The sequence below is a fragment of the Anoplopoma fimbria genome, chromosome 2 (genome assembly GCF_027596085.1).
Source record: "Anoplopoma fimbria isolate UVic2021 breed Golden Eagle Sablefish chromosome 2, Afim_UVic_2022, whole genome shotgun sequence".
In the NCBI taxonomy this organism is placed as follows: Eukaryota; Metazoa; Chordata; class Actinopteri; order Perciformes; family Anoplopomatidae; genus Anoplopoma; species Anoplopoma fimbria.
The window spans coordinates 15,998,762-16,114,499 of NC_072450.1; the positions used below are offsets into that span (position 1 = coordinate 15,998,762).

The 115,738-nt window shown below is 38.5% G+C and overlaps 2 protein-coding genes across 2 annotated transcripts; both read left to right on the forward strand.

Annotated features, from left to right (window-relative positions):
* Window positions 1–3,332: 3,332 nt before the first annotated feature.
* On the forward strand, window positions 3,333–5,283 carry LOC129105853 (uncharacterized). Its single transcript, XM_054617071.1, has 3 exons — window positions 3,333–3,404; window positions 4,236–4,518; window positions 4,642–5,283. Exons 2-3 carry the CDS (start codon window positions 4,309–4,311, stop codon window positions 5,281–5,283), a joined length of 852 nt encoding a protein of 283 aa, XP_054473046.1. The 5' UTR covers window positions 3,333–3,404; window positions 4,236–4,308.
* A 30,990-nt stretch (window positions 5,284–36,273) lies between these two features.
* On the forward strand, window positions 36,274–96,085 carry spon1a (spondin 1a). The gene is made up of 16 exons (XM_054613610.1): window positions 36,274–36,508; window positions 37,704–37,810; window positions 42,321–42,454; window positions 51,008–51,081; window positions 51,548–51,670; window positions 56,977–57,125; window positions 77,775–77,839; window positions 83,675–83,876; window positions 86,504–86,644; window positions 89,349–89,424; window positions 89,526–89,708; window positions 93,650–93,820; window positions 93,914–94,081; window positions 94,460–94,624; window positions 95,520–95,786; window positions 95,907–96,085. Exons 1-16 carry the CDS (start codon window positions 36,274–36,276, stop codon window positions 96,068–96,070), a joined length of 2,424 nt encoding a protein of 807 aa, XP_054469585.1. The 3' UTR covers window positions 96,071–96,085.
* Window positions 96,086–115,738: the final 19,653 nt, after the last annotated feature.

The window sequence follows — 115,738 nt, forward strand, 5'->3', positions numbered from 1 at the left end:
AAATGACCTCCAGCAGCCCAGGGAGGAAAAAAATAGCAGGCGCTTTCCGGAGGATTTTAGTGCTGAAATCCGGCTGAATCTGTCTTTTAAGGCAGTGAAACGGCGTAAAATGACCGGCATCACAGCGTCAAAACACCCGCAGCAGAGTGCTCCAAGTCAGGGTAAACTCTGGGAGTGACAGCGGGTCTTTTAGCACACTAAAACGGCGTAAAATGACCTCCAGCAGCCCAGGGAGGAAAAAAATAGCAGGCGCTTTCCGGAGGATTTTAGTGCTGAAATCCGGCTGAATCTGTCTTTTAAGGCAGTGAAACGGCGTAAAATGACCGGCATCACAGCGTCAAAACACCCGCAGCAGAGTGCTCCAAGTCAGGGTAAACTCTGGGAGTGACAGCGGGTCTTTTAGCACACTAAAACGGCGTAAAATGAACCGAAACAACCATGCTGCTCCATCCGCCTAAAAAATGACCGCGACCGCCAGCTGAAAACGTCCGTAAAAGAGAGCATGAAGTGGCTAAACAGTGGTGCCATCAGCCTGTCTCTCCATGCTGCTGAATCCGCGTGAAAATGACCGCGACCGCGGGCTGAAAACGGAAGGATAGCATAGCTAGAGGAGGTTGAGCCGTCCGGGAGCTAGAGGAGCCGTCCCGGTAGAATCCCGGTGACCGGGAAATAGGTTCCGGCGATCACCGCGGATTGCATGCCGGGTAGTTTTTATTTTATTTTATTTTTTAAATTCAATAACTTTCTTGAGACATTTGTTCATACATATAAACGAAAGATCATTATCTTTATTTAATGTTTTATTATCTTTATTTAATGTTTCGCGTTTGTCACAGTCGCGGTGCAGTGACGTCACGTCATGATGTTTTCACGGATGTTTATCTGGACGGCTCATCCTCCTGTATACCGGTGTGCCGGATTACCGGTGTTTTTCACGGTACCGGTACCGGTGGACAGGCGCTGCATCCGGCTGAATCCTTTATTTAGTAGGCTCAGAGGACCTCCTCTAGCTAGCATAGCTAGAGGAGGTTGAGCCGTCTGGGAGCTAGAGGAGGCGTCCCGGTAGAATCCCGGTGACCGGGAAATAGGTTCCGGCGATCACCGCGCATTGCATGCCGGGTAGATTTTATTTATTTATTTATTTTTTAATTTTAATTTTTAATTTTTTTTTTTTAATTTTAATTTTTTTTTTTAATTCAATAACTTTATTGAGACATTTGTTCATACATATAAAACACAATATATTTATATATATATATATATATTATTTAATGTTTAGGGTATGTTGTTTCATTGCTAATGGATCTCTGCCACTGCGCCTTAAATCACACTACACACAGCCAGACATAGTACTACTAGGAGGCAGGGGTCCTATGATAAAATATATTATTCTGTTGCTTTCTATTTAGTTTTCCATTTTCCTCCCATCCTTCTCTTTCAGGGATTTGGGGTTTCCGCAAAACAGCAGTATTTAGGTTGCTGCTCTCACTCATGCTACCTCTCTTCTCTCTTGACACTTAGTCAGCTTAGTGGGGGCTGCAATAATCCATGACGTTGAACAAATATGGAAGCAAATTAGGGTCATCAATATTTTCAGAAATAATGTTAAAAGTCTGCAATTATATATGACATTTTGTTTGGATATGAAAAAGATGCATGCATGCATCTGATTGTGTGGAATTCTTGAAATAAATGTACACAGATAATTTGCATTTTTTTATTATTTTTTGTAGCTGTAGAAATATTTTGTGAACGTGCAATTAAAATTTGTGCAGGAATATTCTTAACAGTGAGATTTAACAGAGTCTGAGAGAAGACACGCAAATTTCCTGACTGTGTATGCGACACCGAAGTATCAAACTACATGTTAAAAGCATTCATTTTAACCATTATTTTTATGTTTATGTTAAATTTGACTTAAAATTTAATTTAGGAGGCCACCCAATCCACTCTGAGACTATCCAGGCACGTGGTAAATTGAGGGTTCAACCAGTGAGTGACCTATAGGGTCATGAGAGCAGTCTCTGGACGAAGTTTTTTTGTTCATTGTTGTTTTTATCACATTTCAGTTTTATCATCTTTCCATTGGCGGAAGGATGGTAGAGGCAGGCATCTCTGCAAAATCGAGTTCAATTCAACTACAACTCAATTTGTTGTGCAACCCTGTGTTGCATAATGACATAAATCATCCGTGAATTCTCAATTCTGAACTGGTTGGCATGAAATTTGGTTTGTTATAACCAGGAGAAATGAAGTGGTATACTGGTTACTGGGGCAAATCTAATGAGCTCTACGCAAAAACATAAACCTAACCTAACCGGTATCTGCATTTCTTTATCTATGCTGATTGGATAGTCAGTTTAGGCATAAAAGCAGGGTCAAATTCCAGCTTGTAAATCCTAGCTTGTAACTTAAGTGTTGCATGCATGGGTAGGAAATATTTGGTCGTACATCTACATCTACAAGACTTGAAACCTGCAAAAATTTGAATTACACATACCCAATTTTTTTAAACATACCCATATATAAACATTAAACATTTAAACATCATCTGTGCGCAAATCGTTTTCACATATAGACAGATTTTTGTAGAAATTCACACTTTCAGACACACGCACGCAACTTTATTTAACATGCACACAAAATATACAACTGCAGGCTGCGAAAATATTTGTATACATCATTTCACAAGCTCAAAATATTACAGTTTTTTACGATACAATAAACACTAAAATCTAAAGTTTTGCCCAATTATCAAAACCTTACACTCAAGGAGCAAAACTCGGCCCCAGATTTGCACCACTGTAAGCACAATGGGTCCGTTCACACTTTGTGCAAAACAATACACACAGTGATTTGAAACACTAACACACACGTCTATGCATTAGACACAGAAGTATATCAAGATGTCACTTCCTTGCAATTCTAAAGCACTGACTATCAAATTACCACACCCATGAGCCAGTTGATTGAACACTGCCATCAGGTGTGCAAACACAAGATTGCTTAATTGTAGACACACCAATCAGGTTTAAGCACAATAAAAATGCAGCAGGTGAGTTCACCAAACTTAACCAAAATGGAAGGAAGAGGAAGAGGAAGAGTGAGGATGAGAGGGGGAATCGGAGAAGGAGGAGAAGGAGGCAGAGGCCGTGCCAGAGGTAGAGGCCGAGGTAGAGGTAGAGGAAGAGGAAGAGGAAGAGGAAGACTTCAAGCAGGAGGAGGTGAAGCTCAAAGGAGAAGAGGTCCAACTTTAAGCAATGAAACTCTTGTCGCGCAACTCTTGTGGACCATGTTGTGAACCATGGATTGACGCTGACTGGGGAGGCTGGACTGAGAGTCCAGCCAAATCTCAGCAGATTCACCGTGGCATCTGTCATAAGGGCATTCAGACTGGAAAACAGGTACAAAAATTACCTGTTTACAGCTTATTTATTATGCACCCTGTGAGAAGGTGAAATCCTCCCCCTTCTCACTGTCCCGCATTAGAGGAATTATTATTATTATTATTATTATATTGTGTGCGTATATATTATATTGGGCTGGTGTAAAATTGGTCTTCCGTCCCGGTAGGGGGCAGTATGCTAAGGGAGCTTAGGATCAGAGTATCAGGGAATAGCCCAGGGGGGTGTTGATAGAAACGGCTGTTTTGTAAATATCTTTCGGTTCTGCACAGGGTGTGGGTATATATGTATTTGGTGATTGTTTATTTAGTATCATGTTTATTTAGTATTCACATAATGTACTTTCTGTTCAGTTATGTTGGATTGTTAGCTTTAGGTAAATAATGTTCCCCCAACTAATGGTCTGGCCCATACGGCCGTGATTGGTCCAATTGCCATTTCCCTATTTAAGGGCTTTCTCATTTGGTGTTTGGGGGCTGAAGGTGGTGCTGGCTTGACGTGAGGCCAGTACGAGAAACGTATGTTTTGGTTATGGTATGATATGCTATGTTATGTTATCTTAGTTTGGTGTGCGGACTGATGCAGTCATTTCCTTTTCATTTTGAACGTTGCTCTATTTGTTTGTGAATGTTTTGGAGAGATTAAAACTTCACTTTTCTTAGTCCTCAGTCCATTGCCCTCATTTTTTTGCCCACACTCGAAATTCCCAGTTGGCCGTATCCCAGATACGTGGGGGGACCACGCCGGTCCCTCACACACCCCATATCAGCACTTTTGATACCCCTTCCTGTGACATTTTACAGTAGGTTACATGTGTTTTGTTCTACATAGGATTGAGGGTCGAGTACAACGAGGAGGAAGGGCTCCCATTTTCACACCACTGCAGGAGAGGGAGATTGTGAATATGGTTTTGGCAAATAATGCCATCAGGCTTCGTGAAATCCAGGCCAAAATTATTGAAGACCAAATCATTTTTCAGAACGTGAATCAGGTCTCTCTGTCCACCATAGCTCGTATCCTGAAGGCACATCAGGTACAAATGAAACAGATGTACCGAGTGCCTTTTGAGAGGAACTCGGAGAGGGTCAAACAGCTGCGGCATGAGTATGTGGAGGTATGTATTGTTCACTTTAGCACTCTGATGTTGCATACTGCACACATAACCTTTTTTTACATGTAAATGTGCTGTACACTAAATCTATGCTGAACTACACAATCTTGTCTCACTGTATTTTAGAGAGTCTTACAAATGGATGCTGAGGCCATTCAGCATGAGTACATCTACATAGACGAGGCGGGGTTTAACCTCTCAAAGGTCAGAAGGAGGGGAAGAAATGTAATTGGCCAGAGGGCAATTATTAGTGTCCCGGGGCAACGTGGGGGTAACATCACCCTTTGCGCGGCAATCACCCAGAATGGGGTCCTCCACCGCCATGCCAACATGGGTCCGTATAAAACCCCTCACATCCTTGCATTTTTAGACAGATTATACAACCTCACAATCAATAACATACAGATCCAATACATTGTCACCTGGGACAATGTTTCATTCCACCGCTCTGCTCTGGTTCAGAACTGGTTTACACAGCACCCAAATTTCACAGTCCTTTTCCTGCCACCATATTCACCATTTCTTAACCCAATTGAAGAATTTTTCTCGGCATGGCGGTGGAAGGTTTACGATCTGCACCCCCTGGCTCGGGTAGCCCTCGTTCAGGCCATGGAGGAGGCCTGTGACCAGGTTGAGGCCACAGCCATACAGGGGTGGATAAGGCATGCACGGCGATTCTTTCCCCGCTGTCTGGCGAATGAGGATATCGCCTGTGATGTAGATGAGATTCTCTGGCCATATCCAGCTAGGAGAAGAGACCAACAATAGCAATTTATGTGCTGTGTTTTCTTTTTTTTGGGGGGGTTCTTTTTTTGTTCATGAATGAAAACTGGGAAATGTTTTTTTTGTTGGCTTGTTGCCTTGAGCATATGGAAAAAAATAAATAACATTGTCAACAGCATTAGTCTTGTGTCCTGTGTGGTTTCTACAGTAATGCATACAAGTGTGTTTAGTGTTCACTGTGTGTATTGTTTTGCAAAAAGTGTGCGCAGACATTGTGTTTACAGTTGTGCAAATCCGAGCAATGTTTTGCAAATTCACTGTGTCACCCATACTACTCTATGCACTTAGAAGCAGAATTAGCCGAAAGTGTTTAAGGTTTTCAACAGCAGAGTGTAACTGGTGCAAACAGAATTAAGTCATATGCAACGTGTGTGTTTCATATGGTAAAAGAATATGGTTTTGATAAGTTAGTGTATAGTTTTTACAAGAGTGGTTCATTTTGCAAAGGAGCTAAGGTGTTTTGCTAATTGGGTTTGTGATTGTGCTATTCGTGTGTTGGATTTTGCTAAACAAAACAAAACAATCAAAATTGTGTTTATTGTATTGTAAAAAACTGTAATGACCCTTGTTTGTCTACAAAGTCACCAAAAGTTTATACCTGACAAGGCAGCCATAATGTCCCAGCTTGTCATTGTGAATTATTCCCAAAAACTTAGGGAACCAGATCTAAATGAATGTTATTCTTTCAGTGAGCATCTCCAGTATGCATTTCTCTCAAGGAACACAATAATTTTATTGAAAAACTCAGCTCAGTGTGTTTTTTTTCTGATTGAACTCCCAATGCAACAGTGTAAGGGGGTGTGTCTTTTGAATGCTAATGTAATCAAGGAGGCCATGTCAACAATACAAACAACCTCAAGATGTTACATGAGAACAAATGCATGTTTTAATTTGCAAGGTGAAGGTGTAGTGCACTGCACTTAAGGAAGATTGCATAGGATACATTCTGTATTTGAACCAAGAAAATGTTGGCCAACCACATTTTTGAGCTGAGTTGAAAGTCTGAGCTGAAATCTGAGTTAAATTCAAGCAGCTTTTTAGGTCACAAGAATATCTTATCTTTAATCCATTTTTTTCTCATTGCAGTCATCACTACTCTTTCTGCAATTTGCCATCTGAAGTGTTAGCAAGCACATTAACAAGCTTGCAAATGAATGTGTAACACAGATGAGCAGTAGGCCATAAAGAGAGAGGTCCACCTCAGTTATATGCAAGTATTCCATTGTTGACTGTTTTAAATTAACTGTTGGCATTAGGAACAGAAATGAAAAGTAAATATTTAAACTTCTATGATCATTTTTCATTCACTAAATATAATCTTCATCTGCCATGTGAATCACAATGAGCACCAATCTGGGTCAGTTTTCTTGATCTCATGACATTTTTAGAACCTTTTTGCACATTTTCTTTCATCAACTCATGGCTCTCTCTGCATTAAGGATTTTTCGCATTCAATCAGATGTGCAAAGTTCCTGCTGCATGATGTTGACCCAGTCTGTGTGCTGCCTGTGAGGAGTGACTTTGGCTTTGTGCTCCTAGGCTCATGACTCCTCATGCTTCACTAGCCTTACTGCAGCGATTGCTAAAACCCCTCAGCTGGAAAAAGAGCTTTATTACAAGGGGGAGATAGTTACATTACATTACATTACATTACATTACATTACAGTCATTTAGCAGACGCTTTTATCCAAAGCGACTTACAGGAAGTGTATTCAACATAGGTATTCAAGAGAACTACTAGTCACCGGAAGTCATAAGTGCATCTCCTTTCTTAAACAAGCATCTCAAAGTATAAGCCAGAGCAAAAGTATAGTGCAGAGGCAGATTACTACGAAAACAATAATTGCAACAGACTAATCCGAATATAGTAAGTGCTACAAACTACTACGAATAGGATAAGTGCAGTAAACAAATACAAATTCAATAAGTGCAGCGAACTGATACGAATACAGTAAGTGCAGCAACTAATACGAGTGCCATAAGTGCTACGAGGAAGGCTCCGGGTAGTACTTCCTGAAGAGGTGAGTTTTCAGCCTGCGCCTAAAGATGGGCAGCGACTCTGCTGTCCTGACGTCAGTGGGGAGTTCATTCCACCACTGAGGGGCCAGGACAGAAAAAAGCTGTGACCGGGTGGATCGGCCGCAGGGACCTCTGAGCGACGGGGCAACCAGTCGCCCCGAGGCAGCAGAGCGAAGTGGTCGGGCAGGGGTGTAGGGCTTGACCAAAGTAGTTAATGAACTCTAATCCCATGCCCACATCTGATATGGCACCTCGTTCCCAGCTTTCACTATACCTCGCAACCAATCACCCTCTTTACATTTTAGGCAACCCTCTTCCTATTCCTTCTGTAGACCATAGCTACATATGAGATGGCACTTCCTGAAATCATTTGTCTGAACCTTTCTCAGATAGAAAAAAAGAAAAAAGGGACAGTTGATCTTGGTTTTTGGCTCCAAGGCATGTGGCCAATAAAGAAGTTTGAATGGAGCTACCCCCCGCTGATTGAGGCTGTCATTTAGTTTACAGGACAACTTTTAATTGCTTTTAACTATGAGGAAATTATCTTGAACAAAGCCAACAAAATGTTAAAGATGAGACTAATGTGGGCTGATATAGGATTTTAGTGTGACTTGCACTAATGGAGAAGGAAGTGAATAACATTTCTCATCATTGTATGTAAGATGTTTATAAGAAAAAACATCAGTAACAAATAAATGTCTTTACTGTAGATAAGCATTAACCACATCCACATGACAACTTAATATTTTGAAGACATGATTTTAGGCTAATGTTTTTTACAAAGGGAAAGGAGTTGTAAAAGGATAACCTCTTTGTTTTTATTATTTCACTGTGTAGCACTAAACGTGTACATGGCCACCAATTAACTCAAGTTGGAAAACCTTTCTTTTGGGCAACCTCAATTTTGCCAGAGGCATTTTCCACATTACACATTAGTGAATGGAGTTGGAAAGAGCAACACAGTGATTTTTTCCTGCCCACCATAAATGTACAGGCTCTCACCTGTGTGATTTCCTGGAATGAAAGCTTTGTCATGATGGAACTTTAATTTATTGTAAAAGTAGCTATCTACAATGTGTTATTTGCTCATGCTGAGCTTAATTAATATATTTTACCCACACTGTTGGTCTTTGAAAACACTTTTGTGTTTTTGTCAGACTGACATGCACTTTGCTCTTTAATTTAGGTAGAAACAAAAGCACAAAATAAATAATACCCAAGTACACCAGACATTTCAGGTTTGTCAGTTAAGCCTTTTTAAGATACTGAGCTCTTCTCAGGGTTCTAGATTTGTTTTGAGTAGGTGCCGACTTGTTTGTCAAGAACAATGTTCTAAAGGAAAAAAGAAGTTACTCCAGAGAGGTATTATTGTACACTGTATAGTGAATCATGTAGCGTATTTTAAACTACCTTAAAAATAAAATATTGCTTTCGTTAAATGTTTTGGGGCACCACCTCCTTACGGAGGAGAATTACAAAAAATAAATTCAATAATTTGGCAACAAATTATTCAGTCTCAATATCTCAGGCGTAAGTACCGAGTTCATTGATCTATAGTTCCCACTTTGAAATAATATGACAGACAACGACTTGGTGATAAATGGGTAATTTATTTCTAATACGATTAAATGAATTGATAACAAGATTGATAATTAAACAAGAATACAAATGATGAATGAATTAGTTTCGAATAACACTGCAAATTATTTAGATAGTGAAGGGAAGATTGTGATTTCCTTTATAATCCTAACCTGCCTTTGCGGTGGGTTCAGTCGCTTATTTCTGCTCCAACGCAGTCGATTCACGGCTCTCCAAGCAGTTGTTGTTTCCCGTTGAAAAGCGATGAATCCCCGTTGAAGGAGTGAAGAAACGGTGGTTCTCAGCTGTCCTCGGAGGTCCACCAAATGGACCGGCAAAAGTCTTTGAATCACACACACTGCTGTTGCAAAGTGAACTGCAAAGCGGCTCACGGTTTTACTGTGAACTTCAGGTCTTGGTCTGCGGCAGCAGGTTCTGGATCCGACATGGAGTTTGGGCCAGACACTCTGAATATGATAACTGAAAACTATTCGTTGCGATATACTTATACTAATCTCCTTTGGCTTAACGACAATAATTAAAGTTGATATCTCACGAGGTTAATGGACGTACACTAAAACAAAATAAGGCATGCTTAAAATAACTATAAGATGCTCAAAAGTAGTTAAGAAGACAGCGCATTAGACAATAACTTCGATTCTCAAATAAAAGTATGTCTCTTAATGTTGGCATGCTATTGCTTAGTAAATTAATTGATCTAACATCTTAAACAAATAAGTCACAAACTCCCCCACTATGGATCATGAATATAAACCTTACACACGTATCAACTTGTATGTAAACAAAAATTGAATTTTAGTTACACATAGTTAGTACACAAGATTTAACAAAGATAATATGGAGAAAGAAAGGTGCATCTGTCATGTGACTTAGTAGCGTGTAAACATTTTATGACTATTGCTAATATTTACTGTTCCTCTACCTGTTCCACAAAACATTCCGGTCCTTAAGAAAAATATATGTCTTATCACCAATGGTCGCTGGATGGCACTGTGGTCACATGGTGTGTCAGGTCTTAAAAGGGCATGAAACATATTTAGCTAAATTTGTTACTAAATTATTTAATTTATTTTTGTTATTTTCCTCCGTAAGGAGGTGGTGCCCCAAAGTTTTTACGAGTGCAATATTTTATTTCTATGGTATTTTATATACGCTACAATGTGTGTACTGAAACGTTTTGACAACATGGAGGTAGGGCTGCTACTTGAAAGTCGATGAGGCAAATCATTTGTAGGTGACCCCTCCGGCGATTTCAAATTTTTCACTGTTGTTTTGTTATGGGTATAGTTCTATCTTTGTGCTCATATAAAAAGAAAAACATAAACACATTGGTTGTATAGATATGAATGGTGATGACACAACAAATAAGATAAGATAAGATAATCCTTTATTAGTCCCGCAGCGGGGAAATTTGCAGGCTTACAGCAGCATAGGGTAAAGTGCACACAAGAGACATACAGTGCCCTCCAGAATTATTGACACCCTTTAGTAAAAAAAATAAAAATCTTTATTGTTTATCCTCATGATCTTCCATTCAAAATATTCACAAAAATGTAACCTTTAACTGAAGAAACATCATTGAAAGAAACATTAAATTCTTATCATGAAACAAATATTTTTCTCAAAAATATATGTGCCACAATTATTGGCACCCCTTCATTTAATATTTTGTGCAGCCTCCCTTTGCCAAGATAACAGTTCTGAGTCTTCTCCTATAATGCGTGATGAGGTTGGTGAACACATGGCACTGGATCTGAGACCATTCCTCCATGCAGAATCTCTCCAGATCCTTCAGATTCCAAGGTCGACGCTTGTGGACTCTCCTCTTCAGCTCATCCCACAGATTTTCCATGGGGTTTAGGTCGGGGGACTGTGATGGCCATGGCAAAACCTTTATTCTGTGGTCGGTGAACCATTTTTGTGTAGATTTTGAGGTGTGCTTCGGATCATTGTCCTGCTGGTATGTCCAACCACGGCCCATTTTAACCTTCCTGGCAGAGGCTGTTAGGTTTTCATTTAATATCTGCTGGTATTTGATGGAGTCCATGATACCATGTATCCTAACAAGATGTCCAGGGCCTTTGGAAGAAAAACAGCCCCAGAACATCAAAGATCCGCCACCATACTTCACAGTGGGTATGAGGTGCTTTTCTGTATGGCTATCTTTCTGTCTACGCCAAACCCACCTTTGATGTTTGTTGCCAAAAAGCTCTATTTTGGTCTCATCTGATCATATAACCCGGTCCCATTGAAAGTCCCAGTAACGTTTGGCAAACTGTAGGCGCTTTAGTTTGTTGTTGATTGACAGCAGAGGCTTTTTTCTGGCAACCCTCCCAAACAACTTGTGGTGATGTAGGTGGCGTCTGATGCTAGTTTTGGAGACTTTCTAACCCCAAGACTCAACTAACTAACTCTAACAACTAACAACTAACTCTGCAATTCTCCAGCTGTGATCCTTGGAGATTCTTTTGCCAGTTGAACCATCCTCCTCACGGTGCGTGGGGTCAATGTACACACACGTCCTCTTCCAGGCTGATTCTTAACATCTCCTGTCGCTTTAAACTTCTTAATAATGCCCTGATAGTGGAAATGGGTATTTCCAACTGTTTAGAGATTTTCTTATATCCATTTTCTGATTTGTGCAGCTCAACAACTTTTCGTCGCACATCGTCACTGTGTTCTCGGGTCTTTCCCATAGTGATGAATGACTAAGGGAATTTGGCCTGTGTCACCTCATATTTATACCCCAGTGAAACAGGAAGTCATGGTTGACCACTTAAGAGTTCCTAATCAAACAGGTGAATTTAAAAATGTAAAATATGACTGGAATTATACTTCAGTTAGATTGTAATCATGAGATTTTCTAGGGGTGCCAATAATTGTGACACACATGTTTTGGAGAAAAATATTTATTTAATGTCAACATTTTTTTTTTCTTTCAATAATTTTACTTCAATGAAAAGGTAAGATTTTTGTGAATACTTTGAGTGAAAGACCAAGAGGATAAACAGCAAAGACATTTTTTCACAGCCTGTTTTGCTCATATTCACTAAGGGTGCCAATGATTCTGGAGGGCACTGTAGTAAAAGAAAGACAAGATAAAAATAAAAATGAAATAAAATAAAAAGTCACACCCACAAAGCCCGTGTTTCAAGACGGGTCAAAATTTTGATATTGTACATTATATGCAACATTCTCATCTGTATCACAGGCTGACGCAAACAGGAGTTGGACTAAGTGTAAAGTGGTGGAAATGTATTTAAACCTGCAGATTATCTCCAAATACAGTACATTCACTGAATTATTAGACTGTACAGATTTAAAGCATTTTGGGGTGTTTAAACAACGAATGTCTAAGTGCTTCCAAACTTTTAAACTTACTAAAATCCCCACCACATCTCTGACCTTATTTTACTTATTTTGTCAGAGGGCAACCACTAGTCCACCGAGTCTTTTTAAAATTTGGATTGCCAATCTACTGCTGGTAGAGCCAGATGGGATGGAATGCAATGCATGAATGAGTCTATTACGCTTGAATAGAGTTTCTTATGAGATTTTATTTACATTGAGGCATCCTTCAAGGGAACTCTGTGTGGTCTGACCTTCATATCAGGACAAGGGGTCAACAGATATGTTTTTAGGCCTTACATTGATTATAGGTTATCAAGGATACCAATAACCAATATTTGGAACCGATAAACATTTGCGGTAAAAATTTAAATCTTCATCCTTTACCAAATTTAGTTAAAATGCATTTCAAAATGTATTTATTTAATTGCTTCAAAAGACAACTTTTAACATTACCTTTAAAAGAAGAAATGGACAGAAGTGCAGACTTAATACAAAACTCTGGTAATGAAGCTCAATGTTGCTCTTCACTAAGTGTATGTTTATTAGGTTGTTAGTAGTGATGTATAACCATTTAGACAGTGTTGTGGGTGCGACATTGAGCGAAACTACAGAGTGGTGACTACAGACTGAGAGAGGCGGCTGCATCAGAGCCAAAGGAGCACATTATTTAATTCAATTATCTTATCAGCAATCGCATACTCTTCAGGCAGTATCCTACAAGTTGTAATAGTAAAACTACCAAATTAAAATTCCACCAATAGCTCTTCTAAAACATTAGAAAGTCTATTTCAGCATGTTGTTTACTTTGGGGGACTTGATTTGAAAACAAATGGCTGGTCTCCAGATGGCCGTTCTCTAGTAATAAGATTGCACTGGGATCACTGCCATATGTATAAATGTGTCCATTTTACCATTTTACTTGTAATGTTAGTTTGCCATGTAAGAGATGGCCTCCAATTGAAGAGGCAATTCTACGCATGGCTGACTCCCTCTCTTCTTCATACACCCTCTCAGTCTGAACTAAACTAAAATGGGAGATAGCTTTGAACCCTTATGAACACATTATTTTCATCATTCACAAACTCTTTCCTCTCTTTTCCCTTTCTTCTGTTCGTGAAAGAAAATATGCTGCTTAAAAGCAGGTGTACAATGTTCCTGTCTGAATAGTTTCATATCTTTATATCCTCTCTCAGTACAATAGCATTTGAGCAATTCCAGGTTCGGTGAGGCAGTGATTCGTACAATAGGTGGCCCTTTTCCACAAGGGGAGGAATGATTTCTAATGTTGGGAGCGCCTACAGCTTGGAAATTGCACTTCTATCTCACCTCCACCTCGCTGTTGAACACTGACAAGCCCATATCTTACACTCAAACAATCTGACATTGTTAAATAGTGTAGAGAGGAAGGCATGTAGATATGAGAGATTTGTTGTACACTGTTGTATAAAAGGAATGTGAGGACACTGCTTTGTCCTTGTGGTGCTCCTAAAGCCTGCATATTAAATGTCACTACCCCTTAATCATCCACTGTATCCTGGTTGAGGCTCTTTATGTGCTTTCACTTTATATCCAGGGACAATGGACTGGTTTAAATCCTCCTCAGCCACTGTGTGAGCATATGGTCCTAAATAGTGAGACGTTGGTACTTAAAGTTGAGACCATGAAACGGTATTATTGATTTAAAAATTCACACTCACACGCTGACACACACACACACACACACACACACACACACACACACACACACACACACACACACACACACACACACACACACACACACACACACACACACACACAAACACTCTCTCTCTCTCTCATACATAACTTAGTCATAAAGGTGTGTTTAGACTACTTAATTTACCAGGTTGAGACACGAGAAGTTGTTTTGTAGGCCTGTTTCAATTATCACATAATTGCCTGATTACAATTTTAAGCTGAACATGAACATTTTGCATCATCGTTGGATTCCACAATCAAGGGAATTTAAAGCCAATGGAAAAATTGTAGCAACATATATGTAACAAGTGAATTAGGTGTGATTCCATCAGCGTGAGAGTTCCGATCTCAGGAAAACAATATTGCATAAGAAACCTCTGCTGTCTAGATCTTACTGCTATTCAGCAGGTCATTTTGTTTCAGCTCGTATTCGTTGCTTTCCGAAGCAAGACGATGACAGAGAGCAGCCGATTACGGATCTCTTGATTAATAGCGGAGTGTCGCCACTATGGATGTAGCACTGTGTTTGACAGCTCTGGGGAAAGGTGTGCTGGAGTTGTTGCTTCCAACCAGCTTTTCTTATTTGATAATTCACATATTAATGTTTGGATGGAAACATGGAGTTATAAGAGTAGCTCCTTTCAGGGATAGCTCAGTTTGTAGTGCAAGCATTGAAAGTGTGTGGTTGAGGGCAAGAGTGTGACGGTGGATGCGCAAATAGCAAACAGGTTTTAGAGATCGGAGAAGAGAAGAAATTAAAGAAGTACTGTAAAGAAACGGTTAAGTTTATGTGAATGAAGTAAATGTTCTTTTAAGGTTTCAGTTTCTCTCTGAATAAAGACATTAATACCGTCTTTGTATTTCCTTGTTGCGTATTTACTTTTACAATCGAACATCCCTCTACATTTATAACCTTTCTTGAACCATGTTTTTTTTTACAATAGGTCGGCCTACACAAAAGTTTTAGAAAATGAATTTAAAATAAATGTATGTGGAGCAGGACGAGAGGTGAACCATTTTTATTTAATGATTAATTGACACTCCTGTGCGAATGATCGCATCATATCAATAAGTAGCCATTGAAATAAACAACATGGATTAGGTCTAATTGCAAAAACAAACCCAACAGCATCTCTGTTTGGCATAAAATTGACAGAAAAAGACAATGTAATCATTAATCACAATTATTTGTATGAAGTCTCATTAAGTCAACTAAAATTTGACAAATAGTTGCATGAAAAAACACATAATTTACTTAAGTAAGAAACATTCTAGTCATAGTTTATTACATTTTGATATATAATAAACCAAATTTGTTTTTCAACATTTGTACCAAAAAGCTGTGTTTAATTGACCGGAAATTCTGTAGTATTGAATAACTGGCTTGGCACCACAGAGAAAACTTTTAAATTAAAATTCACTCTTGACTGTAGTCAAGGTCATTGTGCTGTGATCCACTCATTTACCTGAGACATACACTATATAGATCCCCTGGTTAGTATGGAACAGCTGGAGTCTTTGATTGCTTTGTCCTCTGTGCTCGTTTTCTCATGAATCTAATTTAGGATCTCAGTGGTGAAGAGGAAGGAGGTAGTAGATGACAGTTCACAGTTATAGCTCTTTTAAAGCGAACATGCTTTTTATGAGCTTTGAAATCGAACATGGAAAGAGGTGTAGTATAAAATTAAAGTTTGCGTTTAATAACTAATTATTTTCAGCACTGACTGTTTCCATATTTGCCTGCTGTTGTACTGGTTTATCAATAAGTCAAAAGAAAAATAAATCAAACAACAACACAAAAACATTAAGTTGAGTCCCTGCTATGTGAAGTGGTCGCTATGTTGCTAAGCCTACTGGCCATCAACCAGTCTACAGCTGTGCCAACAGACACAAACATATTGCTATAGTTGAATGAAGTGCCAAAAAATAACAGATTAAAGTTATTTATGGGATACTGTTCTTTTCAAAATGTTTGGACACCAGCCCAGAGTCCTGAATGAAAATATTTTGATTCTGGACAATACTGCAGCACATGACTTCTGTCCAGTACATTACAGATTGGATATACATTTGATGAATTTTAAGGAAATCTATCAAAATGATTAATCTCATGCTGGGCTTGAGGTTCCTCCTTTTGTTATTCTTATAATTATCACATTTGTGGTTTGTGCTCACATTATTTTGAAAAACAAAATACTAGTCTATGTCAATACGTTTATTTCTAACTAACAAAAGATATGTATATGCATATGCTTTGGGTCTGCCAATCAGCATTTATAGTAGGAAGCTGAGATGTTGAAATTTCTGTAACGTTTGCTTACAGACATGTGAAACTTTATATCGGAAAAGTTTTAAATTATAGTAAAGGAGTCAATAAATGACCAGTTTCCAGGACCCCAGAGCTGAAGTTACTGTATGTTTTAGATGATGCTGTAAAACTCTCTATAGAGGAAAACATTTAAAGATCCAAATGAAACAAACAACACAAACTTTTGCTGTCAAGATACTCCAAACAGGCTATTAAATTTCACTCCCTCCAGCTGCAGCCCTCCTGATGTTTGAATGAGCTTTGCCAACTGCAAACCCAGCAGGAGCACCACATCTTGCATCGAAATGAGGCTCTGTAATGACCACTTAGTACTCAAAAGAGAGTCAAAGCGACTCTGCTGCTGCTACTGCAGGCACCAAATGCATCCACAAGAAATTTGATATAAACTTTCTCAGTACAATGAAATTAAAATATGGATGTCCTGTTTTGTTAAATGACTGGTGTTTTAATGATGTTCATTACTTTGGGTTTTGAAGTAAACATACATTAATGTGGGCCCAGACTAATTTTATATTTTCAAAAATGCCATATAGAAGAGCTGCAGACATCATTTTTGCGCAGGCTTATCTGTCAGCAGTCTACTGCCGTCATGTTGGTAACAATGTTTTTTCACTCAAGATTCAGATTACAGACTTGGAGATGGCGTTATGCAACCTATATCCAGACTTGTCTATATCTCTGTTTCTTGTTTCACCAAATGTCCCAAAATGTCACCACCTGGTTAAACTATAGTTTTTCTCCAGCTTCTGTATTTTTCCTCTGTCTGAAATACACACACACACACACACGCAATTCCACCACACATGCATTTACTCACCTGGCACCGCTGGTGTGCAATTATTTTCTTTTCTTTATCTTTTTATCTTATCTGCAATCAAAGTCACAGGCGTATACTAGTAACTATGTTGTGTTTAGAGCCATCGTCCTCTATGATTTGTTTGTGCTATTTAATATTCAGCCAGAGCATGTTGTCTCAGCACCTGAAGCAGAAGTTAGAGATTGTTCGGCACTTAGCCAAGTTAGATGAGATGTTTGACAGCAGTGTTTACACTGAGCACATAATTCTCCCCCTCAATTAATTATTACATCTATTAATATTGTTATATATAATATGTGATATTGTTTAGTTTTCACTGATAATGTTTAACATCACTTTTGTCTTTCTTTGTGGATCCCAGTAAACACTTATTTGGCTCTGCAAGGGTAAAACTTCTTCCATGAGTGCTGCTCTGTTTAGCTAATATTTTGCCCAATAGCTATCAGCCTTATAGATGTGCTGGCACTAATAAATGTGTATTTCCATGTTTTTTAAATGAGATGAAAGCATGAAAGGTCATTGATGGATGGAACATGTGCAGATTGAAGGATCTTGCTTGAAGGTAAAAGGGAAATCATATCAGTTCACAACCAGAGAGGATCTATGAAGTAATATTTTTGAAAAAGGCAAAAAATTCCTTCCACCCTCGGTGGTTGACATATTTCAACTTCACCACAAGAATTGGCTTGGATTCAGTAAGATCAGAAGGTTGAAAATTGATAAAACTCCATGCAGGCAATCTGGTGGCTGAAGGAGAGCACTGATGTCAAGCTAGGTTTCTTGGTCTTGATGAATGTCTTTGCAGTTCATGCTCTGAAAGTCATTAGTCCTCTTAAATGAGTTGCATGGTAACCCCACTGAATTGGTTTAAAGTAATTAGTTTCACCTTAAATTATTCAACAGAACCCATCAGAAGTGAGAGAGTGGAGAGGGAGAGATATTGAAGATGCACTCTTATTTACAGCATTATGATACTGGGGCTTTGGAAAGCCATGGAAGTGTTGTGAGAAAAGAAGTGCAACAAAAAGATTTGCTACTGTTTGCTAATGTTTAAATTATAATCTTTGCTAATGATGGTATGCTAATGCCATGTTGTTTGGAACTTGCATCCAGATCAAAAACAATGCTAAAGCAATGAGTTAGAGATTAAGGTGAGTGACACTTTATCGTAATGATAGCAGTGATAACCAAAACTATCAAAACAAGACCCAGGTTGGTCCGCCTCCCTTGCTTGGACCACACCCATCTTCGAATTCAACCTTCATCCTGATTTCAAGAATCATTTATTGTCATTCAGCAACACTGGGTTGCACAATGAAATGCAGTTGTAGTGCATTTGCTACAGAAGAAAATCATGGCAAACAACAAAACAAAAGCAGTGGTGGATTCCTGTGTATTTCTTTTTACCTTGCATTAGAGGGATTGTAATAAGCAGCAAGATTTCTCTGGGCAATATGCCTGACATCTTAATATAATCTTGAGTCCGCCTTCAGTGGTGTTTGGTCCAGCAGGTCTGGCTGGGTAGTTGGTCATCGGCGGTGATTGTCTCAAAATTCAAATTAATCCAATCCCCACAATTCTTTCTCTGATTTTGATGAGTTTTATGTCCTAATCCAAAGAGCTCCAGCAATGATGACAAAAGACAACAATTTAAGATTTTTTTGGGGAAAAAAGGACAACCACACACCTGAAAAGTTAAATGACTTCACCTAGCATTGTTGCGAAGCTATCGCTCTCAGAAAATCTAACCACAGACTGACAGACAGAAATATAAAAACCTTGCAAAGTACTCAAAAGTGCCCCTGTGGTAGTTCCCTCTACAGTAGGTGTCTCCAGGGCCACATTTTACCACGATAACTCGCACACAGACTCATAAGGTGAGCGGCTGTGGCGTAGTGGAGAGCAAGGTAGTTCTCCAATCAGAGGGTCGGTGGTGATGTCAATGTGTCCTTGGGAAAGACACTTAACCCCAAGTTGCTCCCGAAGGCTTGCCATCGGTGTGGACTGGATGTTAGTTAGAGTCTGATGGTGGCACCTTGCATGGTAGCCTGTCATCAGTGTGTGAATGGGTGAATGATATGTAATATACTACTGATTGTAAGTCGCTTTGGATAAAAGCGTCTGCTAAATGACTGTAATGTAATGTAATGTAATGTAACGATACCAGCATTGCAGTCGTGTTTGTTAATAAACACATCTTTGAAACAATTTGGACAAAATGTACTTCATAAACTACAAACTGACACATGGATAGAATATAGTGGGATGACCGTAGTACTTTAATGACACTATCATTTTTCACTTACTCAATTCAAATAAAACAATTATATTGACTGATTAACAATTAATTCACCATTCACATGTGTAATCCTTTAACAAAGTAGTAAGGGTAGACGATTGCTTTTCCTTTTCTTTCCTGTATATGCAGCTGTGATGTCCATGTTGCCTGTATGTGCTTAAACTTGTTTGTATCACATATCTGCCGGGGTCTAAGTCTTTGACTGGCTTCTTGTCTCGCTGTGCACTCATAAAGTGACCAGACTGAGAGTTAATAAATGGAGCAGGTTCAGGACAAGTTCAGAGACCTCCGGCAATGACAGTCTTTTATTTCTTTTTCCATGTTCAAGGACACAAGCTGCATACAAATTAGAGGTAGGAACAGTACAGCATAGAACGCCTGAGGTTTTTAACATCTAAATTTATTGAATTTGGTAGTCAGATAATTTTAGTTAACTGAGTCAAAGCAGTGGGTGTTGTTTGATAGAACGCTTGGTGGTCGTTCAAGCGGTCTTATACACAGTGAGGAGGCCAGCTCTTTGATTTACTGTGTACTTTTTTAAATTACTTATTAGAAAATGATATATTATAACGTGTAATTTCTGCAAAGAGCTTTGCGTTTTGAAGACCTGACTTGAAAACTGGGAGTGTGCATCAAAACTCTGCATGACCTCTACAGCTTTTCTGTTCTTTACTCTTAAAACGTGACCTTTGGTTGCCGTTAATGTCAATGTATAGCCAATCAGACAGTCTTATTTGTTTTCTTTATTGATTGTAATCAAACTGCCTCTCAGGTGATGAAACTGCATCACATGTGAAATATTCATGATTTTCCATGTTACTCATTGCTGGTACACTTATAGTATAATGAGTACATACAGTTTTCAGTTAATATTTTAGGAGCTTGTTATTCTGCTGCCATAGCTTCCTTATGTTAAACCCTGTTTGGTAGCACTCACACTGTAGATTTTGTCAAACTGCCAGTGAGTTTGTCTATATCGCACAGGGTGCTTTTTCAAATGCTGCAAAATGACAAATTTTCTGCTATTGTATTTATGGATAATGTGTTGCTACCTTGTTCTGTGGGCTTACTTTAGGGCTGAAAGCCTGTATTCACACATAGATTTTGTCTTACAACTATGACTAGAGTTTCAAAAGTTAAAGATGGTTGATTGTATTCATTACTTATTAAGGTAATCATACTAGCTATTGTAGCTTTGCGTGTCATCTGGTATTACAGTATTCTGTTTCTCTGAAACTCATTAGTCATTAGAGTCGTTAGCGGGTAAAGACTCTTCAGTGGGGAAGAAAAGGACATCACTGTTATCAAAGTTTGACTTGCTGTTCTACCTGTGTTTTATGGGGAGTGAGTGACTTTGTCAGTGCTGATGAGGTATATCAATCAGGTACAAGATGAGAGATGAGATAGTGATGCAGCAGATTGGTCTAATTAAAATACCCTTTCCTTATGGATTTGATTTATTTTGCTTCTTTGTGTTTGGTTTATCTGTCACATTCAAATATCCGGAAGACTACGAACACTTATTTGGTGTAAATGCATAATTTAAAAACTTGTGGAGTAGATAAGGTGTGTGTGTGTGTGTGTGTGTGTGTGTGTGTGTGTGTGTGTGTGTGTGTGTGTGTGTGTGTGTGTGTGTGTGTGTGTGTGTGTGTGTGTGTAACTGCTTAATAAGAGCCTTCCGACTGGTTCTCACTTATCTAAGGTACTGTTGAAAAGTAGGACTTTGGTTCATATTAAACTTGGACTGGGTATGAATGTAGACTAAGAAGAAATCTCAAGTGTGTGTGTGTATGCTTGTATGTATGTATTTGTTCTTTTTTTGAATGCACCCAGTAGGGGATCCTGTGAGAAAGCTCATGGCATTATTTTTTATAGTGCCTTGTGCAATGGAGAGCACATTTGTCAAATGTAGTCAGTAAGTCGTGGTCCTCTCGCTGGGTGGCCATATTGTGCTAACGAAGCTCTTGCCCGCAACACTATGAATATACAGTGGAAACCACTGTACAGTAATCACATCTGTCTGAGTCAAATTGATCACAATAATTGGATGATTGTTATAACGTATTTAAATGTGTTTCTAATGCAGATTACCATCTAATTTACATTTGTATATTTATTAAATGGATATAAAGTTAGGAAACGGTAAGCTTTGCTATTTACTGAATTTTATTATTTGTTTAAAATACAGTACAGCTTTTTAAAACGCTTTTCAAATCACTATAGTTGCCATGACTGATTCTCACCTGAGGAACACCATTTTTGGCTGCTGCGTCGCTGTGACTTGTTTTTGGCAATTTGTCATAAGCTTCCAGGTGACTGTCATTCAGAGAAAATTACTTTCTTTTACCCTTCATGATTTCAATGTGCATGCAGCACCTGCCTCAGGTAGCCAAATCTGAAAGCAGACGAGTTACCACAAGGCAAAATACCTAGGGATTAAAGAATACAAATTTGTATCTCTCTTACGTATTTCGTCATGTATGAGAAGACCAAAGGTTACACTGCAAGCCGACTACTTGAGTATAAGAAAATTGTTTGGATAGCATTTGGATTGGTGCACATATGTTGGGAGAACTAGTTTGAAACTTGAGTTTCAAAGGGGAGAATCTTTATTTAAAAAATGTGTGGATGAACATTTGCAATCAGATTTGATGCTTTATTTTGAGTGTGCTGCCGTTGTCGATGTGGAGGCAAAAAGCATAAATTCCCAAAATAATAACTACAAAAAAGTACTTTGCGTTGTCATGCTCTTCTCACAATAAACACACTTTTTGCGTCATGGATTTGTCGGAACCGCACTGCACTCTCTTCTCTTGTCAATTACATAGTGATAACGAGGCGAAGTCAATTTCTCAGTATGGCTGTTTCAGTGCTACGGCTGGCCAGATAGAGACATTTCTAATATACTGTTATTCAGTTTATCATATAGTTGCTTAGAAAATCCTCCCCATAAGTTTAGAAGATCACATAATGAGATGAGCCTGTAATTACCAAGGTCAACAATATCCAGTCCAGCTTCATAGGCAGAGGTTATTATAATAGTTTTAAAATCCTTAGGGAAAATCTCTTATTGTTTCCCGGGAGAGGCACTCACACTGAATTGTTACTAGAAATGCATTATTTCTCCATAGTAACCAAACCATGAGTTACCATTTTTGTTTCCCCTCATGTAAATTACCCACCATCCAACCCAACTGACAACTACCTGTTGAGCTTTAATAGGGTGCGTAACATTAGTTCATTATAGAAACTAGGAAAAGAGAGAACAATTGTCGCCCCCAAAAATATCTAATCATCATATTCAGTGTACATTAATATTGTATTTACACCAACACCTCATACTATTGCTTTAGCTAAATCATAAGTGTTTAAATACAAAGTGCATATGTGTCTTTGTGCCCCATTTTAAAGCAGACACATTGAAGCCCAATTGATTTGCTGCTGTTGCAGACCGATAACTGCTCACACACTTACGGTAAGACATGAGACTGAGACTTTGCAGGACTACAATAACTTATTGTAGCTTGACCAGTGACATTGCACTGTATGTTTAGAGCGGTAGCAGAACAGCTGGAATAGCATTGGAGTTGTTTTTCTCTTTCCGTTCATAGAATAACACACATTTTTATGTAGACATAATTATTAGCAAATATTCAGATAGAAAAGGGCGAAGGGATAAATGTGTTACCACCCACAGGCTGAGCTTGTCATTCGGCTTCGAAAAACAATTCCATTTTCTCCCACCTAGATCTTCCCTCTATGGCAAATTTCTGTGCACTTTGAATGCAGTTGACTAGAATCAACAGAGATACTGGCGAATCACGGAATCTCTTTGGCTGTTGCAATCAGTTTATATCCTCAATAGAAACATTGCAGTTTTATCTGTTCAAAAATGTTTAATTAGATTTTCTGGTAAAGTGCTGCAACTTAAGGAAACCAAGTCAGAAACCTTCAATGTTACTACCAGCCCTATCACTATTCAGTTAGGTTAATGTCTTATTCTCCTCAAACATGTTGCACAGACCACAAATATTTTTGTGGTTTAAAACTCTTAAACTTCTTACATTCATAGCAGTGTGACAACCCTTACTGGGAATGGAACAAGCAGGGGACTTCTTATAAAATATGCAATTATATAGTTGTTGATGATAAGTATTGTAATAGTCTAATATTGCAGTTTGCTGCTGTTTTTTGTATTATTTGTGGTTGCCTTTTAATATTGAACAGTGGGGAACAGTTGCCTGATGCTCTTCTACTTGATGTAGAACGACCATATCTTAAGTAAGATTTTAAGGGCGTCCATGCAGTTATGTGCAGCAAATATGGCAGAACAAATATTGATTTGGAAGTTACTATTGTCGCTGAAAAAGAGAGGTTTCAAAAGAATTGGGTTGGGCCAGTGTTTTAATTTAAAGACAATAGTATGTGATTAATCATTCAATTTGTTTGAATCAAAAGTTTAAATTAAGTAATTTGACATTCTAATTGAAAGTTAGGAACCCTTTGTGCATACAAATGTGATTTGAAGAGTGAAACAAGAATGATGATATTGAAATTGTCATTGTAAAATTCAGTGAGTCCTTACTGCCATAATTTAAGAGGTTTCTCCTGGTCTTGTGGTCACAGGAAATTAACTATTATTTTAGTGAGATTTAAGATGTGTCCCTTTTTGTTTGGCTGTATTTTAAAAACAGAAGTAAAAAGTATTAGTTCTTAAGTTGTGGACATTATGGAAGCAAAGGCTGACTGCTTCAATCAAAGTGTGTATCTCTGTTGCCTTTTGTTTAAGCTGCAGAGTACCAGGACTAGTCTGTAATGGAGATTTTATCTGCTCAATCATATGCTGAGAAAAAAGCATACTCTAGAGTGCAGTGAGATTGAGTAGGAGTCTGTGTGGCCAACAATCGACATCCACATCAAAAGACCATGCTTAAAGAGATACTGGCATGTTTCTAAGCAACACACAAATGCACAAACACACACAGATCCGACCAGGAGTGGGAGATGTTTTTCTCAAATTGTACTGCAGCTTCCTCTGATCCCTGATAGTCCTCCATTTTTCTGTTTCCAACTACAAAACATCTCTAATGCTCCCCACAGAGCCCTACGCCTCCAGTCTCAGGGGGATCAGGCAACCCTTCACACTTTAACTTCAGCATCTGGCTATTATAAAATCCCCTCTCTCCCACTTTCTTTTATTGCAATTGAAGTAAAAACAATGTTTAATTAACATACAATGTAATTGCTGTTCAGTGTAGATGGAGGGTAAAGTGCTTGTTCACTGGAGTGCACATTTAGGTAAAGATAATGAAATTGAACAGTAGAAAAAAGGACACATTTTGATGATAAGTAAACTGACCAAAGAACAGATATAAGACACAAAGTAATCATATTAAGCTCATGTCACCTCACTCTGCCCTTCACTATTTCTCCTGTTGATCTTCCATTGCCCACTCAGACAACCCCCTGCATGTCTCTATCTCAGACCAGCAGACTGCTTGACATTGTCTCCTCCTTGCTGTCAGGTTAAGATCACAAACGCTTCATTAGTATTCAGGTGAAGGATAGCTCCATGGAGGTGAGTGGGCTTCAACGCTTGGCCAAAGTCGAGCTATTGAGAACTGAAAAAACAACAAGCATCACAATTTATCATTCATCAGTGCCAGTCTGCAATATGTTTTTGTTCTTGCCAACCGTATAAATCCTAGCATTATTTTGTTTTGTTCCAAGCGAACCTTATTTTTACCCAACTTAAAAGGCATTCCCATGCTAATAATTAAATTTCCCCCATTGTAGGATTTCTGCCACCGTTTTAGCACACACAATAAGTGGAAGAATATATTTTTGTGAATTGGATGAACTGACCTTTTAAACAGTAGGCTATTGGAAGTTAAATATAATCAAAACATTTTTGTTTTGTTGGAAACTTTTTTTATGTCATGAGCAAGGTAGCCTACTGTATGAGATGCAAATAAATGACCTGATTATAAAGAATGCACATATGCCGTATCTTGTAAAAAAGTTTAATTAAAAGTTCAGCATGTTGCCATTTATTATTTGTATTGAAGTTGAAATGGAAACCATGAGACGTCATTACTATCGGAGTGTAAAAACAGAGAGAGGCAGAATAGCTGCTGTTTGCACGGATGGATGGGCCAAAAAGTCTCATACAGGATCCACAAATGGAGAATATTTGCCTCTAATAGCAGCCACATTTCTTCTTCTCAAGGTTAAAAAAGGAAAAAAAAACTGATTATTGCAGACAATTTGTTGTTAAGTGGTTAAGAGGCCATAATCAAAACTGGTTAGGGATGGTGGCTTTGGAAAGGAAACACAAATCTCATTATATCAGGATCAGTTTATATATCTCTCCAACCTGACACGCTCATTGTTGCAGTGCCTTCATTTCATCCTGATCTGGACCACATATTAGGTTTTCATTCTCTGGTGTATTGTGTGTCAGACCTCCAACACTTTGGTGTGGCAGTCAACAGCTGAGAGACCAGTAGACCTGAACTGTATTAACACATAAATCTTTAGTGAAGCAACTCTAACGTCTGCTGACATCTAAGTTTTTTCGTCACTACTTTCCCTTTATTCCCCGCGTCCCTGACACTCGGATTCTCTCAACAGTCTGAACCACATCTGTACCCAGGGTAGTTATTTCAAACTAATGAATAGAAATTTAGTCCTTAATCCTGTTTTTTTTCTTCTGTCTTTCCTACTTTATTTATCTCTCTCTCTTAATACTATTTTTTTGGGGGGGGAAGATGTGAAATTAAAATGTCCTTCTGACTCTCTTGAGTCTGACCTCCGGCTGTGGAAATAGCTGACAAATAGATAAAGATATGGACTTTATTTTTCTGCTTGCAGACTGGTATATTTCTCCTTTGACAAATTGCAGGTATTGAGGGCTGTTATGGCGATCATTTCATTTTAGGATGAATTTAATGAGTAGAGGTAAAGTGAAAAGGTACGAGGCTGTCAGCACACTGCATCGACCCAACCACTCTCTCACTGCAGTTCAGCTTCAGACACGCACACCATGGGCTTCTTTTGTCCACAGTCTATTGAAACACACCTCCCAACATGCTGAGCAGAAATGAGTAATGCCCCGAACCGAGATTATATCGGGAAAGAAGGGTCCGGAAGAATGGCTTCATGTGAAGGTGGTGGGATTTGGCGGATTGGATAGTGTGATGGAGAGGCAGAGGGAGATAATGCCCCACTATTGTGATGATCTCTGATACCATGAGTCATCCCCATGCATGATAGAACATACATGTTCGAGAGAAATACATCTGTTGATTGCCTGTAGGTTTGTGTGAAAGCCTGAGTCTGTTTGTATGTGTGTGGGAAGGGGTGGTGGATGGATGGGTGTATACTCATCTCAGAGCCGAAAGCACTTATAGCCCCAAAGCTTTTGTCTATGACAATGTATATTGGAAAATGACTAGTGTGGGTGGTCTGTGAAATCAGAATTGGTTTCTTGTGAGGTGAAGTTCATGTCACTATATAGGGGTAGAAGGAAGGAAGGTGAAACACAGAGGAGGAAACTGATTGCCGACACACAAGAATTACATTTTCATTAAGTCTGGACAGCAATTGAAACAAAAAACACATCCTAGGTAGAAATACCTTGTTTTATTTCATTTCTGAAAAAAATAAAATAAATTCCTTCCTTTTAAAAATGTTGTTGGAGAAGCCATAGACTAGTTTCAGCACACACTGTTTACAGATGGAAGCAATAAAAATAATAGAGTTTGAAGCAGATTCCTTCAGTGGTTGATGCTGACGACAACCCCCCAGTTTGTTGGTACTGTAACTATTGTAATAGAGACGCATGTACATGCAGCTCCCTTGAATTTCGCAACTCTTTTGTGTTTTTCACTAATGGCATATGAAAGAATACATTCATCATCATCTGAAAAGGCGTGGGGATTGGATTAAGTGCCTCAGATTTGGAGACGATCACCAACCAGCCAGACCTTCTGGACCAAATGCCACCAAACTGGCCCAGGGAGGAGAGGGAGAAGAGTCGAGATGGAAGCTCAGCTAACCCAGCTAGGACCTCAGGCTCCTCCACTACAGTGGGCACTGCTGATGCCCGGTCGCAAAAAAATAAGATGGATGAAAGCAGCAGGAGGTCTGTGACCGTTGAGATCACATCTTCACAGAGACCTGGCTCCTTCGTCTGTCCCGGGTTGACAGGTGGACCGCAGGACAGAGCACAGGACTCCGGTGGAAAAGGCATATGTTGCATAATGGCAATTAATGATCCTTGAATCCTTGAATCCTTAACTGTTAATCTGGATGGACTGAAGATCGTAGTTAGTGGAAGCTAGATGTTGAAATCAGCAGCAGAACCAGCCAGGGACAGCTCATTAGGTTCATAACAAGCATGCTGATTAGGGATTGGCTCCAGTGTGAGTAAGAGGAATTTATGGTGGTTTTAGTCTTATTGATTATATGGAGTGATCTAGGAGGTTGCTTTTCAAATTCTGAATACAAAGAAGCAGGAAAATATATGAAAGGGTAGGCGTAAAGAGGTGTGGTCAAGAAATTAATGGAAATGAAGTAGTCTTCCTGAGTGAAGATGTATTAAACTCCATTTCCATCAGATGAATGATGTGCAGCACTCTGCAAACCTTGTGTCATTGTGTGCTTGCTTAAAACCTTTTCAAAGAAAGACAATAAATACATGAACACAGTGTATACTGAATACAGCTGGCGTCTTTCTTATGCATAGAGCTGATTTGTGAGAGGACTGCAATGCTCATTGGTAGGAGGGATGGTTTTTAAGGCTTTTTGATTGAAACAAAATCAAAAAATGAACACCTATGCATTATTGGTAGCTAATGGTTGAAATGGTCTGAGTAGCATTGAAGGTAAGACTAAAAAAGATCCATTAGCTCAACAAGAGTTGCCCAATGTAAGCTTCTGCTGATTCGATTACCATAAGTTGAAAGCAGCAAACTTGTTAAGCTGAGCCTGGCTGCTTATGTTTTCAGTTTTATTTTGATTCGGCTGGTTGGTCCTCCACTTTGGTCCAGACTGAAATATCTCAACAACTACTAGATGGATTGATTCCTTCTTGACAATTACACATTGTTGTCTTTTTATAAATAAAAAAATACTTGCCAGCTCAAAACATTAAGGAGTAAATCTTCCTTGACATGGCTCCAGATCATCCAGTTTTTTTCAATTTGCTTATCAACTGATACAGACTTAAAGTAGAAATACAGTGTGTCTGGTGCGCTGGGTAACTAGGTGTAATGAAGAATGTGTTAGAGAAAATTATCTTATAATCATCTGTTTTCTACAGCCGATCTGGCTTTCAAGTTCTGGAAAATGTGTTCATCAATAAAGTTGGTTGTTATATTCATATACATTTCTATGCAGCTCATTTACATTTCTGCTGTCATACAATATCCAGAAATATACTGTACTTTTGTACAGCTTCATACTATTTTTGGCTATTCTATCTGAGAGCAGTCACACCCTTCAAAGAGAACTTGCTTGATTTGTATCTTTGACTGTACAAAGTGCTCTGTATGTATGTGGTAGGAACATGAAACATGTATAACATATTGCATATGGTGTCTGCTATAATTTACTCTGATGAATTCATATTTGTCAATGACTATTCCAATTACTATATGTGCTCATTTTCACTGGTGCCCATGACATTTTCAGCATGTTATGCTGTCCAGTACTATTACTACTTAAAGATTTTAAAGCTGCCTGAAAATACAAAACTACAAAACTATTTTTATTATTTCTTCAATTCACTACAAGGGGCCAAGTTACCAATTAAATTATCTTTGTTTTGAACCATCAGTTTATAATTTGAAGAAAGCACCATCCACACATGGAGTTGCAAAATACAGAGCTATGATGCATGTTTCCCAAGCAATGAGGCTGGTGCCTCACCTTACTTGATAGGAGAATGAAGCTTGAGGTGCTGTTGGTAGCCAGTGGTTCATTTAGAGTTTCACTCTTGTACCCAGTCTGGAGGCATTGTATCTATAGTTACAAGCTATGGTGTCATTTTGCTGATCCTCTCAAACTTGAATCATTTCTTTTCACCTCATCTTTCTTGTTCCTCTCATACCTTTTTTCTCTACACTTTGTACTCTAAATGTAATGGGATGAACATGGGCTGGATATATGTGTGTGATTAATGGAAATTAATGGAAATCTCTCCCCAGAAGAAAATGTCTTGTCAGAAGCAGGTCTATTCCAAAGGCACTTTACTACAATACATGCAATCATTTTGCTTTAGCTGTTTTTCTTGCCCTCTCTCCGCTGCAAAAGGGTTTGATTCCATCCTACTTCTCTCTGCCACAGGATTTCTACCTGCCCTTCTGCCTGCTTGTCTGCCGCTTTGCAATGCTCTCATACTGACATCCCCCCTTGCCTTGTTTCACCATCAGCTCCTCTCTAACCTCTGCCACCACCAGCATTCTCCCAGGCACAACCATCTTCATACTCTTCAACCAGTTGATACAATTTGCTTTATCATTCCACATTAAGAATACTACAGAAGTTCAAACCTCATGCTCATTGTATCTCCCAAAATCAAGTCAAACTTGACATTATTTTGGAAAAAAAAGTAGTATGTATTTTGACTATGAGCACATTCTATCGGGCTCTTTTGTGGTCTTTTAAATTAGTTGGTGTTCTGATATGGCTTTGAGCGGCAATAGAGTGGGATATGTTAAGAAGAGAGATGCAGGACCTTAAGTACTTCCAGGCATGACATTCGAGAAGAGAGAACACAAGTGTGTCTTTTGCTAACACGCACAGTTTCCTAGCTAAAGGTCATCAGAAAGTGGAGGCTGAGAATCAGAAAAGGTCAAAGCCTCTTTGTAAATGCTGGTTTACAAAAGTATAATAACCATGTAGAAAATACGGTATCATGTCCCTGAACTCATGATGGTACAAATAGTACCATTAGCTGTGAGAAAACTCAAAAGATTGTGAATTGATGTGATCCATTAGAAAGACCTGTTGTACAATAGGATTGAGTTGTTGAATGATGTGCCAATGAGAGTCCATTGTTCAGACCAGTGTTGGAGAATGTCACAGCACTTATGGCACAGACCACATATATGTTAATGTGACATTTAAACCTGACCTCATGTCAAGCTCTTGTGTGCATCGGTCCTCTAAAAGATATAAACTAAATGTCTACCGTCACAAGCATGACCTCACATAGTCAGTACTTGCATTTCGTCAAAGTAATAAAGCAGTATTCTGTTTGACATCTAGTATTTACATTTCAGTGTTCAGACTCAACTGTAGTTGCAATGACGAAATATATATTAAGTGTAAAGGTTTTGCTGGTACCTAGGTTTTCCAAACAAATACCTCTACATGAACAGTTCCACTTTTAGGGTCAACTGGATTTACTGAACTATTAACAAACACACCATCCTGGATCTTCAGTCTTTCACTGTTGTGTAGGTGTTTCGGTCTGGGAATTGACCCCTTCTCATGATGCTTAATTCTATTTGGTGAAGTGCAGTGAGATGGCTTATAACAGTGATTCATATCCGGTCTGAGGACACCTAAGTGCCATATATGGTTTCTCTAATGTGCCTTTGTTCATGTTGTGAATATTTATTTGCTTTACTTGTAAAGAGAGATATAGTCTAAGCACCTGACACAGTACTTATTGATACCCCTCATAATGGATTAGGGATTAGAATACTGTGTTAGTTGGCTGTGTTATTTGTTGTAATGTCCATATTTTATATATCATTGTCCAAACATTCAAGACAGCCATTCTTAGCAGTTTAACTCTGTATTTTGACTATCATAGACTAGTGGCAAACTTTGGCTGAGACAGTCAGTTTTTGAGACAGATACATAATAGTTCCTGACAGGGTGTGTGATTTCCTTAAAGCCATTTAGATATGGCCCAGGTTTCCTAAGAGCTAAAGACAGGATTCAATAAGTATTGCCTCAGCAGGCCCTAGAACCTGACGATCCCGTCACCCTCTGGCTGACTGTAATCATTTGTGATAGCCTCCGTACGCTCACTGGCCTCCCTACAGCACATGTTTCAAAGCCAGGGTGGAAATAAAGACATTAACTCTGTCTGCAGACCAAGATTGCTGAACTGTGCTGAATGCCATCAGAGCCTTTTATACATCAACACCATTAATGCACTTAAGTTCAGGATATGTCTGTCATTGTAATACATACTTTTCAGCCTGCATATGACGATCAAGGACTACACCTTTGAAAAAGAGTTTTAATACTTCTTTCCTGTCCGTGTCATTTAACTGCTTCTCTTTCTCCTTTAAATTAAGTGGAAACCACCCGGCAGATCTTCTCAGATTCTCTACATATAGCGCTATTGCATGGTAAATATGGCCTTAATGACTCGGCAGCGTGGGGCTCGGCTGTTTAATGAGCAGGCTCTCCTGCTCCACCACGATCAAATAAGAGCCTAATTTGATTTTCCCTCTTGACCTTTATTCCTCTGAGGAAACAAGAACAAGGGATTTTTTCAAAGGCTTGTGCAGGAGTGGAGAAATTAAGAGGTGTGCAGAGAAAGAGTTAATAATGGTTTTGAAGATTTTGCTCATGAAGCTATGAAAAGTATATTATACTCTCCACAAACACACACATGTGGCATAAAATGCAGACCTATTGTGTGCATTCATACTTGCACAAACAAACAGGATTCAAGGGCAAATTAATTAATTAAATAAAATGATTTAAGGAATAGTTCGAAATTTTGTGAAATATGTTTATTTGCTTTGGCGGGGAATTAGATGAGAAAATTGATTCCACTGATGTGTGTCAAAAAGCTACCACCAGCAGCAAGTTAGCTTACCTTAGTTTAGCACTATGACTGGAAACATTTTTCCTACCAAAAATGACAGTTTTGTTTTTACGGATTTTACAAATAAGATATAACAGGTGCTGGAAGGTCAACGTTTCCCGTTTCCAGTATTTGTGCTAATAAAAAAAACAAACTACTGTGCTCAGTAGTCAAAGCAAATTAGAAAAGCCAAATATCTTGTGAAAAATGTAAAAGCATGTTTTAAGGAGAGTGTGGGCAGAGATAAAGATCAGTATTTGTGTCTGTTTTTGCAGAACTCCTGTTGGAAACCCATCCTATGATTTGATCCTTTAGATGTGGCAGTATAAGAGACCACTCCAGAAGAAACCAGCAGACCATGGCATCACTACAGAGGAAAACAAACAGTGGGTGTTAATACCAACAGTAACAACCTCATGTGCTGACTACCTCATCCACGGACCACATGTGTTCTGCCAAACTGATATCAGAAGCGAGAAAGACCCCAGAAATCAATCCTTAAACTTCATGCTCCCTAGTGCTGAATACAACTGAACTTTACTACAACGTTTCACCTGCATTGGGTCCATATTGCTTCCAGTTTTTCGGTCCATAATTTCCTACTCTGTCACTTTTTGTCCATCATACCGGTTGCCAAAATATCACATTGTACGCTTTAAGCTTTCATGCTGTTAGTTTATCTGTCACTGTTTATAAAAATGCTGTTTTTGTTTCTTTTTAGGGAGTAAATGAAATGCTGATTTTCTGGAAAATCTAGTAAGTGAGGTCAAAGCTAATGGCATTTTTTATTCCTCTTAATATAATTCTCTCTTACCAACATGTAAACCAGCCTCAAACTTTGTACATATTGTACTTTTGTGTCACTCCTTGAAATAAAACCAGTTTTAATATAATAATGTTTAAGTAAAAAAAAATTGTCCAGAAAAGGTCAGCTAAAAGTCAAGGCCATTTCCAGCATTGGTGTTTTTCACATCCCTTGTTGCACGCACACGTACCTTCACATTCTCTTGCTGTTGACTCTGAGTGGCTCCCCTGGAGCTGTTGGGGGCTAAGTGCCCCACTCAAGGGCAACTCAAGAATAGTTGTTCAGGAAATGACAGCTCATAACTCATTCAACTTCACCACTCAGATTTCATTGACTGGTTTTGGAATTCAAAGCAGATTAATCTGGCCACTAGCTATTTCCCTAACATTAGAAAGCAATAAGACATTGAGACATTCTCATCTCTGCAGAGGGTATGAAAAAATATGCTCTAACACAAATAACAGAGTTTTGATTATAGAAATCCATATTCAGGAACTTCAGACTTTGGTTTGTTGGCTCGTAATCATTTATTCATATACAGAATTTGTTGGAAAGATGCAACGACCATCAAACTTCAAAAGGTTTCATTTGCCAAATGTAGAGATATAGCACATATGAACAAGTGCTAAATGCAATGTAGAGCTTTACTCTAAATCTAGAGCTATTTTTCTTTCATAAAGTGGAGAGTGACCAACACTTATATAATACATAAGGTAAATGTCTTTGAAAATTCTGTTATGCTGTATGTATAACACAAGTTTTCCTGCGCTTTTTTGCTTCCATTGGCAAAAGGTAATGTGAAGATCTTGCAGACATTGTTCTGTTGCACAGTCCATTTTGTAAAAAGGCATGGAGTAACCTGAGAACTGAAGGTGAAGAGAATCAGCCCAGCAGGGCTGCAAGGCAAAATGCTTTCACGACGCCTGCTGGTATATCGTTCTTCTATCCAGACTCTGTTCCTCTCCTCCCCCATCATCCATCCATCAACCCAGCGGTAGATGCACAGAGTTGCCACTCCAAGTTTTTCAATGCCCATCAGAAGTGGTTACATCCTCATTACGTGCCTGCTGACCCTTTTGAAGACTAAAATAAACTCTGGGGGTGTTGCAAGAAAATGTCACAAAGGATAAAATATATTCCTCCTTCTGTGCAAGATAAGGAGGCAAGGAAAAGTGAGTGATTACATCAACACTTTTTTAAGGTTATTGTCACAGACCCAGCCTTGTGTTGTCATTGTTGTTGTGTAACGTGTCATGTCTTTATTTCAGTGACTGGAGAACTGTGGTGAACAGACAACTGGAAGACAGAAGGAAATATGAGTGATAAGACAGAGAAGGTGAGGACGATAACAGGAGAGAGCCAGTGAGCATTTGGGAGAAAATCATTTATTTCTTAGCTTGTTAATGAGACACTGAAGGTCAAAATAAAACAAACCACAGGATAGATTAAAAAGTGATTAGTCTCCTGTAAGGTAGTTTTCTTACCGGTTTGCTCCAAACACCCACTATGTTTTCCAGACTGGTGCTTACTTCAATCATTAAGGATTTAAATGGGCACCAAGTGGTAGAAGTTGGGTGAAGTCCAGGTTTTGGGACCACAACTAAATCACTATGCTTCTGTTACTGAGCTAAACAACGCATGGTTGATTTTATAATTTCTATTTTAAATGATGAATCAAGCAATCAATAAATCAATGTAGGATAATATGTTATATAAAAGAATAACCCAAACGACACTCCAAACCCTCCTGTATTCTTCATCATTATTAAATAAATTACATCATAGCTGGACACAAAGGATGCTTTCCCTTGTGGAGAGCACTTGTTCATGATCATGAGTTGTACCGGAACTCTGTTGACATTCTGATTACTGATTTTAAAATAAGGAAAAGAGACAAAGCAGACAATAAAGACCAGTAAGACAGCTAGAGCTTACATTTTACCCAAGAATCATATAAAGACAATTCTAACAGCGTGTGTGCCTTCCAGGGGCTTGTGTGAATAACAATAATTAAAATTAAATTGTTGTTTGAACATGTACGTGTTTTTTCATTGACTTTGCAAACAGTGAACACTTTTAGAAAAATTGCATTGTGGCATTATTTCAATTTAACTTTTAAAACTTGGGGTTAATAAAAAAAAAAAAAGAGGTACAGATATTTTATGAACACAAGACTAAGTCTACCATGGGAGTGGCCCTTTGAGGATGTATTAAGTACAAAGAGTGCTTTTAGATACATATGTCTGCATCATAACATGCTCACAGTGCCAATAATATGCTGATGTTTAGCATGTATCCAATAGTCCATGCACAAAACACTGAGAAATCTTATTTCTTGTTTTCATTAGTAGCCTCAACTAGCAGTTCCTTTGAACCCCAAATGATTGAAACCCTCATTACAGGGATATAACTATAATGCATACAAAGCTTCCTTCTTATTTCTGCTGATCTCACTATTGTGTAAAACCAGGTGGACACTCACATACTGGCATCAATTCTGTTGCAATGTATAAAAGTAGCCTATTTGTTCTCTTTAGTTCACCATGAAGAGAGCAAAGCAGCCAGTCAACGACCAGCCGATGAGTTCAACACACCTAACACATCATCTATCGTTTATAATGAATCACCCAGACCACCGTTTGGCATGCTTCATCAATTCCTTTTGCGTGTGTCTTCAGTAAAGCGATGACACACACACACACACACACACACACACACACACACACACACACACACACACACACACACACACACACATCGCACTGAGAGTTCAGTCCAAGTATGTCAAACGCGTTGCCTCCTCTCCGCACTCATTGGCGTGAATGTTTGTCTTTGTTCTGTTCTGTCGGTTCACACTTTTGTTCACGTAGTCTGTTTGTAAATAGCTGTGGCCCTGGAGACAGCCACGCAGCGCTCCTTCCTCTCTTGGCCGTTTTCTTCGGACCCCTGATCTCCAGCTCAGTGTAAGCAGCGGCACACACTGTGCAGTGCTCGTAGAGAGTGAGAGTGCACAGTCAGTCCTCCTCCTTCGCTCTCCACTCACACACACCAGGATGGATCTGCCCTCCTAGCAGAGCAGAAGTCTACTTCACCAGTTTAGCAAGTTTAGTTCTCATTTCGGAGGGAAACAGGAGCAGCACACGTCGTCTCCCGCTGACAATATATTCTCCACGCATCAACTTGGCTGCAGGGACCCTACATGATGACAGCAACCGGGCTACAATCGCGCCTCCTGCTCCTGCTCTGCTTCATCTCCACCGCAGCGTGCAATATGTTCGCGTTCACCGAGGAGCCCTCTGAGAGAGTCGGGAAGGGAGACGGGTATTGTAGTCGGATATTACGGGCTCAGGGCAATCGCAAGGAGGGCAACAGTGAGTTTCGCCTCCGCGTTGAGGGAGACCCGGAGACCTACCAGCCGGGGAGCACATACAGAGGTTGGTGTTTATCCGCGAGATTTACGCACACGTCGTTGGCTGGCACTGTGTGCGTATTGTGAAATAATCACTAATCCGCGGTCAGTATGCTAAGCAAATTTAGAAAAAAACAAAACAAGTTTTACAGTCTACTTTTAATGCGATGCGAGTGTATGCACCCTGAAAGCAGCCCAATCTGTATTTGGTTCGTAAAGAGATGATCTTGCCTCCCACTAAGGAAATACGCATTTTAACCATTAAAAGATACATTTGATAACAATTTACATACCTTTTACTTATAGTATGTTGTTTTATATGAAGTATTTAACTTGTGTAAAGTGTCTTTGCGTACAATGTAAAGCACTTTATGATTAAAATGCATAATATAATGATACAATAATAATATTAATACTTGTAATAATAATTATATTATTAATAACAACATCAACTTACTTATTATTAGTGGTATTATTATTACTATTAATAAACCCTTATATGGAGAACCATGAGTAAATAGTAGGCTAAGCATTAAAAGCTCCTCAATGATCAAACATTAAAAAGGTTTATATAAAGCTAAATCCCTCTGCCGACTGTTCCATTTTGGTATTCTCTTTCCAACAGATTTTTTTTACAAAGCCAGCAGTCCCTGATTTCATAGCTTTTGTCTAAAGTGGAAGTTATTGGGAGCTGTTAATGTGCATGTGCCATCTGCTCTGCGAATCTCTAAGGCTCATGCTGTTCTGGACTCGTATGTTGCATTGTGGTTAGTTCATTGTTTTCAGATATAATCATAAATAGTTTTATAACATTCAAAGCCAATAAGTGAATTAGCAAAGTGGAGAGTTGGTTATCACATTTTTGCTCTCACCAATACTAAAAAAAAAAAAAATCATTTTGAAGCTTAAAAGTCTCGTCCAAAATGCTGATAAAGCCGTTACCCACAAAGTAAAAATATATTTTTTAATTTTCTGCTGGAATGCAAAATGTATAAAAATCTTAAACATCTGGAAATACTATCAGGCTGAGATTGAACCATTATAATGACTAGTATAATGAGCTACATCCTTAAAAGCAGGTGAAACATTTGATTGTGCATACAATCAGCCATGTAGTTAATTAAGCCCACTTTAGGGTTGTGTGTGGCAGTGGGGATTGTAGCTCAGCTGCTTTCTCTGTCAAGTGATGCTTGTTGTCTCTCTTGTTTGATTCCATCTAGTGACTGTGATTGCATCCAGCCCCTCCTACTTCAGAGGGTTCACCCTTATTGCCCTGAGGGAGGGTGCAGAAGGAGACAGGGACGAGGACTATATTGGAAATTTCCAGGTAAGGTTGCAGCTAAAGACATGACTGCATGTACAATCGCAAAAGAAGACCAGTTTGTATGTGTTCTCTATTATCACAGTTCAGTTACACTGCTATTAATCAAACCATATTAATCTACCACACCTGTAGTTAAACCCTGGTACTTAATGTCCATCCTTCCTCTGGAATCAAGCACAAGCACTTTGCATTAACTGTGTGAAGAAGTGAGAGATTTTCTCTGCATAGCCTTCCTGTCTTCACATGTCAAGGTGTGATTAAAAAAAAAAAAAAAAGGCAGATCTTACTGTAGATTGGGGGGATGGGGGTCTTGAGAGATTTTCTCTGCACAGCCTTCCTGTCTTCACATGTCAAGGTGTGATTATTCTCACCTCACCTCCTCTAATATGGCATATGAAAAGAGCATACTCTCAGATCAGCTTTCCAGGCTCTGAAAGAACTGTGCACATGTGTGGAATTTGAGAGTTGTGGGCCCACAAGCAGTTCATGTATGTAGGAAGTGTACAATCAAAGCAGTTGAAATGCTAATATGCATTTTACACAGGCAGACCAAGCTTGAGTAATGTAGAATGCAAGAGTTGACAGAGTGGGGCTAATAGTGCTAAAAGAAGAGAAAGAAGGCAAAGAAACTGGTGGTGTTACGCGCATGTGATAAGGGCCAAATATGTGAGGCCTTTGTAATTATAATACAGTGTGAGGAGTCGAGTGGTAGAAACAGAAGAGTGGTTGATGGGGTATATGGGTGAGTTTGAAAGAGGAAGGATAATAATCATGTAATACAACAATAAACTTGAGACATTTATTTTATTTCTTGAAAGTATTTTACATAGTGCTATACCTATAGCATCATGTAATGTGCGTAGATGCTATTCCAGCACATTCACAGGGTAGAACTACATGGCAAGTTGATGTAGCATTACATTCATAACCTTTAAATTAATTTCACTTCACCAGTTCATGTTCTTCTTTCATTCATTTAGCTTACTATGTCATACCAACATTTATTTCATCCAAATCTAGGCTGCAGTTTCATAAAATTCATAGAGTTTACCGTGCACAGGGTGCCTAATCCTGTTTTTAAAGGATTCAGAAAATAAATTGAGCAACCAAGGAATTTGTTTCAACTATATCAAGTACCCAAAATGTTGGAGTTTTACTGTAGTTTACAACAGTAAAACCAGTATACCATGATGATTTTTTTAAGAAGGAAATGCAAGGCATACATAAAATACCTGAATCCAAATCCCCATTTCTGCAGAGAACTCCAAAAAAGATGTCTTCTTAGTGTAGACCTAGTAAAGAAGCAATCTTTTAATGGGTTTAACAGCATGTGTGGAGTTTTCTTTTTCAGACTTTTGTAAACCTGTCGGCTTGGTGAGGTTTGAACAGCAGCCCTCAGGCTGCTCTGATCACAGCTTCTGCCATGCTGTGGCACTCTCTGTGACCTCAGCCTTGAATATGGGGGGACATAAAAAACGGCAACATTTTATTTTTGTTCTGTCATTACCCACATGCAACATTTTTTTCTGTTTTATTTGTCCTTCCAATTGATTTCATGCTTTTGTTATTTAGTGCCAGCCTTGAGCATGCTTTCAGCGGTATGGCAGCGGAGTGTGGCGTGGTGTGACAGGGCTCTAAACCTCAGGAGTAAAGAGGGGAAACACTACATCATTTAGTCACGTTCAGTCATTTTTCTCTCCACACATGGATGAGACTGAGAGTGGAGTGCACAGAGAATTATAGATAAATGTGTGACCATAGCCTTTATTTTTTGGCATCAAAACTAAAAAGAATTGATATGTCTACTAGGTTTTAAGAAGTTGAAGGTCTCTTTTACAGCTGCAGATCACCTGTTTCGCTACAAGCACCGTGTGATATCGCAGTTAAAATAAATTGCCGTCCAAAGAGTTATCCCTCTGTCATCACCTGCTCAGTTAGTCTTTCATGTTTTATGCCTTTCATTTCAAAAACACACACACACACACACACACACACACACACACACACACACACACACACACACACACACACACACACACACACACACACACACACACACACACACACACACACACACACACACACACACACACACACCATTCCTCCATTCTGAAAGAGCCCTGGGTGGGCCGGCCTCCTGGCATTGAGAGAAGAGAGAAAAAAAAGCTGCAACAGAAGACGTCAGACTTTATTTAACATACAGCTCATTTGAAATCTGTTGGTGTGCTCCATCTCAGCCGTCTCAGGACAGCTCCCGACTTGATGAAAAGCACTTTTATTGAGCTCTCTGGGAAGGTCAGATGCCACTGTGTGTATGTGTGTGTTTGTTGGCAAGAGTGTAAACCAGCAGGCAATGCTGGTGATGTCTGATGAGACATTACTTCGCAGCAGGGTGAGATGATAGAATAAGAAAAGGCAAACCTGGCTATGCAAAGGGTGAAATCATTGCCCTTTTGAGTGTAAGATGACATAATTGTACATAAAGACATAACAGAGATTGTGGGTGCATCGTCTTCACGTCACATTTCCACGAAGATGTTTGACACGTAACCCTTGTGAAAATTGTTACATTTGCATGCGCTATTCCAGTCCGGTCCTCATTTTATTTAAGCTCAAGGACATTGTTTGGGTCTGACCAGTAGCTACTTTTCGAGCCAATTAATTGCTTACTTTCATGCACACATTTGTTCATAAACCATGAAACACAACTCCTCTTTTTTGGGATTATATTATATGTCACATTTTCAATTTTCCCAGCATTAAAAGTCTTTCTCTTTTGGACATTCAGAATTATGCACAAGAAGAAATAAATCATAGATCATTTATCAGAAAATTGGTTACTTCTGTTTGCAGATGGTTTTTAAATGCATTCGCTGAGACTTCACTGGTTTTAGCATGTGTTGTAGTCCAGTCAGGCCACCCCAGGATGCCTGTTAGAAACCATGGGAACATGGAGGGGGGGCTGTATAATCCGTCAGCATGCATACACATGCACTGCACGTGTAGACACACACAGACACACACACACACACAGGCACACACACACACACACACACACACAGGCACACACACACACACACACACACACACACACACACACACACACACACACACACACACACACACACACACACACACACACACACACACACACACACACACACACAGGCACACACACACAAACACACAACTTCCAGGCTCCTCTTCTGACTTTATCTCTCTCACACTCTCTAACTCTCACACACACACAGGGGCATGCCATCCACACAAAATCCACTTTAAGAGGGAACTCATTCATAACATGGCATGACAAAGGAAATTCTCTGCTGACAGCTTTATGGAGTGAGAAAGTTCCCCTTCTTTACTGCCCCGATGTCACTTCCTATCAAACAGATCCTTGGTCTCTGGGCAGTGAATATTAGCCTGCTGGCTGTGCTCCCTCATGCAACCCGCTCTACTAATTTCCTGTCCAGTTAAAATCAACGAGATGCTCAGTGTCTCAGATGTGCAACTGAGTAGAGGGCAGCATGCATTTAGACTCTTCAGTTGACCCAAAGAGTCTGGGGACTTTTTTAAGGCCTATAATGTTAGAGTCATGATTGGGCATCTGGATGTGAACTCTCTGATTGATCGAGCACTGACGACTTCAATTCAATTTACTTCATTTCACAAGGAAAATTCACTAGAAGGCTGACATACGATATGGAAAGTGAAAGTAGTGTCACCCATTCACTAGACTGGATTGATTACTTTGCTGTTTGGTGTCAAATGCCTTAACCAGCTTCTTTTTTTTACTACTGTGGAGGATGGTTTAAAGAAGCTTGTGTCCTTGTCCCCAATATACTAACAATGACAGATTTTCACAAGGAGTGGAATGATACAAATCAACTGGCCTGTCTTTATCTGACAGAGTGGTTTTACTATGTGATACTTTAAAAAGAAGCAGTATCAACTCCTTGTTAACGGTTGCATTCTGTTGTGTTGACTGAGTATCCTGTATCTCTCAAGAAAAAATAAAAACAGTAATGATTAGAGAACATATATAGCTCATGTTTTATATGGCAGACATTTTTTTCTTCTTGCCTCTCTTGTTAATAATATCTCATACTCAATAATCAACAATTATATAGATTTTTGGGCCAATTAGAGAGATCCTGAATCCCAGGATCTTTTAAAAACATATGCACTAGTGTTTAAACCAGTGCATGTGAGAAGATTCTGTTTATTTCAGCGTATTGCTGCTAAAATCAGATGTGTTAGTTGTACCAACAACTCATGTTGTGTATTTTCGATTTACTTTGGGTTAAATCCCCTGAGGGGTTGTAAAATTATGAAATAATGTCAGTTTTAGCTTCTCATTATATTTATAGGCACTTGAGCTAGCCGTAGTACAGGAAATGAATGTGGAAAAGTATAAAATCCCATGCAGATGTTTCAAGTTCTTTTGAGGCAAGACTGAGGACGTTTTTATTCATCACTAATCTCTTTGTGTGTTTATGTGCCTGCTTTACAGATAATTGATGAGGAGGAAACACAGTTTATGACCAACTGCCCCCCTGCAGTGACAGAGAGCACTCCTCGCAGACGCACCAGCATCCAGGTGTTTTGGACTGCGCCCCCCAGTGGCTCCGGCTGTGTCACCATTAAGTATGTATACCGCAACTGATGCTGAGCCTGATGAGGAGAGGCGAGTCCTCAGCTCTAATGTTTAGAGATACACTACGCAATAATGATGGGGGATTAAGTTTTAGCTAAACAGGTCCTTGTACATGGTGAACTGTAATTATTATGTTCTTTAAGGTTTGGTAATGTGGTGAGTACGGCTGCCCATTTCTATAAATATATAAATGTTTTTTTGTCTCCCTGCATCAATGCCCACAGATCACTGGAGAATATTAGATGCAGGCTTAGTCTACAAGTCTCAATGATAGATTTGATTTGTGATTATCTCCTGCTGATACTTTTCAAAGCATACTATCAGCTTTTAGATGGTGTATTTTAGAAATCTGTTTTTCCACCTTCCAGGCAGTCACATGAGCACTTGTTCTTGTATTTTATGCAATGGAAATTTATAATAGCAGATTGATAGTATTTATATCAACAAGGACTAAATAACAGAAAAAACCTCTTTGTGTAATGCAATACAGTTTAAAAGCACCACAAGCCACACACTCTTAAATGATCATAAGGATTTTTTGGTTGTCTTTTGTGTTAGTGCATTACTTTTAGTAAATAAACTTGCAAAGTGTATACTGATAGCGGTAACAGTTAGTTGTGTTGTGAGAGAGGTTGACCTACCGTAAAAGGATGGTTTTAAGCGCTTGCTTTTCAACTTTTCAACTAAAAGTTTCCAATATATTTTATGGCAAGTTCACATGTACAGTAAATCTGTTTATTCACTTCCCGAAAGGTAAGCCCAGTTAAGTACAGAACGTCTTGTCAATTTTCTGTTTCTCTTGGCTTTATAAACTATTCATTACCTTTATCAATTATATGGCTGATTGACAGGGATTAATTCTGCTTTTGTGTGTCTTTTGGGCTTGCTTGGGCACAGAAGGGTAGTCATGGCCTATATCCATTTATTAATCCAGTACTTTGGGGTAATAATGTGAGTACAGGAGGTGGAAAGATACTAAGTGACTGTGACTCAAAAGGCCCTCTGATCAATGCATTATTTAACTGTGTTTGTATGCTACATCTCTGCTGTTCCTTTGTACAAAGGGATGATGAAAAGGTTACAGTTTTTAGTAACGCATGTTATCGTATGGCTGATACAGAATGTGGTGAGCTTTCCTTTTCTATGTCTCTGTGCTTTCCATTTCCCTTGTGTTTGTCTTTCTGGAGTATCTTCATGACCTGCCCACTCAATAACGTCTGAGCTTTTCTATACTCTCTCTCACTCCTCGCTCTCCCGTCCTATTTAAAAAATAAAATCTATGTCCTCTTTGTTTTCATCTTCACTGTGGTGTTGTCATAGTTTTTTCACAGTCACAGAGCCTCTGAGCTCCCCATAGAGACCAATGGGATGATGGCAGAATTGTTCTCAGTTAAGCACATGGATAAAGAGAAAAAGTTGAAAGAGTGACAGAGCGTACAGCTGAGAAAGAGATACTGGACTTATTAATACCTAAGCGCAGACCGCAGGGGTGGGGGGTGAGAGTGAGAATTTCAAAAGAGATTCCACTGAAAATCACCATTACAGGCTTGGAGTGGATATTTGCCACTGTTTTTTCCCTTAACTGGCACTCAGGTTGATAAAGCCGTTGTATATCTTTGTGCTGCAACCAAACACAAGTCTTAATTATGTCTTATTGATTGAGGAGTTTCAACTCCTGTAACTAACTGATGGGGCTTTTTATATGTAACTATCAAGAGGGAGAAACACATTCTTGTACACTACGGCTGTGTACTGTGTATCATACCACCAGAGAAACATAGGAACATAAACAAGAACATACTGTGCAGTCAGCACTAGGCATAGAACGAAACAATATAATCTGAAATGATTGCTAATTTCATGGATAAGTTTAGAGAGGACATTTTCATTACCACCACAGGCGGGGTAAATGTTTTTTCCCCCAATTTGTGTCCCAAGAGAGCTCGATCAGTCAGCCTGCCTGTAAAATATCATGGTAATTTAAAAAACATCTGGCCATGAAATTAGAAGTGTGTGTGTGTGTGTGGCATGTATGTTTCTGTTAGAAAGCTCCTGTGGCTCAAATGTTTTCCCAGAACAGTTTCTCCTCCCGAGTGGTTTGTTGCAGTATAATTGACAGGCAGCTGATGTCTTTTAGATGGAAAGACTATGCTTGGTGGTTTGGTTCTGTCTATGGTTGGTCTGTGATGATAGGGTCAGGCAATGATGCTCATTCAAACTCCTGAACTCAGAGCACGGACTTTGAAAGTCTAACCATCCAATACAGTTATTTTCAGCTTTCGTATATTTTAGAATCACATCAGGCCAAGGTTTCTATCACTGCATCTCAGCTGCTGGTATCCCACTCTTGTTTTGTTGAGTTGTGTACTGACTATCAAAATCTTGTTGAACTACAAAAACAAACAGTCCACTTGGGCTTTAACAGTAGTGTAACATAGTGATGTCTTTCAACTTTCAAAGTATCTTTGTAGTCACTAAACACAGACTTTTTGTTAATAAGCTACAGCTAATCATTGCCATGGATGTTGGTCATTTTAATCGGTAAAACTGTTGTTCGTACTGGCTAAGAAGCTGCCATTTTGATTTTTTTCCTTTTTGCTGATAAAACATAGTAAACAGAGATAAACATGTGATAGGGGATTTATTAGCCTCTGAGCTTAACAAATCATAGTATTCTTCAGGCTAGAAACTGGATTTGGATCTGCTCAAATTGAACTGACTATCAGAACCCAACTTTAGTACTCTTTACTCTACTCTACTCTACTCTACTCTAGTGACTCTCTAGGCACAAAAGATTTAGAAGATTTCAATCTGACGAAACCAGCGAAAGGCTTGTTTTTAAGTGTGCTGTTCCTAATCATTACCTCTAAGTAGGGCTTTTTATACTGCTGCTTGATTGGAAATGGTAGATGAATGATTGCTAAATGCTCTCAATACATAAAACTGAATTATAAATGTCAAACCTTGTCTATATTTTGTCCCGACTTTTTCCAAATTAAATGTTAGCTTCTTGCCGAATTGGATTAAAAATAATTGGCTTCCATTTTGCTCATTAGGAGGCACTTAATGATAAAATCAAACATGACCCGCGGTTGACTGATCAGGAGCTATTGTCACAGCTGAATCCTTGTGGTTGAAGCCAGAGTAAGTCACATCAAAATACAGTCCATGTATTGTAGACGGCATTGAAGTTGCTGCAATCTTTTATCTTTCCATTTGTATGTAGGAAGCAATATATTTGTCATCCCTCTCTGGTGCTGTGCAATATGGGGGCTGTGCGATGTGTTCTGATGGGCTGTCTAACTAAGACAGTGTATCAGTGATCAGATGAATGTCACAACCACATGCAGCTGTCACAGTCTGTTAATCTCCTTCAGCACAACTATAGGTCAGATCAAGGAGGACTTGAGGAGTGGTGACAGACCACTATAGTCAAGCAGACTCATGGTAATTAGATGTAAATACATTTGATTTGTTCAGTGGATTTGACTAGTGGCTCTTAGTTGTTTTATTTTTGTAAAAGAGTTTGTAGCAGCAGATTCAACAAATTAAAGGTATGCGATCTCTGGTTGTAGCAGGAGCTGATCGAACAGAATTAAAATTAATTATTTTACAGATCTGCTGGGCATGCAAATTTAAATGTAGCTATAGAAAGATGAAATCTGTCTTGCTCTTTTCTATTTTCTTTTGTTCTTTTGTTCTTTTTAATATTTTTAATATTTTTCTCTTTTTTTTATGAAGCTTGCAAACATAGACCTACTCCATCCCCCCACACATCCACACACATTCAAATCAGTGCACTTTTGGGGTGATTAAGATCGGTGGTGGTGCGGATATGGCAAAGTGAGATAGAATTTAAATTGGATGTTAAATAAGCATTACTCCGCTTGATTGTCTGGCCAGCCCGGGAGAGTGGGCAAGCAGTCAGGCAGAGTTTGCTCCTCTCTCTCAGGGAGATATGTGAAATTGGGGTGAAATTGAATTAAAGCGTGAACAATTAGAGATCTGCTGGTGGTATCACTTAGCTTGAATCATTTCATCCATGTTATTTTTTTAGACTGTTTTGGCCATATATCATACTTGCTTTTGCACACTCCATCTAAAACTTACACCAATATGTCCTCTATAGTAAAAATGATATTTTTATAAGAGTGAATTTTGATGCCTATCATTGAAATAAAAAATGCAGAGAGAAATGATAATTTGAGAGAGAATAGTAGTGCTTGTGAATTTGTATTATTTGTTTGAGAAGGAGTGAGTGTACTTACAGTGTACTATAGTATAACATTATAATTATGTGAATATTTCTGTGGTTTTCTTTGAAAACGAATGGCAATGCATACATTAAAAGTATGTTAAAAAGGGAATTTGACTAAAAAAGGAAGGAAGGTCATTGTGGCTTACAGCCAATCAATACTCAAATCCACTCATTCAAATTCTTACCTTTTATTAGAAGTGATTTATTTCGACATGCTATTTTTATGACTTTTTTTGGCATACTATACAATGGCTTTTTATGACTTTTTTTCAACATACTATACTATGACTTTTTTATTATTATGCTATATAATGACTTGACGTACTTTAGTATGACTTTGTTTGACATATTATACTATGATTTTTTGATTACTTTTTTTAACATGCTATTACTTTTTCATGACTTTTTGGACATACTATACTATGACTTTTTTATTGCCTAATTTGACTTACTATACTATGACTTTTTTATGACTTTTTTTCAACATACAATACTATGATTTTTTTATGATTTCTTTCAAAATACTATAATATGACTTTTATTGACATGCTATTCTATTAACTATTTGATGATTTTTTTTTTACATACTATACTATGACTTTTTTCAACATACTATAGTTTGACTTTTTTAGGACTTTTTTCAACATACTGTACTATGACTGTTTTCGACCTGCGATAGTATGACTAAAAAAAAAAAAAAAAATACTCTTCTGACTTTTTGACACGATATTATATGATGTTAGTTACTTGTTTCAACATTATATTCCGCAACTTTTTTTGTCTTATTTGAAATGCTATACCATGACATTTTGACAAACTATATTTCAACTTTTTTATCCCTTTTGTCCAACATGTTATAATATGATTTTTGTGTCGACATATTGTTTCATGTTTTTTTTCGACATACTATATTATGACATTTTTTTACTCACTATACTCTGGCTTTTATGACTTGTTTCGACATACTATACCATGAGTTTTTTTACATGCTATATTATGGAATTTAACATACTATGTTATGACACTTGTATTACCTTTTATTCAACGATATTATGACAATATTATTATTCGATATTATGATGTGACTTTTTTAACTCGATAATATACTGTGACTTATTATGACTTTTCTTCGACCTACTATACTATGACTTTTTCATGACTATTTTTAAAATTCTATACTATGACTAATGCAATTTTTCCAACATATTTTATTTTGATTTTTTATGGAATGCCATACTATTACTTTTTTTTATGACAAATACTATGACTTTAAATTACTTTTCATAAGAATGTCATAGTAAAATGCAATAAAACGTAAAGTGTGGTACAAAAATGTCTTAAAGAGTCATTGTACATTGTGTCATAAAAATGTCATAAAAATTGGCACAGTATAGTATGACATTGAAAACATCATAATAAAGTTTTCCTTTAAAATGTCGTAAAAATTCTCATATTTTATTAGGCAATTAAAATATCCTAAAATGTTAGTTTATCATAAAAATCTCATAAAATAGCACAGTATAGTATGCCATAAAAAGTCATAAAAAGTACTGCATGTAATACAAATTTCATGGTATAATATGTTATGAAAAGTAATTTTAAAAATGTCATACAATAGTATGTCATAGAAGTCTCAAAAAGGCACAGTACAGAATGCCATAAAAAAGTACAGTATGCTACAAAATAGTCTTAAAGAGGTGTGAAGGGCGGATTTCTGACCCCAAAACAGAATTCTGACAGACGATTGAAATAGTAACAAGCAGCTTTATTTGAGATATGCGTTGCCGTTGGAGTGGAGAGGCAGAACGGGCTGAGCTCTCTGTTGCGAAGCAGACTGGCGTGGCGCTGGTTATGACATGTAGAGAATAGACCTAAGGCACAGAAGAAAAAAAAACACGTAATAATGTAATTAAAAAAACGCATAGCTTGTTATGCCATTAAAATGCTTTTAAGAAACTCATAAAATAGTATTCCTTAAAAATGTCATGAAAATTCCTTATCATATTATTCAAAAACAAGTCATAGTGTAGTCACATAAATGTAATCAAAAGGCATTAAAAGTAGTTGTGTGGAGTGGATGCGGACCCAAAAACAGCTTTACTTGAGAAACGTGTGACGAGAGTAATTCTGGAGATTGGAGCGGGGCAGGCAGAGAGAGCTGAGCTGTCTGCCAGGAGGCACACTGGCATTCAGAGAGTGGACACACAACAAAATACAATATTAAGCAGAGTTCATAAAACGCGAGGATTAGACTGACTGAAACTAAAAACTTGTTGTAATAAGTATGAGCTTGGCAAATTGAAGTATGTCATAAAAATATCTAGTATAGTATGCCATAAAAATGTCATAGTATAGCATGTCTTTAAAATGTCATAGTATAGTAAAAGTATAGGAAATTGTTATAATAAAGAATATAGAATGCCAATAAAAAGGCATTGCATGTTGTAAAAATTTCATGAAAATGTCATAGTACAGTTTTCCATAAAACGGTATTAAAATGTCAAACTAGAGAATGTCTTGCGACAAATATGTCATATTACAGTAATCCATAAAGATGTCATTAAATCAATTTCATAAAACTGTCATCAAAATGAGATAGTATAGGACGCCATAAAAATATCATAAAATAACAAAGTCTAGTATGTAATAAAAGTGTAGTAGTATATTATGCCATTAACACGTCATAAAAAGTCATAGTGTAGTATAAAAAAATTTCTTCGTATAGTATGTCATAGAATTGTCAGACGAAATAGTATATAAAGCTATTAAAAATGTTATGAAAATGACATTTTATAGTAAGTCACAAAAATGTCATAAAGTATGTCATTAAAATGCCATAGCGTTATCAAACTGTAACTAAAAGTATAACATAAAATAGTCATACTGACGTATGTCAAAAAATAACAAAAAAATACCTACTAAAAACACTTATTTCGAAACTGGTCCTTAAGATTTCATAGTATTGTATGTCATTAAAATGTGATAGTTTAGTATTTCATGAAAATGTCATTGTATAGTGTGCCATTAAAATGTGTTAATAAAAATTCCCAAACTGTCATTACAATTTCACAGTGCAGTACCTCCTTAGACTGCCATACAATAATATGCCTGTAAAAGTATAGTATGACAATACAATATTATTATAATATCTTGTAAAAAAAAATATCATAGTATAGTATGCCATTAAAAAGAAGTATAGTATGCCATCATAATGCCAAAGTGTAGTATCTCATTTAAATGTTTCAATAAAATTTGGAATTAAATTAAGTGAAGTGCACAGTTTTTTTTGGGTGAATGAATATCTAATTACCCCCAATTCCATGTTTTTCTAGCTGTTGGGGACAGGTTCTGGGATCAGCTCAGCTCAATAGAGGAAAACACAGCTCGGCATAGTGTGATACTAAATGGTATCCTAACAGTCCAGCTGGACTCTTCCCACCTGGAGCACATCCATCCAGCATATCATTGTTGGGTTTTATCCCCATGGAAACCTTCCTGCAGCCATGGCTGGTGTAAAAGGCTGGTGTTTGTGAGGAAGTTAGGTGCCTTGAGGCTTGTTTTCTGTTGTTGTTTTCTCAAGTCTTCTGGACTGATGAAAAGGTTTATTTGTGGCTGATTTACATGTCAAGGCTCCTCACAGACCTTTGTTCCTCACCAACCATTGGAACAAGTTTCTCAAGACAGCTCAATCTAGAGAAGCTCCCCTCTGCCAGGCCTCTTATTTTGGGGAGCATAACTGTTGGCCTGTCAATCAGTTCTTATCGACACAGTGCATAGCCAACTATATAGTATGTATTTTTCTTTCTGTGAATTTTATTTACGAAAATGCCTTTGAGACTTTTTACATGCAGAAATTACTTTGTCAGTTGCCGTCTTTCTCTTTCAGTTTTATTTCTTCAGCCTTCAATGTATGCATATCTTAATGCTGATGCATGCTTTTTGTGGTCTTTGTATGAGATATTAAATGCCTCCATCTGAAAGACAGCCTGATTATGCAATTATCCTGTGGGCTCTGATAACTGCTTTTAGAAGTCTGCTGAAAAAAAAAGGAAGATGCTTATGAATAACACTGCACCTGTTCCATCTGAAAGAATCCTCTGCTTAGATATTATCAAACCTTGAAAGCCAAGATTTTCCACATTTCCTGCCCCCTGTTGTCTTCTCTTTATTTAAAAAAACACTTTTACCCATGCTTTTGCCCCTTATGCTTACATTTGCACTTGGTGCTATTACCAACAAACTTCACTCCTTGATGCCTCCATCTCTTTTTGTTCTCTTTGTGCAGGGCAAGCATTGTGCAGAAGAGGATAATCTATTTTCAGGATGAAGGCTCACTCACCAAGCGAATGTGTGAGAGAGGTAGGCTTTTTTTATTGACATTGAATAAATCAATTACCATGCATGTCTATACCTTTAATCTCTCTGCCATGACTCTGTATGCTCCCCAATTACAGTCACATTTTTTTGTCTGACTTCTTTTACTCTATTTTATTTCATTCTTGATTTTGATGCACGGACAGTCCTGTCTGCAGTTATGCTCTGGCATATGAATGATTATAAATGAGTGTGACCCCCTGACAGTGCATTACATTGGATCTCACACTGTGCAGCAGATCAAAAGAACCATGCTATATCCTCCCCTTTGCTCATGCCCTCCCTGTTTTCATCACTTCTACTCCCAATTTTCTTAAACCACCCAGCTCTTGTATGATGAGCACCACTCTCATCTGCTTGTTATATTAACGAGCAATCTCTCTACGCCTATCTCATCTTCTTTTGTATTTCTCTCTCTGGATCTTTTTCTTTCCCCCTCGTTACTGTACAGAATCCTTGTATGGAGACGTTACAGATAAACCTCTGCTTGACTGTTGTGCCTGTGGAACAGCAAAGTACAGAGTCACCTTCTATGGGAACTGGTCAGAGAAGATTCATCCCAAAGACTATCCACGTAAGCACAAACTCATCTGCTCTTTGTCATTTTACCTCAGCTCCATTACACATTTAAATTGTGATGATATTAAAAGAATTTCATGCGAAAAGCCTTAAACCAACAGGGAATTAATAATGCTAGTAAATATTCCCAATGTAGCCCAAGGCTGTTAAAGTTTGTTCACTAGACTACCATGCCATAGACCTTTATGGTTTACCAGTGAGCATTACGATGAACATGGGTTTTGCAGTTTATTTTCAACAGATTCCACCTACTGCATCTGTCTGCTATTGTAACTCAAGAGCTCAGCACACCCGCAGCTAAAATGAGTCATCAACAAATTTACTATTTGCTCCTGTGTGAGTAAACTGTTGCTTAAAAAAGTAACAACTTTTTAGGAAATTATTAAGATTTCTGAAAGTGAAAGTACATACTCATCAATATTTAAGTTGTAAACATGAATGAATGGGTTTGGGGTGATTGCTAGACACCCGGAAGGTCTGAACATTATGAGGAATGGACTTTTAATACAATTTGTTGACAATAACAAAAATTGACAGCTCCTTTAATCTTGATTGTAGCACCGTAGCCCCAAATACTAAATATGGGTGGTTTAGCCCCAGTACCTAGATCTCAATAGTGATGTGTGTGGTTAACTTGCTACAGTATGGTACTATGGTTGAGTGTGATGCGTGTATAACCTTGAGCCACACTATCAGGATGGGAATGGACTTAAGGATTACACAGGCGTTCTTGTCTAAATCAGGCTCTCGCTGGTCAGATCAATATACTGATTAGAGTGGAATAAGATAAACCCTGAAATCGAAATGAGCCTTAATTTACTGTCTTATGGAGGGAGTAGTTGCTGTGTGACTCACTTTCACATACTGATTCGTAAACACACCTTGCACATAGATCAACTTAAAAGAGGATAGTGCAAGCTGTGTGGTGTCTGTTTAATCCTGACTCATAAAGTGTTGCATTTGGTTTTCTCCTTGCACAAAGTCATATCCTAGGTAACCAGTTATTATAACACATTGCATATTTTGCGTTTGACAATATTATTCACTGACTTCAAAACGGTTATCGCACGATGATCTGCCCTCATTTGAGTTCTTATGATACTTTAAAAAAAAAAAAAAATAGCTATAAGTAAACATACCTGAGATATGCTACTAATTTCACATGTCATCCTATTTTTAAGAAGTCCTTCAGGTCTAGAAGCCTTTGACCATTATGGTGACACACATTCCAGACAAAAATTTGCTGTAAAATAGGCCAGTGGGACTATTTTTATTTTTACTACCGACATGGTAACCTTGTCAGTTCCATTTTCTTCTCCCTTTTGTCCCCATTGTAAGTCATGCAGCAATGCATGGCTATTCAACCCAAGCCCCAGCAGCTCGCTTGGACACAGGGAGTATATCGAGTCGGAGAATGGCCTGGATGTCAACAAAGATTTTTCATGGGATTAGTGGGAGTTATAAAGAGAAAAAAGAGAAAAGGAATGGTGGAGAGATGAAGAGTTTACCATTCATTTATTGACTAAATAAAGTACCCTATCATAGAAAATGTCCTCTTACACAAGGGAAGCAATACATTCTGTGTAAGTCCAGCCTGAAAAAAAAATATACAGAAACAACAGATGCCCTCTATCTCCTGTAAACTAAGCCCGGCCATTTTCCCCCTTGACAGAATTTGAAGTGGTTTCATATGATTGCATATGAGGCATATAATGCATTCACAAACACAAAGAGAAAGGACAAAGATCTTCAACCCTACGGTTACATTCCTTTTTCATCTAAACATCCACATAGCCGTCTAATTTATCTAATTAATGTGCATGGTCACCTATAAATAGGAAATATAATAATACTATAAACAGCTATGTATTTTCTAGCATTACTACAACTTTGTATCATCTTTGTAGGACAGCATGTCTAAAGTATGTTAATTTACAGGAATCTGGCAATGCACACAACATAAGTTGATTGGCAACAGGGATGTGCAGTGTAATCCTTAATTTCGCGTACAACATTGAAGTCAAATGTCTGATGCTGGAAAGCACAGTTGGCCCCTGTCTGTATCAGCTGCACGAAACTCTTGTTGACCTTTTCCCAAGTGCATCACTACTTGATCAGGGGTCTGTTCAATGTCTTTGTATTTGTTAGTCTGCTAGTATTGTTCTTAAATCCAGCAATGAACCATGTATCAGAGAGTCCTATTAACATGTAGAGAGAGGTCAAAGGGTTTAGTTATAGCCTTATGAGGCTCCATATTCTTAAAACAGTACTGAAAAATTGTGGCAGATTATAAAAATACACTTTGCAGCTTGGCACATATTATGTCACTGCTCTATTTCTCTGCCTGGTGTCTTATAAAATCATTTCCACAACTTTAAGATGGTCACCAGCTTCAATACTGGCACTAATGCCAACTAAAACTGTATTAAAAAGGATAAATGACACCCACCTCTGAAGTAAACTAATACTGCCTCAACCTTAGGGGAAGGAACCCGATGATGGAAATAGAACTGCGAACCAAAGCCATAAAGTGGAAGCTATGTGGTTATTGGCAATGACTCCCTGCCTGCCAGGGTCAGACATTTATGAAAGCTTGGGAAACAAATAGCCTTAAAATGTAATAAAGGGCCATCGACAATTATATTAAACAACTGATATGGATGATTGGAAAACGAATCCTCTGCATTTCTAATCAACTATTTCTCAACATTGCTTCCATACTTACAAAGACTGAGAGGCCTTTAAAGATCCAATGAAGGACAAAGACATTTTATTTTTATCATGTAGCTTCATGCAAGGCTCCAACCATTTCCACTTTTTCATACTGGAACAGAGCAATACAGCCACCACTAACCTCCCTTCAGCTTACTACTTTTCAGGTTGGAGCTCTCAAGGTGCTTCCCCATAAACTGCAAGGCAGATAAATGCAATGCACCTGGAGCACAAACGCATTTAACAAACCCATTGGCAGCAATAAGAAAATGGCACCTTTCACTGTTAAAAACACATCCAGATCAGGCCCTAAGAGATGATATTGACATTGCTAGTCCCGATTCTTCAGGCAGGTCGTTTCGAATCATGGTCATCCTTAGTCCTTCACCAAGACACCAGAAGAGTTTGAAGGCTCTGTGCAAGCTTTGCTTTTTCATTTGTTTTTCAGAATTTGACAAATTGTTACTCATTTTATACTTTCCGTAGTTAATATAGGATAAGGTTGTGTAGAGTCCAATCAAATCAACCAAGTCAGTGTTCAAAGTTCACTAATTTCTTGTCAACACTGCACCAGTTATCAAGTAACACTTGGTGGTGTTATTTTCTCTTAAAATGAACACTTAACTAGTGTGCAATAATCACTCAAAAAAATACTGCAATCAAAAAATATATATTTATTGGGAACTGGAACATTGAATGGAACTTTATCTACTGTTCTTCACACTTCTTGTGACAATATCTGCAATACCTTTGTATCATGTCAAACAAACACACTGAAAAATACAGAATGGTCCCTTTATGCGAGCTTCCTGTTTAAGGCATACATTCTCAAGTTTTACTGAATATCAATAAAACACAGGTGGATCTTTGAATAACTTGCCATGTTATATGTGTGACTTTTACTGAACAGATCTCCCAACATACTATCCACCAAAGATTGAAAATAAACCAATTCACAGAAATTGCACACCTATAGTTCAATAAAAATGAACTCTCCTCAATCTATTTTGAAAGAAATATATATATAGATATTATTCTTCATCTGTAAACTTACTACTTATGCTGATAATTTCAAATCTGCAAATAGAATTTACCACCACCATCCATCCTCCCATTGAAAATGTGCATGCAAATTACAATTTCACTTAAAATATATGGCCATTATCTTAAAGCAACATCATGTTTTGAATGTCTTTGAAAAGGCTCTGGATGTAACTATTCATGATTTTTACATTGCATGTCTTCTGCCAATTAATCACTCAATTACAGTACAGGATAATTTATTGCACTGCCCATTGCCTGCATATTTCCCACTACAGGCCTCCTTCCTAACTGAAACATATTATTGAGGGACTTTAACATTCACATGTTTTAGTAATCTAACATTACGCTTTGGTATTTGCATTAGAACTTCAGCCAAACTTTTAATTTCAATGAGTAATGCTTCAAGAGTGCATTGTGTCCCCAAAATGGTAAAACACAAAATAGCTTAACTACCAGCATTTGTTAGGCTATACTCCCTTTTCTCAACTTTAAATGCTCAAGCATGTTATACATTAATGTGCTCGTCTCTTGGTGAGTGAAAGAACATGACAGCTGTCAGGACAGAACAGCATAGTAAGGGCTGTATTTAGGGCTTAATGATTAGAGGCAGACCTATGACCTATTGAACCTCACCTTGAATAAAACAAGTTGAAATAATGGTGTTCATACAAATGGTCAAGTTGTACAGGTAAAGACAACAACAATAATCATTCAGTTTGGTGAGTAGCTGTCAAAAGAAACTGAAGTTTAAACAACTGAGGATGGTTGACCCACCAGGACAAAAGCGAATATTTATGTTGATCCGGGCTGTAAAATCATAATTTCCTCTAAGGGTGATGTAACTGGGTGTCATTTCAGTCCATGTATATAATAACACACTAGGCAGGGGGAATTATATGACAGTAACAAGGTAATGATGGAATATGAGACGACCAGTTTCTGTGCTGTAGAGGTAGACATATCAGACCACTGATAGGCCCATAGCGAGATAGTAAGGGTACCCCAAAATGACCCGTAAACATCAATATTAGCATGCCTTACTATGCCTTATACAACAATAGTGGAGGTTACAGCAGGGCTTTAGCTTCCACCATCTTTAATTGTATATGGCTCAAGTGGTTTAGCCTGTGCTGTCACCTCTGGTGGATCATCATATCTACTACCACTGCTGCATTTTCTCTGTACTTACAGGTATAGGGCAGAAATAGAGTTACATTTTTCCTTCTTCCCATGTCACTTGGGCCCAAACACCTTTTCCCTGAGTGAGAGAGATAGAAGCAATGAAAGGATTATGAGCTACCATAACATTCGAGTAATACACTGTAGGAAACTATGATTCAGTTTTAGACTGATACAAATCAGGTATTTGTTCTGTCAATCAACAGACACATGTACCAATCAACTGAGGGATCATTATTGGCATCTCTAGAGCTGTTCCTCTACAAGTGGCAAAAATAATCTGCTAATTGAATGATTAAGACATAACCTTTGCAAACAGGCTGGGATGTCCAACTGATGAAATGCTTTATTGTCTTATTCCACCAGGTCGTGCCAATCACTGGTCAGCCATTATTGGTGCCTCCCACTCGAGGAGCTATGTGCTGTGGGAATATGGTGGCTATTCTAGCGATGGAGTTAAACAGGTAGCTGAGCTGGGTTCCCCTGTCAAAATGGAGGAAGAGATCAGACAAAAGGTAAGAATCTCTGATGATGAATGATGTGTCCTAAATGTTGTGTATAAAGTACAAAGGAAAAATATCCACAAAAAAATTTGATGCACACTATACATTTTTGCTAGATTTACAGTAAAGGTTTTAAACAAAAGGATGATTTTATTCTTTGTTCTTTCTAGGCTTTGTCCAAAACTAGTAAGATTGTCAAGAGTGTCATTTGCACAACACTGCAGGGCCCTCAGAGGATGTTCTAGTGTGTGCACACCTGAGTTCAGCATAGAATGAATTGCTCTGACATTGTTGTCCAAATTGATTAGTGCCTTCTAGCATCTATGGTATTCTTAGCCTGACTCTACATCTGCTGTGTACTGTGTACACAACCGATACACTGGATCTGGGGGAGGGGTACTGCTGTAGGACCTAGTTTGGATGATGATAGAAAAGGTTAGAAAGAAATATCACTTCCTGGTGTGTCATGAAAAGAGGCCAATAATACATTCCACCAAAAGGCTCAGCATTTAATTTTTCATATATCAGTTTATCTTTGATCAGACTTTTGGGCTTGACATGGCCCTCATAATGCCCAGGAGGTGTTTGGAGATAGCATCCACAGGAAGTAGCTGATATTTCCGTCATTAACTCAGTGTTAATTAGTAATCCATTTCAACATCTACTGGGCCCAAGGGAAATTTTCTCTACTTTCACTTTTGAACTGCCTTTCCCAGCTTTCACCTTCCTTTTAGATGTTAAGTTGTAATTCATATATATTTCTTGGGCTCCACTTATCATGTTCTTTCTCCCTCCTTGGCCTCTCTTCTCGTTATTATTTCCACAAACAGCATGGTATATCTTTATTCTTTTTCTTCATCTCAATGGCTTCCACTCTCACTCCTGGAATAACCGTGCTGGCAGAGCAGATGGTCCTGCAGAGTGCTTATTGCTGGCTAATACCTGGAGTCACAGCAATTAATGAGTGCATAGTGTGAGCATTGGTGTCTCTATGTCATTTCTGCCTTCCCACGGCTAATACAGCAACTTTTTTTTTATTATTCTCATCTCTCAGCATGGATCATTCGAAGCATTTTCTCTAAGCTTAGTGGGGAGAGTGAAGTGGCACTATATTTGACTGTCCAAGTGTAATAAAAAGCATACATTCTATTAGTTATTATCATTGAATGTTGTTGCAGAAGAATGTACCCACACAACCAATCATACATGCCTTCCTATACCAATAGGGACAACAATAGGTGTGTCAAGGAATATCTACAGGATGTACAACAGTTTGATTGAACAGTATAAAAGCAGATATGGTTGAATGATTGAACAGGATAAAATGATGCATTTTCCTCACCACCAGCGATAATAATATCATCTCCAGGTGGGGCATGGCTCAAGCTGTGGTTGTCCAAAATAATTGCTCAAAATTGAAGTGGGACTGGCTGACACATGAATGGAGGGTGATGATTATGTAGGTGAACCATAAAATCCCTGATTAGTCTGATACTAGCAAGCTGCATGCTATTCTTCACTGCCTGAAAAAAACCCATTACAAAATCAGCCTCTTTGTAGTACTCTACATGACGTACGTTGTGCCATTTATGTGTGTTGGTTGCTATGTGTGTTTGTTAAACATATTGTAAATAGGTGATTTTGTCTCAAGTGACATTTGCGTTCTAGGTGATTATGTTCACAGTTGCTTTGATACCTTGTTGCCCTGTACAACTAATGCACACGTTCATTGTATTCACCTTTATACAACTTACACTTAGTCTGGCATTGCCCTTGAGGTAAGGAGGCAGGGTGAAGGAGGCTCCCTCTTTTGGGCGGTGCAGTGTGTAAACGCTGACACAAACAGAAAGCTGATTCTCTTTTGTGTCAGGTGGGGCGTCAGGGGGAACATCTAGCTCTGAATGCCAAATTTATATTCATAGCCAGGCTCCACTCCAGCCAAGGGGTGCACTGATCAGAATGTTCTTACAAAGTTTCATTTGCAGAGCCAATCAGGCATGCAGACCGTGCAAACATGAGTACACACATACACAGAGACATTTTTATCATGCTCATGTCAATTCATTGTGATGGCTCTATTTTATTTCTGAGTTTGTCACACTTTCAGAGTTTGGACAAGAGTGTACTGCACCATCTGTCTTGCTGTTACTGCTCATTAGATGTGTTGTGCCTGTTCCTGTCCTCTGGGAATAGATGCATCTTTAGAATTAGAGCTTTATTAAACTGAAATACTACAGTCAGATGTGGTAATACTTTGTATGTCCTAAGAATTTCCATTTTAAATAATAGAGTTTGTATATTTAAAGGAGGACTAAGGATGTGACATGCACATTTTGTCCATCCCATACAAGCATGCTGCTTGGCCCGGTCATTTCAGTTCTTATTATGTGAATGGCTGGTAATAAAAATGTGATTGCGTCTCAGCGCCTCCTCAAAAACAGCCCAAACCCACACAGTCTCAGCCCCTTTGCACTGCACATAAGCAATCATGACAGCATACCACTCATCATAGTGAAACGGCCTAAGATTAAAAGTGAGACCATTACTGCCCTTTTAAGAATTCATGTATTGAAATGAACAGCATAAATTTACAATTCAGTGGACGAGACGGCGCTTTGATTTGATCTATCATAGCTATCCACCGGAAATGCAGATAAAATTTGTATTTGTTGAGTACCTCTCTGTTAGTAAGTGTATAATGTTAAATAAGGGGTATGTCTTGAGGTTTAGTGCATAGTAGTTCCAATTGGTAAGTTTAGCTTACCAGCTTCTTTTTAGTTTTCGGACCTCTTAAAGCACTCAACACTACAGTTCAACATTTACACACATATTCATACACTGATGCATTGTTCATACAGTGTTCTAACCTGCTCATGAAATTCTAAACAAATGATCACTCAAACTCACACACTGATGGCACAGCATTAAGGAGCTGGTGATCAAACTGTAGATCCTCCGATTAGTGGATGACCAGCCATAGCCCCTGAGCCTCAATAACTCCCAGATCCATACAAAAAGATGTGCAATACTATTCCATTTGCCAAGTCCAAATCTCTTATCAGAGCACTTGGCAGCACAGGGATGCAGTCTGGGTCTGTTGTTGTTGTTGTCCTTCTTTTCATGTCTGAGGTGATTTGTGTATGCATTCAGTCATTACAGAAGCTCAGTGTGTCACTAATGAGAAGTTTAATGAGACTCTCTCCATGGACCAGCGACCAGGGCAGAGGCCTCAGACGGATTATGAAATCCCCTATTTCCTCTCGCAGCATGGGGCGTTTTCATTATTGCACAGTACGGACGCTTACGGAATCCTCTATTATCCTGAGCTCCACAGCTGCGCCACAGAGCAGCGACAATGCAACTCAGGCAAAAAGAGACATTTCAGATTAATGACAGGAAATACAGATCTGTGTATCTTGATACAGCTGTGGTCCTTTCCCCCCCCCTTTTCTTACAAGGGTACATGTGCATATGATACTCATAGATCATACAAGTGACTCATGGCATGCCCCTTGCTTCCTTTTTTGAATCAATGAAGGATATTTCTCCACAGAATTCATATAAAGTTTTTATAATGGTAATGCCATTTTCTTCGTATTTGCCATAGTCAAACTCGCAAGTTGATGAAAGCTGCTTCTTGGTCGGCTAGAAGCATTAAGACTGACTTGCGCATTTAGTTTGCATTATAAGCAAAATAACAACAGGTATTATGCAAGAAAATATCAGCTATTTCTTAATCTTTTTCCCTCTGCTCCTCTTTCTGTGCACTTTTACAAGAATTCCAATGATCATTTTGCAGATCAGTTGAGGTGAGAACAGTAAGGTCTGCCATCTCTAAGTGGAAGGCCTGCAGTCGGGTGCGTGGGATGAGAATAATATATATGCAGGTTCTTTTGGGTCCATGACTCTCACTGAATAAGCAGGTGGGTTTTACTCTTTGGGTAAAGAGAATTACTTCACAACCATGTTTCAAAGCACACAAATCTACATTCCCCATGTGTCTTTTGGCGCACATTTTAATGACCTCTTGTATTAGCAGTCACCAGTCATACTTATCAGAGTTTAGGGGATGCTTAGGGAGAAGAGCTATACCGTCTACTCTTTTCATCTTTATTTCATCTAATCATACCAATCAACTGTTACTGTCTACTGATTCCTTTTTTCTATTATTTCTGTGGGAGCAAAGCATCCCAGAGAGCTTTCAGATCTTTCATATATTTTTTTTCTGAAGCCTTTCTATTTTTGTGATCATTTTGAACATATGCACAGATGAACTGTACCGGAAAAATCTTTTACAGAAACCTGTATTATTAAATCAAAAACATTAACAAGGTACTAAAGACAGCAGTGTTTTGTTTAAAGTTTATCGCTGTGGTGTTGCTGCTTTGAAAGAGTAATGATCAAATGGTGCATTTGGTGCCATTTTGAAAGAGGAATGTTAGGTTTTGATTGCAAATTTCATTATGAAATAGAAGTGAGATGTTATGTGTCACTTTGATGTGTTGTGTCTTAGCCAGATTCTGCAACTTGCTTCTTGTATGCAATTGTTTCAAAGAAAATGCCCCAAAAATAGTAGTGACATTTTGATAATGAGCCACAGAGAATTTTTTTATTTTTATACATGCCTATAATGGCACCAAGACCGGCATAAGGCAAACAGATAGAGAAGCCTGGATGACCAGTTATTTTATTGCATCATTAAGTTTTGCAATGTCTTTTTGAGATCCAATCTCTCATCAAACAACAGGAGATGAAAAGGCTCTTCACCTTGATGTCATTCAGAATTGGTCTTTCAACCCACACATTTCATCTATTTCTTGGCCAACTAATTATCTTGTGCCGGGGTTTACTGTATAATGGAATATGTGGTGTCCCATGCAGCATGCAAGCATGTATGATACACCAATGACATTTTTTCTTTTAACTTCTGAGAAATGGTCTAGTTCATGATTACTCATTCAGAAAATACAGCAGTTGTATTTGAGATGTCTATGATTACAGAAATGTGTATGTGAGACGATATACGCACAGTACGCCACTGTGCTGTATTCAAGTGTGCTTAAGACAAGTGGTTTGTTAAAAAGGGTCAAGCTGTGTAGTGGCTGGGGGTTTAAATCATTTTTGGATTCACAGTGGTTCCGATTTTTTACTTTAGTGCCTCTGTGCTTAATCCTTTCCCAGCCATGTTATAATATAATGAAGCACGGGAAACCTGTGTACTTAATCTTTGAATGAGGTGTAATTATCTTTCAAATTTAATGTGGATTAAGTGACGTAAAACATGCAAAAATGCATGTATTAGATACTTCACGAACGGGGAAGAAATTTTATTTTTAAGTGCAAAGCACTGTTTATTTATTTTCTAATGTTTTTGCTTAGTTGTATTTTCTCTTTCAGAATTAACCATTTCTAAAAATATTTGTACATGTAAAATGGATGCAAAATGCTAATTCAGCCCTATGGACACAGCAGAATAGCAGAAGATGTTAATATGAGAAGTCACACATAAGCTACAGGCTGTTTTTCTACCTTTCTTTGTCTTTGTTATTGTCGTCATTCTCCCAACATTTGTCATAACCTCGTATCCCTTGTGTATCTCACTGTGCACATGCTGATGCACGAGGTCAGGTTTGCCACAGTTTGATACCAATTATCTATAAAGGGGCCTCCCAGAGGGTGAAGTCTTGATCCCACCTCTGTATCCAACCTTGCCAAGCCATGTTGCACCATGCCAAACCACAGTGGGGAAAGAAGAAGCAGATTTTCCCTAACCCCCCATGGCAACTTCGCCCTAGACACACCACTCCTCTGTTTGCAAATATCCACAAGGGAGTCATTTTTAAATTTCAGCTGGCATTTTTCCCTTGGCCTGTCAAGTCAGCTTTATGAGCCAGGCAGAGATATTCCTGTTTGGGAAAACAAAGCTCTCAAAACCCCTAATGCCTGCCTAGGTTTCCCAGGACTGTTATTATGATCTCCGAAATTGAATAGTACAGCAAGAGACAAGCCCATTTTGAAATGCTATGGCGTAGTGTTAGCCAATCTGTGCTTTGTGTGTGTGCATGTTTGTGTCTCAGTGTGGGTTCTTTAGTTTTCCAGTAATGATGAGTCAGAGAAACATGTTATTTTATCATTAGGTTAAAATAATTGTCCTATGCAGGTATTTTATGTAGATGGTATATATGTTTGTGGTGTGGGTGTGGCCTTTGTTAACTGGTCCTTAGTGCAGCTGGGCTACATACACAGTCCCAGGGATAAAAGCTGGATTATTCTGGAATGTCAGACATCTTTGCCGGAGGCAGCTTTGACAAAGCTCTCCTTGTGTCCAGATAACTAAGAGGAATAAGAGAGTAGTAGCAGGCAAAGGAGAGATGACAGGACATTGCTCCAGAAACTCCTGTGTTCATTCAAGGATTAAACAAGGATTAAACTTTTGCCTTTTTTTTCTTATTTGACTGTGCCAGGAGTTTTCTCTGTATATTTGTCAGTTCCTGGGAGTGTGAGATGACACAGTTAAGGGAAATTAAAATGCTAATTTATGTTAAACATTTGGCTGTTTTGAGTTAGCTTTGTGATTTAAGTCTCCGAGGGATATAATTATATATTTTATCAGTTATTAATCAAGTCTAATAATGCACCTCTTTCATTTGTTTATCTTTTTGTGTATGAGGTTTTTTCGTTTATTTATTTGTGAATTTAAATACCGATGTCATACTTGATGTGACTGCCCCGTTTGTGTGCATGTGCTGTTGGTGCCCAAACCACTACAGTTTGCAAACACACAGAAGTAAGTGGACAAATTGTGGCAACCGTGCAGAGAACGGGTTTTACTGGGGCAGCCATGAAAATACCTGACTGGTTCACACAGTTGACATGGTTAAAGAGACATATGTATGACAATGCTGTATGACATATGTATGGTTCTCATATGCTTACTCAAATGTAAACAGGTTGTGTGAGATGACCGAAAGTATAACTAATTGAATTTCCATCTTATCTGCTGCAAACTGCAGCCACTGTGATTTATTCCCCATTAACGTTGGTTATCATTTGGGTTTATCCATCATACAATACAACAGAAATAAGCCCCCTCAAGGTTTTTGCTATTTCAACTGAAGGTGACATATTTAGAGGTCACAACAGAACCTGTACAGAGCTGAAGTACTGATTCTCCTGAATGAGGTTTTGGTATAGAGAATAGAGACCCCCCATATATCTTTTTTAAAGATCTTCATAAGATCAAGACCAGCTAAATACATTAAACCCTCATTATAAATCTTTTTGATCTTTTATTCATGAAGTGGCCTGAACAAATCTGCTTCCAGGAATGGCTCTAGCTGTTATGTTGTCCCTATGTAAATGAGACCATGGCTCTGAAGCCCCCCATTCACTGCAATCTCCATATCATTTGGTAGGTTGGGGACCTGAACTCTGTCTTCCCTGGCGTGGGTCAAACAGATGAAGGAAACCGAATGGGATTGACAGAAAAGGACATAGTAGAGCATCCAGACATGTCGGCATGCATATTTCTGACACACAAAATCAAGTATAGTTTCATAAGATTTGTCTCGATATTATAGTTTGCTATATGCAATAAGCACAATCTAAACAACATTTTGATTGTCTACTGAAAAAAGAATTATTATCTGTTACCATCACTATTATTAGTCTACAATAGCTTTTCATCAGTCGGGAAGAAGGCACAGATTTATTATTTAGAAACATTGTTTTGTACCACTACAGCTTTTGTTAATTCCAGGTTATTGCTTATTCCATTACTTTAAGTGCGGCATCTTTCATTTCTAATGTTGCATTTATTTGCCTCAAATGCATTAAAAGCTCATTACACTCTCTCTTTATCTCTCTCTTTCTCTCTCTCTCTCTCTCTCTCTGCACCGAAAGTAATAATAGTTACTCTGTGGATATGACTCCTCTCTGTGTGTAGACCAAAAAAAAGCAGACATTTATGTTATCAGCTTAGGCTGGCTCCATATTGGATGATGGACTTTAAGGGCAGTGAAGCTGGCCAGTTGTTGTAGCAGTGTATTGAAAAGTTAAGTCGTCAGTGATAAACCCTGCGCTGGGGTTCCCATTTGTTTTATCAGGGCTGACTACAGCATATATTGTCTGTTTGGGTAAACATACACATAGTCTTGCATACTGTTCATCTATGCGAAGTAACATTTTCCCTTCAGCATGTTTTTGTTTTGTTATTCCCACTTGGAGGTAATGCTGAGGTAATGCCTCTTGTGAGTTTTGCGCTGATTCTGGTGCATAGCTGTTTGTGAAATAGTGCTTCAACTAGGATGTAAAAGACGTCTCTGATGTTGTATCCATGACAAATGGAGGGAGTATATATGGCTTTAATTTGCAACTTCAGGTATCAGCCTGAGTTGGTATAAATGTGTTTCCTACCATCGGTGGGCAGTTTCAGTATCGTTATACACTCTGCAGTGCAGTACATCTTGCTTCATTGGCCAGCGACCTCCTTGCAGAGCAAGGATTCTGGAGGTAAGAATGAAAGTTAACACAACGGAAGAAAAGCTTAGAGAGCGACAGACAGGCTGAACTGGGTCATCAAAGGCAGTTACCTCGTTTCATCTCTAATAATATCCCTCAGCCCTGGGCCCAGGACTGCTAGAGTTGCCTGTATAATGGCTCAGGTTGCTTGATGAATGAGTGTGCCAGGCAGCACTGTAGGCTTCCAGACTACGCTGCAAGGCTCAGAGATTGCCACCGAGGACAACCACGGTCAGCAAATCAATTCACAGCTCTCTGGAGAAGTAGTCGGCGCTTACAAACTAATCTGCCTTAAGCACGGACAATTCTCTTGTCACCACGTTTCGCCATCACCCTGCGGAACATTCTCCTGTTATGTTTTGAGCAAGATCGGTGTGACTGGAGTAAATTCACCTATGCAGTATCCGATCTGCCGCTTATTCTGCAGGGCAGGATATGGGTATGTCAGAGGAGATTTAATTAACACCTGAAGGCTGTGTAAGCCTTTACGCTGCGTGCTGATAACAGCCAGCCTGCATCCCATTGGAATTTCAAAGCAATTTTTTATGTCTATTAATAGTTTGGAGTGTGTGCTGGGACAGACAGATCAGATATTCCTGGGTAGAACTTTGATAACAACATCAGAGGAGCTTCTCTCTCACCCAGGGAAAAGGCTCCTTTAGACCAAGCAGGGTTTGGCCCACAGCTCTTAAATTTCACGTAATTGTGGTCTCCTAGGGAATTCTTTGACCAGTTTGAATGCAGAATGAAGTATTCTACCATCTTGAGCCTGAGCAGCATCTTTCTGACTCACAACTACAGTAAATACTTACAAAGTTAACCAACAATATAATAAACCAAGGCGTATTTAATAGTTTTAAGTTGCTTATTATATGTGTTCAGAAAATGTTAACTTTTTTCAGCAACTCAAATTGCACCAAGAGATAAAGTAAAAATCATGCATTGGTCATTTTCCAACTTTAGATTTGATGCTCCATTTCACATTTGGCAGGTTACTTTGATATATTATAGTGGTGACAAAGCATTTGAATGGCTTATTGGCATTGTTCTGCACTCAGAGGAAAATAACTTGTCCAATAACATTAATTAGGTGAAAAAATAATAGAAGTATTTGCATGGTAATTAGCATTAATGTCCTTTTTTAGCATGGTGATTATGCAAGTATGTGCTGCTGATATTCCAAAGGGGTCTGAAAAACACAGAAGCTGGAGCTGTTACTGCTTCACTAGCATGTCTTCCTACTATTGCAGAGAGTAAAGGGATGCTACCTCCCTCATTTTGTTTGCATAGCCACCAGGAGCTGGGAATAGCCATTTGTATCTTTTTTCTTCAGAAACTCTGTAAATAATATTGGCAATTAGACAAAATTTGATTAGCGGTCTCCTCTCTTTTGCTTCAGTGTCAGACTGACTTTGTTGGCATTGGGAACCGGGTCATTTGCGCTTCCTCATCCGTTTTCTAGAGCAAGACTCTGGGAAGTCATGATTACTTTTAAAAAAAGCTCCACCCTGAACAGTCTCTGCTTTAATTTCATGAATAGCAGTTGCATTCCAGGGACCTCGTTAATGTTGATTAATTAAAAAGTTGAATGCACAACTTCCACCCATACATATGCACATTAGGGCTTTAAAATATGATATGCAAAAGGTTGTTGGGTATTGCAATAACGATATTACTTGACAGCAATTTAGGGATGAAGACATGGTCAAGACGATCTGCTTGAGTTTGAAACAAGCATCAGAATGCTGAAGAAAGGTGATTTACTGTAAGTGACATAGAAAGTGACATGGTTGTTGATGCCTGAACAACAACCGTGCCACGTTCCGTAGACTCAAATGCAATCGTCTCACAAACATATAAATATAGCTATCAAAACAAGAATGCTGTATTAAACTGCTTTTTTAACCAGAGTTAAGGTAGTTGATTGAGTGTAGCAGTTTGTGATTGTTCATTCTGCAGTGAGAAAGCACATAGACTGTATAGCTGCCTTTACAGCCCATATTCATATTAAATCATTACAAATGTCAGTGGAGCAAGCAGGCAATATTAAACCATATTAACACTGTGACTCTGTTCCTAACCATTTCTTATTTGCAACGATGCCAGTTTAAATGCCGTTTCTTGCCTAACAGGGAATTACAAATGCTAAATCAAGCATTGCAAATGAAGGTTCACTGCGCTTGTCAGGACTAGATGGAAATTATTCCTGCAATATGAATCTTTTCCATCTAAGATAAGAGAGTGTGTCATCTGCACTGCATGATGTGTCTTCTCTAATAGATACAAGCAGTTCTCTGTTCTGGAAATGACTCCACTGAGCTTTATAAAATAAACAATTTTCACAACATAAGTTGGTTTGTTTGAGAAGGCAAAAATATTAAAAAGTAGAGAAATATTCAAGATAGACTACAGATGAAGTAACCTTGACTCACTGACTTCCAGTACTCACAGGTGGGGAAAAAACTGCCACAACGCTCTAACAGTCTAACAATCTTATACTGGGAGCCTTATGGCCAAGAGTATTTTTCATCAAATTATGTTTTTAATTAAGCTATATTATGATGTTTTGGGGGTTTCCTCTGAAAAAACTGCGATGTTAAGTATTCTTTACCTTGGTTCTTGAAATCAAAGTAAGAAGCCTTGGTACCCTTCAAAATCCTTTTAGATTTGTGCCTTTTGTTTACATTTGTGTCTAATCGAATAGAGAGCACACAGAAAAGGCAGAGCAGGAAAAAGTACTCCTCCAACACTGTTTATCAGTTATGTTGATTTGACTTACAGATCCCTTTAAAGAACATAAATGAACATAAATGCTTTTCAGGACATAAACAAAAATCTCTATAACATCCCTGTATTTTGCACTTTCACTTTACGCCGATGTTAGTCAGGCAGGGTATTCCTCTTCAGTCTGTCTAACTCTCATGGGGAAAGTCTTTACTTTTACTTTAGATTTTTAGTTGTCAAAAGTCAGGTTAAAAGACTGATCAATGACAGTGTTTTTGCTTTGGTTGCATCTTTTTTTTAAATCTGGTGCGACCGCTGGAGAGAGGAAGTAGAGCGGCCTTTAGAGAGAAGTTTTAAATAGTGTCAACAGATAAATCATTTTGTGGTTAAATAAGTAGACATCCTCATTTTGATGTTTATGATGTATAAGACTGGGGGTTGCATTTGATTTGAGGCCTGCCATCTTAAAATTTCTCACCAAGAACTTCTTAAATGTGCGTGGAAGTGACTGTATTACTGAGTAGTTACTCAATACTTATGGTCTTTAGGCTTGCCTTCCTCTACTCATGTCCAATTGATTTCCGCCTGCAGACTTTAAGATGGATCAGTCTCTCTGCAGGGCATGTATTCTCTCACCAGTAACTGCAAGTGGTATATATGCTCTTTACGTTCCATTATTTTCTGCTCTACCAGGTGCAAACTCGTGTTCAGGGAGGTTGGCTCATCTTCATCTCATGCATTTATATAGAAATAGAAAAATGGGGCTTGATAATATAATTCAGATAGACACCCCAGCAGTCTTTTTTCAAGAGAGGGAAAAGTCCTTTCAGCAATTCCAACGATCATACTAGACTTGTGATACTAACAACTCTCTAAGAAGACAAAGGCATGAAAAAACTGTCATCTTTTGCTGCCTAAGGCACTTATTTCTTTAATAGTCCACTCTTTCCTGTCTCTGTCTGTATGCTGTCTAATCTTAACTCTCAGTTTCCCTCACTGTCACATTTAGAAAATTAAAATGATCACATTATCTGTCATTGTAAATGATGATAATGGATACTAAAAACATCACAAATTATTAATTCCTCATACTAATGTTTTTAGTACATAGGCAAATAGGGTTTGGGGGAAAATGGATGCAGCATAGTATCGGTTAATAATGTATCGATACACCAACGCCAAGTATCGATCTTTTATTATATAAACTATAAACACTGCAATTTGGGATATTGGGATTAATTGATTTGGCCATAACTGCAGTCATATAGGTCAGACATAGTTCTTATGGTTTCATAACCATAAGAACTGAAGAAGCTAGGATATCTATGGTGTCCTGATTCCTGCATTGAGACATGTTTGTGTGTGCGGTAAAATATCCTCTTGTGCAAGCCAGTAAAAATGAGTATTGGACAGAAGTAAAATATAACGTAATCATGAATTGTTGAAATGTAATCTTGGAAAATGTAGTTTTTGGTAAGAAACTTCTATAACTACATTCATTTGAGGGAGATGTTTTCACAGCAAAATAAATATATATTAGAGAGTAAATGTGACCATTTTTTTATATTCTAAGCATGTTATGCTACGTAATTTCAAGTTAAGATGTTTTTATCAATCAAAATTCAATCTTTTATTTCCTTTTGAATTGTGGGTTTTTATGCAAATCACCAGATGACAGAGTGTACTCCTCTTTTAGCATCATATTCCCCTTTATCACAAGTCCCTGTATATTATCACATAGTAATGGTGTCAGTGCTGGTCTCACAAACATACCCACACACGCTCAAACATAGAAGATGTATACAATCCCTTTCAGTGTACCAGGTTGGCATTTGAAAGCCAATTAATAAATGAGCAGGCATGTAATCACGCAACCCTGTCGAGGCTCAGGTACAGCACAGATAAACAAGCACACAGACATCAATCCCACATATGGAAATGCATACACACATTGTGAACCTGGGGAATATGTTCTTGTCTGTTTGCATGTTAAGCAGCCTATCTTTTGTCTGTTTAAACATAACATGACTTTAAACACACAGCATCAGCTATTAACAGGGAAACAAAGCAGTCAAACTTCCCAAAATACAGCCACACTGACATTAATCTATGTTCTTGCCAAAATATTAGGCTCCTAATAAACCACTGTGGGCCCTTCTATTCTCCATTTATCTGTCTGCATGGAGCTCTCCTTTTTTTTCTTTTATGGCATCTCCATTAACTCCAGAGGGGGTCTCATACTCAAGGTAAATATGATATATTATAAGCAGGTTAAAAGGCTAATTCAATTCGCAAATAAATTTGGTGGGAGAGAGAAAAGGGGGGCCGATTTGTATGAGAAATTCCCACAGAAGATACACAAGATTTCCAATGTTCCTGTCCATTGCCTGTGCAAATGGCAATACATCTAATCTGAATCTAATAAATCCCACATCCTTCACCACTCGTCGTTGTGAAGCTATTGCCTGAGTAGCACAAGAGTTCCTGTGAGCATGAAGAACAAACACCCTACACAGTTGTCCTGGTAATAGGAGAAAAGGAAAAGACACGAGTGTTGCTTAGATTTTTTCTACCAATGAGAGAACCATGCACTACTTGAGTATTACCTTACATAGGGAATGTTTAAAGACTACACCCCCAGTTCGCCTTGAGCCAATTTCATGGCTGATCTCCTCATTGTGAGGCACTACGACAGGGCAATTCCACCCCAGCAGGATAGACTTGGCCTCACGGGTTCAGAGGACTCCGACAATGGGCTCACTTCCAGCATTTAATGTCTCTATTTAAGAGGTGAAGAGCAAAATCAAATACAATCTAAGGCCTCATTTTGCATCAATGCACTGGTATCGGTGTCCTTGTAGGTTGTCTGTGTTCTTGAGAACCTATATGATTGCTGGACTGCAGTCTCTAAGATTAAATCAAAAGAAAAATAGTAAATAGTAAAAGTATAATGACTTGAAGTTGAAATGAAAACACATTACATTACATTACATTACAGTCATTTAGCAGACGCTTTTATCCAAAGCGACTTACAGGAAGTGTATTCAACATAGGTATTCAAGAGAACTACTAGTCACCAGAAGTCATAAGTGCATCTCCTTTCTTAAACAAGCATCTTAAAGCATAAGCCAGAGCAAAAGTATAGTGCAGAGGCAAATTACTACGAAAACAATAATTGCAACAGACTAATACGAATATAACAAGTGCTACAAACCACTACGAATAGGATAAGTGCAGTAAACGAATACGAATTCAATAAGTGCAGCGGACTGATACGAATACAGTGAGTGCAACAACTAATACGAATACAATAAGTGCTACGGGGAAGGCTCAGGGTAGTACTTCTTGAAGAGGTGAGTTTTCAGCCTGCGCCGAAAGATGGGCAACACATTGTTTTTGTGGCACCACAGACTCATACATGTTAACTATACAGCACGTTGCTTGTCTAACTTTTGCTTTCTTTTTGGAGTTTTCAGTTTTTATAACAACTGGGTAATAATTCATGGTGGCATAGTTCTCTGCCACATGATGGGAAATTTGGGTTATCAATTGTTCAAAGAATAGACTTCAAATGTGTTTCCACACAACACCCAGTTCATTATCCTTTTTGGGATTAAAAATAAAACATAATGAGTGAATTACTTGCCAGACATTGATAAATGTGCATTGGCTTTGCTGGACTATTGTTGGGTAATTGAATTGGAGCAGATGTGTTATTTTAAGGAATATTTTAATAAGTCACACTTTGTACTCTATGATTTGAGATGTGGTGTTTGTCCAGTTGGGCAGATGTGTCTGGCTGCTGTGATCTGACAGTGATTAATGACACAGGGATCTAGATGCAGAACATGATGCATCAATGCAATAAGATGATTCAAAACTGATTTGTATTCCTTTTGGATATGTTTAGCAAAATTGTAACAGTGGATTGATGAAAAATAATTTGAAAGGTAACAACTGGAGTGCTCAGAGGAAAACAACAGGACAAGAGAGAAAGATGAACTGTAATGCATAATTATTCATTTATTTGGTGAAAGCACTGGATTCCCTAAATGCATCTATTTAAGACAGCAATAAATCTGCATTATGTTTTGACTGACATATTTTGAGGCAGCACAGGTTTTTAATTAACCTTGTGGCACTCGGGGCATAAAAACTTAGTCAGCATAAACAATATTATAAATTGGTAATTAAATCAAAATTAGAAAACCAAAATGGGAACCTTGAATAGTGAAAGCAGTGAGAATTAGTATGTAGGTTTATTAGTAACTAATGGCTGGCCATAATAAAGCATATAAACTGAAAATACACTTCTTGAGCCCATTCTAACGAGTTCCTAAGAGGTTGTCCCTTAGCCACCACCCTGCCGGATGCAACAGAATTACAGATTTGCTTTTTCTCATTATTAACTAGTAGAAGGAAATGACAGGCAAGAAACAAGTTACATGGCTAATAGGGTTCAGCTTTAGACATCCCTGTTATTAGTGGAATGAAACACCATTTGAGCAGCGATGTAAGATGTCCAATTTATAGTAAATTAAAAGATCCTTCATTTACTATTTTGAAAACGAAAATGTATGATTTGTGCAATAAAATTAGGAAAACAAATCAATCAGGCATGAATACAATATTTGACAAAACAGCTAAATAGAAAACACACTTCAAAAAACTGCAACAACACACATTTTTCATGCGACGGGTTGCAAACAGAGCTTGTCCTGTCCTTAGAGCCATGTAAACCTTTGCTGTTGCCACACAGTCACACCAGACACCAAAGTGCTTCCACTACAATCCTACCTTTATATGTGGGTCTAATAATAAATTGACCTATGCAGAACAGCATAAATAAACATTTATTGAATATAATCTTTTCATCGAATCTTACGATAAGTGAATATTAACCTTACATTAAATAAAAAATGTAGAAAATATAATAAATAAAATACAACACTGATCTTTGGGGAGTACTGAAGGATGGGTGCTATGGGTCCAGGGCTTACATTACGATGCCGTAGGTCCTGACTGCGTTATCAGCGCTAACTGCAGTATGAGCACAGTCCAGTGCAGCAGTCATTAGCAAGCCAGTGGGACACACACAGAGGTACTCGAATGCACTAACATCATAAGTGTCATAAGTTAGTATGGCCCAAACTTACGCTTTGATTCGCAACGGCAGCTATTCCTGTAGGCTATATGCTTGTGCTCTTTGATTCTAGGGAATCTAAAGAAGTTTGGTTGTAACGCTATCAAGCATCCATGTAGCATTAGCCAGCTATATTCATGTTCTGTACCAAATTTGGTGACGATTGCTCTAAGATTTGTAGTAGGAGTTCTCATGAAATGTAAAGGACATACCAACATACACACAGTAAGACAGAGAGTCCTTGCTTTATAATTTGTGTCTCTTATATATGTCATTCTTGGGTACTCTTTGTCACTCTTTAAAAAAGCAGGCGGCAAGTTTCTCCTGTCTTTATCACAGACATACTAATTGTCTAACTGAATGAAAAGATGCAAACGCAGTCAAACTTCTTAATTTGAGAAATGCATTCAGAGTCTTGGGATTCTGTGCCAAGGTAATGATCTGTTGCATATTTTGTTATTAAGCCAATACATGTCTGTGCTACCAGTCATTAAACCCAACAGCAAAGTTGTCTGAAGCGGTAAAAGTGAGTTTATTAATGGCAGCATGCTTTGATATGTTTATTTCTAATGGAAGGACACAATTGTTGCTTCCTCTCTTGAGTCCAAAAGAAATACGGTTTACAATATAATACATGAGAGTTAAAACAACACAGCTAAACTTCAAACTTAACGCAAGTCAAACTGCAACATAGGAAAGCAAAGCCCATATTTGTGCTAGGGTTTGTGCAGATTTGACAAAATCTTAATGCTGAAGCCGTCTGAAACAAATAGTAAGAATTAAAAATATTTTGGTACCGGTTTTAACCATGCATAGGTTTACTTTTATGATTAAGTCCTTATTACTTTATCTATATGATACATAATAGATTTTAGGTGATGTGATATATAATATTTTTTATTCAATCAGGCAGCCCTATTTAGAATAAGAGAGACCTGATAATAAAAAAAATAATAAGAACACAATCAGCAGATTAGAACTTTAATTTCAAAACAGAATTTAGAACAGTGGCAAGAATCATAATTAAATCTGATATCAAAGCTTGAACATCTTCAATTGGAATGCAAGACTTCAGTTTGAGGACAGTTTGCAGTTAATTACATTTAAAAGGGGCATACCTCTAGTATAGACTGGAAGCAAAACACTTCCTGTAGTAGTTTGTATAGTCAATTCAATGTAAATGTTCTTTAGTTTTGGAAAAAACAATTCAAAAAAATCTATTTAGATCTAAAACTACTCATAGATCCCCTGTCACCAGATCAATGATCAGGGGGGAGCTCTGACCTGAATATGTTGTTAGATAAAATTTAAGGGCACTTGAGCCGTTAGGAGTCATGGGGACCATAAGTATCCTTACCAATTTCATGGCAATCTGGTGAGTTGTCAACATCCTGTGCCTTTCCACAGACACAAAGTGCCTGTAGCCTCCAAGGAGAGCTGCAGGATAAGCTCTGCTTGAATTATGTAAACAAAGAAATGAAATACATTTGTGTGAACAGGTATATATTATATTGTTTATGTTAAATAGAAATGCAAAAATGCATCTGCATCAATTGTCTCCATTTTAATCTGTTTTATGTCAATGAAGAGAGTATATTAGAATTATTTTAAAATGGAGGAAATAACACAAGAACAATGCCAAGGGAGATTAGGAAATGTCTGAGGATTTTTAACAGTTCATAGGGTGTAAGAGTCCCTGACTTCGTAGATTAATATTGTAGCTGAAGTTTGCAAGTTGTACATTTGGTGATTAAGGAGGCTCCTTACTTGTGTAAAGCTCTTGACTTTAACATTTAAATGTAAATTCCAAATTCAAATTGCCCTTGTCACACAATAATCTGAACCCCATGTATCAGAAGTTATCTTCTGTGTGTGTTTATAAGTGTGCGACTGTACATTTAATGTAACGGTTAAGAAAGCAGACAAGTACATTCTAGCATCAAATACGATATAAATATAATACATATTGATGCTGCAAATGCATCTTCACCAAAAGAGAAGATCACTGATGTTTTCAATTGTAAGGAATAAAAATGAATAGTACTGTCTCAAGGGGCAGATGAGCCTCTAGCTACAGCATAGCTTGCGGACACTATACTGACAAGTCTGCAATTAATTATAAAATGTATCCATTCCATCAAAATGTCTAGGGGATCGCTAAGTGATGGGTCTCTGGTAATTAGTAAGTAATGATGGGAAATATTGGATCACAGCTTCTATATTGATCCTACAGAGACTTTCTACATTTGACTGAAGATTCAATTAGGGCTTAAGGGAATGACAGCCAACAGTAAGATTCTGCTCTGTATCTTGTTTTATAAACATGTTGGGGAAAGTTTAGCTCAATGGCTGGGGAGTATGAATATAATGAGACAGTTTCAATAAGATTTAAGTCTCTCTAAGTCGGGGATTTCTGTCTGTGACACAGGGATCACATGCCTGGTGGGTCCTTGCAGTGGTGGGTTAGTATGTCAATACACACATAGTTTTGTTTAGGCTAGATGCTTTACAGGCTTTCATTATGTATATCCTCTCTTGGATGATGGATTATAGTGCAGAGCAAATAGTTAACTTTGTAAGTTCTTTGCTAAAATTATAGTAAAGGTTCAGCGTTTGAGTTTCCATGTCTTCGTATCACAAGCAGTGTAGACTCTTGGATTTAATTAAACCTCCAGTCATGGTAAACAGAGCTCTGATGCTAGAAAGAGGTGATTCCATTAAGTGACCAATAAATGTGGCGGCTTTCCTGTGAGGGAGCGAGGAGAAGTGTACGTTTTTCTTGTTTTGATGAGTATATGTTAATAAATTAATAAATATGTTGTAACAATTTTGCTTACCGACACTCTGGAGTAGGAGCAGAGTACAGCCTGTCCTTTCCTAAGACGAAACTAATTATTATCAGAGTTGCACCCTTTTAAATTCCACACACTAGTCTCCACTTTAATATATCATAATCAGTTCATGGTTGAGAAAAGCATTTTCCACCCTTTTCCCACTTTCAATGCACTAACATGAACATTTTTCACAATTCTAGGAGGCTAAGCTGATTTGAAAATCTCATTGTATTGCCTTTCAGGTATAGTTATAGTGGGATGTTCAAGAGCAAAGTAAAGAGAGAGACTGAGAAACTGATGTTTCTGGGGTTGCTGCTGCAGAATGCATGAAATGTGTCCTTTTCAGCAGTTATGAGTCGCATTTTGACAGTTCAATTTGTTCTGCAAATGGCTGCCAAAAGGCTAAATGGTGGGCAAAGGTCTTTTAGCTTGCTAACTATCCTTGTCACTGACTTGGATGCTGCTGGTTGTGAAGTATATGTTTCTCTAAAGGTTCCTCAAAAGACCTGTATTTCCAAGCTCCTTTCTTTTCAACTTCAGCCAGGGAAATTGGATGATGACCATCACTCTCTTAAATGTCCTACATTACATTTAAGAGAGTGATGGTCTAATGAAACCAAAATGTTCCCGTTCAGTTTTTTTACCTGCAGAAACTTAAGAAGTTGCACGGACTCAGCTTTAGTGTATCTTCAAAAAAGATAAACATGCTTCCTTGTGTTGAAGAACAAACCAAAACATTGGTCACTGAGTTAATTCACCAGAAAATACAATTCAGAAGTAGCACCTTGACTTTTCGCACTTGTCAACAGCTATACTTTTGCAAGTGTCTCACTGAATATGATTTAATAGTGACGGAAATGTTTACTCTTAGCTTCCCAAAGTATGTCATTTTGTGTCGGGTTGTGAATCCTTTGCACAAGCACAAACCATCAGTAACATCCTTGAATCTGATATAGGATTAGTCAGTTGTGCTTATCATCAGCCTGTCAGATTTACTGCAATGAAATTCAATAACACAGTGCAAGAGATGGGGTAGCTGTCATTTTGGTTACTGGATCAAACTTTATTTTCTGACCACAGAAAGTAGGGTTACTGACATTATTGCAACTACTTAGCACATTGTGACTTACATACCTTTTTTTAATGAGAAGTATTAATTTGCATAGAAAGTAAATACTTAATCTGTTTGGTGACAGTGTCCTCTGCCCCTCTGTGGGCATTTGACTGGAAAATGGAATATTTTGACCACCAGACCATCTATATCCACTGACCATAATGACTTTCTAGATTAAAGTTTGAAAATGGAAATAAGAAAATCCACTGATCGTTTTTAAAGTGATCATTCACCCTTTAAGCTTGATGGTTCAAGAGAGAATCGTCATCTATTTCAATAGACTGAGATTAACCTTTTGTGTGTTTTTGTCTGTCCCTCCTCTGTAGGGTGATGATGTCCTGACAGTCATCAAAATGAAAGCACAGTGGCCAGCCTGGCAACCACTTAATGTGTAAGTGTACCCTGATTATCTTATTCTCACCTCCATCGCCTACTGATTGTGCTGCTGGTTCTGCAAGTTTAATCAACATTTTATATAAATTGCAAATTATCTACTTTTTACAATTATGCAAAGTTTTCACGCACTCATCGGTTTTCAATCATTTGAATTTAAATTACAGTATTGAGTAGTCTTCCTCTGTTCTCGATCTTTTTAAAGATATCATAGGGTTCTTCTGTATATGAATATGCTGTCCATGATATTCAAGACCATAGAGACCAGAGACCCACTATACCCTACTATAGATAATTAAACATGTGGTGTTGTTTTCACAGACAGTGATTTCTGAAGACTTTATTAGTATATATCCTGAATGAATGCATGAATGAAGTTTTTTATTATTCTGTCATACATACAACTATTTCAGACCTACAGGGGCTTACAGTACAAGACACAATTAATTCATATGAGCCAGATCAGAATGCTCCATATACATTTTCCAAACAATATTTTTCAAAAAATATAGAGAACCAACTCAAATATCTCTCACAATCAAAACTTTCCACCTTCATCGACTACTACAAATTTTCCAAATTACTGGCAAAAGCATCTACTGTGTAGTACACTATTATTCTGAAAATAAAATACTTATCAAATCATCCATTAGCTTCCTTTTTTCGGGCTTTCAGACAAATCACACTTAAGTAGCTTGTAGGAAGTTGTTGAATGACAGCTGACCTTTAAGAAATAGCGTTACTACAAGTTATAAGGTTCCTCTAGTACTTGTCTCACCCCAGGCTGTGAATTTGTATTAGACTTAATCACTCTTTAGCAACACCGTTGTGACTGGGTCGTGGAGGCTACTCTATTTAAAAAGACAATATTGTTTAACGTGTTTTGAATTTAAGTAGTAAATCAGTCACTTATCTGGGGCCGGATGCACTCATTAAAATGTAGGGCACAGAACATGTTCAGCGTGCTCCTTAGTAAATATGTCCACTTTGATGGATTGTCTTAATTCTTTTTAAAGTCATACCACATTAAAATGACTGCAATGTGAGAAATCAATCAAAAAACATGATGGAATGCTTTTGAAAATAATCAACATTTATATAAAGCATCTATGGGCCAAAATATTCCAGATCACTGGTAAACTTCTTAATAGAAATTAATTTACATATATGATACTGTTCATAACCTACCATAAGAAGTTAGTTGGACCTAGAGCTTGTTGATCAGTAAAAACCGAGTTCAAAGGTGCCCTGAAACTGCCAGCCACAACATGCTTAAAGTGTGCATGCTCATATACTCCTAAATTCATAAGAGCCATTTAATCTCTTATTCATGAGAAAAACAAGAAGCTTGTTGGCTCAGTTGGCTCAGAAGAACTTCAGTGGGAAAGGCCTGTGTAGTGTTGTTTCCTCAACCGCAGGGCCTCAGCTAGGGCCATGAGTTTGGTCTCATGAATAAAGAACACAGGAATAGAAGCAACGATATTCACTTATTAGCTTACTTTATGCTGTACAGGCAACCAATTACTTGTTTTTAAACAGTTATTGTGTACAGCACATCAGATCCATTATGTTGGTTTAAGTAAAAGTAAGGACGTTTTGTATCGATAGCTACATGGAAGTGCCATCACCATTGAAGTAGGTTAAAGAAAGTCTAAGTTTTACTCAGCCAACTGGAAAACGTACCCTGGTATGTCTTAAAAGAGTCTTTAGAGAGTTCTTTAGCTTTACGTATAATGTGCTGCATGAAAAATGCATAGATGCATATTCATGTAACAACATGTTTCAGAGTTATATGTGTGTTTGTGTTTAACAGTTACAGTTATTCAGTGTACATATGCACGTTTGTACTTTTTGGGGTGTATGTATGATGGTATAAAGAGGGAATTTTGCTGTCATTTAACACAAAGCTTTTCTCTCAATTAGAGTTAATGATCGTCAATTAAAGCTTCCAATAGTCCTTGCTTTGACAAGAGAGACAGGAAGAGAAAGACACAGAGAGAGAAAGGAAAACAGCAACCCATACAGAATAAGGAAGTGATTAAATAATGCTTTGGTTAAGACTGGGGTTTAATTACATTATTAGTGCTTCATTAGTGCCTCTTCTTAGACCAAGCTTGCAACCTCATTTGGTTATAAGGAGTAGAATGATTGCAGGAACAAAGGGTAAAGCAGCAGAGATGTAGAAGGAGAGTAGAAGTAAGAAGATTAAAAAAGGAATGGAGCTGAAGTGTCAGCCATTATAACACATGTTACAGCAGTATGTATACTGCTGTAGCTCTCCTGAGACTCAATACATTATAGAAAAAAAGATATAAACGTGTGTACCGTAAGAAAATATTTCCCAAAAAATAAGGTATACTAGACAGATCCTTGTCACAAAAAGGAGATGACTTAAACACCTGTCCATACATTCCAGGGTTAAAAAATAAATTAAAAAACAATAGAATGACAAGCACATACATAGCCAGTAATTAAAAAATAAATTAAGATAAAACAATAAGCTTTGAGCACATTTCAAAGAATGTTTCAACATTATGTGGCTGCTCAAACTGTTGTGATCTATATAGTCCATTGAAATTATGATTTATTTGGTCAATATGCGGCCAATTTCTTTGGCACACACCGCATATTGACAGATGGTAATTTTGTTGCTAAGCAAGCCTGTCCCACTTGATAGTCCTTTCACTGCCATATCATTTTTCACTCTGAAGGGAATGAACATTCACTTTGTGTATCAAAATTTTAAATCTGATGCTATGTCTCTTGTATTTTTTAATCAGTATTATTTTCCATCTGATCTAAGTCAACCCATGCAAATGTCTCTGTCGGTAGTCCTAAAACTCTGTGATTATGAAATAGGTCAGGCAACCAATAAATGTCACAAATCATCACGGCTTCCTGACCACAGTGGTGTCTGATTCAGTTATTTTTCTTGCCTATCCTAGAACAAACTCATCATAGCGCTGTTGACTGGTATATTTATTAGGGTTCTTCAAAGATAAAGGTTAACTTCCTCGTGGTCCTACACAGAGAGGTAGATCGCAGAGGCTTCCAAGATATCTAATCAAAAATTTGATATCTTGGAAGCAAGTTACATTGTAAAGATACTTCCTTTTCAGAATAGGAAGTGGCCATGTTATTAGTAATAAACAATTTATACAAATTCAGAAAATGATATTATATAGCACAAATTTTGGGGACAATTGGAGTCAGGGCAGTCTGGTCGCTCGGCCTCAGCTCGTGTCAAGCTGTGATCATTTGGATCTTCTGATGGCTGTCTAGACTTTTCTGTACCTTAGGAGATGAAACCCAGGATGAAGTTTAGGTTATAGCATGGAGTTGTATTTGCTGAAAGTAGAGATGGAAATTTGTTTCAGAATTTGACATTTAAATGTTAGTTATGTCACTGATGAACAGACAAAGACTTAAAGTATATCAGCAGGCAGGCCCTGAGATAGCAGTTATAGACTAATAATGCCAGTCTGGCTGATGTAACATCATTATGAGATCAGGCTACTGCATTATCTCTTTTAAGTGACACTTCTTTTTTTAAAGCAACGCTTACCTAAGCCACCAATTTGAGTTTACCAAACAAGTTTTTTCAACATTGTCTAGTATAATACCTCACATTGAAATATTAGGCTACTTGTAAAAAAAGAGAATAACACCCTTTCTTCTCACAAATAAATAGACACCAGATTGTGACGCAAAAACACCAAGTGTGCAGTGTAGTTTCTTATAGACCTCAATGAAATAGATAACTCTCAAGTCCTTACAAAATCCTTGTTGCACTGTATCCTCCCACTCTACCAAATCACCTTATTGTAGATTAAAATAATTGTATGAATTGACAGCTACAGTACCTCGATGACACTCAAACCCTCTCTCTCGTGTCAGCTGCCTTTTTAATAACCAGAGAGATGCTTTGGTGTTCTATGGGTTACATTTCATTAGCAGCTAAAAAAAATTAGCTGGTTGTCATCGGTGTGAAATAAGGAGCTTTTAACGACAAGAATGTAGCCGTTAATGAGCTACCTTTTTTATTTCTGTCACATCTGAACTACTGTTTGGATCTGATAGCAATGATTTATGTGTGCATGCAGTTTGGTATAGAAGTGTACTTTTACATACTAGAAAGATATGCAAAATAAAAAGAGGTTGTCAAATGTACCAGCTTTTAACAAAATAGTTTAATTGAATGATTGAACCATGTTGTCTATTTTGTTTTTACTTTTTTACTTAAAAAAAAAATCTATTTATCAGTCTATTTAATTACCACAAACTGGTATAATGTCTGCTGCAGTTACACTGGTATTGTTAGCTTGTAAGGCAACATGAAGATCCAATCAATCAAATTTCCAAATATCCACCTCTCAGAAAACATTTTGGAATGACAGAAGCATTTCACAGGGTTTTTCTAGCTTGATTAAACGCTTCCTCATTTGCTACCAGACTTGCTCAGTCTCTCCTTTTCTGTCAATTACACTTTACCTTTTTGGAGAGCCCAAGTAGCTATCTGATAAACCTCAGACTTGCAGTACTCACTGAGTAGAGGTCCTGAAGAGTCAAGTCAAGTTGTGTGTTCTCAGAGGATAATGGCTATCTCCTCAGAGGCCATCATTAGTAGAGTGCACAAGGGCAGGACAGAGTTGGAGGGAGTCAAATGGAGCATGATGACAGGTGAAAAGACAATCACTGGTAATTGTCTGTGTTACAACAATAATCTTCCTACACTTCTTAATTAGTTTAGCTGTCAATCATTGGTCAAGAGAGATGGTCAGAGTGGTGTCTCCTCTCCTGGAAGAGGGGAAATGTGCAGTGGAGATAGATGTGATCTTGCTATGTGAGTCTGGAATATGTGAACTAATTATTTTTCAGTCACTATTTGTAGGCAGTGAAAGTATCTCTCTGTTTTCTCTCTCTCTAAAGGAGAAGGTTCTCACTTTCATGTGAGTTTGCAATGGTGCAAGTGACTGAGTTCCACCACCCTGAAATACATGGATTATCTCACACGCAAACAATTGTTTTTTCAGGTTAACAAGAGTCGCATTCTACCAGTTAAACTTTAATTCATGTCATATGAATAACTATGAAATGTTAGTATATCATTTAGTTAATATTTTGAACCAGGCCCTGTAGTATTTGGACCAAGTTGCTAATGAAAAATAAGGTGTCCAAAAATCAGTATAGACTACGCTTGTGATTGGCTGTAGATACATTTTTTGTCTACATTGTGTATCTTTTGCTGCTATGCATATATTATGTATTTCAACTAGATTTATTACCTACTTTCTCATTTTCAGGTTGAAGCACATTGGCATTGGTATCGGCACATACCTTATAATAGTGGACTCAGGACCAAAAACCTTGGGCATACCGGACTGTTTATATTACTGTATATGAACCTTCACACTGGCTGACTATTACATTAAATTCTTTACATCCTCCTATTGAGAATCTGATTTTGAATTGATTGAAATGTTAGCATCCTGGATTTGTTGTTGTTTACTGTTAACCTGGTACACTGTCAGTAAAATGTCATAATCTGCATCAGAAACTTTTCCACTTACACGTTGGTTTGAGGTCAACCTGCTGGTGACTCATTTGGAAATGTCTGACTTTACAAGTTCGCGAGGGGCAACCAAAAGCATCATTATGCTTACTTTTGTTCAGGCAGGAAATCTCAATTAAGGTGAAACAGGTGAAGACTAGCCTCAGGCCTCACGAAGGACACACCTTTGTGGGCCAGTTGGGATACAACTCGCATATCTCTCTCTCCACACTTACAAACTGCTTTGAATCACACAGACCTCATTCTCACTCTCTTCCTCAGGCGGGCCGCCCCCTCAGCTGAGTTCTCAGTGGACCGGACTCGTCACCTCATGTCCTTCCTGACCATGTTGGGGCCCAGTCCAGACTGGAATGTTGGTATGTCTGCCGAGGAGTTGTGTACTAAGGAGTGTGGTTGGGTCCAGAAGGTGGTCCAGGACCTGATCCCCTGGGATGCAGGCACTGACAGTGGGGTGACGTATGAGGTCAGTGTGAACATTGAACATTTGGATATTAATTATCCAAACAATTTAGTTTATTAGAAAGTATAAAGCCACCTCAGTAATTTGCTCCTAAACCAGCATACATAATAAAGAATGTTTCCTCGTTATCTTATATGTGCTTCTGTTATGTACAATGACTGATTCTATCTTTTTAAAGCATTGTGATGTGACCTAAGGTGAGGCATTATTGTAAATCCTTTTCAGTTTTTTGTTTTTTTTATGAAGACAGCCCTGAAATAGAGTTAGAGTTATACTGAAAATTGCAATATCTGAAAAACCTATAGACCTTGAAAGTGCCTTAGTACAGACTTATTGAAATGTAGAAATAATATTTTTGACACATTACTTGTCAGTTGTCTTTAGTTTTTAAATGTATTCAATTTAAAAATGTTCAAGTAAACATTATTTTAAAAAAACAACAGGGGGAAAAGGAACTCTATCATTATCATCTTCATCATCATCATGCAACTAAACAAAAATGTTTCTCTGAATGACTCAACTCAGGTTATAACCCCACAATCCCACAGCAATCACAGCCTTCTGCAAAGTGCTTTTCTCTCCACCTTTTACCCCCTGGGTCACCTTCCTCCTCACTCTCATCACCAGCTGAGTCTTCCCTTCACACTTGCGTTTTGACCTTGTCTTTACGCCAACCTTTTCCTCTTCATCTGCCTGTCTGCTCACATTCACAATCACTCCCTCTCTCACCTCCTCACATGCTGGCAGTTTGCAACAATTCAAGTGTCATCACCCATCCAATTCTCCATTAACAGCCTTTAACACCTTCCCCTCGCGCCCTCACCCTGAGTTACTGCATGCTCGGAGTCTCCAGTCAGCACTAACATATTAAGCTGTGCGTGTGCATGCTTGATCAAATTCTATGACGACACGTGTGAAACCTTTGGCTGATCCCTTGAAGCTGACAGATGAATCCACTAAATTGCACTCTCTGGCTTTTTTTGGTCGGCCCAAGGAATGATTTCACTCCTCATTTTCCTCTCTTCCTTCTCTCTCCGTCTCTTTCTCTCTTCTCACACACACACACACACACACACACACACACACACACACACACACACACACACACACACACACACACACACACACACACACACACACACACACACACACACACACACACACACACTCCTTTGTACACCAGGCCTGTCCCTGCCTAAAGACACTTTGTGGCTTACACTGACTAAATCGAACTGTACTGTAAGGGCAAGCATATTCAATAACTTTGAGTTTGTGTTCTTTTTAACTCTGACTACAATGACTAAACTGACTATGTCCACTGTTAGGAGACTGAAAGAAACTGTCAAAGTCTGTTCACACTTGTATTTCGTATTTTTTCACAGCACCCAGAGCTTCAGCTTGCCATCTGCCGTCTGATGCATACACTTTTAGACAAATCCATAATCCTTACAAACAGAAACAAAATGTCACAGGAAATCATCTGTAAAAGCTTCTGTAAACTGAAAATGCAGAATTTGAAATGTATACAGCTGGGGTTTTCAAACTGTGAGGTTTGCCCTACCCCAAGGAAGAGATGTAAGGCAAATAAACTCTGTTATGTCTAAAGGACAACAACAGGAAGTTAGTTATTGTAGTATGACTAGTTGATTTGGTAATTTTATCAACACGGTCATCAGATAAAGCTGCAGCGGTGGCCCTGACACACAACTCACAAAAGTTTTCAAGTGAAAGTTTAAATGTTGGTACTCTTAAACATATAGCATCTATTTGCTGATTTATTTAAAAAAAATCACACTTCCTCAGATTCATAACTCAATCAATGGTTAACACACAGACATGATACACATCTTCAATCTTATATATTATCCCAGATGTCCATTGAAAATAAATTAAATCCACAAAAAGAAAATCATCAGGCTTTTAAGTTTTCTTCAGCTTTAAAGTAATCTCTGTAACACCTGGTATAGATTATAGTGAGGTATCCTTTCTAAGAGACTGACAACAATAATATGATAATTTTTAATAATGACACACAAATTTCATGTTTACGCTTTTTAGAAAGATTAATGAAAAAACCCTCTGTCCAAACATTGTGCAGAAGAGGATAGTGGAACAAAGGCTATTCTTAAAGTGGGGTGGGACTTTGGCTCGCCGTTATAAAGTGTTAAAGGCACAGGCCCATAGCAGAGTAATGAGATCCATTCTCTGTGCCATTACTTTTACTGTATCTTTTAATTAGTGACCTCTCAATACCCTTCCCCCTATCTACCTCTCTCCCACCAACACAAACAGAACTGCTGGTTTTTTTTCTGTTTGGTCTCAGTGGGGGCTGAAGGATGAGCTGGTCTTCTGCCGCCAGACAGCCTCTGGCGGTGGTGCTTCTATCAACCCCATGCTGGCAGACCTTTACTGTTGACTAATAAGAGCATCTCCTGTATACACCACAGCGCTCCTCCACAGCTGTTTTACGACTTTGTGACTTGTCCTTTGTATGACTTTCCTTTGAGTAACTTTTGAAAGACTTTGTGTTCATTTTAATGGATTTTTCAAAATAATCCTGACAGTGTGTTATTTTTGAAATCCCAAAGATCCACAGCTATTTTTTCTGTCTTTCTGTGGACTTCTTTTAGTCGCCCAACAAGCCTATTGAGCCCAAGGATAAGATCCGTCCCCTGACCAGTCTGGATCATCCACAGAGCCCTTTCTATGACCCTGAAGGGGGCGCCATCACTCCAGTGGCCAGGGTGATGGTGGAACGCATTGCCAGAAAGGTCTGTCTGTTTTGCAAGTCAGGTCTTGATGCAATGATAGATACTCTGTTTATTCTGTTGGATAATGATTCTAATGCAAGCAATTGCATCAGGAAGCATAAAGGTAAACAGTCAGACCGTCATTCAGTGTTGCGATTGGTAACAATAATGAAATACTAACAATAATTGAATAGTGTTGTACATAGCTGCAGAGAGCAGTATAGTGACCCAGTCATTAGCCCTTTTGTCTCACAGCAAGCCAGCTAAGTTCACTCTTAACACTTTTGATTACATGCTGCACTGATAAATCAACCAAATTAGATTAACATAAAAATAGAACTGGCATCTTTTACTTTCTGCCATCGTTTTGAAGTATAGACGTATATTATTTAAAAGCTTCAAAAGCAGAGACAGGGAGGAGGGGGGAGACACATTTGCATTGTCTATGTCACTGCTCAGCAGGTACTATGGTGAGTTCAATGCTGTCCATCAATACAGCAATTTATCAGTGCTGGATGTACTCCCTTTATTTGTGGTGTGTGGGGTGGGAGTAGGAGAAAATAAATCATTGAGACACCTGTTGACACGTTTGTTTGCTGCTTTCCAAGTTAAACAGAAATGAAATATAAGCTTACTAAAATGTCATTTATGTTATAAAATGTATGTGTTTTAGTAGTTGTAGACGGTAGTAGGTAATGTGCAGGTGATATTTCAAAACATTTTTAAAGATTACCTATTGGGTATTTTATGATATTATTTGATAGTAGAGAGGGTTAGGAAATGCGTCAAAAGAGAGTAGGGCAAATACATACAGCAAACTGTCCCGGATTTACACCCATGTCATTAGGCCATAACCACTCGGCAATCGGGTCGGCCTGATGTGTAATATCTTGACCAGTCATCACAAATGTCAATTATCCTTAAGCCAATAAAAATGACACAAAGCATTTACAAAAAAAAAGATAATTAAAATCTATGGCTGGTATTACAATTCCTTTCTATGAAATATATATTGTTTTATTATAATTTTAGGCTGAAACATTCCCTTGGAACTCTGGCTCCAAACCAGAGAGTGATAAAAGGTTAGCAGTCCTTCAGTGGCATCTAGAGGCAGCTGTGGGGAGCTTATTCCATGATCCCATTTGTCATAATTTCCTTACACACATGGACACGTACTCAGTTTACACTTGCAGAATTACGGAATGCATGGACTTGCATTCTTATAAGATAAGATAAGATAAGATAAGATAAGATAATCCTTTATTAGTCCCGCAGCGGGGAAATTTGCAGGCTTACAGCAGCATAGAGTTAAAGTGCACACAAGAGACATAGTAAAGAAGACAAGATAAAAATAAAAATGAAAATAAAAAATAAAAATAAAATAAAAAACAAGTATTATAAATAAGCAATAAAAACAGTAGAAAAACACAATAACTGAAATATAATATTTACAGACAGAAAAAAAAACTATATTAACCATTATTGCACAGTGTTTTTATTGTCATGTGGTCTGCTGGGAGCAGAGCTGGTTGTGTAACCTGACAGCAGCAGGAAGGAAGGACCTGCGGTACCTCTCCTTCACACACCGGGGGTGAAGCAGCCGGTGGCTGAAGGAGCTGCACAGAGCTGCCAGGGCGTCCTGCATGGGGTGAGAGGTATTGTTCATCAGGGATGACAGCTTGGCCATCACCCTCCTGTCTCCCACCACCTCCACCGTATCCAATGGACACCCCAGCACACTGCTGGCCTTCCTCACAAGTTTATTCAGTCTCTTCTTGTCTGCTGCTGAGATGCTGCTGCTCCAGCAGACCACTCCATAAAAGATGGCTGATGCCACCACGGAGTTGAAAAAAGTCCTCAGGAGTGCTCCCTGCACTCCAAAGGACCTCAGTCTCCTCAGCAGATAGAGTCTGCTCTGACCCTTTTTATACAGTGCATTTGTGTGATTTGTCCAGTCCAGTTTATTGTTCAAGTGAACACCCAGGTACTTATAAGATTGCACAATCTCAATGTCCTGTCCCTGGATGTTCACTGGTTCCGGAGGACAGTGTTTTCCCCGGCGGAAGTCCACCACCAGCTCCTTGGTTTTACCAGAGTTGATCTGGAGGCAGTTCCGCCGGCACCATCCTATGAAGTCCTGGTTCAGTTCTCTGTATTCCCTCTCATCGCCGGCGGAGATGAGGCCGACGATTGCAGAGTCGTCAGAGAACTTTTGCAGGTGGCAGGTAGCAGAGTTATATGTGAAGTCCGAAGTGTAGATGGAGAAGAGGAATGGAGCCAGAACGGTTCCTTGTGGGGCCCCCGTGCTGCAGGACACCCGATCTGACTCACACTCCCCTATCCTCACATACTGTGGACGGTTGGTGAGGTAGTCCAGTATCCATGCAGTGAGGTGGTGGTCCACCCCGGTCTGCTCCAGCTTGTCCCTCAGAAGCAAAGGCTGGATGGTGTTGAAGGCACTGGAGAAGTCGAAGAACATGACTCTCACAGTGCTTCCAGCCTTTTCTTATACGTGACATATATTCTTCCTGTATGTTTTGATGCCACAATTTAGAGAATTTGTAAGCTTATGCTGACCATCTCGTTTACCAGCTGTCATTCTGTTTTATAGCTTTTAGAACCAAACAGAAGGATTTAGAGAGCGCAAACAGAAAACCAAAACAACAGCTCACTTAAAGAGAGCTGGTGTCTGTCCCAACATTACTGTGTTTCTGTGTTTCCACAGGGCGAACAGTGCAACATTGTGCCGGACAATGTGGATGACATTGTAGCAGATATTGCCCAGGAGGAGAAAGAGGAAGGTCAGGACCCTGCTCCCATTTCTCTCTCTCTACTATCTCTTAAGCATAGTTAACAGTGTAATCACTATTATAGTATCTTTATTCCCTTTGCCATCTTGCAGATGATACCCCTGAGACGTGTATTTACTCCAACTGGTCTCCATGGTCTGCCTGCAGTTCGGCCACTTGTGAAAAGGGCAAGCGGATGAGGCAGAGGATGCTAAAGGCCCAGTTGGACCTTAGTGTGCCCTGCCCACACACCCAGGATTTTGAGCCTTGTATGGGGCCTGGATGCAGTGACGAGGGTGAGTATTTATCTCAAGATTGATTAACTGTGTTCATGTGGTGGCTGATGATGGAAAACAAATCTGCATTAAATAAGAGTTTTCTAGAGGTTTAACGTCCACTGAGCGCCTTAATGAGCATTTCTAATCTTGATCTTTTCATCATTTTAATCTTGGAATGTCTTGAAATGTACTGATTAGTGCTTCTGTTTATGTTGTTTACGTTTTCAAAAATTGTATCGCATTAGGCTATCGATAATACCCGAGGTACCATTACACTGCGGCAATGAAGTGAGAGCAGAAGGAGTGGCAAGGAGAGCACTTTGTTTATATGACCGGCTTTTATTTTTTATAGCAAGTCATGTTAAATTGCATGAGGCCATTTAATATAGTTTTTAAAATATTAAGACAAAAATAAATTATGTCTGCTGGTTGTTTAAGGTTTATTTCTTTTAACGTTTTAATTTTCCCTCCCTACAATAAATCTGTCTGTCTGCCATAAATTGTTGAATTGTGTTCAACAATTTAATCCAAATGAGTCATTAAATTTGACTTGAGTGTTAACTAATGAAACATTATGACTTAGATGACCTTTAGCGAAGCACCATTATCAAGCTGAACTTTTCTTTGACCAACATCTCTATCATAAGTATGGATGATTTAAATGAATAATTTCACATAGATAATTATATGATGTAATAATGAAACCAAACATTGTTGCCCATTAAGGTTCATCATTACGTTGGATTTTCCATCAGTGAAATAATTCCTTTATTGCTATTTTAATGACAGATTGTGCTTTTAGAGGTTATTTATTTGTGCCCTGTTATACACTGTTAATTATGATTATGCAGAAATATTAAGACCCTTACTTAAGCTAATATGGTGAACTTTATTTATATAGCACATTTTAAAACTAAGTTGCAAAGTGCTTTAAACCAGATAAGCACTATGGTTAAATAAAACCAGGCAAATAAAAGCACAGAGATTTAAATAGAATGAAATATGGCACCATAAAACTGCTCATTTATTCATATAAACTGTGCTGCAGAATGACTCCTTCTCCTTCTGTGAGTGCACATAACACACGCACACTGGTGTCCTTCAGCATAGCCTGGCTGACTGCCTACAGTGGCACTTAATATCAACTTGGAGAGATTATGTATAAAAAGGGCTATAATTCCTGAAATACATGATTTGTTTGGTGTGGTTGTAAGCAAAATGTACTCTGAGCTGAAAGTTGGCATTTCCAGTGCAACGAACTGGAATACAGATCTAATACAATAAGAGACATCCAATAAGAGTAGCATGTTTTCACCAATCTAAAATAACAGGAACACTTTTAAGTAGGTAATCCTCTACATTTTCCATTTTTTCTGTCCTGTCTTTCCCCCACATTTGAAAAGAAACGATTACAAATTTATTTTGACAAGAAAAAAATCTGTTGATCTGTGTGCCTTGGAACCTGGACGTTTTTAATGAGCCTACATTTACACAATTCCTGCCTTCATGCTGTTCCGAGTGTGTGTTTTATCAAAGGTGTTCAAACACATGATGATTACATGAGCATACAAAGCATTAAAGCATTCAAAATAAGCAACAACCAACAATTTGCACACTGCCATCGTACGACACACCAGTAGTATTGAGGAGGACATGGTTGGAGTCTGAAATAATCTTCTTCTGGGCCTGTCTGATGATAGTTTTGTCAAAGACAGCCTTCAGTGTGCAAAGTTGCCTGATTCCCATGATTTTCATCGCTCTTTGTGTGAGCCGGGTAATCAGCTGTACACTGAGGTTGCCAAACCAGACTGAGATGAGATGATTAGAAAAGGAGCTGGTTGACACCAAATAAACCTCAGCCTATGTAGGAAGATTAGCTTCTGTTGGAACCTAATGATGACCTGTTTGGATTCACAAAACAGTATCAAATACACACACATAGGAAATGTTGATTAACTTTGAATCTAGCAAAAAGTAATTCATAATGAAGAAAGTCAGTTTTGTTGCATGGTGAGTTCATTCATATCACTATAAAGCCTGATTTTCTGTCTAGAAGACTGTTCCCCAAAGGCAGCTTCACTTTAGGTCTCTGCTTTGTCTCTCACTTTTTGGTACAGTGAACAGTAGAGACAAAGATCTAATGACTCCATCAGGCTCTTATCTGAGAGCATATAAACACTGTAGCCTACCCAGTGGGCAAGTCTGTGAATATTATATTAGATTCAGGGACAAGTAATAGGATCCATCCTAAGCTTACTGGAAGACAATGCAAGCACAAAAAAAGGAGAAGGTGTGAGCTCATTTCTTTGGTCCAGTTCAAACTGGCAGAGGCATTTCGTACAAACTCTGATGTTATTGAATTTCTGCAGAGATCTGAAAGTAATGCATTGCATTAATCAGGCTGGTAATAAAAGCATGCATAAACTCCTGTTTATTTTGGGCAGCAATGGTCTTTGAAATGATAGTATGCTGTTTTAGTTACTTACGTTACTTATGTGCAGTTGGAAAGTTGGATCAGACTCAATACACACGATACCTGCCTAATTTCTTCACTGTAATTTGATAGTAGAGAGGTAGTTAGTTAGTCGTCAGGACTCTTAATCCTAATTGTAAACCGAGTGTATTGCTATCGGGTAGCAAATAATAATACATAAACCATCTTGAGGAATTAAATAAGAAACCTCTTTTCATTTGGGCCAAATCAATATAATTCAATTGTATTTGTATAGCCCAATATCACAAATCACAAATTTTCTTCAGTGGGCTTTACAATCTATATAACACAAGTAATTCTCTGTCCTTTGAAACTGGCATCGGATAAGGAGAAACTTAAGGAGAGCAACTTAGTAGGGATCCCTCTTCCAGGATGACTAGAAGTGCAATGGATGTCACATGTAAAGATTGATCAACGGAATAAAATTACAAAATAGTCTTTCCATATGACAGAAATTGCACATATAATGTCATAGCAGTAGTAGTAGTCAAAATAATAATAGAAAAATGATTACTAACAAAACTAACAGCAGCTGTTCCTCCCTATTTCAGGCCTCCCTTATTTCTCACTTTCACCTGGTCCCCACTGTCAATCATATATTTATTCCTGGCCTCTACTTGTCAAAGCCCATGTAGTCCTGCAATCATAACCTCTCGCTAACTTTTTGACGTCCTCATTTCTCTGGATTCCTGAGTGAGTTGGTATCCACATCAACATTATGTCTTTTATGACTAACTTTGAATTAGCAAACAATATTCAAACTAGGTCTTGATGATTTCTCTTTGATCCTGTCTTATTGCTTGACAGTGCTGACAGTCACTACAGATGAGTATTTTACTTGCTGACACATCTTCCATCCACACTAAAGCAAACAGAACTGACAAATAACTCGACAGCATACACACTGAAATCATCTGACATTCTCCTAATGACCCCAGTTTTATGACTGGGAGTCATCATTGCTGCCCCTGTTGGCTCTGTTAGTGGATCCTTTGACACATCTGCAAAAAGCTGCATTTATTCTCTGTAATTCCTATCACTGTAATATTGCTGGGCTACGTTACTTTTCTATTTACTTCCACTGATTGCGTTCAAGCTTCAAACATTTATGAAGATTATCTTGCTGAACAAATTGTGTAAGTATCATAAACTGGTGTTTACCACAGAGCATATTCTTTGCAATAATCCAAAGGAAAAAACTGACTGGCTTTTTGTTGAGGGAACCAGAGTGAAGCTTACTTTTGGGGTTAGTCTGTAAAATTAGTTGTTCATCCCTGTAGCACTCTACAGGTGATATTGGTAAGAGCCAATGGCAGAACAACAAAAACAATTCACACTTATTAAACTACAAATAAAAAATATTTAGTTTCCTGCGCCTTTAAATAATTTTGTCAATTACCAAAATAACTTATCTCCGGTAAAGCTTGCTGACATCTTCTTCTTTGTTGTTTGACTCTTACAGTAGATTCTTCAACCTGCATGTTGTCAGAGTGGATCACCTGGTCTCCCTGTAGTTTGTCCTGCGGGATGGGAACACGTTCCCGGGAGCGTTATGTGAAGCAGTTCCCTGATGATGGCTCAGTCTGCTCCATACCCACAGAGGAGACAGAAAACTGCGTGGTCAATGAGGAATGCTGTGAGTTTTCCCTGCCAAGTTTATCAGTTAATTCTATAGATCTAATGTAGCATTGTAGGTTTACTGTGTCTCGTCTCTCCCTCTTGGCCTTAGCTCCCAGCAGTTGCCTGGTTACAGAGTGGGGTGAATGGGATGTCTGCAGTGCCACCTGTGGTCTGGGCATGAAGAGGAGAGAGCGCATGGTGAAGATGCCTCCTGCAGATGGCTCCATTTGTGGGGCAGAGGTGTTAGAAGTGGAGAAGTGCATGATGCCAGAATGTCGTGAGTAGCAGCATTTTCAGGACCACCACTATCCTGACACCTCCTATACTTTTGCCTCATGAAGCAAACAGGCACAAGGGGCCAGTAGCTGTAGATTCATGTAAGGAGCACTGATGAGACAGTATTACATAAAGTATTCCTGTTGCAACTCTATGAACTTTTCATTCAGATTTAACTATTAATCAATGAAATCAGAACAATACAACTTTTGAATCAGCTTTTGTCCCCTTGTCCTTCATGATTAAAATACCAGGTGCAGTTTTGCTGCAACTAATAATGATGCACTTTTTTTAATTTTTTTTATTAGTTGATTAATTTGAGTTTAAATATTTCACACATGTATGCGCCTGATGTTACTGTGACTCCTGTTGTGCACAGATACAATCCCCTGCATGCTGACTCCATGGTCTGACTGGAGCGACTGCAGTGTGACTTGCGGAAAAGGTTCAAGGACACGACAGCGCATGCTTAAGTCCCCCGTGGAGCTGGGAGAGTGTACAGAAGAGTTAGAACAGGTGGAGAAGTGCATGCTACCAGAGTGTCGTAAGTATTTTTATCTACCCACCCACTCACATACTGTACATGTATAATTCATGAAAATTTATGATAATTTCATCTTTGATATGCAACCTTGTTAATTTATGCATTTATGCAGATACATACATTGCTGATACAGGTTACTGTGCAGCGCACAGTGCACAGAAAGAAAAATCAACTACCTCCTTACTGTGTACCTCTTCTATATTGACAGTAATGTGGTGTTTCCTGGTATATTTAAAAAGAAACAATTGAGCTAATATGCTGTATACATATTAAAGCTTAAATTAAATCTCCAATGGATGAAATTATTTGCAGGAGAGCATTAAATATGACTTACAAGTTGTGTTTGAGAAAATTTGGAAACAATGTCTCCATTACATATTTTGTCCTGATAAGTTTAAATAAAAAAAATCCCACTCAATACATATTTTGGCCACAATTACTTGTAGCCAAACCAGCCACAACCATAAACTTCCAGGAGAAACACAATTTCTCACTGTGTCCCCGAAAAACATTGTGATGCATGTATGAATCCATGTTGTTGTTTTAGGACCGAAAGTTGTGAATATTTACTTTAAGTTTTTATTTTTCATGTCTGTGCTAATTAGTTTACAGCAGTGGTGATGATGCTACATCAGAGCCATTTGAAATTTAAAATCCCAGCCCCTGGCAAACAAGAAAAGTTCTCTGTTGTATTACTGTATAATTTAATATTAAACCACTGTTTTACCTAGACGTGGATTCATATATAATCCATGACACTATACACCAAACATTGAATCAATCCCTATCTATCTATCTCCTCATAAGTAACTGTACCAATCTCATGTCTGTTTTTTATATTCTGTCACATCTTCCTCTAAAACCACTTTGTTTTTGTCCAATTCTGTCTTCTCAGCCATAGACTGTGTCATGTCAGAGTGGACTGAGTGGTCCGAGTGCAATAAGTCCTGTGGGAAGGGTCATACGATCCGGACGCGCATAGTAAAGCTTGAGTCTCAGTTTGGAGGAGACACGTGTCCTGAGACCATCCAGAGGAAGAAGTGTAAGATCAGGAAGTGCAGCCGAGGACAAGCCAACAGTGACGAAAAGAAACGACGCAAGGAACAGCGTGAAAAGAGGAGGAGCAAACAGGGCAGAGCTGAGGTCAATTCAGAGCATCCGGGTTGGTATTCCCCTTAACATTAAGAACTATAATGCCATACAGATAATAAAAAAAAAATGTTAAGAGAAGCATTATTGTGATGATCTCTCTCTTTTCCTTTTTCTTGGTTTCAATCTTTAGGGTGTAAAATGAGGCCATGGTCGAGTTGGACAGAATGTACCAAGCAGTGTGGTGGAGGTATTCAAGAGCGGCTCATGACAGTAAAGCAGAGGTTTAAGACTGCCCAGCTGTCCAGCTGCAAGGACAGGAAGGAGATCAGGGCTTGTAATGTGCAACCCTGCTAGGAAAGAGTAGGGGAACAGGGAAGATATGGAAGGGAGGGAGGGATGACTTTGGGACTGGGAACAGGACAGGGTATAGCACACTGTCGCACAATGATCCAATGCACTCTGTTCAGGGCTGAAAGGGCACATGCTTGGAGCTGTCTTGGTTAAATGCAGAGCTCAGGTCAGTTAAACTGGAAACTCACTGGAAAACTCTGAATTTACACTAGACTGATTCTTCTGTGCTTTTTAAACTAGCTCTTTTGCAAGATTACTGTAAACTTGTTGTGGTATAATATATCTTGAAAAATATGATTATGAAATATAAATTGATTTAATAATAAGATAAAGAACTGTTATATCTTGTGGTTTCCTTCAGTAGTACAGTATATTCCAGACTTTAAAGCACAGGTGCCCAGCCATTCCAGTGTTTTATACGCCTTCAATTGTTCAGTTGTTTCTAGGACACGAAATGCCGAGTTGGCTTTTTACCCAGCTATATTGTTGTACATGTAGATGCACCACGATTGAGATCTATATTATTTTGAGCATTGTTAGAAACTTTGTTATTTTTGCTGTGGAATTTTTTGATAAGAATGTGTCCCAAGATTCTTACCAAAGTCTTGTGTAGATGTTTTCTATATGTCTTCTCCTCCTTTTCTTTATCTCTGTTCCTCTAACATATTAATATTTTGGAATAATATCACCTTTACAATAAAAGTAATTGTGACAACTTGATCTGTGTTTTTATTTTTAAAGGTAAAGGTGTAAGGTGGGCAGTCGAGAGTTGACACTTCTGCTGCCACTAGATGGCGATACCTAGCTGAAAACCTTTGCCGTTAATCAGAAACTGTTCATCCCTAATCTGCTTGTACTGAAGTACAAGCACACACACACTTTACCTCTCTCCATAGATATGATAGCCACAGGGGGGGAATGTGATGAATGGAAGACAAATTCTAAATTACAAAGGTTATTTTATTAATTTATGTATTATACTTTGGTCAGTGTTGGAAGAATTACTCAGATACTTTACTCAAAAATAACAGTTTAATACTTAAATAAAGTAATCTTATGTGATACAAAAGTATTGCATCAAAATACTTCATGTATCAAAAGTAAAATTGGCCCATTTCAGATAATTCATAGTAATAATAATCTATTCAGACTGAATAACTTCCAGTCAAAGCCAATGTAACAAGAACATTATTTGAAAGTAATGAGTTTCTTGACAGAAATTGAGGAGCATTCAAAGATCTTTTGTTAATCTGCAGAAAGGAGGACATCTTACTTTAGAGGAACATCCAGTTCTGAGTGCAGTGCATTTTATGTGCATGTGCTGGCTGACATCTTGAAAGAATCTGCCCCCCTACTCTCTGGTGTAATAGGTGGGGGGAGGGGATGGTGTCAGGCTTTCCTCACTGTGGGTACAGGGGTGAAAAATTCAATACACACATCACAATGACATTCTTGTTTCCATGCCAACACAACCACACATGTAGAAGCCTACACACTTTACACGTGTTGGAAACATGGAAGAGGAATTATTTTGGTTATGATTGAGCTGTTAACATAAATTACTGCAGAGACTGTGACAAGAGGCGCAGGGGTTTGGAATTAAAAATAAATGGACGAAGGATCTGTGTTTGTTTATCTTTGTGTGCAATCTGCTTGGAAAACCCATTCAGCCCTGTAGTGCAGTGCAGGCTGGTGGTTATGGACTGAAAATTCAACTCAAAGATGCAGTTTTGCCAGTAGACCTTCCATGTCTGTGATTTATAATGAGTTTCCTCTGTCTGTGGACACATTGATGAATATTTATATCCTGGGGGAGGCCATACTGCTGTCGTAACAAACTGAACTCTCCAACCTCTCCCTCATTTAGCCTGATTCTCGTTGAGCTTCAAAGGTTTTAATAACTGTGAGAACAATTCAGGTCCATGATGTAGGGATTGAGGGAATGCCTCATGAGTTGCAGCATTTTTTATTGTCAATCATTTGAAAAATCACATTTTTGATAGACTGGTTTTATTTCTGTGCCTTCATGCTATTTTAGGAAAGATTCATGTACTGTAGTTTAGTGCAACACCTTACTTGTTTCAAAACTGCCTCTTGCGCAACACTGTGTGGTAAAACAGTGCCCAGTAGGTTTATGCATAAATGTTTTTACAGTATCAATAAAATTCATTAAGCATGTAACTTTAGCATGCTAATATGCTCATTATGACAATGGTAAAATGCTGATCTTTAGCAGGTATAATGTTTACATGGCCTTAGTGTGTTAGCATACTAACACTTGCTTATTAGCACAAAGTACAGCTGAGGCTGATGGGAATGGCATTAGTCTTGCATGTATTGGACAAACTGAAATAGTGGCGTGATGGTGCTGCACATCCCTGCATTACCCACCTGAAGCTGATAATGTCCAGTTGTTGTTCAAACTTTTTCAGAGACGTTGATTTCACTTAATGATCATTTTAGAGGCTGTAGTATATGTTGCAGTTTAGATTTATTAGCTTATGCTGCGAGGTGTTTCTTATATTTTGTCCCCCCTATTTATATAAAATGAGGATAACACTTAGTTCCTCTCCATTGTTTTAGTTTTCTTGTCCTCTCCTCCACAAAGCACTCTCAATGAATGATGTCACCCAGGTATCCCAGGAGTGGGGAAGATGTGTTTCTGAATTTCCTGTCCTGCTGTTTCTTCAAGAGGGCCTATCTACAAAAGTCTTTAGGGAATATTTATTTGTCCTTTTAGGGGGAATGTTGCTACATGTGTCTTTATATGTTTTAGTCTGTATACCTCATGTCCAGCAAGTGTAAATTGTTCACTATTACTAAATCTGTTGAAACAAAATATGTTTGGTGTATGAGATCAGTATAAATTAGGGGATGCGTATGTCATTTTCTCAGCATGATTTCGCAACTGCTACCTCACATAATCATAAAGCAATTTAAAAATGTAAGCTCCTAATAATGATACATAACTGCCCCCTTCCCCTTTGGTAATCTACATTATAATATACATGTTAATCAAGCTTATTACATCAGCAATATTTGTTTTTATCCAAATATATATATATTTGTTCATCAATCATTTTACATAGAAATAAAGCCTAGTCTTCAAATTGTTGCATGACACATATTGCAGGCATGCCTCATACTGGTATGCCATCTGTCTCATGATGTGACAAGCTTTTTGATCAGCTTAAACAATCATTTGTCTCCCTTTATATTATTCTGAATGACCTCAATTGAATGGAGTTTGGTTATATAAAGTGGATTGTTATTGGTTTTTTTTATTTTGGCAGCAGACATTTTGTTTAGCTTTGTAAAGGCAGTGAGGCGTGTGTGGAAGAAGCTCTGTGGAACTAGGATGGTGTGTGATTAAGTTGGCAAATTCAGCTGTCTTTGGTTTGCTTTGCCTCTCAGCCTTTCCGAATATGACTGGGTCAGTTTATTAATTGACAAAACATACAAAGGGAAGGAATAAATAAATAAAGATGCCCTTCAGTTTTTTAAACGAGGAGGGAAATGCAGCTACAGTAAAGCTCTTGTTTTTATTGGCCTTGGCGGCTGTTCCTTAGCCTGGACAGAGAGAGAGAGAGGAAATATAGGATTCCATAAACTAATAAACCTCGGAGGGAAAATCAATATGGGTGCTAGCCCTGCACAGGCTCTCTTACAAAAATGTATAGACCAAAGAAGCAATCAATGTCCTAAATGTTTAACCTGTTCAGACTTGATACAGGAGGATTCTGCGAGATGTCAGTTAGCATTAAAGCATCTTCACAATAATTCGTTAAATAAACAATTACAGTCTGTAAGGCAGAGCCGGTGCTTTCCTGTGTGAAGTTTGCAGCCCTGGGCTGCAGATTGCCTCCCTGAGGGTACAGCTCATTATCTGGCTCCAGTGTTATGCATGTTTGATTTCAAAACTGAAATGGCTATTCTGCTTATTGTCCTGCTCATTCTTTCTCTCTCTTTCATTTACTGTCACCCCTTTGCTAGTGCTGGCAAAGACTAGGAAAACCCTTCTACAGCGATAGCACAAGATGATTTTCCTGTCATGTTATCTTCCTGTTGCTGGGGAAACGCATTTTGCAGGGATTCACAGAGCACTAATCTGAAATTGACTGCCATTCCACAGCAAGGCTACAGAGACTCACTATGAGGCTTCTGTAGAGCCTGATTGTCATTGTAAATTAAAGCTTGAGGGGGTGACAACACAAATGAAAAACATAACATTGAATAATATAAGATTAATGTCAGACATGCTAAATAGTTTAGCACCTCCTTCCCACTCTAATATTTGGATGTACATAACTGTATATATATTGTTATTTTCCATTTTAATTTTATCTAACTATAAAAATGTCTGTATGTGGACATGTCCTTTGCATATCTTGACAATCATTCATCTGATTTACTTTACACTAGGTGGGTGTATTGCTGGGGACCCAATGGAGTACAGTGCCAAATCTGGTGCAATTTGGACACGTGACACCTGGCAGGGCTCTGCCCACTGAGTCCAGCATGTCATCCACTGAATTTCACGGATGTCTGTTCACAAATTTTTGAGATAAGCTGCAGACACAAAACATGACTTCCTCTGCAGAATTCACTGTTCATATGGGTTCTTGTGATTAATGGGAAGAGAGGACAGAAAGTCAAAAACACTGAGGGCACACGGTTTCATAAAAGGAAGCGTTGTTTTCGAGGTGTTCTGTAGAAACATTTCCCCTTTTAGCTCCTACACATGATCTCTCACAACACTCTCTGATTGGCTGAGCCCCAATGCCCTAAAGTAACCCAGTCCATCCATAAAATGTTGTTATAAATCTACTTCCATATCCCAATTTATGTTTTTAGATATGCTTGACTGGTTCAAATCATGCTTTAGTCAAATTTGGTTGGCCTTCGTTGCCTCCCTGGTTAGATGTGGCCACATCTTTTCTTGAGCAAAGAAATGACGTCTTAAGATACTACAGTCCCATCTGTATCAAACATGCTTGATATTTGCAAGACGCCTTGCCAAATATCACCAGTGGTTTTCATCAGTACTCTGACAAGAGTCTTCTACTTTTATTTGAATTCTGTAAACCAGGCAACATAATAGTGACCAAATGATCATCAATACATTCCCTCCCTGGAGGTAAACTGGATTCAGGACATGGCCACAGATGAAGTATCTCAGAGTCAAGATCATCAGTATCACTGTTAATGTGGCTGGTAGCAAAAAGGCATCACACACCTAGAAGGTGTGCTAACCAATACCATAACAGACAAGACACCAGAGGTGTGATTGTGCTATGGTTGCAACAGCAGGGGAGCTTTTTCTTTACCTCACCATCCACAGAGGACACTTACTGTCCAGACTGATTCTTTGTGATGGATATAACTTGCATTAATGAAACCCACACAATGATGTCTTTCCTGCAGCCATTAGAGTTTACCTGGAAGTGCTAAATAATGTGGCAGACCGGCAATATTTTTGGCAACACTAACATGTAAGAATGCCAACCAGACTGTGCTCAGTTAGTGTGATCAGGAGAAGCAAAGACAGATAATCTGAGAATCAATGCGTAGAGCTCCTTGGAGGAATTACCTGTTTATACATTCTAAGGGCTCGCTGTGCAGCGCCAGAGCATGTAATGGTTCCCACTAATGTTTTCTCACATTATTTCAACTACCTCTCTGTTTTACTCTCTCTCTCTCTCTCTCTCTCTCTCTCTCTCTCTCTCTCTCTCTCTCTCTCTCTCTCTCTCTCTCTCTCTCTCTCTCTCTCTCTCTCTCTCTCTCTCTCTCTCTCTCTCTCTCTCACCAAAAGGCTTTAAGCTATTTATAATTGATGGCTTGGTTTTCACTTGACATTGTAGGCTTGCATGGGATGTGGGAAGCATGTTTAGGTGTTAGGTTATGTCATATGCAGAATAAGCAGACTCAAAAAAGGTACTGTGCAGTTTATATTATAAGGGTACAATATGCACTATTTCCTAAAAAACAATGTAAAGACTGACATGAAAATAATCCCTCTCTTAAGGTTCAATAGAAGTGTGTGTTGTGTATTAATCTGGAGAGACCCTGCCCGCTGCCTGTACTTTCTCTTTTCTTTCTATTTAGCTGTGTTGAGGAATATTCTTGGTGTCCACAAAGAGCACTGGGACCCGACGTGCGAGTGTAACCCCCCAGCCAATAAGCAGGTTTTACAGCTCTTTTTAATTTCCAGGCTGTACCGAGGCTCACAGACCTCACAGGCCGGACACAGACAGGCACAGAGAGAGCAGACAGGCCACAGCGGGATGGAGCGTGCCCCTTGCTGCATTCATTAAAAAATCTGGCATCTTCCTGCAGGTTTGTGAGGAGGTTTGGATGTGTTTATTTGTGCTTAAGAATGTAACTGCCATAAAACGATCAGAAAATTATGTCTTTACTATTCTGATTCACAGCTTCGTTCTCACTCACACATGGCCCTCTCTTCATTCTTGCAAGATGAGCCAGAGTTGAGGAACACATTTTGAACGCTGCATTTACAAACAACAGTCAATAATGTGACTTCATTGTGTTGAATTTAAGAAGAGTTATCAGCAAACAAGTCTGTAAAAATATTTCTTATACACTTACATTTTACTCCGTCTAATCCCAATATTCAATAAAGAGGATGAGTGCATGAAATGTCAATAGAACAATCAATGTTGGGCAATGCTTCAATGATGGCCATACTGTCTCTACTAAATTATACTTATGTGCACATGAATGTTTGGATACTTCTGAGAAGAAAAAATGCATATGTATCTATATTTATGAATATGTGGTAGCTTTTGTTCTTTTTTTCTTCAATTTTCCGTGTTGTGGAAGTACTTCATGATAATGAGAATGTTCTCATGTAAATGAAGCATGAAAAGAATGTAATGGAATCTCAGACCATGGTGTCAGATCCAGATGGTTCCAATAGTATTGTTGGAATGAATTATTCAGACCACACAGAACACACTGGAAGCATGCATCTCAATTCAGACAGGAGATTGTTCAATATAATGATACATCTTTTGTTGCTGCTGTAAAGATTATTTTCCAAGTGTAAACAACACAAGCAGCAAGTGGTCTCTGACTATTATCACTACAACAGAAATGTTTCCATAAAATACATGAAGTATCCTTCCTCCCTAGTTTAAAGCCCCTATAGTGAAATATTTTTGAAATAGAGAATTTAACAATAATTTTATAATTATTGTTTATAATTTATTTTCCTGTTAAAAGACACAGTTGTGCCTTTTGTCATGGCTATTTGCATCTTAACAGGTTCAACCATCCGTGTGACTAACACTGTTATCTTATAAGTACATTGTGCTTCATAGCCAGACCCCAAACACACAGTCTCCTAATTAGCTTACTTCTGTGTTGCTAAGCAATTTCAACTGTGCCAGCAGATACAAAAGCCAGAAATGATAATTCTTAATTGATAAATCCACCACAGTTAACAAGAGTTTTCGCCACCGAAGATCAGCTTTTCCACATGATTGTCTGCGTAAAAAATGGAGGCTGAAAAAGCACTTATTCCCTTCCTGGAAATATATATATAAAAATGCATTGCAACATTCAGGCTTAAACGGAAGAAATAACAGTCCAAAAGAGACTGGCCAGCTGGGAGTCCATGTGCCCCATTTCCGTGTGGATGGAACAGATTTCACCCTGAAGAAATCTGTGTTTTTCATCAGGTTTTCCCTGTCACATGCTTTGTCCAGTAAGAAAAAGGTAGTTGGTCAGTTCAGGCAATTCCCAGCTGTTCTGCACCAGTGCCACCCTGATTCGACACTTGGTGAGCAGAATAGTGATTAATCACTTCACCTAAGGATGGAAAGAGACAGCCATAACCAGGGACATAAGAGCTACAGAGGTACTTGCCGCACTGTTACCACGGCAACAGGCCGTGTGGGGGGGGCATCATCATGGGCTTACTAAGATTGGCTGTTGGTGGTTTGATTCAATGGTTAAGCTTAGTTGGTTGTTCTGCCCTCCAAGAGACACAGAAAGTGATTTACTGGTTTCCAATCTACCTTGATCTGGTGGACTTTAGAAAGGTGGGGACGACTGTAGATATGAGATAATCACATGCAGCTTGAAAAGCAACACGTATGATTCAATTACATAAAAAAAATGTGGATTTACCATTCTTGCCTGTGGTCTATTCTCACTACACTTGTTGGAAGGTAAGAGTCAATCACTGTTTGGCTTTTTACTTTAAAGATATATGTGATAGTGAATAGCAAATCAAAGTATGAAGATGACAAAATTAGATTGTTATATTCATTTACATATACTTTTATGTTCCCTAATAGCACCACTTTCATTCTTCAGTTGTGTATCCCTCACCATACTGAACCCATGGGACACATGTGCAATATACACAACCAGCCTCACAGATTCTATCCGTTAAATTATTACTGACACGATACCGTAGTGAACATGAGATAGCTTACTGTCCCTAGGTGAATGCTGTATGTTCAATATAACATTAGCCTAGGAAACATCCCGTACTGAAGGATTTAGCTAGCTAAACCCATTTCAGCTAAATGGAGTGGTGGACTTACATTCGGTTTACGCACACAACAGGTAAGGTTTATTTGGATGAAGTCCTTTTATAGGAGATTTCTGGAGTCAGTCTTGGCTGGCATTGCTATGGTGATTAATTGTCTTGTGAATGTGCGCAATATCAGAGCCTTTTCTACACATACATTATGCAGTACATGTAAGTACAAACATTAAAACATCCTTGCTCACACACACAAGGAAACACACAACTGTGACCAGCCCTGCCCTGCTCCCCTGAGTCTATTTTAAGAGCTCTCTCACTAAGATGCCATGAACCTGCTGATACTCTGGGAATGTGTCAGACGAACTGAAAGGATAGTTACTACATTGGTCACAGTGGTTACCACCCCCAGGACATGGATATCACTTAAAAGATAATCAATGAAAGGATATTACACACAAAACATTTCAACCATATTCCGTGTTCGCAACTGTCCATGCACACAAATTACAAGGTGCAACCATCCAACCCTGAATGTAACACCTCCATTTGCTCACAGTATTGAGTCATTGAATACCTTTTGTGGGAAAAATGTCCTTTTATCTTCTGTTTTATTAGATATTACCAAGACAAGTGCAGTGTCAACTTGGGGCGTGGCCGTTCAGAGCACATGCCTGTTCAGAACGGGCCAATGTCTTGGATCCCTGCTTTGCTGCTTGCAGTATCATTCAGAGCATATCATTCAGAGCATGCTTGGTTGATTAGTATATCCAGCATCCAGCATTAAAAGTTTACTGGAGTTAATGAGCCACAACCTGAAAAGGCCAACTGCAGACGACAAGTTCAATATATCAGATCGATTACCTGGTAGTAACTGCCTGGTACAGTCTCTTCGTCGTTGTTATGTGTATGTTTTGTTGACCTTGCAAAAGCCCCGATGATTGAAGGTTGATTGCTCTCAGTTGTAGGAGGAGTTTTGGTCAGGCTGCGATTTATGAATGAAGCGGATGATCGATGTATTCTGTTGGAGGGTGAGTTTTAAGACGAGAGCGGCGATTTGTGGCGTTTCCCTTTTAGTCCAACTTGCTTATCGCATACCTTACGGTGAAGCGTTGAAGCATAGAGATCGCTAGAGAAAAAAGAGAGAGAGACTCATAACAGGCGTTGCATAATTTAATATCGTTCTGTTATTGTGTATATGTGAGGACTATTCAAACCAATATTGTGTTGAACGATAGACTCGTAATATCGCCCAAGCCTAACGCGTCCGCTTCATGTCCCTTAGGACCCCAGGAATACACCTACCAACACACAGTCAGAGATCCCTTTCTCTACAGTTACATCAAATGGCAACCGTTAAAATTAAAAAATAATAAAAATAATTTTCACTTTTGATGTAATTATGCTATTTATATTCTAGAAGGTGTTATATGAAAATTCAAGGTTAAGATTTTACACTTGGTTAATCAGCACCAGATATCTATTAAAAGAGAAAGTTGCCTGGCATCAATTTTAGGCTTATTTCTCTATTCTGAGGCTAACTGCTTAACCTGTGCCACCTGAGGTGGAAAGTCAGATACACTGAATAACATCCACATCTTACAGTAAAAAACAGTTACACTGAGAGGGTCAACAATTGTTCAAACTGTGTCTTGATTTCATACCAATGCCAATTTAATTTATCTTTGCCCAGTACAGCAGACATGTCACCGGAGCTGGAAGCGGTGTGCCTGTTTATCTTCCTCTCTCTCAACTAAATCCTTTTTATAGGAGCGTCCTCCCACGAGCCTCAGCAGGTTTAGCAGGTGTTAACCTCTCTCTGGGAGGCTCCCTCCTGAGGCAACACAGAGTCTAGCAGAGCAACACTTCTCATTCCCTGAGCAGCTTCCAGTCTGCCAATCATACAGGTGAAGAGGATAGATAGGCAGATGAATTCCCCTCAGCCCCTAAGTAATATTTCATATAATAAAACCCACACTGTCTTTCTAACAAGTTCATGGGGCGGCTCGACAACAACTTGTTTATTAGATCACTTCTTTATCCACTTTGTTTTCTCTTTGTTTTTCTCTTTCTTGTGTAGTCATCCATCTGCGGGGCGGCTGTGGCGTAGTGGAGAGCAAGGTAGTTCTCCATTCAGAGGATCGGTGGTTCGATACCCGGCTTCGGCAGTCGATGTGTCCTTGGGCAAGATACTTAACCCCAAGTTGCTCCCGAAGGCTTGCCATCGGTGTGGACTGGATGTTGCATGAATGTTAGTTAGAGTCTGATGGTGGCACCTTGCATGGTAGCCTGTCATCAGTGTGTGAATGGGTGAATGATATGTAATATACTACTGATTGTAAGTCACTTTGGATAAAATGTAATGTAATGTAATGTAATAACTATGCCAGCCTTCAGTACAGTATTTGCTTTTCCTACTGCCACTAGATGGAAGGAGTTCAGCTGCATACGCATTGTGGTTTCGGACAGGGCCCTGTGTGTACTGTGCATTCACCTATGCATTTGCAATTTAGGGCCAACCAACTGAGCACAGATTTCAACAGCATTACTTAACTACAGGTAGGCCTCCATGTGACCATTGAAAGGGAATTTTACTTAGGGGCCTCTTGTTACGTTAGCTGTAGCTGCAGATACTATTTAATAATTTGCTCAGCAGAGGGCTAGATTTAATTCCATGGTTATTTTAAAGACAATGGTTTGTGGGCCGTTATTATGTAGGCCTCTTGGGATATAACATATTTACAAGGGCTGTTGGGTTTTAAAGACTATATTGTAAATCCTGGCTGGGACTATGATTCAACTCATGAGTACAGCATAACCTTTTCTAGGAGGTTTGCTCATTGATTGCCTAATTATGTAAGAACACATTTTTATCACATAATCATGTCTTTCTTTGCTACCAAAATTACCCAAATTAGCCCTGTCTGTGTGTGAATAGTTATCAAAAGTGTATTTTGGCCTTGGCTGTGACTGTGGCAGCTCTCTGTCTTGTTATTGTCTGACAACTGCAGTATTGATGGTTAACAATAGTGGGAGGACATTCTTACCACTAGCCACTCTCTTGGAAAGTGTGTCCAGATCTTCGGAAAGTGCCTGCTGCACAGACAATTTTGCAAGACAAATCATGCCTCATATTTAATGATCTAATCTTATGTCATCATACAGGGACATGCAATAAATCTAGCACCACAATGCAGCTGCAGATATTCTGTAAGCTCTGTAATGCTGGTAACATAGATTAGAATTATTGTAAGTTTTTCCTTTGCTTTTCTTTCTTTATGTCTTGCCATATGTCTTGATATTGTCAGACATTTCTAGGACATATGTGCTTCATGTCTATTCAGCAGCAGCATATGCTGTAAACGAAGCTAGCTTCTGTTTTCTCACAGTTAAAAAACATAAAGTAAAAGCAGTCCACATAAACTACAAGCCGATAGAGTAGTACACCTATTTTTTTTATGAAATGTATTAATTTTTCATAGTCTACTTGAGTTGAAGTACATGAGCTTACATGTTGAGTTATCACAGCAGACCTGATCAAGATCAACCTCCAGTAAGTCCAAAATGAATCACTGATAAAAATGTAGGAGTGCATAGATTTTTTTGCATCATGAGCAATTAATTGAATTCAGACAGCAAGCTGGAGAGAGAGTAATATCTTATCTAATCCAATTCTCTCTGGTTACATCGAAAAGCAAGTGCCTCTGTGGTTATTTTTAGCATCATTCACATATAATTCTGCATTCAGGCTTGCAGAGAGGTATGTGGACATCCATTCAGTTTACTGGACTTTTCAAATTGATGCTTTCATGGCTGAAATTAAATGCATATTTTTAATTAGCAAACCTCACACTCCATCCCACTTATCTTTAAATCAGATGATTAGAATTTTTTCGATGGCCAGTTTATTGCACACTTGGGAATACGCAGGTCGGGTAATTGTACACATAATTGCTCAGAGCTGTTGGCCTGTTTGACAACTCTGCATTTTCAATGTACCATTAGTGCACTATTGGCTTTACTGCTACTGTACTTTAGCAGCAGGTGTCACAGTATACTGTTGCATCATTACTGTACATCCATAAGTCTTGTAGGATAAAAGGTTTGAAAATCGTCCAGAGAACATGGAAGTATCCCTGCTGTGACTCTATGAAACATTAGCAAATATGTCATAATAAGTCATATAATAAATATGATAATTTTCAGGGTCACCATAATTATATGTTATTAATGGAAAAGGCTGGTTCTGAGTAAACTTAATTACTATATTTCGCTCCTGATAGTGCTACGGCAATTCTTTTTGACAATAACCAATGACATCAGGTGCTTATGACCGACAGGAGTCGCTCACTTCTGATGCTCCCACTGTCATAATGTGGCCGGCACAGTATTCTATGCTTGTAGCAGCACTAATTCTCAAAGAGAAATGTATGTCTTTGTGTAATGGCCTGTACAAGTAAGTTGTATAATAAGCAAAAACCAGTAGGCTTCAAGGTAGAAGCTGATCTCAGCGTTATATTCCTGTCTCTCTCTCTTTCTCTGTCTGCAGGCATAGCAAGGCGCAAAACCAAGGGAAAAATATAGACCTTTTTTTTAAGCTCAGCAGCAAAGCATAGTAAAAGCATAGTATAAGTTGATACCTGGGGGTACAATCATATCAGATAATAACGGTTGGCTCTTATGTTAAGGATACAGACAGATCTTATCCTTGGGATCACAGCGAAATAGAGACATGCCAAGTATCTTTTACACTGGGTAAAAAGCACAACAAAAAAAAACACGGCCATGTTTATCATGGTGTACACCCACCATACGGTCAACTGACTGTTTTTATCCTTTATATCCTAGAAGTTTATTTTCTCTCTCTCACATACTTAGTTATAGATGCACTGTTTGAAGAACAGAAACTAGCAGTTTTTTAACAGTGAAATTAAGTAGTGATATTGCCTGAAAAAGTAGTAATAACATATATTAAAAAACATTGATCATGGTGTGGATTGAGCAATGTTTTGTCATTGGCACTGTCTAGTTTTACCTAATTTACCAGGTTAGCCATTGCACAAGTTGAAAAGGGAGTAATTATAAAGCATAGAGTATTAACTGCACAAGAGTTGAAGTGAAAACACTGTGGATGCTGATAAAGTCTATCAGTGTAATTAAAGTTGTTGGTATTCAACATAACTGTACACTCATGTTCCATTTAAATACTGTCCTCTGTTCCCATAACAGCGCTATGAACACTTTGGAGTCTGCTTTAACTAGAATTGTGATGAGGATAAAGTAGAAATGCATTGGGTGCTTAGTTGGCCATTGTTTATGGATTGAACAGGCCAGTTAGTTCTGCCTCAGTGTGTATGAATATGCAATGTACATGTATATAAATTGAGTGGGAGGCAAATAAAACTGCATCTTACCAAGTGTGATAGTAGCCAATCTTTTGAGGTTGAACTGCCATAATGCATACTCTCCCTTTGCCAAAGTCTGTTTCATGTGTTATTTGTGTTGTCTTGACTGTGTCTCACCTGCCCACTATGCCCCTTTGTTGAGCTCAGTGCTCCTACACACCTGCTATCAACTGATTCCCCCTGTGACCCGTTACCTGCCTGCACAGCTGTCCCTCAATGGCTCATTATGTAACCTGTAACTATAAAAAGGCCTGTTTAAAGAGGGACTTGTCACATCATCTAAGCTGCCTTAGCGTTTGAGTCGTTTTAATTACCTTGCATGTTATCTGTTTATGTGATTGCATGTTGTTTGTGTTCTCCTTTCCTGCTGATTCAACTGAACTATCTTGCCTTTTTTTTTTCCAGTTTAAGGTCCAAATTAGTCAAGTAACTTCCCCGCTAAACTGCAAAATATTTTCGTTTCTTACACTTAAATTAACTAACATGAACATTTAAGAGCTGTACATCAAATTCTTTTTTAACTTGTTGATTTCTGTAATATTTATGTTAAAGTAAAAACATTATGTAATTTAACGTTTTCTGTCAGACTTGTGAACTCCAAATTGAAAATGTTTTGTCTTTCAAGTTATTAGAGCATTGCTGTCATCCATAGATGATACAAGTATGTTCATACAGATCCCAGTCTGAGAACCCCTAATGGCTTAATGGTGAATATGTCTCGTTATTGCCTAAGTGTATTTCTTTCCCTCTTATCCCCTCCCCCCACACGAACACCCTATATTATTCTGTTCTTCATGTACACAGCACAATCTTTCTCTCTCTCTCTCTCTCTCTCATACACTGTCTCTCACATACATATGAAAATATCTGGAATTGGCTCTGCCTTTGTGCCTTTTGTTTTTTGAGACCCGTTGTTCAAACCCTCAAGGCCTCTCTTGTAGCCAAAGAGAAAAAAAGGCACAGAAAGAGCAGTTGACATGAGAGAAAATTCCATCCCGTCCTCCTCCTCTTCTCTGAACAGCTTATTTTCGAGCCACGCTTCGTATGATTCAAAGACTGCTGAGAGGCTTGGGCAGCAGATGTGAGATTTCGGGGAAAATAACGAGTAATGAATCCCTTCAACACTCATCTAGTCACATAAATGCTGTTCTCAACTGCCTCTGGCTGATGGATCCATTTGTCAAAAGAGGTGCTTCCTATTCTCCCTCTCATGTCTGCACTTCAAACAAACATTCAGAAAACTCCATCTACACGGTTTACTGTTGTGAGTCAGTATTCTTTTCATTTAAATTACTTTGTATCCTAAAATTCATTATATTCATATGTTCTCTGATAAGCTAGTAGATACAATGGAACTGGGGGTTTCTTTTGGTTTTTGCATGATAACAATCCTCTTTGTGTTGAACATTGTGAAAACCAAAGGAAACATTTTTGATATCTCCATTCGCTCAATGTGAAACACATGTTTAGGGGATAATTACCACCAAAGTCCTGAAGCAAATTAATTGAATTCTGCAGTAGCAGCAGGGGCAAGCCACAGTTTCATTGAGATTATCTTCTCAGAATTGCAAAGCCAGAGGCAGACACTCCCTGCATGTCTGTGACCAAAGGAAACATGGAAGCAAAGAGGGAGAAAACAATAATACAGTAACAATAAATATGTCTCAAGGTCCTCATCCCAGCAAAACCAATCAGAATTTATGTAGGTATAAACCAAGGGAACTGGGCTCATTTTCATTTTAACTAACTCTACTACAAAATGGAAAAGAGTTCATCGAAACTCTACTTAAACAAATCATGTTATACATATAAATAATTTGGCTACTATATATTTAACTCAACTAAATGTTTATGGTTTTGCAAACTTGTGGAGAATGCATTGTTTCGTGCATCATATGCATGCATTTACGTACTTGAGTCTTAAGCTTGAAAATCCATCACAGTCTCAAGAGTCCAAACCAATTAACATTTGAAACAGCACATTGTTTTACTCTCCCAGAGCAGCTGGCCTGTTTTCAGTTCTGATACTGACTGATATCACTGCTGCCTTTGGCCAACTCAACAATCAAACTTTCTCTCTGTGCTTGCATAAATGGTTATCGGCATGGCAATTATTTCAAGTGATACAGAAAGATATACACTGTGCTGCCTCACACACTGGTGTCCCACTAGGTGTGATCATGACATATGATTTTCCAGCCATATGTTGATGACAGTATATTATTCTTCTCAGTCTGAAAGGTAACATTTCAAGTGTCTGCATGTCTAGGAGATGTTGACTAATGGATGATGGCTCATCAATTTAAGCCAAAACTGAGTTGCTTCCCATCCAAAAATGACTGTGCTTCTTTTCATCTCTTTATTTCAGAGGAAGTTGCCATGGCCACCTAAATGTACCGATGGAATAATTGAATAGATGATTGATTGGCTAATTCCAATTAGCCATGAAATAGATTAGGAATACACTTTTAATCCTGTGTACACCATTAATGAATTATTATTTTCTTTCTGATTTTCCTTCACCTAATTTGGATTACCATCCTCATCCCATTTAAGGACAAGAGGCAGTCTAATCTGAGCTGGGAGAGTTTATGGGAATGCAGTCTATGCCCTGTCAATAAGCATTCTTCATGCTGGCCTTTTATCAATCTAAGAAAACTGATCCAATGATGTTGATTTGTTGAGCCACTGGCTGGTAATCCAAAAAACTAATTAGTCCATGAGCAAAAGAAAATGAGTTAGATATACATGGGGAGAAACGTGGAGGGAGAGTGAGAGCTATTTAATATAGGAAATATTATTAATATAGGAAATATATTAAATGAAAGAAGACAGCCAGGAGAGCAGAGGACAACGGTTATAGAATTAAAATGATAGTGTGGAGGGGTCTGACAGAATGGAGTTGAAGAGAAGAAATGGGCTAAGAAGAGTGCCTTCTGTCTCTTACAGTTGCCATGGACACCAAGAAAGCTGATTTACTGCTGTGTTAAGATTTTTTTTGAATGGAAAACACACACACACAAACACACGCTTAGCACAGATTTTCTGCCATCATTACCACCATCACCTACTTGTCTCTCCACTCACAAAACTCCCACCTCCTTAACTCTTCAAAGAGAGCCAAAGGACATGTATTTTACATATATAGCATGCAAACCACAATATCATGTTGTCTTTGGGGCTCTCTGGGAAAACAAGGGCCGGCAGAATAATGTCTTATGGTTAAAACCAGCCTGACGTGAGAAAGAACCTTCTGCTTCCAACCTAGAGTTCTTCGTGCTATGGTGTTGGCCCTTTTGGTTTAATCCAGGAGTTTACATTGGTTCCAAATCGGCAGTGTTTATTTTAACTCTTGTTGACAATGACAGAACGCTCTGAGACAGAATTACACAGAGGACGAGACAGCACATCAGGAGACCACACTTATTGTTGCAGTGGACTTTATCCAGGCAAATCTCAGTAAAATATTTCCAAAACTGCACAAACACATCCAGTTTAATACACACGTGGTGAAAACATACTGGAACACTGCTACATCCCCTTCTACTGCCTCTCCACTATATCCACCAATTACCTGAGCTGCCCCACTACCCTCTTCCGCCACCGCTACAGACCATGATATCTGTTCTTTATCACTGAGGCTGATGTTTTCCAGTCATTCATGCGTGACAACCCACACAAGGCTAAGCACAGGAATGCCACAGGGTTGATTCCTCAACTCCTTCCTGTATTCTGTCTACACCCACAACTGCACAGTGACACAGGCTACAAACACCATTTGTGGATTACACAGTAGTTGTGGTGCTGATCTACGGTGCTGAGATGGCCTACAGGTAGAAGGTGACCGCCATAGAACAGTGGTACCCGGAAAACCATCGCTTAAACCACAAAGTTTATTGGTTTACAGGAAATATATTTTATATGTCTTTTTATGTTTATTTAGTTTTTCTTTAGTGGGGCCTCCCAGCGAAGGTGTTTAATAGGATTGTACTTGTTACATTACATTACATTACATTACATTACAGTCATTTAGCAGACGCTTTTATCCAAAGCGACTTACAGGAAGTGTATTCAACATAGGTATTCAAGAGAACTACTAGTCACCAGAAGTCATAAGTGCATCTCCTTTCTTAAACAAGCATCTAAAAGCATAAACCAGAGCAAAAGTATAGTGCAGAGGCAAATTACTACGAAGACAATAATTGCAGCAGACTAATACGAATATAATAAGTGCTACAAACTACTACGAATAGGATAAGTGCAGTAAACAAATACGAATTCAATAAGTGCAGCGAACTGATACGAATACAGTAAGTGCAACAACTACTTGTATGACACTAAACATCTTAAATCTTGTGCTGAGAAGAGTCTTTTAGGATGCCTGCTAGGCTCTCATTATTACAAGGTATGAGAGCACAATGTGCCATTTGTGAGACAGCAGAGCAAAGGGATAAATGCACAAAGGCACAGCTCATTAGAAGAAATGTTTATCTTTGATGGGAGATGACTGCTGGGCATTGTGTTGGTGGAACAAGCATTAGAATCACCAGCACAGCATTCCCATTTATCTGTAATTGTTTTGTCTCCTCGTCCCTTATCTCTTTTTCCCTTTTGAAATTATCAGGAAATGTGGGACATCCTGAGGCCAAGTTATATTAATAAAAAGTATTTGCATGAGGGAATTCTGTTTGTTCCCTTTATTTGCATCCTCTTTGAACTTTCTTTCTTCCATTAACCTCATTAACGATTTCTATACATCTCCATTACATCAAAGGACCTTTTCACTGTATACCATAGAAGAGAGCCAACAGTATATGTCTTTGTATGGTTCATGTCTCAGACTGCCTGGTTTCACTTATGGTGTGGGGGTGCGCACACTCGGTCTATTACTTTTTCCACTTAAGTGTGATGGTATGCACCCTGAAATCACATAAAGTCCATGCCGTAATTACTGGGCTTGTCAATCACTGAAATAAACTCAGTCAAGGTGAAATAGACTGTGCCTTCAGAGAGACATACTGATTGGGTGTGTAATGCATAACAGGAATGACAGCACAACAATGTGCACCCTTTGAAATATTGACATTGATTGTCCCATGAGAAATATGTGGAGCTGTTGGGTATAATTATGCCCTGAGCAATCGAGAAACGCTTTGGAACAATAACAAAATAAAGACAGGAAGATAAATAATCTCTCTCTCTCTCTCTCTCTCTCTCTCTCTCTCTCTCTCTCTCTCTCTCTCTCTCAGTGCGTACGCCTGTTCCTAATTTGTAATTAGTTCAGGGTTGGGCAGGACAAATCATGAATGTCACTGCAGATGAACCCATAACTGCGGTTGTCTTGGCTGGACCCCGCCGTGAAGAGATCACTGAAAGAATAATTTCTCTCAGCTGAGTAGTGACAGAGATTCCACTGGTTTAAATGGTGTGGTTCTTATAAATCAATTTGCATCCAAACTTTCAAATGCAACGCTGTATGTGCGGCTTCTGAGTTATGTCTTGCTTGTGTCAAAAAAACCAAAAACGTATTTCTATTCCACAAAACGAAAAAAAAAAAAATCATGTCATCCTCTGATTGGCCACGTGCAGGCACGTAAAACCACCACGCCAGGTTCATCCTAGCTTTTTCTACAGGTTGCACTGCTCTCAGATCCAGCTTTTCCTCCCTATAGCAAAACGCTGCTCAACTTTACCTGAGCTTGAAAGCGTAAAGACATCGTGACAACGGACCGCCTGGTGCAAAGATTCACT

Bases quoted from the DNA above. Each gene is read 5' to 3' on its own strand.
- LOC129105853 (XM_054617071.1), top strand. From the start codon at position 4,309: ATGGTTTTGGCAAATAATGCCATCAGGCTTCGTGAAATCCAGGCCAAA. The intron at 4,519-4,641 runs GTATGTATTGTT...ACTGTATTTTAG, and splicing joins TGCGGCATGAGTATGTGGAG to AGAGTCTTACAAATGGATGC.
- spon1a (XM_054613610.1), top strand. From the start codon at position 36,274: ATGATGACAGCAACCGGGCTACAATCGCGCCTCCTGCTCCTGCTCTGC. The intron at 94,625-95,519 runs GTAAGTATTTTT...CTGTCTTCTCAG, and splicing joins GTGCATGCTACCAGAGTGTC to CCATAGACTGTGTCATGTCA. The intron at 95,787-95,906 runs GTTGGTATTCCC...TTCAATCTTTAG, and splicing joins GGTCAATTCAGAGCATCCGG to GGTGTAAAATGAGGCCATGG.